The sequence below is a fragment of the Plectropomus leopardus genome, chromosome 17 (genome assembly GCF_026936395.1).
Source record: "Plectropomus leopardus strain MGB_pleo_1.0 chromosome 17, ASM2693639v1, whole genome shotgun sequence".
In the NCBI taxonomy this organism is placed as follows: domain Eukaryota; kingdom Metazoa; phylum Chordata; class Actinopteri; order Perciformes; family Serranidae; genus Plectropomus; species Plectropomus leopardus.
In genome coordinates this window covers 31282329-31424895 of record NC_142192.1, presented here as the reverse complement: position 1 = coordinate 31424895, position 142567 = coordinate 31282329, and the positions used below count along the sequence as shown (strand labels likewise).

General features: G+C 37.4%; 5 protein-coding genes, 1 long non-coding RNA gene, 7 pseudogenes and 1 gene segment (V, D, J or C); 1 reads left to right on the top strand and 13 right to left on the bottom strand.

Moving 5' to 3' along the window:
- Window positions 1–34398: 34398 nt before the first annotated feature.
- LOC121957460 (cell adhesion molecule CEACAM20) lies at window positions 34399–60688 on the bottom strand. Its single transcript, XM_042506035.2, has 10 exons — window positions 60534–60688; window positions 59880–60212; window positions 56637–56800; window positions 55855–55981; window positions 53686–53964; window positions 51010–51288; window positions 50364–50618; window positions 49104–49218; window positions 38448–38487; window positions 34399–36782 (listed from the first exon to the last, which is right to left on the bottom strand). The coding sequence occupies exons 1-9, from the start codon at window positions 60571–60573 to the stop codon at window positions 38469–38471; spliced, it is 1611 nt and encodes a 536-aa protein (XP_042361969.2). The 5' UTR covers window positions 60574–60688; the 3' UTR covers window positions 34399–36782; window positions 38448–38468.
- A 6357-nt stretch (window positions 60689–67045) lies between these two features.
- LOC121957461 (major histocompatibility complex class I-related protein 1-like) lies at window positions 67046–70343 on the bottom strand (annotated as a pseudogene). The gene is made up of 4 exons (XR_015779369.1): window positions 70086–70343; window positions 68763–69038; window positions 67640–67918; window positions 67046–67371 (listed from the first exon to the last, which is right to left on the bottom strand). The product of XR_015779369.1 is annotated as a major histocompatibility complex class I-related protein 1-like (transcript).
- Window positions 70344–70780: 437 nt separating this feature from the next.
- On the bottom strand, window positions 70781–79013 carry LOC121957398 (class I histocompatibility antigen, F10 alpha chain-like). The gene is made up of 7 exons (XM_042505960.2): window positions 78573–79013; window positions 76806–77072; window positions 75528–75806; window positions 74321–74623; window positions 73301–73408; window positions 72989–73006; window positions 70781–72437 (listed from the first exon to the last, which is right to left on the bottom strand). Exons 1-7 carry the CDS (start codon window positions 78616–78618, stop codon window positions 72433–72435), a joined length of 1026 nt encoding a protein of 341 aa, XP_042361894.2. The 5' UTR covers window positions 78619–79013; the 3' UTR covers window positions 70781–72432.
- An 858-nt stretch (window positions 79014–79871) lies between these two features.
- On the bottom strand, window positions 79872–87396 carry LOC121957397 (major histocompatibility complex class I-related protein 1-like). 2 transcript variants are annotated; one of them, XM_088089901.1, is made up of 7 exons: window positions 87162–87396; window positions 85712–85978; window positions 84375–84653; window positions 83005–83307; window positions 82228–82335; window positions 81243–81260; window positions 79872–80708 (listed from the first exon to the last, which is right to left on the bottom strand). In XM_088089901.1, exons 1-7 carry the CDS (start codon window positions 87208–87210, stop codon window positions 80701–80703), a joined length of 1032 nt encoding a protein of 343 aa, XP_087946027.1. In that variant the 5' UTR covers window positions 87211–87396; the 3' UTR covers window positions 79872–80700. The 2 variants fall into 2 exon arrangements, with proteins under 2 accessions (XP_087946027.1, XP_087946028.1); XM_088089902.1 differs by having other exon boundaries at window positions 79872–80705.
- A 474-nt stretch (window positions 87397–87870) lies between these two features.
- LOC121958212 (major histocompatibility complex class I-related protein 1-like) lies at window positions 87871–93818 on the bottom strand. 2 transcript variants are annotated; one of them, XM_088089899.1, is made up of 8 exons: window positions 93624–93818; window positions 92228–92494; window positions 91439–91717; window positions 91052–91354; window positions 89639–89749; window positions 89285–89302; window positions 89057–89112; window positions 87871–88650 (listed from the first exon to the last, which is right to left on the bottom strand). In XM_088089899.1, the coding sequence occupies exons 1-7, from the start codon at window positions 93670–93672 to the stop codon at window positions 89066–89068; spliced, it is 1074 nt and encodes a 357-aa protein (XP_087946025.1). In that variant the 5' UTR covers window positions 93673–93818; the 3' UTR covers window positions 87871–88650; window positions 89057–89065. The 2 variants fall into 2 exon arrangements, with proteins under 2 accessions (XP_087946025.1, XP_087946024.1); XM_088089898.1 differs by having other exon boundaries at window positions 89061–89112; window positions 93624–93816.
- Window positions 93819–95206: 1388 nt separating this feature from the next.
- On the bottom strand, window positions 95207–108193 carry LOC121957486 (uncharacterized; annotated as a pseudogene). Its single transcript, XR_015779373.1, has 14 exons — window positions 107183–108193; window positions 105238–105507; window positions 104521–104799; window positions 103832–104134; window positions 103579–103680; window positions 101289–101311; window positions 100950–100952; window positions 100264–100369; window positions 99497–99766; window positions 99088–99365; window positions 97514–97816; window positions 97118–97219; window positions 96751–96768; window positions 95207–95971 (listed from the first exon to the last, which is right to left on the bottom strand). The product of XR_015779373.1 is annotated as an uncharacterized LOC121957486 (transcript).
- Window positions 108194–108331: 138 nt separating this feature from the next.
- Window positions 108332–115654, bottom strand: LOC121957483 (major histocompatibility complex class I-related gene protein-like). 3 transcript variants are annotated; one of them, XM_042506074.2, is made up of 8 exons: window positions 115405–115653; window positions 112415–112684; window positions 111699–111977; window positions 110524–110826; window positions 110347–110451; window positions 110104–110121; window positions 109549–109603; window positions 108332–109426 (listed from the first exon to the last, which is right to left on the bottom strand). In XM_042506074.2, exons 1-7 carry the CDS (start codon window positions 115451–115453, stop codon window positions 109554–109556), a joined length of 1074 nt encoding a protein of 357 aa, XP_042362008.2. In that variant the 5' UTR covers window positions 115454–115653; the 3' UTR covers window positions 108332–109426; window positions 109549–109553. The 3 variants fall into 3 exon arrangements, with proteins under 3 accessions (XP_042362008.2, XP_042362009.2, XP_087946026.1); XM_042506075.2 differs by having other exon boundaries at window positions 109549–109576; XM_088089900.1 differs by lacking the exons at window positions 108332–109426; window positions 109549–109603; window positions 110104–110121; window positions 110347–110451; window positions 110524–110826 and having other exon boundaries at window positions 111685–111977; window positions 115405–115654.
- Window positions 115655–116583: 929 nt separating this feature from the next.
- Window positions 116584–117942, bottom strand: LOC148186721 (Ig kappa-b4 chain C region pseudogene; annotated as a pseudogene). Its single transcript, XR_015779372.1, has 2 exons — window positions 117903–117942; window positions 116584–117083 (listed from the first exon to the last, which is right to left on the bottom strand). The product of XR_015779372.1 is annotated as an Ig kappa-b4 chain C region pseudogene (transcript).
- A 2282-nt stretch (window positions 117943–120224) lies between these two features.
- LOC148186720 (Ig kappa-b4 chain C region pseudogene) lies at window positions 120225–120649 on the bottom strand (annotated as a pseudogene).
- Window positions 120650–123868: 3219 nt separating this feature from the next.
- LOC148186719 (Ig kappa-b4 chain C region pseudogene) lies at window positions 123869–125328 on the bottom strand (annotated as a pseudogene). The gene is made up of 2 exons (XR_015779370.1): window positions 125197–125328; window positions 123869–124376 (listed from the first exon to the last, which is right to left on the bottom strand). The product of XR_015779370.1 is annotated as an Ig kappa-b4 chain C region pseudogene (transcript).
- A 168-nt stretch (window positions 125329–125496) lies between these two features.
- LOC148186718 (uncharacterized) lies at window positions 125497–126369 on the top strand. Its single transcript, XR_015779374.1, has 2 exons — window positions 125497–125967; window positions 126075–126369. It is a non-coding gene; the product is annotated as an uncharacterized LOC148186718 (long non-coding RNA).
- Window positions 126370–129256: 2887 nt separating this feature from the next.
- Window positions 129257–130728, bottom strand: LOC121939968 (Ig kappa-b4 chain C region pseudogene; annotated as a pseudogene). The gene is made up of 2 exons (XR_015779371.1): window positions 130575–130728; window positions 129257–129755 (listed from the first exon to the last, which is right to left on the bottom strand). The product of XR_015779371.1 is annotated as an Ig kappa-b4 chain C region pseudogene (transcript).
- A 2185-nt stretch (window positions 130729–132913) lies between these two features.
- On the bottom strand, window positions 132914–134563 carry LOC148186717 (Ig kappa-b4 chain C region-like). The segment is given in 3 exon segments: window positions 132914–133421; window positions 134241–134321; window positions 134551–134563. Coding segments are annotated over 3 exon segments (444 nt in total).
- A 2689-nt stretch (window positions 134564–137252) lies between these two features.
- Window positions 137253–138925, bottom strand: LOC121958116 (Ig kappa-b4 chain C region pseudogene; annotated as a pseudogene). Its single transcript, XR_015779548.1, has 3 exons — window positions 138863–138925; window positions 138615–138771; window positions 137253–137782 (listed from the first exon to the last, which is right to left on the bottom strand). The product of XR_015779548.1 is annotated as an Ig kappa-b4 chain C region pseudogene (transcript).
- Between the last annotated feature and the right edge of the window lie 3642 nt (window positions 138926–142567).

The following is a 142567-nucleotide window of genomic DNA, read 5'->3' as shown; positions in this document are numbered from 1 at the left end:
GCTTTAAGCTTTGGCCTTTTTTTCAACACTGTGTACTATGACATGTCTGTACAGGCCATAATATGTCATTTTCAGCAATTTTTGTGGCTTGTAAAAATTTGTCATTTTTTGACATATAGTAATTTTTGGAAATACTCAAATATGACTTTTTTGCACTTTTATTGCCACTTTGTATGCTATAACTCAACTTACTTAATGTTTCATTTTCAGGCATTTTTTGGACATGTAAAATTTTGATGTTTTTAACATACTATACTATGTCTATGTACTATTTAAATTTTGTTACGTTTAGAGAGATCACTTTTTTGACCATTTTTCATTAAAACATGCTGCTGTATGAGTTTTCTAACATTTGGAATGTTACAAAACTCATACAGCAGCATGTTTAGGCAGTTTATAGTACAGTCTGTTGAAAATAACGTCCAAAAAGACAATATTTTGAGCGTTTTGAAACAAAGTAAAATTTCGCCAAAACAAAGCAAGGCTATAGCACAGGGAAAAAAGGTCAAAAAAGTGATCTCTCCAAATCATCACAAAACTCATACAGCAGCATGTTTAGGCAGTTTATAGTACAGTCTGTTGAAAAAAACGTGCAAAATGTCAATATTTTGAGCGTTTTAAGCCAAAGTCCAATTTCGCCAAAAAAAAAGCAAGGCTATAGCACAGGGAAAAACGTCAAAAAAGTGATCTCTCCAAATGTTACAAAACTCATACAGCAGCATGTTTAGGCAGTTTAAAAAACGGTCCAAAAAGTCAATATTTTGAGCGTTTTGAAACAAAGTAAATTTTCGAAAAAAAAAAAAGCAAGGCTATAGCACAGGGAAAAAAGGTCAAAAAAGTGATCTCTCCAAATCATCACAAACTCATACAACAGCATGTTTAGGCAGTTTATAGTACAGTCTGTTGAAAAAAACGTCCAAAATGTCAATATTTTGAGCGTTTTAAGCCAAAGTCCAATTTCGCCAAAAAAAAAGCAAGGCTATAGCACAGGGAAAAACGTCAAAAAAGTGATCTCTCCAAATGTTACAAAACTCATACAACAGCATGTTTAGGCAGTTTATAGTACAGTCTGTTGAAAAAAACGTCCAAAATGTCAATATTTTGAGCGTTTTAAGCCAAAGTAAAATTTCGCCAAAAAAAAGCAAGGCTATAGCACAGGGAAAAATGTCAAAAAAGTGATCTCTCCAAATCATCACAAAACTCATACAGCAGCATGTTTAGGCAGTTTATAGTGTAGCCTGTTGAAAAAAACATCCAAAAAGTCAATATTTTCAGCGTTTTGAAACAAAGTAAATTTTCGCAAAACAAAAAGCAAGGCTATAGCACAGGGAAAAACGTCAAAAAAGTGATCTCTCCAAATGTTACAAAACTCATACAGCAGCATGTTTAGGCAGTTTATAGTGTAGTCAGTTGAAAAAACGGTCCAAAAAGTCAATATTTTGAGCGTTTTGAAACAAAGTAAATTTTCGCCAAAACAAAGCAAGGCTATAGCACAGGGAAAAACGTCAAAAAAGTGATCTCTCCAAATGTTACAAAACTCACACAGCAGCATGTTTAGGCAGTTTATAGTGTAGTCGGTTGAAAAAACAGTCCAAAAAGTCAATATTTTCAGCGTTTTGAAATAAAGTGAAATTTCGCCAAAATGAAGCAAGGCTATAGCACAGGGAAAAACGTCAAAAAAGTGATCTCTCCAAATGTTACAAAACTCATACAGCAGTATGTTTAGGCAGTTTATAGTATAGTCGGTTGAAAAAACGGTCCAAAAAGTCAATATTTTCAGCGTTTTCAAACAAAGTAAAATTTCGCCAAAACAAAGCAAGGCTATAGCACAAGGGAAAACGTCAAAAAAGTGATCTCTCCAAATCATCACAAAACTCATACAGCAGCATGTTTAGGCAGTTTATAGTACAGTGTGTTGAAAAAAAACATCCAAATAGTCAATATTTTGAGTGTTTTAAGCCACAGTCCAATTTCGCCAAAACAAAGCAAGGCTATAGCACAGGGAAAAACGTCAAAAAAGTGATCGCTCCAAATGTTACAAAACTCATACAGCAGCATGTTTAGGCAGTTTATGGTGTAGTCGGTTGAAAAAACCATCCAAAAAGTCAATATTTTGAGCGTTTTGAAACAAATTAAAATTTCGCCGAAACAAAGCAAGGCTATAGCACAGGGAAAAACGTCAAAAAAGTGATCTCTCCAAATCATCACAAAACTCATACAGCAGCATGTTTAGGCAGTTTATAGTATAGTCAGTTGAAAAAACGGTCCAAAAAGTAAATATTTTCAGCGTTTTGAAACAAAGTAAAATTTCGCCAAAACAAAGCAAGGCTATAGCACAGGGAAAAACGTCAAAAAAGTGATCTCTCCAAATCATCACAAAACTCATACAACAGCATGCTTAGGCAGTTTATAGTATAGTCGGTTGAAAAAACGGTCCAAAAAGGCAATATTTTGAGCATTTTGAAACAAAGTAAAATTTCGCCAAAACAAAGCAAGGCTATAGCACAGGGAAAAACGTCAAAAAAGTGATCTCTCCAAATGTTACAAAACTCACACAGCAGCATGTTTAGGCAGTTTATAGAGTAGTCGGTTTAAAAAATAGTCCAAAAAGTAAATATTTTCAGCGTTTTGAAACAAAGTAAAATTTCGCCAAAACAAAGCAAGGCTATAGCACAGGGAAAAACGTCAAAAAAGTGATCTCTTCAAATCATCACAAAACTCATACAGCAGCATGTTTAGGCAGTTTATAGTACAGTCTGTTGAAAAAAACATCCAAATACTCAATATTTTGAGTGTTTTAAGCCACAGTCCAATTTCGCCAAAAAAAAAAGCAAGGCTATAGCACAAGGAAAAACGTCAAAAAAGTGATCTCTCCAAATATTACAAAACTCATACAGCAGCATGTTTAGGCAGTTTATATTGTAGTCGGTTGAAAAAACTATCCAAAAAGTCAACATTTTGAGCGTTTTGAAACAAAGTAAAATTTCGCCGAAACAAAGCAAGGCTATAGCACAGGGAAAAAACGTCAAAAAAGTGATCTCTCCAAATCATCACAAAACTCATACACCAGCATGTTTAGGCAGTTTATAGTACAGTCTGTTGAAAAAACGGTCCAAAAAGTCAATATTTTGAGCGTTTTGAAACAAAGTAAAATTTCGCCAAAAAAAAAGCAAGGCTATAGCACAGGGAAAAAAGGTCAAAAAAGTGATCTCTCCAAATGTTACAAAACTGACACAGCAGGATGTTTAGGCAGTTTATAGTGTAGTCGGTTAAAAAAACGTCCAAAAAGTCAATATTTTGAGCGTTTTAAAACAAAGTAAAATTTCGCCAAGACAAAGCAAGGCTATAGCACAGGGAAAAACGTCAAAAAAGTGATCTCTCCAAATCATCGCAAAACTCATACAACAGCATGTTTAGGCAGTATATAGTGTAAAAAAAACATCCAAAAAGTCAATATTTTGAGCGTTTTGAAACAAAGTAAATTTTCGCGAAAAAAAAGCAAGGCTATAGCACAGGGAAAAAAGGTCAAAAAAGTGATCTCTCCAAATGTTACAAAACTCATACAGCAGCATGTTTAGGCAGTTTATAGTGTAGTCGGTTGAAAAAAACGTCCAAAAAGTCAATATTTTGAGCGTTTTGAAACAAAGTAAAATTTTGCCAAAATGAAGCAAGGCTATAGCACAGGGAAAAAACGTCAAAAAAGTGATCGCTCCAAATGTTACAAAACTCATACAGCAGCATGTTTAGGCAGTTTATAGTACAATCTGTTGAAAAAACGGTCCAAAAAGTCAATATTTTGAGCGTTTTGAAACAAAGTAAATTTTCGCCAAAACAAAGCAAGGCTATAGCACAGGGTAAAACGTCAAAAAACTGATCTCTCCAAATGTTACAAAACTCATACAGCAGTATGTTTAGGCAGTTTATTGTATAGTCAGTTGAAAAAAACATCCAAATAGTCAATATTTTGAGTGTTTTCAAACAAAGTAAAATTTCGCCAAGACAAAGCAAGGCTATAGCACAGGGAAAAACGTCAAAAAAGTGATCTCTCCAAATCATCACAAAACTCATACAACAGCATGTTTAGGCACTTTATAGTACAGTCTGTTGAAAAAAACATCCAAATAGTCAATATTTTCAGTGTTTTAAGCCACAGTCCAATTTCGCCAAAAAACAAAAGCAAGGCTATAGCACAGGGAAAAACGTCAAAAAAGTGATCTCTCCAAATGTTACAAAACTCATACAGCAGCATGTTTAGGCAGTTTATAGTGTAGTCGGTTGAAAAAAACGTCCAAAAAGTCAATATTTTGAGCGATTTTAAACAAAGTAAAATTTCGCCAATAAAAAGCAAGGCTATAGCACAGGGAAAAAACGTCAAAAAAGTGATCTCTCCAAATGTTACAAAACTGACACAGCAGCATGTTTAGGCAGTTTATAGTATAGTCGGTTGAAAAAACGGTCCAAAAAGTCAATATTTTCAGCGTTTTGAAACAAAGTAAAATTTCGCGGAAACAAAGCAAGGCTATAGCACAGGAAAAAGGTCAAAAAGTGATCTCTCCAAATGTTACAAAACTCATACAGCAGCATGTTTAGGCAGTTTATAGTGTAGTCGGTTGAAAAAACGTCCAAAAGTCAATATTTCAGCGTTTTGAAACAAAGTAAAATTTCGCCAAAACAAAGCAAGGCTATAGCACAGGGAAAAAGGTCAAAAAAGTGATCTCTCCAAATGTTACAAAACTCATACAGCAGCATGTTTAGGCAGTTTATAGTGTAGTCGGTTGAAAAAACCATCCAAAAAGTCAATATTTTGAGCGTTTTGAAACAAAGTAAAATTTCGCCGAAACAAAGCAAGGCTATAGCACAGGGAAAAAAGGTCAAAAAAGTGATCTCTCCAAATGTTACAAAACTCATACAGCAGCATGTTTAGGCAGTTTATATTATAGTCGGTTGAAAAGACGGTCCAAAAAGTCAATATTTTCAGCGTTTTGAAACAAAGTAAAATTTCGCCAAAACAAAGCAAGGCTATAGCACAGGGAAAAAAGGTCAAAAAAGTGATCTCTCCAAATGTTACAAAACTCATACAGCAGCATGTTTAGGCAGTTTATAGTGTAGTCTGTTGAAAAAACATCCAAAAAGTCAATATTTTGAGCGTTTTAAAACAAAGTAAAATTTCGCCAAAGAAAAAAGCAAGGCTATAGCACAGGGAAAAACGTCAAAAAAGTGATCTCTCCAAATGTTAGAAAACTCATACAGCAGCATGTTTAGGCAGTTGATAGTATAGTCTGTTGAAAAAACGGTCCAAAAAGTCAATATTTTCAGCGTTTTGAAACAAAGTAAAATTTCGCCAAAACAAAGCAAGGCTATAGCACAGGGAAAAACGTCAAAAAAGTGATCTCTCCAAATCATCACAAAACTCATACAACAGCATGTTTAGGCACTTTATAGTACAGTCTGTTGAAAAAAACGTCCAAAATGTCAATATTTTGAGTGTTTTAAGCCACAGTCCAATTTCGCCAAAAAAAAAAGCAAGGCTATAGCACAGGGAAAAAAGGTCAAAAAGATGATCTCTCCAAATGTTACAAAACTCATACAGCAGCATGTTTAGGCAGTTTATAGTATAGTCGATTGAAAAAACAGTCCAAAAAGTCAATATTTTGAGCGTTTTGAAACAAAGTAAAATTTCGCCGAAACAAAGCAAGGCTATAGCACAGGGAAAAACGTCAAAAAGGTGATCTCTCCAAATGTTACAAAACTCATACAGCAGCATGTTTAGGCAGTTTATAGTATAGTCGGTTGAAAAAACAGTCCAAAAAGTCAATATTTTGAGCGTTTTGAAACAAAGTAAAATTTCGCCAAAAAAAAGCAAGGCTATAGCACAGGGAAAAACGTCAAAAAAGTGATCTCTCCAAATGTTACAAAACTCATACAGCAGCATGTTTATGCAATTTATAGTGTAGTCAGTTGAAAAAAAAACGGTCCCAAACGTCAATATTTTCAGCGTTTTGAAACAAAGTAAATTTCTCCCAAACAAAGCAAGGCTATAGCACAGGGAAAAAATGTCAAAAAAGTGATCTCTCCAAATGTCACAAAACTCATACAGCAGCATGTTTAGGCAGTTTATATTATAGTCGGTTGAAAAGACGGTCCAAAAGTCAATATTTTGAGCGTTTTGAAACAAAGTAAAATTTCGCCAAAACAAAGCAAGGCTATAGCACAGGGAAAAAAGGTCAAAAAGATGATCTCTCCAAATGTTACAAAACTCATACAGCAGCATGTTTAGGCAGTTTATAGTGTAGTCGGTTGAAAAAACCATCCAAAAAGTCAATATTTTGAGCGTTTTGAAACAAAGTAAAATTTCGCCGAAACAAAGCAAGGCTATAGCACAGGGAAAAAAGGTCAAAAAAGTGATCTCTCCAAATGTTACAAAACTGACACAGCAGCATGTTTAGGCAGTTTATAGTATAGTCGGTTGAAAAAACGGTCCAAAAAGTCAATATTTTCAGCGTTTTGAAACAAAGTAAAATTTCGCCAAAACAAAGCAAGGCTATAGCACAGGGAAAAACGTCAAAAAAGTGATCTCTCCAAATGTTACAAAACTCATACAGCAGCATGTTTAGGCAGTTTATAGTGTAGTCGGTTGAAAAAAACGTCCAAAAAGTCAATATTTTGAGCGTTTTAAAACAAAGTAAAATTTCGCCAAAAAAAAAGCAAGGCTATAGCACAGGGAAAAAAGGTCAAAAAAGTGATCTCTCCAAATGTTACAAGACTGACACAGCAGGATGTTTAGGCAGTTTATAGTATAGTCGGTTGAAAAAAACGTCCAAAAAGTCAATGTTTTCAGATTTTTGAAACAAAGTAAAATTTCTCCAAAACAAAGCAAGGCTATAGCACAGGGAAAAACGTCAAAAAAGTGATCTCTCCAAATCATCACAAAACTCATACAACAGCATGTTTAGGCACTTTATAGTACAGTCTGTTGAAAAAAACGTCCAAAATGTCAATATTTTGAGTGTTTTAAGCCACAGTCCAATTTCGCCAAAAAAAAAAGCAAGGCTATAGCACGGGGAAAAACGTCAAAAAAGTGATCTCTCCAAATGTTACAAAATTCATACAGCAGCATGTTTAGGCAGTTTATAGTATAGTCGGTTGATAAAAACATCCAAAAAGTCAATATTTTGAGCGTTTTGAAACAAAGTAAAATTTCGCCGAAACAAAGCAAGGCTATAGCACAGGGAAAAACGTCAAAAAGGTGATCTCTCCAAATGTTACAAAACTCATACAGCAGCATGTTTAGGCAGTTTATAGTGTAGTCGGTTGAAAAAAACGTCCAAAATGTCAATATTTTGAGCGTTTTAAAACAAAGTAAAATTTCGCCAAAAAAAAGCAAGGCTATAGCACAGGGAAAAAAGGTCAAAAAGTTGATCTCTCCAAATGTTACAAAACTCATACAGCAGCATGTTTAGGCAGTTTATAGTGTAGTCGGTTGAAAAAACGGTCCAAAAAGTCAATATTTTCAGCGTTTTCTAAACAAAGTAAAATTTTGACAAAACAAAGCAAGGCTATAGCACAGGGAAAAACGTCAAAAAAGTGATCTCTCCAAATCATCACAAAACTCATACAACAGCATGTTTAGGCACTTTATAGTACAGTCTGTTGAAAAAAACGTCCAAAAAGTCAAAATGTTGAGCGTTTTAAAACAAAGTAAAATTTCGCCAAAAAAAAGCAAGGCTATACCACAGGGAAAAAAGGTCAAAAAAGTGATCTCTCCAAATGTTACAAAACTGACACAGCAGGATGTTTAGGCAGTTTATAGTATAGTCGGTTGAAAAAACGGTCCAAAAAGTCAATATTTTCAGCGTTTTGAAACAAAGTAAAATTTCGCCAAAACAAAGCAAGGCTATAGCACAGGGAAAAACATAAAAAAAAGTGATCTCTCCAAATGTTACAAAACTCATACAGCAGCATGTTTAGGCAGTTTATAGTGTAGTCGGTTGAAAAAAACGTCCAAAAGTCAATATTTTGAGCGTTTTAAAACAAAGTGAAATTTCGCCAAAAAAAAGCATGGCTATAGCACAGGGAAAAAAGGTCAAAAAAGTGATCTCTCCAAATGTTACAAAACTCATACAGCAGCATGCTTAGGCAGTTTATAGTGTAGTCGGTTGAAAAAACCATCCAAAAAGTCAATATTTTGAGCGTTTTGAAACAAAGTAAAATTTTGCCAAAATGAAGCAAGGCTATAGCACAGGGAAAAACATAAAAAAAGTGATCTCTCCAAATGTTACAAAACTCATACAGCAGCATGTTTAGGCAGTTTATAGTGTAGTCGGTTGAAAAAAACGTCCAAAAAGTCAATATTTTGAGCGTTTTAAAACAAAGTAAAATTTCGCCAAAAAAAAGCAAGGCTATAGCACAGGGAAAAAAGGTCAAAAAAGTGATCTCTCCAAATGTTACGAAACTCATACAGCAGCATGTTTAGGCACTTTATAGTACAGTCTGTTGAAAAAAACGTCCAAAATGTCAATATTTTCATCGTTTTAAGCCAAAGTAAAATTTCGCCAAAAAAAAAGCAAGGCTATAGCACAGGGAAAAACGTCAAAAAAGTGATCTCTCCAAATCATCACAAAACTCATACAACAGCATGTTTAGGCACTTTATAGTACAGTCGGTTGAAAAAACAGTCCAAAAAGTCAATATTTTCAGCGTTTTGAAACAAAGTTAAATTTCGCAAAAAAAAAAAAAGCAAGGCTATAGCACAGGGAAAAAAGTTCAAAAAGGTGATCTCTCCAAATGTTACAAAACTCATACAGCAGCAAGTTTAGGCAGTTTATAGTGTAGTCGGTTGAAAAAATCGGTCCAAAAAGTCAATATTTTGAGTGTTTTGAAACAAAGTAAAATTTCACCAAAACAAAGCAAGGCTATAGCACAGGGAAAAACGTCAAAAAAGTGATCTCTCCAAATGTTACAAAACTCATACAGCAGCATGTTTAGGCAGTTTATAGTGTAGTCGGTTGAAAAAAACGTCCAAAAAGTCAATATTTTAAGCATTTTGAAACAAAGTAAAATTTCACCAAAACAAAGCAAGGCTATAGCACAGGGAAAAACGTCAAAAAAGTGATCTCTCCAAATGTTACAAAACTCATACAGCAGCATGTTTAGGCAGTTTATAGTGTAGTCGGTTGAAAAAAACGTCCAAAAAGTCAATATTTTAAGCATTTTGAAACAAAGTAAAATTTCGCCAAAACAAAGCAAGGCTATAGCACAGGGAAAAAAGGTCAAAAAAGTGATCTCTCCAAATGTTACAAAACTCATACAGCAGCATGCTTAGGCAGTTTATAGTGTAGTCGGTTGAAAAAACCATCCAAAAAGTCAATATTTTGAGCGTTTTGAAACAAAGTAAAATTTTGCCAAAATGAAGCAAGGCTATAGCACAGGGAAAAAAGGTCAAAAAAGTGATCTCTCCAAATGTTACGAAACTCATACAGCAGCATGTTTAGGCACTTTATAGTACAGTCTGTTGAAAAAAACGTCCAAAATGTCAATATTTTCAGCGTTTTAAGCCAAAGTAAAATTTCGCCAAAAAAAAAGCAAGGCTATAGCACAGGGAAAAACGTCAAAAAAGTGATCTCTCCAAATGTTACAAAACTCATACAGCAGCATGTTTAGGCAGTTTATAGTATAGTCGGTTGAAAAAACAGTCCAAAAAGTCAATATTTTGAGTGTTTTGAAACAAAGTAAAATTTCGCCAAAACAAAGCAAGGCTATAGCACAGGGAAGAACGTCAAAAAGGTGATCTCTCCAAATGTTACAAAACTCATACAGCAGCATGTTTAGGCAGTTTATAGTGTAGTCGGTTGAAAAAAACGTCCAAAAAGTCAATATTTTAAGCATTTTGAAACAAAGTAAAATTTCACCAAAACAAAGCAAGGCTATAGCACAGGGAAAAACGTCAAAAAAGTGATCTCTCCAAATGTTACAAAACTCATACAGCAGCATGTTTAGGCAGTTTATAGTGTAGTCGGTTGAAAAAAACGTCCAAAAAGTCAATATTTTAAGCATTTTGAAACAAAGTAAAATTTCGCCAAAACAAAGCAAGGCTATAGCACAGGGAAAAAAGGTCAAAAAAGTGATCTCTCCAAATGTTACAAAACTCATACAGCAGCATGCTTAGGCAGTTTATAGTGTAGTCGGTTGAAAAAACCATCCAAAAAGTCAATATTTTGAGCGTTTTGAAACAAAGTAAAATTTTGCCAAAATGAAGCAAGGCTATAGCACAGGGAAAAAAGGTCAAAAAAGTGATCTCTCCAAATGTTACGAAACTCATACAGCAGCATGTTTAGGCACTTTATAGTACAGTCTGTTGAAAAAAACGTCCAAAATGTCAATATTTTCAGCGTTTTGAAACAAAGTAAAATTTCGCCAAAACAAAGCAAGGCTATAGCACAGGGAAAAACGTCAAAAAAGTGATCTCTCCAAATGTTACAAAACTCACACAGCAGCATGTTTAGGCAGTTTATAGTGTAGTCGGTTGAAAAAAACGTCCAAAAAGTCAATATTTTAAGCATTTTGAAACAAAGTAAAATTTCACCAAAACAAAGCAAGGCTATAGCACAGGAAAAACGTCAAAAAGTGATCTCTCCAAATGTTACGAAACTCATACAGCAGCATGTTTAGGCAGTTTATAGTGTAGTCGGTTGAAAAAAACGTCCAAAAAGTCAATATTTTAAGCATTTTGAAACAAAGTAAAATTTCACCAAAACAAAGCAAGGCTATAGCACAGGGAAAAACGTCAAAAAAGTGATCTCTCCAAATGTTACAAAACTCATACAGCAGCATGCTTAGGCAGTTTATAGTGTAGTCGGTTGAAAAAACCATCCAAAAAGTCAATATTTTGAGCGTTTTGAAACAAAGTAAAATTTTGCCAAAATGAAGCAAGGCTATAGCACAGGGAAAAAAGGTCAAAAAAGTGATCTCTCCAAATGTTACAAAACTCATACAGCAGCATGTTTAGGCACTTTATAGTACAGTCTGTTGAAAAAAAACGTCCAAAATGTCAATATTTTCAGCGTTTTAAGCCAAAGTAAAATTTCGCCAAAAAAAAAGCAAGGCTATAGCACAGGGAAAAACGTCAAAAAAGTGATCTCTCCAAATCATCACAAAACTCATACAACAGCATGTTTAGGCACTTTATAGTACAGTCGGTTGAAAAAAACGTCCAAATAGTCAATATTTTGAGTGTTTTAAGCCACAGTCCAATTTCGCCAAAACAAAGCAAGGCTATAGCACAGGGAAAAACGTCAAAAGTGATCTCTCCAAATGTTACAAAACTCACACAGCAGCATGTTTAGGCAGTTTGTAGTATAGTCGGTTGAAAAAACAGTCCAAAAAGTCAATATTTTCAGCGTTTTGAAACAAAGTAAAATTTCGCCAAAAAAAAGCAAGGCAATAGCACAGGAAAAACGTCAAAAGTGATCTCTCCAAATGTTACAAAACTCATACAGCAGCATGTTTAGGCAGTTTATAGTGTAGTCGGTTGAAAAAACGTCCAAAAGTCAATATTTTAAGCATTTTGAAACAAAGTAAAATTTCACCAAAACAAAGCAAGGCTATAGCACAGGGAAAAACGTCAAAAAAGTGATCTCTCCAAATGTTACAAAACTCATACAGCAGCATGTTTAGGCAGTTTATAGTGTAGTCGGTTGAAAAAAACGTCCAAAAAGTCAATATTTTAAGCATTTTGAAACAAAGTAAAATTTCGCCAAAACAAAGCAAGGCTATAGCACAGGGAAAAAAGGTCAAAAAAGTGATCTCTCCAAATGTTACAAAACTCATACAGCAGCATGTTTAGGCAGTTTATAGTGTAGTCGGTTGAAAAACCATCCAAAAAGTCAATATTTTCAGCGTTTTGAAACAAAGTAAAATTTTGCCAAAATGAAGCAAGGCTATAGCACAGGAAAAAAGGTCAAAAAGTGATCTCTCCAAATGTTACAAAACTCATACAGCAGCATGTTTAGGCACTTTATAGTACAGTCTGTTGAAAAAAACGTCCAAAATGTCAAAATTTTCAGCGTTTTAAGCCAAAGTAAAATTTCGCCAAAAAAAAAGCAAGGCTATAGCACAGGGAAAAACGTCAAAAAAGTGATCTCTCCAAATGTTACAAAACTCATACAGCAGCATGTTTAGGCAGTTTATAGTGTAGTCGGTTGAAAAAAACGTCCAAAAAGTCAATATTTTAAGCATTTTGAAACAAAGTAAAATTTCGCCAAAACAAAGCAAGGCTATAGCACAGGGAAAAAAGGTCAAAAAAGTGATCTCTCCAAATGTTACAAAACTCATACAGCAGCATGTTTAGGCAGTTTATAGTGTAGTCGGTTGAAAAAACCATCCAAAAAGTCAATATTTTGAGCGTTTTGAAACAAAGTAAAATTTTGCCAAAATGAAGCAAGGCTATAGCACAGGGAAAAACGTCAAAAAAGTGATCTCTCCAAATGTTACGAAACTCATACAGCAGCATGTTTACGCACTTTAAAGTACAATCTGTTGAAAAAAACGTCCAAAATGTCAATATTTTCAGCGTTTTAAGCCAAAGTAAAATTTCGCCAAAAAAAAAGCAAGGCTATAGCACAGGGAAAAACGTCAAAAAAGTGATCTCTCCAAATCATCACAAAACTCATACAACAGCATGTTTAGGCACTTTATAGTACAGTCGGTTGAAAAAACCGTCCAAATAGTCAATATTTTGAGTGTTTTAAGCCACAGTCCAATTTCGCCAAAACACAAAGCAAGGCTATAGCACAGGGAAAAACGTCAAAAAAGTGATCTCTCCAAATGTTACAAAACTCACACAGCAGCATGTTTAGGCAGTTTGTAGTATAGTCGGTTGAAAAAACAGTCCAAAAAGTCAATATTTTCAGCGTTTTGAAACAAAGTAAAATTTCGCCAAAAAAAAGCAAGGCTATAGCACAGGGAAAAACGTCAAAAAAGTGATCTCTCCAAATGTTACAAAACTCATACAGCAGCATGTTTAGGCAGTTTATAGTGTAGTCGGTTGAAAAAAACGTCCAAAAAGTCAATATTTTAAGCATTTTGAAACAAAGTAAAATTTCGCCAAAACAAAGCAAGGCTATAGCACAGGGAAAAAAGGTCAAAAAAGTGATCTCTCCAAATGTTACAAAACTCATACAGCAGCATGCTTAGGCAGTTTATAGTGTAGTCGGTTGAAAAAACCATCCAAAAAGTCAATATTTTGAGCGTTTTGAAACAAAGTAAAATTTTGCCAAAATGAAGCAAGGCTATAGCACAGGGAAAAAAGGTCAAAAAAGTGATCTCTCCAAATGTTACGAAACTCATACAGCAGCATGTTTAGGCACTTTATAGTACAGTCGGTTGAAAAAACAGTCCAAAAAGTCAATATTTTCAGCGTTTTGAAACAAAGTAAAATTTCGCCAAAACAAAGCAAGGCTATAGCACAGGGAAAAACGTCAAAAAAGTGATCTCTCCAAATGTTACAAAACTCATACAGCAGCATGTTTAGGCAGTTTATAGTGTAGTCGGTTGAAAAAAACGTCCAAAAAGTCAATATTTTAAGCATTTTGAAACAAAGTAAAATTTCACCAAAACAAAGCAAGGCTATAGCACAGGGAAAAACGTCAAAAAAGTGATCTCTCCAAATGTTACAAAACTCATACAGCAGCATGTTTAGGCAGTTTATAGTGTAGTCGGTTGAAAAAAACGTCCAAAAAGTCAATATTTTAAGCATTTTGAAACAAAGTAAAATTTCGCCAAAACAAAGCAAGGCTATAGCACAGGGAAAAAAGGTCAAAAAAGTGATCTCTCCAAATGTTACAAAACTCATACAGCAGCATGCTTAGGCAGTTTATAGTGTAGTCGGTTGAAAAAACCATCCAAAAAGTCAATATTTTGAGCGTTTTGAAACAAAGTAAAATTTTGCCAAAATGAAGCAAGGCTATAGCACAGGGAAAAACATAAAAAAAAGTGATCTCTCCAAATGTTACAAAACTCATACAGCAGCATGTTTAGGCACTTTATAGTACAGTCTGTTGAAAAAAACGTCCAAAATGTCAATATTTTCAGCGTTTTAAGCCAAAGTAAAATTTCGCCAAAACAAAGCAAGGCTATAGCACAGGGAAAAACGTCAAAAAAGTGATCTCTCCAAATGTTACAAAACTCATACAGCAGCATGTTTAGGCAGTTTATAGTGTAGTCGGTTGAAAAAAACGTCCAAAAAGTCAATATTTTAAGCATTTTGAAACAAAGTAAAATTTCGCCAAAACAAAGCAAGGCTATAGCACAGGGAAAAAAGGTCAAAAAAGTGATCTCTCCAAATGTTACAAAACTCATACAGCAGCATGCTTAGGCAGTTTATAGTGTAGTCGGTTGAAAAAACCATCCAAAAAGTCAATATTTTGAGCGTTTTGAAACAAAGTAAAATTTTGCCAAAATGAAGCAAGGCTATAGCACAGGGAAAAAAGGTCAAAAAAGTGATCTCTCCAAATGTTACGAAACTCATACAGCAGCATGTTTAGGCACTTTATAGTACAGTCTGTTGAAAAAAACGTCCAAAATGTCAATATTTTCAGCGTTTTAAGCCAAAGTAAAATTTCGCCAAAAAAAAAGCAAGGCTATAGCACAGGGAAAAACGTCAAAAAAGTGATCTCTCCAAATCATCACAAAACTCATACAACAGCATGTTTAGGCACTTTATAGTACAGTCGGTTGAAAAAACCGTCCAAATAGTCAATATTTTGAGTGTTTTAAGCCACAGTCCAATTTCGCCAAAACACAAAGCAAGGCTATAGCACAGGGAAAAACGTCAAAAAAGTGATCTCTCCAAATGTTACAAAACTCACACAGCAGCATGTTTAGGCAGTTTGTAGTATAGTCGGTTGAAAAACAGTCCAAAAAGTCAATATTTTGAGCGTTTTGAAACAAAGTAAAATTTCGCCAAAACAAAGCAAGGCTATAGCACAGGGAAAAACGTCAAAAAAGTGATCTCTCCAAATGTTACAAAACTCACACAGCAGCATGTTTAGGCAGTTTATAGTGTAGTCGGTTGAAAAAAACCATCCAAAAAGTCAATATTTTAAGCATTTTGAAACAAAGTAAAATTTCGCCAAAACAAAGCAAGGCTATAGCACAGGGAAAAAAGGTCAAAAAAGTGATCTCTCCAAATGTTACAAAACTCATACAGCAGCATGCTTAGGCAGTTTATAGTGTAGTCGGTTGAAAAAACCATCCAAAAAGTCAATATTTTGAGCGTTTTGAAACAAAGTAAAATTTTGCCAAAATGAAGCAAGGCTATAGCACAGGAAAAAGGTCAAAAAGTGATCTCTCCAAATGTTACGAAACTCATACAGCAGCATGTTTACGCACTTTATAGTACAGTCTGTTGAAAAAAACGTCCAAAATGTCAATATTTTCAGCGTTTTGAAACAAAGTAAAATTTCGCCAAAACAAAGCAAGGCTATAGCACAGGAAAAAGCGTCAAAAAGTGATCTCTCCAAATGTTACAAAACTCATACAGCAGCATGTTTAGGCAGTTTATAGTGTAGTCGGTTGAAAAAACCGTCCAAAAAGTCAATATTTTAAGCATTTTGAAACAAAGTAAAATTTCGCCAAAACAAAGCAAGGCTATAGCACAGGGAAAAACGTCAAAAATGTGATCTCTCCAAATGTTACAAAATTCATACAGCAGCATGTTTAGGCAGTTTATAGTGTAGTCGGTTGAAAAAAACGTCCAAAAAGTCAATATTTTAAGCATTTTGAAACAAAGTAAAATTTCGCCAAAACAAAGCAAGGCTATAGCACAGGGAAAAAAGGTCAAAAAAGTGATCTCTCCAAATGTTACAAAACTCATACAGCAGCATGTTTAGGCAGTTTATAGTGTAGTCGGTTGAAAAAACCATCCAAAAAGTCAATATTTTGAGCGTTTTGAAACAAAGTAAAATTTTGCCAAAATGAAGCAAGGCTATAGCACAGGGAAAAAAGGTCAAAAAAGTGATCTCTCCAAATGTTACGAAACTCATACAGCAGCATGTTTAGGCAGTTTATAGTACAGTCTGTTGAAAAAAACGTCCAAAATGTCAATATTTTCAGCGTTTTAAGCCAAAGTAAAATTTCGCCAAAAAAAAGCAAGGCTATAGCACAGGGAAAAAAGGTCAAAAAGTGATCTCTCCAATCGTTACAAAACTCATACAGCAGCATGTTTAGGCAGTTTATAGTGTAGTCGGTTGAAAAAAACGTCCAAAAAGTCAATATTTTAAGCATTTTGAAACAAAGTAAATTTTTGCCAAAACCAAGCAAGGCTATAGCACAGGGAAAAAAGGTCAAAAAGTTGATCTCTCCAAATGTTACAAAACTCATACAACAGCATGTTTAGGCAGTTTATAGTATAGTCGGTTGAAAAAAACGTCCAAAAAGTCAATATTTTGAGCGTTTTGAAACAAAGTAAATTTTTGCCAAAACCAAGCAAGGCTATAGCACAGGGAAAAAAGGTCAAAAAGTTGATCTCTCCAAATGTTACAAAACTCATACAACAGCATGTTTAGGCACTTTATAGTACAGTCGGTTGAAAAAACAGTCCAAAAAGTCAATATTTTCAGCGTTTTGAAACAAAGTAAAATTTCGCCAAAACAAAGCAAGGCTATAGCACAGGGAAAAATGTCAAAAAAGTGATCTCTCCAAATGTTACAAAACTCATACAGCAGCATGTTTAGGCAGTTTATAGTGTAGTCGGTTGAAAAAAACGTCCAAAAAGTCAATATTTTAAGCATTTTGAAACAAAGTAAAATTTCACCAAAACAAAGCAAGGCTATAGCACAGGGAAAAACGTCAAAAAAGTGATCTCTCCAAATGTTACAAAACTCATACAGCAGCATGTTTAGGCAGTTTATAGTGTAGTCGGTTGAAAAAAACGTCCAAAAAGTCAATATTTTAAGCATTTTGAAACAAAGTAAAATTTCGCCAAAACAAAGCAAGGCTATAGCACAGGGAAAAAAGGTCAAAAAAGTGATCTCTCCAAATGTTACAAAACTCATACAGCAGCATGTTTAGGCAGTTTATAGTGTAGTCGGTTGAAAAAACCATCCAAAAAGTCAATATTTTGAGCGTTTTAAAACAAAGTAAAATTTGCCAAAATGAAGCAAGGCTATAGCACAGGGAAAAAGGTCAAAAAGTGATCTCTCCAAATGTTACAAAACTCATACAGCAGCATGTTTAGGCACTTTATAGTACAGTCTGTTGAAAAAAACGTCCAAAATGTCAATATTTTCAGCGTTTTAAGCCAAAGTAAAATTTCGCCAAAAAAAAAGCAAGGCTATAGCACAGGGAAAAACGTCAAAAAAGTGATCTCTCCAAATCATCACAAAACTCATACAACAGCATGTTTAGGCACTTTATAGTACAGTCGGTTGAAAAAACCGTCCAAATAGTCAATATTTTGAGTGTTTTAAGCCACAGTCCAATTTCGCCAAAAAACAAAGCAAGGCTATAGCACAGGGAAAAACGTCAAAAAAGTGATCTCTCCAAATGTTACAAAACTCACACAGCAGCATGTTTAGGCAGTTTGTAGTATAGTCGGTTGAAAAAACAGTCCAAAAAGTCAATATTTTGAGCGTTTTGAAACAAAGTAAAATTTCGCCAAAACAAAGCAAGGCTATAGCACAGGGAAAAACGTCAAAAAAGTGATCTCTCCAAATGTTACAAAACTCATACAGCAGCATGATTAGGCAGTTTATAGTGTAGTCGGTTGAAAAAACGTCCAAAAAGTCAATATTTTAAGCATTTTGAAACAAAGTAAAATTTCACCAAAACAAAGCAAGGCTATAGCACAGGAAAAACGTCAAAAGTGATCTCTCCAAATGTTACAAAACTCATACAGCAGCATGTTTAGGCAGTTTATAGTGTAGTCGGTTGAAAAAAACGTCCAAAAAGTCAATATTTTAAGCATTTTGAAACAAAGTAAAATTTCGCCAAAACAAAGCAAGGCTATAGCACAGGGAAAAAAGGTCAAAAAAGTGATCTCTCCAAATGTTACAAAACTCATACAGCAGCATGCTTAGGCAGTTTATAGTGTAGTCGGTTGAAAAAACCATCCAAAAAGTCAATATTTTGAGCGTTTTGAAACAAAGTAAAATTTTGCCAAAATGAAGCAAGGCTATAGCACAGGGAAAAAAGGTCAAAAAAGTGATCTCTCCAAATGTTACGAAACTCATACAGCAGCATGTTTACGCACTTTATAGTACAGTCTGTTGAAAAAAACGTCCAAAATGTCAATATTTTCAGCGTTTTAAGCCAAAGTAAAATTTCGCCAAAACAAAGCAAGGCTATAGCACAGGGAAAAACGTCAAAGAAGTGATCTCTCCAAATGTTACAAAACTCATACAGCAGCATGTTTAGGCAGTTTATAGTATAGTCGGTTGATAAAAACGTCCAAAAAGTCAATATTTTAAGCATTTTGAAACAAAGTAAAATTTCGCCAAAACAAAGCAAGGCTATAGCACAGGGAAAAAAGGTCAAAAAAGTGATCTCTCCAAATGTTACAAAACTCATACAGCAGCATGCTTAGGCAGTTTATAGTGTAGTCGGTTGAAAAAAACGTCCAAAAGTCAATATTTTGAGCGTTTTAAAACAAAGTGAAATTTCGCCAAAAAAAAGAAAGGCTATAGCACAGGGAAAAAACGTCAAAAAAGTGATCTCTCCAAATGTTACGAAACTCATACAGCAGCATGTTTAGGCACTTTATAGTACAGTCGGTTGAAAAAACAGTCCAAAATGTCAATATTTTCAGCGTTTTAAGCCAAAGTAAAATTTCGCCAAAAAAAAAGCAAGGCTATAGCACAGGGAAAAACGTCAAAAAAGTGATCTCTCCAAATCATCACAAAACTCATACAACAGCATGTTTAGGCACTTTATAGTGTAGTCAGTTGAAAAAACCGTCCAAATAGTCAATATTTTGAGTGTTTTAAGCCACAGTCCAATTTCGCCAAAAAACAAAGCAAGGCTATAGCACAGGGAAAAACGTCAAAAAAGTGATCTCTCCAAATGTTACAAAACTCACACAGCAGCATGTTTAGGCAGTTTGTAGTATAGTCGGTTGAAAAAACAGTCCAAAAAGTCAATATTTTGAGCGTTTTGAAACAAAGTAAAATTTCGCCAAAACAAAGCAAGGCTATAGCACAGGGAAAAAACGTCAAAGAAGTGATCTCTCCAAATGTTACAAAACTCATACAGCAGCATGTTTAGGCAGTTTATAGTATAGTCGGTTGATAAAAACGTCCAAAAAGTCAATATTTTGAGCGTTTTGAAACAAAGTAAAATTTCGCCAAAACAAAGCAAGGCTATAGCACAGGGAAAAAAGGTCAAAAAAGTGATCTCTCCAAATGTTACAAAACTCATACAGCAGCATGCTTAGGCAGTTTATAGTGTAGTCGGTTGAAAAAACCATCCAAAAAGTCAATATTTTGAGCGTTTTGAAACAAAGTAAAATTTTGCCAAAATGAAGCAAGGCTATAGCACAGGGAAAAAAGGTCAAAAAAGTGATCTCTCCAAATGTTACGAAACTCATACAGCAGCATGTTTACGCACTTTATAGTACAGTCTGTTGAAAAAAACGTCCAAAATGTCAATATTTTCAGCGTTTTGAAACAAAGTAAAATTTCGCCAAAACAAAGCAAGGCTATAGCACAGGGAAAAACGTCAAAAAAGTGATCTCTCCAAATGTTACAAAACTCACACAGCAGCATGTTTAGGCAGTTTATAGTGTAGTCGGTTGAAAAAAACGTCCAAAAAGTCAATATTTTAAGCATTTTGAAACAAAGTAAAATTTCACCAAAACAAAGCAAGGCTATAGCACAGGGAAAAACGTCAAAAAGTGATCTCCAAATGTTACAAAACTCATACAGCAGCATGTTTAGGCAGTTTATAGTGTAGTCGGTTGAAAAAAACGTCCAAAAAGTCAATATTTTAAGCATTTTGAAACAAAGTAAAATTTCGCCAAAACAAAGCAAGGCTATAGCACAGGGAAAAAAGGTCAAAAAAGTGATCTCTCCAAATGTTACAAAACTCATACAGCAGCATGCTTAGGCAGTTTATAGTGTAGTCGGTTGAAAAAACCATCCAAAAAGTCAATATTTTGAGCGTTTTGAAACAAAGTAAAATTTTGCCAAAATGAAGCAAGGCTATAGCACAGGGAAAAAAGGTCAAAAAAGTGATCTCTCCAAATGTTACGAAACTCATACAGCAGCATGTTTACGCACTTTATAGTACAGTCTGTTGAAAAAAACGTCCAAAATGTCAATATTTTCAGCGTTTTAAGCCAAAGTAAAATTTCGCCAAAACAAAGCAAGGCTATAGCACAGGGAAAAACGTCAAAAAGTGATCTCTCCAAATGTTACAAAACTCATACAGCAGCATGTTTAGGCAGTTTATAGTGTAGTCGGTTGAAAAAACGTCCAAAAAGTCAATATTTTAAGCATTTTGAAACAAAGTTAAATTTCGCCAAAACAAAGCAAGGCTATAGCACAGGGAAAAAAGGTCAAAAAAGTGATCTCTCCAAATGTTACAAAACTCATACAGCAGCATGCTTAGGCAGTTTATAGTGTAGTCGGTTGAAAAAACCATCCAAAAAGTCAATATTTTCAGCGTTTTGAAACAAAGTAAAATTTTGCCAAAATGAAGCAAGGCTATAGCACAGGGAAAAAACGTCAAAAAAGTGATCTCTCCAAATGTTACGAAACTCATACAGCAGCATGTTTAGGCACTTTATAGTACAGTCTGTTGAAAAAAACGTCCAAAATGTCAATATTTTCAGCGTTTTAAGCCAAAGTAAAATTTCGCCAAAAAAAAAGCAAGGCTATAGCACAGGGAAAAACGTCAAAAAAGTGATCTCTCCAAATCATCACAAAACTCATACAACAGCATGTTTAGGCACTTTATAGTACAGTCGGTTGAAAAAACAGTCCAAAAAGTCAATATTTTGAGCATTTTCAGCCAAAGTACAATTTCGCCACAAAAAAAGCAAGGCTGTAGCACAGGGAAAAATGGTCAAAAAAGTGATCTCTCCAAATGTTACGAAACTGACACAGCAGCATGTTTAGGCACTTTATAGTACAGTCGGTTGAAAAAACAGTCCAAAAAGTCAATATTTTCAGCGTTTTGAAACAAAGTAAAATTTCGCCAAAACAAAGCAAGGCTATAGCACAGGGAAAAACGTCAAAAAAGTGATCTCTCCAAATGTTACAAAACTCATACAGCAGCATGTTTAGGCAGTTTATAGTGTAGTCGGTTGAAAAACGTCCAAAAGTCAATATTTTAAGCATTTTGAAACAAAGTAAAATTTGCCAAAACAAAGCAAGGCTATAGCACAGGGAAAAAAGGTCAAAAAGTGATCTCTCCAAATGTTACAAAACTCATACAGCAGCATGCTTAGGCAGTTTATAGTGTAGTCGGTTGAAAAAACCATCCAAAAAGTCAATATTTTGAGCGTTTTGAAACAAAGTAAAATTTTGCCAAAATGAAGCAAGGCTATAGCACAGGGAAAAAAGGTCAAAAAAGTGATCTCTCCAAATGTTACGAAACTCATACAGCAGCATGTTTAGGCACTTTATAGTACAGTCTGTTGAAAAAAACGTCCAAAATGTCAATATTTTCAGCGTTTTGAAACAAAGTAAAATTTCGCCAAAACAAAGCAAGGCTATAGCACAGGGAAAAACGTCAAAAAAGTGATCTCTCCAAATGTTACAAAACTCATACAGCAGCATGTTTAGGCAGTTTATAGTGTAGTCGGTTGAAAAACGTCCAAAAGTCAATATTTTAAGCATTTTGAAACAAAGTAAAATTTCACCAAAACAAAGCAAGGCTATAGCACAGGAAAAACGTCAAAAAGTGATCTCTCCAAATGTTACAAAACTCATACAGCAGCATGCTTAGGCAGTTTATAGTGTAGTCGGTTGAAAAAAACGTCCAAAAGTCAATATTTTGAGCGTTTTAAAACAAAGTAAAATTTCGCCAAAACAAAGCAAGGCTATAGCACAGGGAAAAAGGTCAAAAAGTGATCTCTCCAAATGTTACAAAACTCATACAGCAGCATGTTTAGGCAGTTTATAGTGTAGTCGGTTGAAAAAACCATCCAAAAGTCAATATTTTGAGCGTTTTGAAACAAAGTAAAATTTGCCAAAATGAAGCAAGGCTATAGCACAGGGAAAAAGGTCAAAAAGTGATCTCTCCAAATGTTACAAAACTCATACAGCAGCATGTTTAGGCACTTTATAGTACAGTCTGTTGAAAAAACGTCCAAAATGTCAATATTTTCAGCGTTTTAAGCCAAAGTAAAATTTCGCCAAAACAAAGCAAGGCTATAGCACAGGAAAAACGTCAAAAAGTGATCTCTCCAAATGTTACAAAACTCATACAGCAGCATGTTTAGGCAGTTTATAGTGTAGTCGGTTGAAAAAAACGTCCAAAAAGTCAATATTTTAAGCATTTTGAAACAAAGTAAAATTTCGCCAAAACAAAGCAAGGCTATAGCACAGGGAAAAAAGGTCAAAAAAGTGATCTCTCCAAATGTTACAAAACTCATACAGCAGCATGTTTAGGCAGTTTATAGTGTAGTCGGTTGAAAAAACCATCCAAAAAGTCAATATTTTGAGCGTTTTGAAACAAAGTAAAATTTTGCCAAAATGAAGCAAGGCTATAGCACAGGGAAAAAAGGTCAAAAAAGTGATCTCTCCAAATGTTACAAAACTCATACAGCAGCATGTTTAGGCACTTTATAGTACAGTCTGTTGAAAAACGTCCAAAAGTCAATATTTTCAGCGTTTTGAAACAAAGTAAAATTTCGCCAAAACAAAGCAAGGCTATAGCACAGGGAAAAACGTCAAAAAAGTGATCTCTCCAAATGTTACAAAACTCACACAGCAGCATGTTTAGGCAGTTTATAGTGTAGTCGGTTGAAAAAAACGTCCAAAAAGTCAATATTTTAAGCATTTTGAAACAAAGTAAAATTTCACCAAAACAAAGCAAGGCTATAGCACAGGAAAAACGTCAACAAAGTGATCTCTCCAAATGTTACAAAACTCATACAGCAGCATGTTTAGGCAGTTTATAGTGTAGTCGGTTGAAAAAAACGTCCAAAAAGTCAATATTTTAAGCATTTTGAAACAAAGTAAAATTTCGCCAAAACAAAGCAAGGCTATAGCACAGGGAAAAACGTCAAAAAAGTGATCTCTCCAAATGTTACAAAACTCATACAGCAGCATGTTTAGGCAGTTTATAGTGTAGTCGGTTGAAAAAACCATCCAAAAAGTCAATATTTTCAGCGTTTTGAAAAAAAGTAAAATTTGCCAAAATGAAGCAAGGCTATAGCACAGGGAAAAAAGGTCAAAAAAGTGATCTCTCCAAATGTTACGAAACTCATACAGCAGCATGTTTAGGCACTTTATAGTACAGTCTGTTGAAAAAAACGTCCAAAATGTCAATATTTTCAGCGTTTTAAGCCAAAGTAAAATTTCGCCAAAAAAAAAGCAAGGCTATAGCACAGGGAAAAACGTCAAAAAAGTGATCTCTCCAAATGTTACAAAATTCATACAGCAGCATGTTTAGGCAGTTTATAGTGTACAGTCGGTTGAAAAACAGTCCAAAAAGTCAATATTTTAAGCATTTTGAAACAAAGTAAAATTTCGCCAAAACAAAGCAAGGCTATAGCACAGGGAAAAAGGTCAAAAAGTGATCTCTCCAAATGTTACAAAACTCATACAGCAGCATGTTTAGGCAGTTTATAGTGTAGTCGGTTGAAAAAACAGTCCAAAAAGTCAATATTTTGAGCGTTTTGAAACAAAGTAAAATTTTCGCCAAAACAAAGCAAGGCTATAGCACAGGAAAAACGTCAAAAAGTGATCTCTCCAAATGTTACAAAACTCATACAGCAGCATGTTTAGGCAGTTTATAGTGTAGTCGGTTGAAAAAACGTCCAAAAAGTCAATATTTTAAGCATTTTGAAACAAAGTAAAATTTCACCAAAACAAAGCAAGGCTATAGCACAGGGAAAAACGTCAAAAAAGTGATCTCTCCAAATGTTACAAAACTCATACAGCAGCATGTTTAGGCAGTTTATAGTGTAGTCGGTTGAAAAAAACGTCCAAAAAGTCAATATTTTAAGCATTTTGAAACAAAGTAAAATTTCGCCAAAACAAAGCAAGGCTATAGCACAGGGAAAAAAGGTCAAAAAAGTGATCTCTCCAAATGTTACAAAACTCATACAGCTGCATGCTTAGGCAGTTTATAGTGTAGTCGGTTGAAAAAACCATCCAAAAAGTCAATATTTTGAGCGTTTTGAAACAAAGTAAAATTTTGCCAAAATGAAGCAAGGCTATAGCACAGGGAAAAAAGGTCAAAAAAGTGATCTCTCCAAATGTTACGAAACTCATACAGCAGCATGTTTACGCACTTTATAGTACAGTCTGTTGAAAAAAACGTCCAAAATGTCAATATTTTCAGCGTTTTAAGCCAAAGTAAAATGTCGCCAAAAAAAGCAAGGCTATAGCACAGGGAAAAACGTCAAAAAAGTGATCTCTCCAAATCATCACAAAACTCATACAACAGCATGTTTAGGCACTTTATAGTACAGTCGGTTGAAAAAACCGTCCAAATAGTCAATATTTTGAGTGTTTTAAGCCACAGTCCAATTTCGCCAAAAAACAAAGCAAGGCTATAGCACAGGGAAAAACGTCAAAAAAGTGATCTCTCCAAATGTTACAAAACTCACACAGCAGCATGTTTAGGCAGTTTGTAGTATAGTCGGTTGAAAAAACAGTCCAAAAAGTCAATATTTTGAGTGTTTTGAAACAAAGTAAAATTTCGCCAAAACAAAGCAAGGCTATAGCACAGGGAAAAACGTCAAAAAAGTGATCTCTCCAAATGTTACAAAACTCATACAGCAGCATGTTTAGGCAGTTTATAGTGTAGTCGGTTGAAAAAAACGTCCAAAAAGTCAATATTTTAAGCATTTTGAAACAAAGTAAAATTTCACCAAAACAAAGCAAGGCTATAGCACAGGGAAAAACGTCAAAAAAGTGATCTCTCCAAATGTTACAAAACTCATACAGCAGCATGTTTAGGCAGTTTATAGTGTAGTCGGTTGAAAAAACGTCCAAAAGTCAATATTTTAAGCATTTTGAAACAAAGTAAAATTTCACCAAAACAAAGCAAGGCTATAGCACAGGGAAAAAGGTCAAAAAGTGATCTCTCCAAATGTTACAAAACTCATACAGCAGCATGCTTAGGCAGTTTATAGTGTAGTCGGTTGAAAAAAACCATCCAAAAAGTCAATATTTTGAGCGTTTTGAAACAAAGTAAAATTTTGCCAAAATGAAGCAAGGCTATAGCACAGGGAAAAAAGGTCAAAAAAGTGATCTCTCCAAATGTTACGAAACTCATACAGCAGCATGTTTACGCACTTTATAGTACAGTCTGTTGAAAAAAACGTCCAAAATGTCAATATTTTCAGCGTTTTAAGCCAAAGTAAAATTTCGCCAAAAAAAAAGCAAGGCTATAGCACAGGGAAAAACGTCAAAAAAGTGATCTCTCCAAATGTTACAAAACTCATACAGCAGCATGTTTAGGCAGTTTATAGTGTAGTCGGTTGAAAAAACCGTCCAAATAGTCAATATTTTGAGTGTTTTAAGCCACAGTCCAATTTCGCCAAAAAACAAAGCAAGGCTATAGCACAGGGAAAAACGTCAAAAAAGTGATCTCTCCAAATGTTACAAAACTCACACAGCAGCATGTTTAGGCAGTTTGTAGTGTAGTCGGTTGAAAAAAACGTCCAAAAAGTCAATATTTTAAGCATTTTGAAACAAAGTAAAATTTCACCAAAACAAAGCAAGGCTATAGCACAGGGAAAAACGTCAAAAAAGTGATCTCTCCAAATGTTACAAAACTCATACAGCAGCATGTTTAGGCAGTTTATAGTGTAGTCGGTTGAAAAAACCATCCAAAAAGTCAATATTTTGAGCGTTTTGAAACAAAGTAAAATTTCACCGAAACAAAGCAAGGCTATAGCACAGGGAAAAAAGGTCAAGAAAGGGATCTCTCCAAATGTTACAAAACTCATACAGCAGCATGTTAAGGCAGTTTATAGTATAGTCGGTTGAAAAAACAGTCCAAAAAGTCAATATTTTCAGCGTTTTGAAACAAAGTAAAATTTCGCCAAAACAAAGCAAGGCTATAGCACAGGGAAAAACGTCAAAAAAGTGATCTCTCCAAATGTTACAAAACTCACACAGCAGCATGTTTAGGCAGTTTATAGTATAGTCGGTTGAAAAAACAGTCCAAAAAGTCAATATTTTGAGCGTTTTGAAACAAAGTAAAATTTCGCCAAAAAAAAAAAAAGCAAGGCTATAGCACAGGGAAAAAAGGTCAAAAAGGTGATCTCTCCAAATGTTACAAAACTCATACAGCAGCATGTTTAGGCAGTTTATAGTGTAGTCGGTTGAAAAAAACGGTCCAAAAAGTCAATATTTTGAGTGTTTTGAAACAAAGTAAATTTTCGCCAAAAAAAAAGCAAGGCTATAGCACAGGGAAAAACGTCAAAAAAACGATCTCTCCAAATGTTACAAAACTCATACAGCAGCATGTTAAGGCAGTTTATAGTATAGTCAGTTGAAAAAACAGTCCAAAAAGTCAATATTTTCAGCGTTTTGAAACAAAGTAAAATTTCGCCAAAACAAAGCAAGGCTATAGCACAGGGAAAAACGTCAAAAAGGTGATCTCTCCAAATCATCACAAAACTCATACAACAGCATGTTTAGGCACTTTATAGTACAGTCTGTTGAAAAAACCGTCCAAAATGTCAATATTTTGAGCGTTTTAAGCCAAAGTAAAATTTCGCCCAAAAAAAGCAAGGCTATAGCACAGGGAAAAACGTCAAAAAAGTGATCTCTCCAAATGTTACGAAACTGACACAGCAGCATGTTTAGGCAGTTTATAGTATAGTCGTTTGAAAAAACGGTCCAAAAAGTAAAATTTTTCAGATTTTTGAAACAAAGTAAAATTTCGCCAAAAGAAAGCAAGGCTATAGCACAGGGAAAAAAGGTCAAAAAAGTGATCTCTCCAAATGTTACAAAACTCATACAGCAGCATGTTTAGGCAGTTTATAGTGTAGTCGGTTGAAAAAACCATCCAAAAAGTCAATATTTTGAGCGTTTTGAAACAAAGTAAAATTTTGCCAAAATGAAGCAAGGCTATAGCACAGGGAAAAAAGGTCAAAAAAGTGATCTCTCCAAATGTTACAAAACTCATACAGCAGCATGTTTAGGCAGTTTATAGTATAGTCGGTTGAAAAAACAGTCCAAAAAGTCAATATTTTCAGCGTTTTGAAACAAAGTAAAATTTCGCCAAAACAAAGCAAGGCTATAGCACAGGGAAAAACGTCAAAAAAGTGATCTCTCCAAATGTTACAAAACTCATACAGCAGCATGTTTAGGCAGTTTATAGTGTAGTCGGTTGAAAAAAACGTCCAAAAAGTCAATATTTTAAGCATTTTGAAACAAAGTAAAATTTCACCAAAACAAAGCAAGGCTATAGCACAGGGAAAAACGTCAAAAAAGTGATCTCTCCAAATGTTACAAAACTCATACAGCAGCATGTTTAGGCAGTTTATAGTGTAGTCGGTTGAAAAAAACGTCCAAAAAGTCAATATTTTAAGCATTTTGAAACAAAGTAAAATTTCGCCAAAAAAAAGCAAGGCTATAGCACAGGGAAAAAGGTCAAAAAAGTGATCTCTCCAAATGTTACAAAACTCACACAGCAGCATGTTTAGGCAGTTTATAGTATAGTCGGTTGAAAAAACCATCCAAAAAGTCAATATTTTGAGCGTTTTGAAACAAAGTTAAATTTCGCCAAAACAAAGCAAGGCTATAGCACAGGGAAAAACGTCAAAGAAGTGATCTCTCCAAATGTTACGAAACTCATACAGCAGCATGTTTAGGCACTTTATAGTACAGTCTGTTGAAAAAAACGTCCAAAATGTCAATATTTTCAGCGTTTTAAGCCAAAGTAAAATTTCGCCAAAAAAAAGCAAGGCTATAGCACAGGGAAAAACGTCAAAAAAGTGATCTCTCCAAATCATCACAAAACTCATACAGCAGCATGTTTAGGCAGTTTATAGTGTAGTCGGTTGAAAAAAACGTCCAAAAAGTCAATATTTTAAGCATTTTGAAACAAAGTAAAATTTCGCCAAAAAAAAGCAAGGCTATAGCACAGGGAAAAAAGGTCAAAAAAGTGATCTCTCCAAATGTTACAAAACTCAGACAGCAGCATGTTTAGGCAGTTTATAGTGTAGTCGGTTGAAAAACTATCCAAAAGTCAATATTTTGAGCGCTTTTGAAACAAAGTAAAATTTCACCAAACAAAGCAAGGCTATAGCACAGGGAAAAAGGTCAAAAAGTGATCTCTCCAAATGTTACAAAACTCATACAGCAGCATGTTTAGGCAGTTTATAGTATAGTCGGTTGAAAAAACAGTCCAAAAGTCAATATTTTCAGCGTTTTGAAACAAAGTAAAATTTTGCCAAAATGAAGCAAGGCTATAGCACAGGGAAAAAACGTCAAAAAAGTGATCTCTCCAAATGTTACGAAACTGACACAGCAGCATGTTTAGGCAGTATATAGTATAGTCGTTTGAAAAAACGGTCCAAAAGTCAATATTTTAAGCATTTTGAAACAAAGTAAAATTTCACCAAAACAAAGCAAGGCTATAGCACAGGGAAAACGTCAAAAAGTGATCTCTCCAAATGTTACAAAACTCATACAGCAGCATGTTTAGGCAGTTTATAGTGTAGTCGGTTGAAAAAAACGTCCAAAAAGTCAATATTTTAAGCATTTTGAAACAAAGTAAAATTTCGCCAAAACAAAGCAAGGCTATAGCACAGGGAAAAAAGGTCAAAAAAGTGATCTCTCCAAATGTTACAAAACTCATACAGCAGCATGCTTAGGCAGTTTATAGTGTAGTCGGTTGAAAAAACCATCCAAAAAGTCAATATTTTGAGCGTTTTGAAACAAAGTAAATTTTTGCCAAAACCAAGCAAGGCTATAGCACAGGGAAAAAAGGTCAAAAAGTTGATCTCTCCAAATGTTACAAAACTCATACAACAGCATGTTTAGGCAGTTTATAGTACAGTCTGTTGAAAAAAACGTCCAAAATGTCAATATTTTCAGCGTTTTAAGCCAAAGTAAAATTTCGCCAAAAAAAAAGCAAGGCTATAGCACAGGGAAAAACGTCAAAAAAGTGATCTCTCCAAATCATCACAAAACTCATACAACAGCATGTTTAGGCAGTTTATAGTGTAGTCAGTTGAAAAAACGGTCCAAAATGTCAATATTTTCAGCGTTTTGAAACAAAGTAAAATTTCGCCAAAACAAAGCAAGGCTATAGCACAGGGAAAAACGTCAAAAAAGTGATCTCTCCAAATGTTACAAAACTCATACAGCAGCATGTTTAGGCAGTTTATAGTGTAGTCGGTTGAAAAAATGGTCTAAAAAGTCAATATTTTGAGCGTTTTGAATCCAAGTAAAATTTCGCCAAAACAAAGCAAGGCTATAGCACAGGGAAAAACATCAAAAAAGTGATCTCTCCAAATCATCACAAAACTCATACAACAGCATGTTTAGGCAGTTTATAGTACAGTTTGTTGAAAAAAACGTCCAAAAAGTCAATATTTTGAGCGTTTTGAAACAAAGTAAAATTTCGCCAAAACAAAGCAAGGCTATAGCACAGGGAAAAACGTCAAAAAAGTGATCTCTCCAAATGTTACAAAACTGACACAGCAGCATGTTTAGGCAGTTTATAGTGTAGTCAGTTGAAAAAAAATGGTCCAAAACGTCAATATTTTCAGCGTTTTGAAACAAAGTAAATTTCTCCCAAACAAAGCAAGGCTATAGCACAGGGAAAAACGTCAAAAAAGTGATCTCTCCAAATCATCACAAAACTCATACAACAGCATGTTTAGGCACTTTATAGTACAGTCTGTTGAAAAAACCGTCCAAAATGTCAATATTTTGAGCGTTTTAAGCCAAAGTAAAATTTCGCCCAAAAAAAAGCAAGGATATAGCACAGGGAAAAACATCAAAAAAATTGTTCTCTCCAAATGTAACAAAACTTATACAGCAGCATGTTTAGGCAGTTTATAGTATAGTCGGTTGAAAAAAAACGTCCAAAAAGTCAATATTTTCAGCGTTTTGAAACAAAGTAAAATTTCGCCAAAACAAAGCAAGGCTATAGCACAGGGAAAAACGTCAAAAAAGTGATCTCTCCAAATGTTACAAAACTCATACAGCAGCATGTTTAGGCAGTTTATAGTGTAGTCGGTTGAAAAAATGGTCTAAAAAGTCAATATTTTGAGCGTTTTGAATCCAAGTAAAATTTCGCCAAAACAAAGCAAGGCTATAGCACAGGGAAAAACATCAAAAAAGTGATCTCTCCAAATCATCACAAAACTCATACAACAGCATGTTTAGGCACTTTATAGTGTAGTCAGTTGAAAAAACGGTCCAAAAAGTCAATATTTTGAGCTTTTATAAACAAAGTACAATTTCGCCACAAAAATAACAAGGCTATAGAACAGGGAAAAAAGTGAGAAGTGATTGTCGAAACATAATATATAATCTCGAAAAATCGATCAAAAATGGCACACATAGTATGGCTAAACATTCTTGTCAAAACGTCATACTTTAGAATGTGGTCCAAAATCGAGTCATAAAGTCATACTAACGCGTACCGTCCAAAATTGGGACAAGTTATACAATACCATTTTGTCCAAAATGACAAAAAATGTCAGAATATTTCATATCAGTTGTCACAGCAAATATATTTTTTCTGTTTTAAGGAAAAATGTTATAGAATTGTTTGTCAAAATTTAAAATTTTTTATTAGTCGTGTAGATTTTCCTTCTTTTAGTCATAACTGTCAACCTGAGGTGTTGCAACACGGAAGCAGAAATATTTTGGTGCTGTTGACTGTTTTATGGATAGGCTACGTTTTCTTTTTAACCCCGCCCACTACCTCTCTGCACAAGTCAGTGTTGATTTAACGAGAGGTTAACACACATTCCTGACTAACTGCTGCAGGCATGTTCAGCCCTGTTAGCTATACCTGAATTAACACACACACACACACACACACAGAAAAAACGTGTGTGTGTGTGTGTGTGCAGGATAGTAGAGAAGGGAGTTTCCTACCACTTTTTGTGGAGATTTTGAACTTAAATGACTTGTTATACAAAGTCAGTCGTGCAGTTTCAACGCCTGCAGACTCTTCCTCTTTTTGACTCGTCAGAGTGCGAGACTTCCATTTAATGAATGCCGTTCTTGTAAAAAAATATCGGCCCTTACAATTTTTCCCCTCTCACAGTTTCTGGTAAAGCCTACCTGAGAAACAGCCTTTATTTAAACTACAGTAGTGTTAAACTATGCACAGCTGTGCTGCCTTCAAATATTAATATGCATTCAGCAAAGTTATTTTTCGCAAAGTGTCCTCTGAAGACCTCATCACAAAAATGCTAAAGGTTAAGAAGACTTAAACGGCAAAAGATGAGATTATTTCTATGGCTATATTGCAGAGATCTTTTGGGAAAACAGGTGCACAATTTGTTTTTAGAGTTCCTGTGAAAGCTAATGCCACACCTCACTGCCTCGGGTGAAAAATGCTATTTTGAGAAGGTTAAATTCACTTTAATGGATGATTAAAATCTAAATATGAAACATACCAGCTACAGTCATAACATTATTGACTTTTCAGAAACTCTGCATGCGTGTGCAGGTGTAGAGAAACCCTTTTGTGTTTTATCCTATTAAATCTGCAGCTCTCGGGCTTTCAGAGAAATGACAGGTGTCAGGAGAACGACGCTGGTAGCAGGTCAAAGGTCATGTTTCAGTGAGACATTTGCGTGTGTGTGTGTGTGCGGTATGTGTTGCCAAAACAAGATAAAAGCCTTCAGAGATGAAAGTAAGTGATGAAAATAACTAAAAAATACGCAACAACATGGTGATAAATAGAGTGAAATGTACACAACAAGTGAATTAGTTTTGGTTAAATCTCAGAAGTTTAATAACGAAGGAGGAAGCTTTAAGTTACAAAACAATAATCTTTTTTCTTTGTGTGCGTGTGTTAATAACCAGTATTTTCTCTCCTGTTTGTGTAAACAGTCGCTGTCTTTGTGTGTGTGTTAGATTGTGTGTATGTGTTGCTCTGCTGTGTGTTTTTAGAAACTACAGAGCTCATTTCCATAGGACACTTCTCCCTCTGAGGTTAACCTCAAACATGCCGCTGACATTTCCCCCTGATCCAGTCACAACAGGCTCAACACTCTCCATCTCTCAGAGTTTGGCGGCCTCTGCTTGGCCCTCTACTGGCACGCCACTCACATTGCAATCAATTTTGGAAATCATTTTTTGGGGAAATACGTAAACAGAGACGGAGACATTTCCTGCTGCATTAATGGAAAAAAAGTAGGTATTTTTCTATGTGAGACTGAAATCATTCCAGTAAGTTTTGTAGTGACAAAATCGAGTATTTTTGGGAAATTTCCTGCGATCTGTAGCTACAAAAGCCAGGATCTTAAATGAGAGGTCATAACATTTTAAGATGTATTTGTGGCGTCAAAAGTGTGTGTTTTTGAACAAGAGGTCGGGACATTTCTCACTACATTTGTGCTAACAAAACTTTGTATTTTTAATGAGTTTGGGATATTTACAGTGTTTGAAGTGAAAAAAAACAAGAATTTTTAACGAGAGTGTGACATTTAAGGCTGCATTTGCATCGACAAAAGTGGGTACTTTTAACAAGAAGTCATGACATTTCAAACCATGTTTAAGGCAAGAAATGTGGATATTTTTTTTAACGAAACTTAGGGACATTTGCAGCCACTTTTGTAGTGTCAAAAATGGGTACTTTTTTTTTCTTTTTACAAAATCTCGATACATTTTCAGCTACATTTCTGCCAACAAATACTGGTCTTTTTAACAAGACTTCTTCATTAGCAGCAAATGCAGCCATTTCTTAATGAGATTTTGAGAAACTGAGTGCCATGTTTGCGTCTACAAAAGCAGCTATTTTTAACAAGAAGTCAAGACATGTTCAGCTGTGTTTATAGCGACAGAAGCGGATATTTTTTAACAAGACAATGACAAAAACGAGAATTTTTAACGAGTGTAACATTTCAGGCTGCACATTTGTATCAAAAAAAATGGGTACTTTTTAACAAGAAGTCATGACATTTCAAACTATGCTTGTGCCAACAAATGTGGGTATTTTTTAAGTTTTTAAACAGCGATGAGGACATTTCCAGCTGTGATGCTGCAAACTTTTGTTAAAACAAACACACTTGTGACTACCAACACAGGTGTTTTTTAAACAAGAGTTCAAATCATTTCCAGCCAAATTTGTATCTACAAAAGCAGGTATTTTTTCACAAAAGTTTGGGACATTTCCAGCAGCATTTTTAGTGACAAATAAGGGATTTTTTTTTAGTACAGAATATTTACAGCTGCTTTTGTAGCAACAAATTGAAGTGCTTGCTGAGCAAGAGCAGTGTGTGGGAACTGTTTTTTATCAATTCTCAAGATTTCTTAATTCGATAAATATTATCTCTTGCTTTCTAGAGGTAATCTATTTTGGATCACAATTACAAAGATATATTTCCGTGACACAGATGGTGTGTGGTGTGTGTGTGTTCTCTGTTTATCTCGAGTAGATCATCCGGAGGTTAACCTGACCCACTGGAAAAGAGCGCACCAACCAGACAGATTAATCTGTGGGTTGTTCTTCTCTGTGAGGTCCAATTAAAGTTTTACCTTGAGAGAATATTTTTATTGAAATAGCCTATTTGAGAGTTAGATTTTAAGTTTACATTAAGGAACACAAAGGAAATATTTAGCAATAGTTAACTTTTTCTGCATTTGTAAACAATATTATCCTAGATTTGGATTGTCTCCTATGTTATTGTTGTGCTTGAGCGTCTGTCAATCAACGTGTCCTTAAAAAGCTGAAACTCAGACTTGTTGAGACGGATGGTTTTAGGACTCACTGTGAGCGTGTGTGTGTGATCTACGGCTGAGAGCTTTTTCCTTTTTTTCCTCAACTGCTCAACTGCCACGCCCTAGTCTCCTTGACTCTGTAGAGAAAACAGACACGCACACACACACACACACACAGGTCTGCATGCTCACAGTTGGCCAACGGTTTCAAAGAAAACACCCGCCTCGCTCTGTGATTGGATGGTTCGAAAATACTCAACAGTCGTGATTGGTTGTGTTGCAGTTTAAGTCATTTTAAATGGAAGCCTCATTTTTTAACAGTAAAACTAAAAAAAAACCCACAACAAACGAGGAAAAATTAGGAAAATATTTCCACAACTTTTATGTTAAACATGAATTTCACCTTGGGGACATTTATTTATCTTTTAAGATTTTTACAGGAATTTCAAAGACGCGAGACAGTTTCTGTAAACATTAACAAAACAACAGAACAAAAACAAAGCTTTTCTCAACAAATTAATCATGATAAGAAATAAAAACCCCACGTATATTTCCAAAAATGTCACAAATCGTTACAGTGTTTCTATCTCTATTATTTACAGTGAGGGCAGTTTCTCTTTGTGTCATTTTTAAACATATAAATGTGGTTTGTTTAGGACAACAAAAAGTATCTACATGTGTTGTTATGAATACATTCTCTCCTGTGTGTTATCCCAAAATAAACACATAAATATGGTGAAATCGACACCTTGTTTTTGACTTTTTAAAATTCAGTTTGAGAGTTTTCGACTGCAGAGTTCAGGGCGAAAGCGCTCAAACCGGAAAAAAACAAAAACAAAAACAAAAAACGATACTAAAAAGCGAATAAGATTTTGGATGTGTGATCTGCAGACGAGCTATGATCTTCAGCTCCAGTTATTAGGTTTTTTTTTCTAAACAAAATAAATACTTATCTCACTGGAGATCAGTGCATGTTGAAGTCTGAGATCACACAAAACCACTGACCACAAAAACACGACAAAAATAATCATCCGCCAGCTCAAAGCGCAGGAGAAATCATCCGAGGTTTGGTGACAAAATACTCAAGAAAGGAAGTTTGATCCGGCAAAAAGCTGAACTTCAGATAACACAAAAAACGGTTTGTTTTCTTTTACATTTTTAGATAAAAGGTGTATTATTAAGCTGCGAAAAACTATAATTTCGATTAGAACAACTTTGATCTAACTGTGGTAAAGACAATTCAGTAGCACCGCCCTAAAGCTCACCAAGCTTTCCCTCCAAAGTATATCGCCGCCTACAAACACCATCCCGCCATTTTTTTCCTCTTTGTTTTCCTTCTTCTGCACCTCTACCACCCTGACTCGTCCCTGCGTGTTCAATCATGTCCACGCGCCTTAAACATTTACCTCCTCCTCTCTCTACTCTGTTTTTTGCACAGAAGATGGCGTACGTTGATTCGAACGAACACTAACGGGGATGCTGAATCATGCAGAGGGGAGGATGGAATCACAGCAAAAGTAATAGCCTGATTAATAGTTTTAATAGATTAATGTTTTTTTAAGCTGAAATTGAAATTTGAAGGTTAAAAAAGTTAATATTTTTCATAGAAACACATGGCATTAACATATTTTTAAGGAAAGTGGCCTCAATAAATGGATCTAAGGTCTTTTTTGTGCTGTTAGTGTTTGCAAGTTGTGAAACACATTTTAAATCTCCTTCAGGAACATCCAGACCTAGTTTTAAAAAATTTAAACGTGTTTAAGTGTATTTTGTTTGGCTGGCAGAGTCTGTAAAAGCAAATATGGGTAACCCTAAAATATAATATAACCAACAGCTACACTGAGCTCTATCTTCTTGGCTCCAGCTGTTGTTTGAACAACAACATTAAAGAAAAAAAATTATAATATATTTTGTATCAACCTCAGTTAAAAAAAAAAAAACTCAGCGGGCAAAATGTTTGCACCAAAGTGGGCTTAACAGGTGTTAGAGAGATTTCTCAGAGTGGTGAGCACCAGAGAAACTGAGGTATTTGGGATCACACCGTGCTTCGGTAACGCTGTCGAGTGCAAAGAAGCATCCAAGCATCTTACTTTGAAATCCTTCGCTGCACTCGAAGCGGCCCCCATCTGCTAAACTCCACCCACCTGGCACAGAGAGTGAGATCAATCAAACCACAAAAAAAAATTCAGATATTATTTGAACCTAAAATCCTAACTGTCTACATGTGTGGCCTCTGTGTGTGTGTGTGTGTGTGTGTGCGTGTGTGTGTTTCCTCCTCAGGTTTCCCGCAGGATAAAGAGTGTCACTCATCAAAACTGTCAGCATCAGTCCAGGAAACGTCTCTGTCACACAGAGGAACTCTGTGTTTTTAGTTTCCTGCAGGAAGCCACGAGTGAGACAAAAGGTGAAGGATGACGCTTGTGAACACCAGGTGGACAAAAGAAGGACAGAAGGAGGACGTGATCCAGTGAAGCTGGACGACGTCGTGAAGGTGAAAAATTTTTTTTTAAAAATTAAAAACTGAGATCAGAACAAAGAGTGAAGAGTCCAGATAATATTCCAATATTCCATCGTTCAGGCCAAATCAAGTTTCCATTGTCCTCAGCCAGAGAGAGAGTGAGAGAGAGAGAGGGATGATGGGAAATCTGGTTTGGCAAGGGCTTCACTGGAAACCAGTTGGATCCAACTGGACGCTCCTCCCCGGCTGCACAGATGGATCTTGGGAAACAAAACAGTCGGATGCTAGAGGGAGAGCGATGAGAGAAGTTAGCAGGGCTTTTGCATTGTATTATTTTATTTTTTTCTGTGTGTGTTTTTTTGTGAGTTTGTGTGTAAAGCACTTTGTAACGTGGATTTATGAAAGTGTGAAAGAAAACTCTATTATTATTAAAATATCAGTTATTTCTCATTATAAATCCCACCTGGTGGTCCTCTTTCTTTTATTTCTATATTTATATCTCTCTGTGAATCTAAATCTGCCACACACACACACACACACACACACACACACACACACACACACACACACACACACACACACACACACACACCCAAACATGACTTTCAGTGTCACATAAACTCCCAACATGCACTTACAGTGAGTCCTACTTGCAAGCTTTTGTTTCTCTGCTCCGCCTGTTTGTTAGACCTGTTTTTGCGTCAGCAGACATAAACCTCATTGGCTCATTAAAAATGTACATTAAATAAAAAACAATGCTCCCGATGAGACTAGAATAATAATTCTTTTTTTATTTGTGGATTTTTCTGATTACCTTTTGCTTTTTAATGTGTTTCGTGAAATAATTTGAACCAGCTGAAAGGTGCTGTGCAGATAAACACACATTGACAGTAACGATCATAATGATTTGAACATTGAAAAGTATTATATTTACATGATTTTAACTTTTTATCTCATTCCTTATTAATGCTGAATGTAAGCTGCTGTGAGGACATCTGACAGAAACTAAGATCTTTACTGACACAATCTGATGAATTTACTGCATGTCTGCATTTACTGCAAACAGTCTTATTTCCTGTTTCTTAACACTTTGAGTGACTAATGTTTCCCGCACTGGGTGGTACTCACACATGATACTCCATTACTTCATTACACTATTTTTATTCTCCTATCAAACTGTATATTCTGTTTAAACATAACTGCTGCCCTGAACTTTCATTCATATGTTTCAAGTCGTCTGCACTTTGCTCCTCTCTTTATTCCTCTTACGTAGCCTTTATACTTTTCTATTTTACCGTATGAATGAAGAGTATATATTGCATATATTTATTTTATTCCATATACTGAGCATCTTAGCCTCAAAACTTTACTTGATGATGAATAAAGTTTGTCTTAAATTAAATGTCTGTGTTGTTTTGTTGTCTGGTTTCTGTATCTGTCCTCGTGTGTCGGGAGATCAAAGAACAACTTGCCAATTTCCCTGCAAACACCTGAAAAGCTGCAGGTAGAAGCTCAAAGCAGCAGTCTGCTGCAGGGCTCAGACAGACGGAGAGACTGTGTGTGTGTGACTCCTCTTTAAATCAACACTCTTATCTCCCTCTTTCACACTCACACACACACACACACACACACACACACACACACACACACCCGCAAGGGTTTGTTTGCTGGACCAAGTGGAGACAGCCTTGGTGGCTACTGTTTCAACACAGTCTGCACACACACACACACTCACACACTCACCCACTCACACACATTTTTTAATATTTTACATATTTAAGACTATTTAAGGACCTGCAGACACCCTGAGATTACACATTTAGTTATATTCATATTCAGCAGCTTGTGTCTGATTATCTGTTTATCTTTGTCACTGATTAATGTCACAGTGGGCCAAAATTATTTTATCTGCTTGTTGTAAAAAGAGTTCAGTTATCAGAGAGACTCACCAGCAGCGTGCAGGAACTTCTTTAGTACGGCGACTCGACCCTGAGAACAAAAACACGACAGAAAACAGGGATTAGAAAAGCGGCAGCGATGACCTCGTTCTGGTGCACATCACACATCTGAGATATCAGCAGAAATACTGTTTCTGGCTCCAGATGGTACGAACACTGAACATAAACAAGATTAAATATAAAGAAATAAGACGAGTTACGTTCAAGCTGAGATAAAGTCAAATCAGCAAATAAAAAATGATGACATGTAGTGTTTTAAAGGATAGATGGATCTATAAATTCTTGGCTCTCGATATAGTTATTACCAAAAACCATCACTGGGTTTGTAATAAAAAAAAAAGCTTAATATCTTTTGTTTTGGGAATTAACTCTCTGTGGTTTGCTGATTCATCTTTCTGACAGCATCTTCATTCCCTTGAAACACTTTCAGGATGATGTAATCTCATCTCCCTCACACCCACACACCCCACACACACACACACACACACACAGCCAGTTGCATAATTAAACCGTACAAAGACTCTTTGAGTCACCACAGTAAAATGCTGGGGATGGTGGATGGTGTGACGCCAGGGCGAGACGCCAGCCAACCTGCAGACCACTGTTCAACACCAACAAATCACAAAACCGGTTATGTTTTTTAAACAAACTTTCTCTGTGTTTTCAGCGGCTTATTAGAGACAAAAAAAAACAAATCCAACTCTCAAAACCATTTTTTTTTACCAAGTATTCAGTGTTTTCACTGCTGGAATCGTGCCCTAAAACCTGGTTGGGTTTTTTTTTTAGCCAAAACAGGATCTTTTCCTAACCATAACCAAGTGTTTTTTGTTCCTAAACCCAACCACACGTTAACCACAGCACTGCTGATAAACAAAGAGATAAGTTTTAACGTGTCCACTATTTAATATTGTACAAATGTAACATATCCGTAGTTGCAGAAAATGTACAATGCCAACATTTATTATATTCTGTAAAGTCATTTCTTAAAGATTAGGGCAACATTTGCTCAGGGTGAAGTTTAGTATGACACTGCTATATTGTTTTTTTTGTCTTTTTTTCTGTGCAGTCTAATCTCAGTCAACTGTACATTCTGACTGATTCAGCCGTTGCAAAATATTTGTCCCGCTCAGCCGTCTTTGCGTTTACTCTTCATGAAACCTTCAGTGAAGCATTGAGCGAGTCAGGCAGCGACTACAAAGCAAACAGTCTTTAAAAATGCCTTTTTGTTGAGTCACTGAATATTATCACAGAAACTCTGATACATTTTTTTGGCTGCTGATAAGAGCAGCAGCAAGACAAGAGGTGAGTGGCTAAATAAGGAAAGTCAAAGGTCAGTGCAGAGAGGTGAGAAAAACAGGCTGAGGAGAGGCCGAAGAGAAGAGCGGATGAGCAGCCTTCGATGAGGACAGAGAAAGTGTCTGCGGCAGAATAAACCTCAAGCCTTCGGCTGTTTATTGACTTTAAAACAATAAAAGAGTTTACTCAGAAGCAGAGAGGAAACATCTTGGAGACAAAGAGGCTGCGTCAGGTTGGCTGGAGCCATGTTTGTTTGTCTGGAGCTGCTGCTACGACTATGTTTAAATGCGCATTTTTTTTATTTATTTATTTTTTTTTGCTTATTCGGACAAAGGCAAGGCTGTTGACATGGCCAATGAAAATCAATATTCAACTAATATTTGTATTTACATGAAGCCGTGCATGCTCCATACCCAAACTGTCACTTTATTTTAATCTTAATGTATTTTATCTTAATTATGTATTGTTTTTTATACTGTATGGTGTTTTCAATTCTTGTACATTTGTATATCTGATTAAGCGTATGCTATTTGTTACTTATTTTCCAAGATTTTAGGCATCTATAGGTTTGCTCGATCAGCATTTTAATGTACTTTTTATATTATATGTTTATTATATCAAAATATAGAAAAGAGGAATGGAGACAGCAAATTATTTTTTCAAAATGTTTAAAAGTAGGTGTGTTCAAATCAGAAATGTTGACTTTTCTTTTGAGCGTGCATTTCCCATCAGCCTTACAAACATGTTGTTTTATGCACAACATATCCATGACAACACACAGAGCAGACTGTAAACAGACAAGCGGCCTCGTGTGAGAAACTGCTGTAAAAACCCCAGCTGAGACACGTGTTCTTATTAAAACCCAAATAATGTTTACATATCCCACTTGTCTTAATTCTTAATTTTTAAATTTGAAAAAAGGCCAATTTCAGATTATCCTAATGGAATATGCTGTTTGCGTGACCTGTACCAATTTCAAATATTGGCATATTCTAAATAATAGTGGAATGTTAGTGCGCATGTAGCCATAGCCAATGTGCAGTGCCCTGCACAAATTTTCACGCCCTATTGTGTTTTTCCCCATTTTGCTGCATTACGATCTCTAAGTTTCTACAGAAAATACTGAAAAAGGAAAAAAATAGAATAATAATTTGAAACCGCAACTTTGCTCTGACATCTCTAAATAAGACCTGGTGCTCCTAATTGCAGCCACCAATTCTAATTGTAGAGCTGCAACAATTAGTCAATTAATACATTATTGAATAGGTAGATAATTGACATTTGGATTTTGGACAAATGAATAAATAAAAATGCAAATTAAAGACGCACTTTGGGGTCTGAGAAACTGTGAATAATTTTTCTTTTTTTTTTCAGACATTTTATTAATGTAATTATTAATTAACTGATTTAAAAAATGACTGGAAAATTAATCAACAAAGAAAATAATTACAATCGCAAACAGACATTTGCATTATATTATTCTTATGTGAACTGATGTAACTTTGGCTAAAGAGCAACATGATGGGTGATTATGGATGATAGTAAAATTCTAACACGTAGCGTAATAGTGCCATAACTAGAGAAAAGGTCATGATAATATTTACATGTCAAAGTGTGCTAACATTCGCCATCACAAGCTGCCGGTCATACCAGACTGCAGCTGCCAAACCACTGAGTGCATTGTGTGTTTTACTGCTTATAAAATCATTTTTACTGTAGCAGGAAAAGTGATTTATTTTGACTGACTATTTTGACTATTTTGACTTCAGATCAACGAAAATATTTACTGTTTGGTGCTTCGAAACATTACAGCACGAAGAAGTGAATATGAGCGACGGATGATTTGAGATGGCAGAGAAAAAGAAGAAACTGCAAACCAAAAGTCGAAATGAAATCAGATAAAGTAAGAGCAGATAAAAGACAAACTGGAGGGCTAAAGAGAGATAAAGAAGAGCTGAGCAGCGTCACAAACGCAAGCTGAAGAAGACGAGTGCAGACATGACAGTGACATTCCTGCCATTCTCTGTAAGTCAGGCCTCGCCCTCGCCAGGGAGAGAGAAAAAGAACGGCTCGTTCTCATACACGACTGAGGGCGAGTGCTTTTTTAAAGGATGATACAGAGGTCAAAGGTGTGATTTATTCAGTCCAAGGAAGTGAATCCCTGCATTTTAAAATGAGCTTTACTCTAAATGTGCTTTTTAGAGTTTAATTTCCTAAGTTTAACTCACTAATAAAACTAAAATATTTTCATTTCTGGATCTAAAATCCATCCAACACATGCTGCAGAGACGGATTCATATGCAGATCTGTGTGCTTGACTGCAGATAAAAGCCTTCTGGTGGCATGTTTGTCATCTGCTGCTGCGTCTCAGGAGCTAATAACGCTGGGTGGGAGGAAAAAAATCCTCAATATCCAACTTGTAATTATGACCGTAGGGGCGTGACGTGAACGGGTTTTCCCAGCTGGCAGCTTGCTACTCTGAACACATTTTAAAATCAAAACGTTTTAATCGTTGTGGATCGCTATAGATCTCCAAAATGAAAACAAAGAAGGATTTATTCTTAATTAGCAACGGGTTCATTTGACTGGTTTTAAAAGATTCAAACGATATGAAAATCCCCACACTGATGGTTACCGACGGCAGCAATACGCATGTATCTCAGCAGCTTATGTTCAGCTGTTCCCTGTAATTATTTCAAAATAAAGCTGCTATCACCAAAGTCAATGTATCACATCACAAAACAACCACAGAATGAATACATCAAGTAAATCACAGGGTGAAGTCAAAGCTGCTTTTATGTCATTTTTTCCTTCCAGATCAAATTCAAAGTTCGGGCTTTATGCAGAAATGTAGACGCTCTGGGTAATGTGAGGCCAGGAGGAGACGCAACCGGAGTGTCTGTTGGAGCTGCAGACTGATTCCCCTCCAGCTACAAACACGCAAATATCCCAAACGGATATACTAGTGAAGCATTAAGTCTGATGGGTCACGAGGTTGACTGGTTTCTCTGCTGGCATTAAAGGGGATTTATTATGCTTTTCCTTATTTTCTGTCATATAGAATATCACACTGTCAAATTTTCATATCAAACTTGACCAAAGTCCCAACTAATAAGGTGACTGTATGTAAAAGTAATCCCTGTCAGCAAAGACCTCGGGCTTCAGACCGTTCTGAATAATCTGTTTCAAATGTTTTTTTTTCTACTTTGAGACGAGCTGACATCATCTCATGACGGATTCCTTTATATGGTCATCGGCTCCAGGCACGCTACTGCAAATGTTACATTAATGCTGCCTTCACGTGCTCCTCGGAAATATCATATTTACCGTTTTTAGGAGCTATGAGCACATGAACGGCCCTCTAAAGCCATAATTACAAGTGGGAAATTGGAAAATTTCGATGACGACGTTTCAGGACAGCAGAAATGCCGAAGAGCATGGAAACTGTGTCGGTAAAAATTAGATATTTTCTTATCTTGTTTGTAGTAGCTATCGTTTATTTTCAAAGCAACACTGATTGTGACAGTGTTACCAGTGGAAATAGCATGTTTTATCTCCATATGCCAAATACGATAAAATAAATAAAATAGTATAACGGCATCAGGTGGATAACAGCAAAAATTACAAATTTCAAGGCAAAAGCCCAGAATGACACCAAGATACAACACAAGTCATGTTTTTATGCTTTGATGGCTGTGGGATCAAAAATTGCAGTTTGAATGAGATTCAATGGAGCATTTTCAGCACTTATGAAACAGTGTGGTTTCAACTGTGTATTTTAGACTTATTTTAGGAGCTGAGCGGGAAACTCCAAGATTAAGCAAAAATGCACATCTTGCTAAAATTTCTGAACACAGCCAAGAATAAAAAGCCAATAATGAACTAAACAGTCCCTAAGCAACAGCCAAACAGAAATATATAAATTAAAAAAAAACAAAAAACAGCCTTGGCTAAAAAAAATAAATAAATAAATAAAATAAGGGGAAAAAGATGAATCTCTTACTATGCATATTCCCTTTTCCCTAATGGGAAAATGAAGAAAAAAATTGTCACTACAGGGCATCCAAAAATGTTAATCGAAATCAAGATCAAGTTCACTACAATGTTATTGAAAAGGAGGCTGCTACACACACTTCCTGTCACCCAAACACACACATCCACCTGCCGCTGAGGAGGAGGCGGAGCCCACCTGCCTGTGACTGACAACAAAGAGTGAAGGAATGCAGTCCGACTGTGTTTTAAAATACCGAAACTCACACAGGCAGACTTAATCCTGGGTGACAAGGCCATGTTCAATGAGAGGGGGCGGTGTGTGTGGATGTTAAGCAATTTAACCTAATTTGGGAGGAGAACTACGGACATTAAAATGCTAATGCAGATTAATCCCTAAATTCATGCAAACTCATCAGCCTTTGTAAATCAAACTGACGGGGCTGCTCGTAAAGCTTCCTCCCACATTTCACTGTAAATACAAGTGAGCCTGTGTGTTTATAGCGGTCCTGTCTGTTTACTGATTTTATCAGTTAAATCCTCTCCTGTCGCGAGTTGCACAAGGTTTTCTCGGACATGGATCGGCATGTTCGGGGCAGGATGTTTCAGTGTGTCGTAAAAAGAGGAGACTTTGTCTGCACCTGCAGCCGTATCTGCTAATTCCTTTTCTTTTTCCTTTAAAAATACGGGCTCCTGTTAATCAGAAAATGAGATCTTTATTCCTCTGTCCCTCTCCCATGCCTCCATACAACAGGTGTGTGTTATTGCATCCTGAGGAAAACCGGTTTTCGTTTTAAACCTTGAGGACAGAAACACTGTTGTGTAGTGAGGTCATTTTTTCTGTACAAGCTGTATTTTTGAATGAAACCCTGTTGCTGGAAGCCAGCACTTTGGTTAGATTTTGCATATAAAAGGAGAAGCATGTTTGCAGATTTAAAGGGAAAAGTTTTTATTTCATAACCAGGACTATATTTTCCAATGTTAACCCCTGAAAGCTGAGCAAACTGGCTTGATTTTTTTTTTTGAAAACAGGGGAAGAGGGCTATGAGAAACAAAAGAAAAACTGACCAACAAATTAGCAAGAAACTGACTCCCAAATTTGCAAAAAAAATTAGGAAGAAAATTACAAAAAAGTACAAGAAAATTATCTGAAAAAAAGTTTTTTTTTAAAAAAGGAAACAACATGAAAATAGTGCCAAAATTATAACAATTATGTTACATCATTTTAAATATGTTTTTTTAAAAAAAATAATTTTACAATTTCTTACAGTTTGTGGAACATTTCTACATTTCCTACTAAGTTGCTTATTGCCTTTTTTTAAACAAATCAAACCAATTTACTCAGGGTTTAAAGGTTTAAATACTTATGAAAGGCGTCTGAAAGCAGCACAAAAATGTGTTGTTGTTGATTGTCTTTAGTCATTTTTTGTTTAGTTGCGAGTTTCCTTTCTTTCGTGTGTTTGAAAGAAATCAAGCCAATTTGCTCAGGTTTCACGGTTAACAACTGTAATTCTGCACTGCCACTGCAGGTCACACAACAGGTTCTCCACACTCATATCTGTCCTCTGAAGTCATCCTGTTTACCTCTGCTGTCAACACTCCTGGTGGCTCTTCTTTATGTCTCTCTGCCGTCCGGACGTCTGACAGACTGTGTGTGTTTAACACCTTAATGTCTGGAGACAGCTGAAGCTTATGTTTAAAGTCATGCCCTTCATGTCTTTCCATATCTTTGACCCACTTCTTTGATTTTGTCTCTCTTATTCCTCCACTTTCAGCTGCACAAAAAAAGCTCAGATGTGTTACTGTGAGACCCTGAAAAAAACATCTAAACAAAGCGACCTGCTATGTTAAGGTGGACTCACAGCTGTCAGGGAAAACCAAAGCAAAACCATGTTCCTCTCAGCAGTCAAGCCGCTACAAACATGAAATCCCAAACCATCGCCTGAAGTTGCCAAAGACGGAGTCACCTAGACCTCCCCCAACACCAACATGGAGGCCCACCGCAGAACAAAAGCTTCCGTCATCAATGTTGACGCCTGCTAACAGCGACCATGACGGCGATGAAGATACAATGACAGAGGGATAGATGAGACGATTATCCAGAGACTCCAGGGTCCCAAGAGGTGACCTACAGCCGTGCACCCCCTCTACCTGACACCCGATGACCTCTGTGGTATCATGTGACCATCGGATCTCGCTTGACTGACAGCAGAGTTTGTAAAAGAGGAAGCTGGCCGGGGGGAGGGGCGAGTAAAGAGAAGCGAAACCGCAGACAAACAGCATTTTCTCTGCTTTAATAAACAGTCCTACGCTGGTCTTCAAAGACCTGCAGGCTGAGAAAAATATCTCCTGGCCAAATGTTAGCGGGTGTTTGCTGTTTTTTGCTGTTTTTTTGTCCAGTGGGAAAGGTGCATTTGATATGCTCTGAATGTCACAAACAGGCGCCCTTGAACTAGTTTGCCAAGTGTTTGAAATGTATGAACTAAAAGCAAAGTGAAATAAAGAAGTGAGAGTACTAAGACAGAAATTGCAGAGCACAAGTTCCAAACAGAAAGAAGAGGAAGAAGATGTTGATGGGGAGGGAAGAGATCTTTCGATTTAAATTTTCACAGGCTCAAGTCGACAAACTGAACAACAGTTTTTGTGTTAAGGCTGGAAACTCTTGGTTTCAAATTTTCAGGGGTTTTTTGGCATGTCGGAGGCCGCATCGTTCATTGACTCATCTGTTTGTTCTTTGTTTCAGGACGGCAGCCTCCTACCTGAACCACATTGTGTTGAAATCTGACAGGATGTGGTGCAGGATTGCATCATTTCCACTGTTTGGGAAGAAGGAACCACTCAGGTGTAAAAAGATATGATCTGCTGCGGCCCGTCGTCACGCTCTGTTGCCTCATGTGGCTTCAATGGCCGCGTTAGGTCTTTTGGCGCAAATTCAAGTTGAGTCTAATGCTTTCACGAGCATCATTTTTACACACCTGAAGGCTGATTTGGCTAATTTGTTAACTTTTCGAGGCCTGGAAAAATGATTGTGACATTCCATGACTTTTCCAGGTTTTTCACTACTGAGGGAAACATGCACAGGGAGAGTAACTGATATACAAATGATGATGAAGTATTCCTTTAAGACTGCAGTACAGTAAAATGACACTAAATTCTACTGAACTGTTGAAACAAGTTGATTTCTGTTGGAAATAAGTTATTTTCTCACCATCCTGGCCTATTTTTTCACTGGTTACGTTTTTTTAAGGAAAAAAACCTTCAGAAAAAAAAAGTCAGACGACTTGACAGACATTTGCTGGAAGCATTTCCCATGAACTACTTTTGAGGAATTTGGTTTGCCGCCGGGACAAATAGCTCATGCTTCCCCTGTCCTTGTTAATTTGACTTTGAATGATGTATGTTTTTGACAGCACAAACGTGAAGTTACTACTAAAAGTCCAAACCCACTTTTAGAAAGAGGTTTGCAAAAGCACCCCAGCTGCTGTTGACATTTCCCTGAAGCGTTGTTTTCAGTGCTGGATGCACCGTAGATACGAGAACTGGATTCTGTTTCGTTTTCAACGCAACAAAAAGCATTTCTGAAAAACATGTTGTGAATTACAGCACTTATGTGACAGTTGCTGTTTGGGATGAAGGGCGTAGCAGCCCTGCAGAGTGTGTGCATGTATTTGCATGCATGTGTGTGTATTCTGACATGTTGCAAGACGCCAAGGTGTGAGAGGAATGAAGAGAATTTCCTAGAAGGTCATGAAGTGGCTGACATGAATACATGCAGATACACAAAAAAGCCGACAGATATGCTATATACATACACACACACACACACACACACACACACACACACACATCTGTTCTGTACTGATAGACATTTTAACACTGAGGCATGAAATCTTGGAGTAAACCGCAGCATAGAAACTACTAAAAAAGCTTTTTCTACAAGGAAATGCATAAAAATTTGCATTTTTCAGTGACAAAAGGTATGACAGATATGAGCAAACTCATGACCAAAAATATGCGGACACTCTTGGGTGTATTTTGCAAGTTTAGGCTCTTAGTTCTTACTGCTATTTTAGACAGTGCTGTTGTTGTATCCACAGTTTGTGTTTATCTCTTTCCTGTTTCAACATGACAAATCCAGCTCCATAAAGACCCTTTATCTTTTTGGTGTGGAGGAAACTGACTGATATGCACAGAGCTCAACTCTGACTCTCAAGACTTTAGGATAAGCTGGAACCCCAACTGGAAGTCAGACCTGATCACCAAACATAAGTGACCAAAATTTGGTGGCAAGCCTTCCCCAGAAGAGTGGATGCTATTTTCAGCTCAGTCACCAGTAAAAAACATCTGCATTGTACATTTCCAAAAACCACAAATACTTTGCATTTGTACACTTCATATGTATCATATCAACATTTCAAAATTGACAGTGCATGAGCTGACTTTGTCATCGGGCGGTGGAAGGGATGGTGGATGGCGTGGCACCAAGATGAGACGCCTGCCAAGCTGCAGACCAACAAACAATTAAACTGGTTGTTTTTTTGGCGACACTTCAGAGATTCCACCAACGTTTCTGGCACCAGAGCTGGGAGTTTTTCACCAACATTGCAGCATTTTCCAGCAGCTTTTCTGCTATCAGCTAGGTTATTTAGGCCAAAACACTGTCTTTTCCTGACCATAACCAAGTGTTTCTGGTGCCTAAACTTACCAACAAGTTCACCTCAGCAACGCTGAGAAACATTAAGATGAAATTTATCTGCTACAAAATAACGTACCAATGTAACGCATTTGTAGTTTGCTGAAATGTTAAATGCAAACATTTTTCCTGGCACTTTGCCTGCAGTCACAGCAGCACATTAATTCCCCTGGTTTGGTGAAATAATGCATAAATCTGGAATGAAACTACCTCAGAGACAAAAAAAGTCTATCAGTGTTTTCCGATCTTAAACTTTTACAAAAAAAAAAATAGAAAAAGAAAGCACAACTTCAGTGGCTTGTATTAGATTTCTTGGTAAATGAAAACCAAAATATACAAATACCTGTAAACTTTCTGAGATATTACTTAAGAGTCTAGGATGTGTAAAGGCCACACGATGCTCAAAACAAGCTTCTGATACTTTTTTTGCAACGTGAGAACCAGGGACCATCTTATCTAGCAACTTTCAAAACTGACACTCTGTTACTCATTCTCATATCGCCAACATCAAACAAATGTCTTCAACCTACATCCCCAGTCAGGACGTTCACTGCACACCACAACGAAACCAAACCGCTCATGGTCATCGCGTTCTGCGATCTCTTGAATCATGCGCATGTCGCCCAGCCACAGCTCCAGATCAAGACTTTACAAAGTAGAGTACTTACGGTACTTTCTGTCTGCAGTACATGATTAAGGCGATGGCGGCACCAAGAGCGACTAGGATGGCGATGACGATTCCAGCGATGGCTCCGTCTGAGAGACCATCCAACTCTCCTTCCTCTATAAAAACAAAAAAAAAAGCATTACAGTCTCCTCTGCTGAGAGGGAACGCTCTGATGTAAATTAACAATCATGATCTATCTGGGAAAATCCTTTGTAGATGAACAAAAACTGCAGTTATTGTTGAAATATTCCACATTTATATTTTGTGCAAACTGCTGCCATGTTTGAAGGCAACTTCATGTCTCAAAACAGAAACCACAGAACAAAGATATGACTCAATCTGATTGTGGGTGACAGCTTGGTGAGTAACGTCTGTGGAAATGATCAACATATGCTGTTTTCAAATACACCCACATCACATAGCACGATATATGCATCATTTTAACGAGTCAGCGGCAATAAAGAGCTGCGTTCCAACAATAAGTGGTAATAACGACAGCTAGTGCGGTGGCTGCAATAGAAATAAACCTGCAACTCTGTCTTAATCTGAACATCCATCGGCAGGCATCTTGGATTGTTATCAAGAGAGAAGTCACAGAAAATCACTCGATGGAAACACAGTCATCTCACAATGGTGTTGTATCGGTAATTCAAAAATATCGCTCTAGTTTTGCGGAAATCTGTAAATAAGCTCTGGTTCTTAAGCTCAAACATAATGTTTAAACACATGACATCTGTCTGTCACATCAGATTAACAGAGTCTAGGAGCAGAATACTTTGTTTCATGAAAGAAGCTCAAATTGTAATTGGTTTTCTTTCCCTGTGAATAACAAAAAAAAAGAAAATTGCTGTTTAATTTTGTGGGTTGATTAAAAAAAATATACACAGATCTACAAACTTTTCCACTATTTTCTCAGCTGGGTGCACCACCACATGATTTGGTCGCACTCCTTTTTTATTATTATTATTTAAACCGATACCTGACACCCAAATTTTTGATTGGCTTTATCCATATTAGGTGATATGGATCAGGGATAGCCAAACCCAAATCAATACCGCATCAGGAAACTGTGAAAAAAATTAATATTTCAAATTTGGATCAAGGCTTATGTCTGCTTGTGTTTGGTGCTTTTTACGATGCATGTAAGACTCTATATTAAGAACATGATTTCAGTTCCCAGAGGCTCTAAAAAAATAACAAAAAGATATGCAGCTGATACAGATCACACTAAGTTTATTCCTTTAAAAAACAAAGAGCTTACCTTTGACGGACAGGGTGTGGGTGTGCATGATGGTTTTGCCAGTGACGGGGTTGTGCGCCTCGCACGTGTACGTTCCGCTGTTTTTGTAACGAGCCATCTCGATCTTATACTGGGCCGCTTTGACGGGCATCACTGTGCCGTTAAACTTCCAGGTGAAGTTGGCGGGAGGCATGGAGGCAGCAGTGCAGATGAACTCCGCGTTGTCATTCATCTCTACAGCCTCTGGACCGGTTACCTTCACTGACTCTGGACCGTCTGAGGGTCACACGGAAAGACAGGAGGGTTTATTACCTGCGTGCACCTGTCCCTTTCACCTCAGCATGTTGGCAGCAACCCAAAAGACTTCATTTGTATTTATATTATATAATATTTGATAAAAAAAAAAGCATCTTGCATCCTGCATGTCAGAGTAAATTATTTGTCTGTTCTCTAATCATTTTTATTATATATAAACTTGTTGCTGTTGTTTGAATTTAAAGGTATTTTTATGGACTTGTGAATAAGTTCTGGTTGTAAAAGTCCTATAAAAACGAAATCACTGCCAGGACAAACAAATACATGCTCATAAACGTCTCACAATGTCAAACCATAAACCCTGCAGTGTCACCTCCACATCTTCAAGTCTCTTAGCAAAACAAACACTCACAGTTGACCACCATCTTGTAGGTGCTTTTTTCCGTGCTGATGGGGTTGGTGAGCTGGCACATGTACTGTCCGTTGTCCTCTTTCTGCAGCGGGTTGATCATCATGGAGCTCATGTCGGAGGAGAAGACCAGGCGGCCGCCGGCAGACAGAGGTTTGCCGTCTTTCGACCATGTGGTGGACTTCACGGTGCCGGCCGTCTCCTGGCAGCTGAGGTTAGCTGTGCTGTTGCCGGCGATGAGGGTAGCAGTCGGACCAGTGATTTTAATACCTGAGATGGCCTCTGTGAATACAAATGAAGAGAAATTTGATTTGTATTTTCAGTTTTTTTTTCTTATATCATCCATTAATACTTTTATTTTGATACTATTCAATCCATCATTGAGGTCATTCCTTATTTGATGAGCTTTAATTTCATAAATTTACTTTCAAAAGTTGGAAAAATGGTGATCCAAATTGTATTCTTGGTGGAAAAGAAAACTTGAATGAAACAGGGCTCGGTTTATATGAGTGAAAGAAAAAAGTGTTTAAGTTGAAAATCAGCTTTAACCCTTTGAAACCTGGACCTATAACATTTTTCTTGAGCTGCGCTCAGATGCTTTCACAAGTATTCAAACCTTTGAAAACTGGTTTGCTTTCTTTTGAAAACTGGAGAAAAAAGGTTGAAAATGAGCAACTTGGCAAGAACTGTTCTGCAAATTGCAAGAAATAAGTAGATTTAAAAGGATATTTTTTTTTTAAAAAAAGCGAGGAAAAAATATATCTATAATTATCATAATTATATATTTAAAATTATTTTACTGAATGTATCTATTTGTTGTGTCTGTTTTTGCCCTTTCTATTTGGTAATTTTCTTGTATTTCTTACTTTTTTTGGCTAATTTTTGGGTCACTTTATTTTATGTATTTGCTTATTGCCCTTTTCCAGTATATTTTTTTTAAATCAGGCAAATTTGCTCAGGTTTCAAAGGGTTAAATGCATACTCCAGATAAAAAAAAAATCCCTACTTTAGTCCTAAGTAATCAGAGGAGCGCCAAAAACACTGGATCCTACATTTCCCATCATGCAGCTGGATTGTGTCTATGGTCAGATACTTCCTGCCTGGTAAACACTTATGCCCTTCAAACTCCACACCTCCAAATTGTAACACCGGCTGTTGGCTATAAACTTGAATCCTCTAATCCCAAAATGACACTGATGACACAATTATGACATCATCAGCAAGGCAACTCGGTGCGTGGTAACTCTAGCTTGTCAACGGCATTATTGTTGCACTTGACACCGACACAGGAACCAGTTACAGTTTAAATCTGAACAAGTGCTAAAGCTTAGCTTTCAGTTTCTTCAAGTTTAGTCCAGTTTTGTTCTCTGCGTACAAAAAAATCCTTCACACTAAATAATATCTATCTAGAGTTGTCCTCTCTGCCACCTGAAGGACCAAATCAAGCTTCTGACACATTACAAGCTTATTCATGGGGCTGTGTCTACCATCTGAGACGGTAAAGTTGGTAATCTCATACTTTAAACTTCATTCTGTTTCAATCTGCACAACGCCAAGAGTCACCAAAATACAACGTTTATGTAATTTCCTTTTTCATGCAACCCCCCCCTCCTCGTCCTCTCTGTTATCATCCAGACAGAAAACACAGATAGTCTTCAGGGCAAAATGTAAAAGCATCCTCCAACCCAGCAAGTTTCTCTCACACACACACACACACACACACACACACACACACACACACACACACACACACACACACACACACACACACACACACACACACACACACAGAACTTCCAACATCCTCCAAGAACAAGAAGAGAAAGATTCCTTGGTAGTAATTACAGACAGCACAGTTCATGTAGAGCCTTTCGCAGCCCTCTCTGTGTGTTTCAACATTTCGACACCTCACAGGTAAAAACTGTGGCGTATCTGCGGTGGGTTTCTACAGCCTGTGTGTGCTCGATGTGTCACAAGCAGCTAGTATGACTTGTGTGTGTAACAGTCTCATGCCTCGGGGGTATGTCACGGAGAGAAGAAAAGGTTTCAGTCTGCTTTTTGTCTGCTGATGGAGTTCAAGTGACCTTTTGCCTTGTTTTGAGCCGTGAAATATACTGAGCTTTAGAAATGTAATCTCCCATAAAATATTAATTTCCCATTTTTGTGTCACAATAATTTTCACCATAAAATATATTTCATTTTTCAGGCCAATTAGCAAATCTCCTCAAAACCACAGTTATTGCTGTTTAAGGACAGTTCCAATTAGTGCTGTCAAACTGTTAATGTCTTTAAGCCTAAGTTATAATAACTGTGTTATATAATTTAAAATATGTAATTATGATGATAATCTATAGTTTTTCCTTTTTTTATTGGATTTAAATGACGTGACTTGACCCACAGGACAGTATCGATTGGTTCAAACCTAATTGATTTTCAGGTTTTGAAAAAAAGCAGAAAGGGCTCCTCAATAGAGCCAGGTTTCGATCCCTATCCCTAACTGCTAGCCTGACTAAAAACCAGAACTTTGACCCAATCACAGGATTAAAATATTACCTCATTCAGCAACTCTATGTCAGCAAAGGAGAATAAAAATAAAAACAGCATTAAAAGTAGCTGAACGGCTGCAAGGAAACAACCACTCCATGTGTTTTCCTCAGAAAGTGGAGTCAGATTACTCACCCATCACGGAGAAGGAAACAGCAGGAGAGGACACCACACGCTGGGTTTTGGCATTTGTGGCGCTGCATTTGTATGCTTCCGCCTTTTTCCCTAATCCATGTTTTTCGATCACTTCCAGCGTCAGAACAGGACCCGACATCTCCAACTTCTGCCCGTCGTGGTACCAGGCGAAACTGGCAGGCGGGTTGGAGCGGGCTGTACACGTCAGGCTGAAGTTGGATTTGGCTCTGAGGACAGCGGGAGGATTCAGAGGAGAGATGGTGACTTCATCTGGTCCGTCTGTGGAGCAACAACACAGGTAGAGGGGATAAGTTGAGCTTAAATGGAAGAAAAGCCCTTTTTACATAAAGATCACGCTATAGGGCGGCAACAGAGTCCCTTTTTAGGAGTCCCCTTTGCATTTTTACACAGAATGAACCAACGGCTGCATCATGCCGCTCCTGTGTGTGATTTTAGACAGCATGTTGGCATTGTGGAAGCAGAGGAGGCATTATGTTAAACACAACCTAATTTCCCAGTTTGCAGACATTTAGTGCTGCTGTTCTTCTTCATTGAGTTAACCGCTAACTATTGCTAGGTGCTCTTCAGATCTCACACGGTGGGTTGCACAGATCGGCTCAAAAGCGAGGAAACTCTGTCCCTCTGAAGGCCATAAAATATTAATTTACACGTTTGATCTTTGTTAAAGCTTCAACAGAAGCAAAATGCTGAAAAAATACATTTTTCTTGTGGCTTCACACACATCTTCATGTTGCAGCCGTGCACTGTGCTCAAATATAAATTCTCTTTTCACTAACGTAAACATAAAGTCAGACCAGATGATACCCCCTGAGCTGAGGCGGAAAGCTTCTGATTAATTAATAACAGGGTTAACCAGCGGTCGGTGTGGTTTCACCGCCTTTCAGGTTAGTCATGGGGAAGGAGTGGAAGTGCAGGCCGCTGTGTACACAGTGTGGTTTTAGGACAGGCTGAGGCGGAGCGCCCTGCAAACACACACCGCAATCTAAACTGCAGGACTCACATGGCTACAAGACGCCTCATTACCCGTTCATACCAGAGTGTTTTAGGAATCTGAGCGGGTTTCAAGTCTGAACACTGATAGATCCAGAAATGCTCTCAAAGGTCGGGCATCATTGTGATCCAGAGTAAGAAAACCAGTAAAACTCTCTTTGACAAATGATCTGCTGTGGTGAAGGAGTGACAGTGACTCATGTGTGACCTTCTTTCTTGTCCAACAGGTGTGGAGCTCACTAAGCGTTTCAAACAATGCAAGAGTTAGAGTAAATACATGCCAGGGGAAACTGTCTAACTGCTGTGAGGGTGGATTCATTAAATAAACGGTCTCAATTAGAGCTAGACCGATAAATGGCAAGGACGATATATCTGCCAATAATAGCTTTCTGCAGATATTTCTATATGGACTGTACATTGTACAAATGTCAGCCAATAACAAAGGAAATTTCAGTTGAGAAACGCCACAATAAGTTTGTGTTCATTTAGAAACAGTGACGACGTTAAAGGTCTGTGTCTACCTAGTGTTTCTCTTTAGCAGAGAAACGGTGGCAGGACACTGCAGTGCGCATCATCCCAGCGCTTCATGAAGAGCTGCTGAGGAAAAAAAGAAAACATGCAGAGGTCCGTCTGCGCTGCATACATGGAGCCGAAAAAACACCTCAATTTAGAGAGGGGACACAGACCTATAAAAAAGGCCCCCCCACCCAACTCCTACTGCAACACTTGCGAAAGTCAGGGAAAAGGCTTGAACTGGCCATAGAAAGAGCTGCTTCAAGTACTTATCGAGGCCCAGAAAGCACTGGAAGTATGGCCTATATATGAATAGAAATATTGTTATGGTTTTATCTTGTGTGTCTGATTTTATTTTTTATATATCTTCTCTTCTTTTCTGTTTTTTGCTTTGGACCCTGTATGAGTCTAAAACAAAGTTTGAAGCTGTAAAAAAATACCTTTGACTGATATATTATTATCAGTTTTTTTTTTACTTTCATCGATATCAATATAAGACAACAAATCTACTGTAAAGGCTTCAAATCTTATCACACATCAATTTCACAAAAATCAATTTTTTTTAAAAAAATGCTAAAAGAAAAAAAGGAGGAGGGAGGAGTTACCAGGCAGACAGCAATACAGCAATGTAGGTGCAGCACTTACAGTAGACCGTGACGTTGTAGGGGGCGCTCCTCTCCGTCTCCAGGCTGTTGGCAGCTGTGCAGATGATGGGAGCATCCAGGTCTTTCCTGAGAACGTCTTTGATGGTCAGGGTACTGGACAGTTCATCCTGTGATTCAATCCAAAGTAGAAAGTACATCAGTTATACATCAATTAAAGGCAGGAATTTAAAAATAAGTAAAAAGTACTTTAAAGAAACTAATTAGCTTTAAAAAAAACAGTATTGCCAATATAAAAAAAATGTGGTTTAAACCAGTGCATACATGTATCACATGCTCCTTCATAAACTCAACTTAATAAATTATTAATAATTACCACTAGACGGCAATACCTGTGACCAATCACACCTAAAGCACTTTTTGCACTTACTAAGGGTTTTTTTCCTTAAGTCTAAATTCTTGCTTGTGTTGTATGTCGCTTTGAATAAAAGCGTCTGCTAAATGAAATTGTAGAATTGTAAATTGTAGAATTGTAGAATAATAAATTGAGTAGGGAAATCTGTGGATGAATGTCAGAGGTATAGGATGAATAAATTAATGAATGTATGAATAAAAATCTGCATTATCAATCAGAAAATTTGTTCTTGACTAAATTTCGATGCATATAGTTAAAGTAAAACATCAACCAAGAAATAACAGATGAATGAATGAACTACACCTGAATTACCAAAGACAACATGTGATTAATTCCTCCGGGCTGACACTCGAATTTAGAGCAAACAACATTTAAAAAAACAAAACATTTAAAAATATGTGTAAACTGACGTCTTTCACTGTGAAATGGTTGCCGTCAGCCTTGATGGGTGTGGTGCCCTTCAGCCAGGTGAACTTGAGGAAGGAGCCTTTGGCGGAGCAGGTCAGAACCACGGTGCTGTTAAACTCGATCGCATCGGGCATGTTGGACGTGATGGCCACATCCGACACCGGCACTGCAGGGAGACACGGGGAGGTTGTTTTTGATGGGGAACAGATGAATGAATTGCTGGCTGAATAGAGCTGAATGAGGGAGAAAAAATTGCACCATATCCCGATTGTATCCTCGCTGCAAGAACTTTATACTTAAAAGCTACAGTTAATAAAAATTTAAAAAACAACTTTTTGTCATTTGCTGAAACTGTGACTACATCCACACAGCTGTACACGAGAATTAAGGAGAAAAAAAAGAGCAATGTTATTGTAAATGTCGTTTTAAAACCATTTTATGCCACTGATATAATGAGAATTTAGCATAATAATGCGAGAACATCTTTTCAAACAGAATGTTTGATTCTCAACAATATTCAATGCTAGAATTGAAATGTGAAAATATTTATATATATATCCTTAAGAAATAAAAAAAAATCAACCACACTCCACCAAAATAAATAAAATAGACCCTCGGGCTCCATTAACAGAAACTGCACTTAAATGAATATTAAGGATTTTGCACAGGGTTAGTTGTTTTGCTCAATAGTTGTTTTTTTGTATTGCCACAAATAAGCAGTTAACAGGAGCACGATCAAACGTGGGGGTGGAGAATTTAATAACCTGCTCGCCCGAGGTCGGTTTCTCTACACACTATCGTAATTGTGCCCTGGAATCAACATTTGAATGGAGTGAATTGAGATGGCAGAGAAATCGCAGCGACTAAACCTGCTGGACTCGTTCTCAATGATCCTGGAGCTCCGCTTCGAAATGTACAGGCTGTTTATTGATGATTAGGCAACAGTAGGTGTGTGGGAACAATGTGAGGGAGTGGCAACCAGTTCTGACAGCGGGGCAACAGACGAGACATCCACAAGGTCATGCACTGACTTCATAGAATAGTTACTCTGGAGATGATGCTTTATCAGATGTATTTTATTAACTGTTTGTAAACCAACATTGAGGATCGACTCAATTTTGAGGCAAAGGGAAGAGACTAAAGAGACAAACATAGAAACACTGCAGGTTTCATTTGTCAACTGTGCAGTTTCGCTGTGTGGAAATGAGGAAAATGTATGAATGGGTGTCAAAAGCATGCATGCTCAACTGCTACCCATCCTTTGACAAATAAAGATTCAAAGTGACATCTTATAGTTGACGCAAGCCCGAGTGAAGACGTTTATATTGCCAAAGTTGACTGTGGCACCAAGTCAGCTGAATGACCTATTTACTGTACACACACCTAAGTAAAGCTGCAATTATTAGCTGATTAATCAATAAGTCGTCAATAAGTTTTTGTAACTGATCAACCCTTCAAAACTTGTATCAACGTCAGTTTTCTTGTGCTGCATTCCAGCGCCTTCATAAGCTAGAAACTTGAGAAACCTGGTCTGATTTCTTTCAAAACACAGGGAAAAAGGCAATGACAAACTTGGCAGGTAATGTCCAACAAACTGCATGACATTTGTAAAAGGTGACAAGAAAATTGCCTAATATTTTGTTTTAAAAATAGCTGAGGATTATTTGGAAGTAACCCCCCCAAAAAAGGGAGAAATGTACAGAAAACATTTTATTTCTAATTAAATGTATTAATATAATTGGGTTTTTTTTATTATGTTGTGAATTATGAAAAAAATAAAATAAAATACATGAAATAATGCAGCATTTTTAAGGCAATTTTCTTGATTTTTTTAAACTATTTTTTCCCCAGGTAACTTTTTGTGACTTTTAAATTTTATTTTGCAATTTTATGGGTCACGTCTCGTGTTTTTGAAAGAAACCAAACCACTTTGCTGGGGTTTCAAAGGGTCAGTTGTTTCATTCAGTTTCAAAGAACAAACACACTTGCCGATTTCTAGCTTTCCAAATGTGAGGATTTGATGCATTTTTTTGTAATTGTGTCAGTAAACTGAATATCTTCGACAAAAAAGACATTTGAATATTTAGGCTATCAATTAAATTGCACAAAAAAATTACGAAATATACAAAAAAGGGGGATTGTGGTAGTTGCAGCCCTTTTATATTGTTATAGGTTTACTGTTATTTAGGTCAGTCATGCTGTAAGTATTTGTGTATTTGTGGATTCACTTCATATTTTGCATGTGTGTCTTTCAGCACTTTACTACAGTATTAAGGCTTTAAAATACTCCTGCACCAGCATGAAGCAGTAAGATCACAGCTTTGAACAGAGCAAAAAACACCCCTAACTGTAACTGCAACGCAAACAAACACACAGGCCCTCCTCCAGTAAAGCGCATTACTAGCAGCCACACCCTTAATAGCACAGTGCAAGATGGTGCTGATTTTGTCTGTTGAATCTGGCTATGAAGACGCAACTTCTCCAACAGGAAAAAGTTATTCATTAAACTGCAGGACTTTCTCACTTAAAGCACTCATAGACTTGTCTATGGAGGCACTGTGATTTTACAAGAACATCCAAGTGGTATTATCAGGCACCAAATGAGGCAACATCAATGTCATGACGGAAAAAAAACTCGAGAAATGCTTATACTGCATTAACAAATGGGGAAAGGGGTATCTGTTCTCCTCCACCGAGGAAAATAGTCCCCAAACGGTTGCTTAACCGTGTGGCTGCTAAGCGACGGACAAACTGCCCACTTAAGATTTCCTGGTAGCGCAGGGATACCTGCACCCTGTTGCTCTACACCAGCAACAGGTGTGTCTTGCGCCTTGGAGCGGCACCAGAGTGCATAAGAAAGTGTAGCGTTTTTACGTTCGTGTGTTTATGGGAGATATTAAAAATCCAAAAACATAAATTGAAACACTTTATCTGAATAAATAAGAGCCGCTCATCAATTCGGCATACTTAAAAATAGTTTGCAGAAATACAAAGCCAGCTAAAAAACGGTAATGATGTTATAAAACACCTGCCGATCGAACACTTCGAAAACATTGTAATTTTAAGGGTTTTTTTCAAAATATGTTCTGAAAAAATATATAATAAGAAGTATTTTCTGAATCGTTACGAGGAACCGTTCAATTCGGCATAGACGTGGTACTTTTTTGGGCGGGGGGGTCCCAAAGTCTCGTACTAAATAACACAGGGGGCGTACAGGTAGCTGGCATCACAGGTATCCTACTCACCTAGAACTCGGAGCTCAGTCTCCCCGGTTTTCGTGGGGCTGCCGGCTATTACGATGCTGATGGTGTACTCCCCACTGTCCTCCACTTTCAGGGGTCCCAGCGTCAAGTAGCCATTGGTCTCGTTCATCGATGCTCTTCCGGTGTATTGTTCGCTCACTGTCACCCCTGCCCCTTTCGCAGCAGTGACAACATTACCCGACTCTGTCCCGTCGTTGAAATTCCAGATGATAACGGTGTAATCTGGTTTGTCAACCAGAGTCTTTAAAGTCACACTTTTCCCCAAAATTGCGTCCACTGGACCCGGCGGCAGGACGTCTTCCCCTGCACAGCATCCTGCGGGACAGAAATATGAAGGATAAGTGCGCGTAAAGGAGGGGGAACGGTCAGTAAACTTAAGGCGAAATATAAGTAGCCGTGGTGATACTGTAGGGAAAAAAACAGGAGATATCCCACAATTCCCTTTTTTTATTTACAGAAAAGTTTGTCTTTGCTCTGCTGACTCCCAGAAAATTAATAGGCTATAGGTAACACTCAGGGAACCACAATTTTACGCAACAAGTAGCCTACATACATGTTTAAAATGGCATATAAAACATTAATCTTAGCTCCATCTGCAGTTTAGTCACACTCTGAGAATATTTACTGAATTCTTACCGATAAAACTGAGCAGAAACAGAAGCGTCTTAAGATCCATCCCGGATTGTTCAAGTCTTTCCAGCAGAGACAGAGACGAAAATGCGGCAGTACCTGCTGCTTTTTAGCGGGACACACCCAGGCAAGGTGAACACACACACACACACACACACACACACACTCCTCCTATCTAGCTAAGACACACACGCACACATACGTCACTGGCTTAATGGTGTGTTCTAGAGTTTGTTTATGGCTGAATGTTCAATTAGATGTAGCATAAAGTGATTTCATCAATTACCGCTAATTTAGACTCATATTTTTGTTTGTTTGTTTTTTTTCAGCAAGAGCGTTTGTCCCGCATATGTGTTCAATGACAGTCAGAAATTTAAAAATCAAACCATATAGATATTATTATTATTATTATTATTATTAGTATTATTATATTACAGTTTCTGGCTATCATAAATGGTGTAATTTTGGTCCATTATGAAACCATTTAAAAACCAACAATATTCTAGTTTTACTTTTTCAGCCTTTTTATGACATTATTGATTACACAATCGTGGTTTAGTTAACACATACATTATATTTAAAGGATTTTTTTGTAATGTTTGTGTCTGTTATTAAGTCATGCGTTTTGGTGATTTTCTGACATAAACTGATTAAATGACAAAAATCTGCGGAAAAATTGTTAGAGTTTAATCTTCCACTTTCTGCACGCAGTTCAGTGCGGCGCTGCTGCCACATGGTGGACATTTGGGGACGAGATCAAAGTTCTTTTGAGTTGTTAAATTGAAGTATTTGCACAATCTTAACCACAGTGCCACTGCTTCTGAAACTGAGCAGCTGAAACGTTTTCCTTCTGAACTGAACTTTAAAGTTTAGTGTAAAACCTAAAAGTTGTGCTTTTTTTTACAGGGTTCACTCACATTTTTATGGACACAATTTCAAACTTTTCTATGCGTTTTTATGGACCCCAAATACTTTTTTTATTCCTGCTGTTTTTTTTTAAATATATGAGATTCAAACTCTGTTAAAAATACTTTCAACATCCGACATTATGTGTTCAATGATCGTCCGAAATTTGAAAATCCAACAATGACTTTGATTTTTACAGTTTCAAAGTTGCCTTGAAATATTTAAGAAAAGTTTTCTATAAAACTTCCGTTCCAATAAAAGCGCCTTTACATATTTAAGGAAAATGTCGCCCAAACGTTTAACATTGTCTATGACTCGCCAAAAAAGTTATTAAAAAAAGAAATCATTCCTCCCAAACCCGTTTTTCTAAAGAGGAATGACGCCTTCCAAATTCGTTTTCTTAAAATAAATACATAAGTTGTCATCAAAAATCAACAAAAAACACAGTTTTTAAAAAGAAAAATCCTTTAAAAATCGTTTAAAGTAAACATACCTTCCAAACGCTTTTTCTTTTAAAAAATTGTTTTTTAATACAACGTGTCTTCCAAATACATTAACATTACATTCACATAATTTATTACACACTTTTTTACACGATTTTCCCAAAACTCTACGTGTTTTACCAGTTCCATGCGATGAGGAAATCCACGGCTTTTCCAGGTTTTCCATGACCGTGGGAACCCTGCTTTTCCCACAGACAGAGCAGCTGTAGGGTTTCTCCTCTGTGTGGATCCCAGTGTTCCCAGTGTTCCCAGTGTCGGTGTCTCCAGTCCCTCCTCGGACTCTGCTATCGTTATTTTAAACATCCCAAAAATCTCTTCAGCAGCCGCAGTTAATCGCCGGTTGAAAAAAACTCCCAGCATGTGAAGTTTAGACATTTTTAAAGCAAATTTTCCCGCAAACACACTCCGTTAAACAGGGTTTGCTCGCGCGGACGTGTTGCTGGGTAACGGCGGCGTCCGTCTACTTCCTGCTAGCAAGCTAACTTCATTAGCTTCGTATGTCGGCAGCTGCGACGATTTCAACCAAAAGAAACCAGCGGAGTCCATTCAGACAGATTTTTTTCTGAACACTTTGGGTCCAACAAAAATACAGTTTCGCCTCCGGTATCGAGTATTTACTCCGACTAGCGCCGTGTGCACGCTACGCTAACTTAGTTTAGCATTCGCAGCTAACAAAAACGAGTCCCGGAACTTTGCACAAAGTCAACTTTAAAAACTTCGACCGCGCACACCGGCTCCGGTGGTCCTCTCCGGTGGTGTCTGATGAACTACGCGATGAAAAAACGCAGGACCGCCGGTGAAAAACGGTTAACAACAAGGAGCCGGGAACAAACTTTTTGAATCAGACTGCGCGCTGCTCACGTTTGAAAATGTAAACAGAGCTGCTTCCGGTTCCGCTTTTTCAAAATAAAAGCGCCCAAGATACATGGCAGATTAGTATTCTTTTTAAAGGTAGTTTAAATTTAATTAAATTAATTGTCCTTAAATTTATAAATAAATTTGATGAAATTCCATCCGGTTGCTTCTGATGGAATTACACAAATCCTGCTGTACTTTTTTTTTTTTTTTGAATTTGCATTGGAATCTTGTGTCCCGTCGGCTCTGAACAAGGTCCCCCTATCTAGTGCAATAGCTTGATTGGGGATGTTAGGGGCTTTGCTGCCAGATGTGCCTTGAGCTTATTATTATAGCTTTTTATTATAATATCTGAATCAAACGATTATAATGATGGATAACGGACTTCAACAACTTCACGAGCCACAAACCATGGAAATGAGCCATGTGCAACACTTTGGTAAAAAAAAAAAAAAAATTCATATTTTTTTTCTGTCACAAAATAAATACATAAAGTAAACATAATTTGAATATATCTAATTTGGTGTATCTTAAAACAGCACTGTTACATGATAGTAAGAAATGGAAAAAAAGGGGGTCATGTTAAAATCTTAATACAATTATACACAATACTGCATGGAAAATATTCAGGATAATTAAAGTTCTCTTGGTTAATGTGCAGAGATAAAAGAGACAAGTATGATGACAATATTCTAAAAATCTAAATACACAGTACCAAACACTGTCATGGTGGGATTCCATAATGGTAAAATGTTTCAAGACAACATTTCGATTTTAGCAATTTGTAGTTAATGAATTTCCTAATAAAGAACATTAAACAAATAAAAATGAAACTTTCCTCATTAATTATTGTGAATCCAATTCTTTTTCAACATTTTGAATTGACAGAAAAATAAATTCTCAGACCATTTTTGTGTAGAGAGAGTTAATGAGGCTGAAAAATGTGAGGGCAATATAAACAGTGCTACTGGTTTCATTTAGGGTCCTGGCTCTTTTTTAAAGCACTGCAACATTTTTTGCTTGATAGGCAACTTAATGAATGACGTTGCCCACTTGTCCAATCACCGTCACTGTCTTCTCTCATTAAATATGCCTACAAACAAACAGTAAACTCTACGATGGAGGATTAGGGCCACGTTAAAGGAAAAAAAAGTCAGATTTTGCGAATAAAGTCATAACATTATGAGAAAACAGTCATAATTTACAAGAATTAAGTTGTCGTTTTGCAAGAAAAAAGTCGTTTTTTATATAAGAATAAACTTGTAATATTACTTGAATAAAGTCGGAATTTTACAAGAAACAGTTGTAATTTTACGAGAAAAAAGGCATAATTTAATATTTTTTTGAGAATTAAGTCAGATTTTTTTTACAAAAAAGGGGATATCATATTACGGAAATTAACATTTTGCCAGAAAACTATAAAACCGGCAAGAGCACAAGTTAACAGGTTACCCGTTGACTGCGTGGTGCAGCACGACTCCAGAGAAGGTGGTTTCAGAGAAGGCTGCCTGTGCTCTCGCCTGTTTTATAGTGTGTTGGCAATATATTTATTCCCACAATATAAAATCCGATTTCCAGTAAAAACATGACGTCATTCTCATTAAATTATGACTTTTTTTCTCTGAAATACACAGTTGTTTTTCTCGTCAAATTACAAGTTTATTCTCATAATGTTACAAGTTTATTCCCATAAACTTTGTTCTCATAAAACTACGACACTATTCTTGTAAAATTACAACTTTTTTCTCATGTTACTACTTTATTCTCAAAGTCCCCTTTTTTTTCTCAATGTGGCCCTAAGACTGGGTTGTAAAACACAATGTTGCATCAGTGTAAAACTGCTGAATAAATAAATAATGATCAATAAATAAAATAAAGCTTCATACATTTCACAAAATTTGAAATCCAAATTGTAAACACGCAATTTGAAATAAAACTTACATTTAAATATCAAGCACATAACATAGAATTAACTACTACTTCATTTGTATGTGAGAAAGCCATTTTTCAGTCTATTTAAGTTCTGTAAAACTATGTAATATAAATGTAATGATAAATATCAAAGTGCTTGACTTTACTTTGGTCAGTCAGGTCTCTGGATTCAGTCTCTCGCAGAGTTCGAGGATGTTATCAGGAGCTATAAAGTCAGAAACAGACTGTTAGTGGAAAATTATCTAAGTCTACTCATCTTGCACTCAACTTTTTAAAAAGCAATTGAGGAAAAATTCATAATTATGGTTATTAAGTTTGTAACACTTTAAAATTCTTTTTAAATAATGTGGAAATATTTGTTGTACCAATTTAACTTTAACTAGTAATTAACTTAAGTGTTGTGTTGTGTTATGTGTGTTCATAAATATGGTAATTAAATTCTTAATTATCATATGAATTTATTATATTTATGTTTTAAGTTAATTACTTATAAAATAAAGTTGTTACAACATTTTCGTGACACAATTTCAGAGGGAGTTTAAAGTGTTAACTGACGCAAATGGAATAAAGTTAAGTTTTACTTACGAGATGGAGGACGTTTGACTGAAATCAGAAAAGAGACAAATTATTTCAGTTACATTTGAAAATGGCAGAATATCTTTTGTCACCTTTTCCTCACTGAATCGAATTTCCTTCTTCTAATCACTCAAACTAAATAAAATAAAATAAATCTTCTTTCTTTTTTATCTCTTCTCCCATATTATCATAATATACAGGGTTCCCACACACTTTCATAGACAGAATTTCAATGCTTTCCCATGACTTTCCAAGGACCCATAATTTTTATTTCTTGCAGTAGTTGCCCGTGATTAAAAAAAACATATTAGTTTAGTGACAGACTGTATTGTGATATTATTTCAGCTAGCTTGCATAATTAAAAAATGGAGACAGAACATGAGGAAAAAATGAGTAAACATACGTGATGGTAAACAAAACATCACACACGGACAAATATGAGAGCAACGTTAAAAGATTACCTAAACAATTCCATTACACACAACAAAATTCCATGACTTTTCCAAAACGTTCAAAAATTTTTACTAATCCCGTGACTTTTCCAAGCTGGAAACGTGATTGAGAAATTCCATGACTTATCCAGGTTTTCCAGGACCATGGGAACCCTGGCTGTAGTCACAGTTATCACGACTTACAAGATCTGAGGCTCAGAGCTTGATGTTGGTTGCCTAAAATTATTGGTGTAGGGCAGGGATTTTAGGGCATTTCTAGGATTTTAAGACATTTCTAGGATTTAAGAACGTTTTTATAATTTTAGGATGTTTCTCGGATTTTAGGATGTTTCAAGGGGTTTTGGGATGTGTCTAGGATTTCAGGTCATCCCTAGAATTTAAGGACATCTTGGACTTCAAAATGTTTTGAATGTTTTGAATTGGGATGTTTCTAAGATTTTATTACATTTCTCAGATTTTAAAAAGTTTCCAGGATTTTAGGACATTTTTAGGATTTTGGGATGTCTCTTGGTTTTAAGGATGTTTCTATGATTTTATGACATTTCTTAGATTTCAGGATGTTTCGAGAATTTTAGGACATGTCGTTGATTTTAAGATGTTTCTGGTATATTAGGTGATTTCTAGGACTTTAGGATGTTTCTAGGATTTAAGGACTCATCTAGAATCTTAGGACATTTGTAGGATTTCGTGACTTTTCTAGAAATTGAAGACATTTCTAGGATTTTGGAACATTAGCTTAGCTAGGACCTCTGTCGGGGTGCAGACGATCCTTCACTGGCACTTTTTTGAAGAAAAACCTGATGCTGTTTTATGCACTCTGGCACTTAGGTATACTAAAAGTACAAAAACAATTCCTTGTGTGAATCAGTTTATTTTTATAGTGAATTAGAAAATGGTTGGGGGGCCAGATATGGCCCACAGGTTGTAAGATGAGTATTGCTGGTGTAGGGAATTGATGGTAGTTTCATTTTTTGCAACCATAAAAGCTTCAACTCAAAGACTAAACTAAAGAGCTGAAAAGGCCAGTTAAGCAAATAATCTTTCCATCTTTCTCTCTCACCTGTCTTCCTCTTAGAAATGATGACTCCAGTGGCAGCGAAGAAGACGAGAGCAAGAACAACCCCTGCAGCAATGATGGGGACGGCCATGTTACCGGCCTTCTCTGTAAAATCCAAAAACCTGAATTAACATCTTTCAGTTTTATGCATCCGCTTACTAGTCAATGCAGTTTACGTCCACGCTTCCTCCTGTGCGGTCATCCGGTTCTTAAAGAACTATAAACAGAAGGTCTCGTTCAGCACACTAAATCTGTCTTACCCCAGTTAGTCCTGATCGCTGCTTTGTCCAGTTTGGTGATGATGTCGTCCTTCACACCAGAGAGATGAAACACACACTCGTACCTGCTCCAGTCTTCAGGTGCGACTGATGAAACGTTCAGGTCGACGCTCATCTGGAAGGTTCCATCGTGGTTGGGGAGGATCTCTCCGAGGTCCACGTCCTCGTGAATCTCCTCTCCGTCTTTCCTCCAGAACATCATGGCGCTGTTGGGGTAGAAACCTGTAGCGTGGCAGCTGACTGGAGAGGACGGAGACTTCTGGAGGAGAGACACTGAGGGACGCTCTGCAGAGACAGAAAGAGACATGCATTTGACAAAAATACTGAATTCCCTGAAAAAAATGTCTCTCTTGATGGTGTTCCTCTGACGATGAGGCCTCTAAAACCAGTGCACTCTAAAACATTTACCATACAGCATGGAGAGCTACCAAAAAGCGAATGAAAATCCCAAAATCCAAAAATCAGTCAGCTTCTGTTTTTGTAAAATCTTTCCATTCTTTATTGAGTACATATTTACTCCACCATGAATCTACATGAGGTCACGCGATCGTACCTGTTCTCAGCAGAAAGCTCCTCCCATAGTTCAGGTGCTTCCTCAGCCATTCGGGACAAAGCTGGGTGAGGTAATTCTTCCAGAGCTAGTTTCTGGCTCTCTGTCTGTCCCAGAAGTGTTTGGTGATGACAGCTTGCGATTTGGAAGCGACCCACGACTCTGTGTTTAAGTCGAACGCCAGGAAGTCCGCTCCATCATAACCGTACTGCTGATATCCGTGAACCTTTTGGGTCTCATCATCCCACTCGCAACCGTGCATCTTCTGAAGAATCTGGACACCTGAGAGACAGAGAGAGAGACGGAGACATCAGTAAACCAGAGTGAAACATACAGCTGCTCTGTAACTTTCAGAGTAGACAGTAAATGCTCCTCTGTCAGCTGTAAAACGGCTGTGATCATCAAGTTCCTGCAGTCGAGTTATGATGGACGAACTCCCTGCAGGCAGTTCAGCAGAGTTATTTTCCATCTTATCGACAGGAAATAACCTGTTTATGCTCTTTGCTGATTGTTATGGGATGGACAAAAACACTATTGGTGTAGTAAAGCAGCATTCAGTATTGGCGGGCCTGCAGGTTAGGATGGTTAGGAGGGCATGTTTTAATTTTCCTTTTTATTCTTTTAAAATTTATAGAATTAGATCATTTTGTAGTGGTTTTATTAATTTTTAATGTTTTTTTTCTTTATATTTTTGGGCAATTTTTTTTTCTTTCAGACTTTTTGGTGATTTTTTTCCTTTAAAGTGTATGGTTATTTAAAAAAGAAAATGCTTACTAAACCTGAGGGCGCGCCAAAGTAAAATAGCCAAAATGACACCATTTATCCTGTTTAGAAACTGTCAAATTTTCAAATTTCCGCCAGTCTTTAAACACAGGAACAGGAAAAAATATGTTTTTGGGGAGAGCCAAAAAAAATTAAATTAAGTGTGTTTTCGTAAACTCGACATGGCTGCGAGTTATTCTTATCTAATCTTGTGGAAATAAACTTGTTTATGATCTTTGGTGGTTATTTTGGGATTGACAGAAACACCGTATCAGTGTAGTAAAGCAGCATCCAGTACTCTCAGTCTCAGTAATGTTTCTGTTGAGTCTGCGTATTCAGAATTTAAAAAAAAACAGTTACATACTTCCGGTTTGGTTCAAGCGCTGCTTCAAAATGAGAAATTCATCTTTGAAGACTTGTTGGTACGCCGTACACTCCTGTTTGTACAACGTCCAGTACTGAGGATCCTCTTCTCTTAATTTGTCCATCCAGGCCTGTTTGGGTATCGCCGTCTTTATTCTGCTGTCACAGTAACCCGCCTGAACGTCATCAATCAGCATCACAGCCATGACATCCGGGAAGTTGTGGGACTCTGGGACTCCAGAGGACGCGATGAAGAAAACCTTCATGGAGTGTTTCACTGGAAGACAAACAGACATTCAAGTTTTTTCATCTGCATGTTCTCATGTAGGGAGAAGTTGGGAAATTTAATGTTAAATTACATAGAAAGCCATGTGAAACTGAATTCCACATTTAACCCTTTGAAACCTGGATCTTCAGTTTTCTTGTACACCTTTCACAAGCATTTAAGCCTCTGAAACTTGAGCTCGTTGGTTTGATTTTTTTCAAAAATAACGGGGAAAAGGTCATCAGTAATTAGGTTAAAAAAAGTCCCTCAAAATACAAGAAAATTGTAAGTGTTGCAGAGAAGAATGTATAAAAATTTTAATAATAATAATGCTTTGTTTTTATTTTTATTTTTTTTTTTAAGTTTATGCTATTTGTTTGGTAATTTTTCATAACCTTTTTTTCTAATTTCCTGCTCATTTTAGGGTAATTTAGGGTAAGTTTGCTTCGTTTTTATAAACTGCTTTTTCCCCCCTTTTTTCCTTATTTTTACCTGTTGTTTTCTATATGTTCGATTTGTCAATTTACAATCATTATTATGAGAAATTATCAGTTTGTTGAGTAGGAGCATTTAGATTAAGTTCTACAAGTGTGAGTCAAAAAATAAAAAAATAGTAAAGTCCTGTTCTTATTGGTAGGCTTTTCGTTTCCTGTAAATTGAGCACGTTTCTAATAACTCTATTAAAAGTAAACAAGCACAGGACACATCTCGGTGTGAAATGCCTGATATAATCAGTGCGGCCAAATATAGACAGTTTTATCATGTCGGAAGTGAAACTAAACTTCATCTGTGCCTGCAGGATAGTTTTTATTACTCCTGGGATGGCGAAGGCATGACCCGCCTTACTGTACTCCTGATTGGCTAACCCTATTTACCTTAAACCTAACCAATCACAATCCTCATACCCGAAACTAAACAATCTGACACGAATAGCAGCCAATCAGAGGGAGAGAGAAGGCGGGACTTTCCTTCGCCATCCTAGAGGAGGAAAAATTAGCGGTCCTGAAGCAACGGAGGAGAAAAATACAGAAACTAGAGAAACGAGAGATGTGATCTCACCTGAGGATGAAACGTGACAGAAGAGGAGCAGCAATAGGAGCCGTTTCATCTTGTTTTCATAAGGACATGAGGGTAAATCACCGAGCTGCGCCACATGTCCTCCTCTGAGCGTGCAGCTCTTTCCTCGCGCACTGCGAGGGGCGTGTCTCTGCTGCGGCTCTCCAAGGGACTGTTCGACATTTATTGATGCGGGGAGGGGGGGTGAAACTCCCGTATCATTTAAAGAAGCAAAACCAGCCAGCATTGCAAATATTTTCTTTGGAATTATTATTATTATATTAAAAAACTCTCCCCATTAAAACTTTTTTTCTGCTTCTGATTGTTGTCAAACATGTGAACTCAAATACCATCTAAAAACACAAAACCCAACAAAAACAAAACATTTTTATATTGACAAATCACATTTAAATTTGATTTAAAATGTGTCTTCTGAATGATCTAATTGAGAAAACCCATGGCACCAATATACATAAATTACATAATACATAAATTCTAAAATTACCAATCATTTATATATAGCTGTGTGTTGGTTACAGTCACCACTGCTATAATGTGTGTGAAGCCAGAAATCCAGACATGTATCATTTAAAGTAGGGATGCCCGAAAATACTGGCACGTCATCAGGATCAGACGATACTGGTCAGCCCAAATGCTGATTCCCACCATTATCAAACACAAACACACACACACGCGCATATATATATATATTTATTTTGTTTGTACTTCTTGGTCATCGAGCCTCTGCTCATACATTTACAACTGAAATATTTTCTTTAAATATTTCCGATTTATTTACTCTGTAAGCTGATAACACATGAACAACAAACCTTAACAGATTTTAAAAATAAATTTAAAAAAAAAATGACTACAGACTCAAAAATTAACAAATAAAAAAACGTTTCCAAAGTTTTCCTTCCAACTTTCATCAACCAAGGTAATAGCGACTACCACTGATAAAAACGCTGCTGGTGAAAGTGGCTAAGCAGGCTTACTTACGTAACTGTGACTCTATAAAAATCTATAAAGACTCTTGCTGACTCTGATGTTTTAATGATGAGAAGACTGGAAACTGGAATAACTAAAGCAAAATTAAATAAGAACACAATATTAACATGGCGTAACGTGGTGTAACGTGTAACATTTTTTGTTTAACAGTAACCAAAAAAAAGTCAAACCAGATTCACCATCTTTGTCTTTGTACCGCCAAGTGAAAGTAACCGAAAGCACGTGAGCTGCCTAACCAACTAATAAACAACAGACGCTTCATACTCATTCTGGCTCCTACGTAGACATTAACAGGAGTGATAAAAACAGTACACGTCAGTACACAGTACACTTCAGTACACTTCAGTTCAGAGCCGATTCTAAAGAAACAGGTAACATGAACAATAGCAACAAAAAAGTAAACAGCAGCTAAAAAGGAAATGTAAAGTTAGCTTATACGTTTAAATATATTTAAATCCACAAGATGTGGATTATATTGTCCAAGCAGGTCAGTAGTCAGGTTTCAGATTTGTGCAAAACTTGAGCGATACTTTTAATGTCGATAAAACACAATCGTGAGATTACTGCGTTGCCACTGCGTGACGTTAATGCGACTTCCTCTTTCGCAAAAAACATTCTGGCGATGGATGTTCATAACATTAGCAGGTTTATTTCTATTGCAGCCACCGCACTAGACCTCATTATTTCCCAATTAAAGGCCACGTAGGCGTGTTATGTGAGCGATCATAAAAAGGCGAGCCCCTCATATGTGGGAGTGACCACGTATGGTACGTACGGTATTTTTGAATAGCCTGAAATACCATCTCATGCATAAAAACATTTCTTTGTGATATATTTGAGTTTTTACGAAATTGACGTGTTTCCATCAGGCGTATTTTATATTTGCAAATTCAATTTGCGCAATTTGAGCGCTAATGGAAACCCGCTGAGTGATATATGTGTGTGTGTGTGTGTGTGTGTGTGTGTGTGTGTGTGTGTGTGTATATGTATATGTGACGCAATGGAGCGACAGGAGTGTACAGCTGGTGTTTAAGGTCTTCATTATTTTTTTTCAAGAGTGGACACGTCTTATGATGTGACAACTAAAGTGCTTGACTTCTTAGTGATTAACACCGACAACAGATGATTTCTTAGTGTCTAATAATATGAACCAAATAAGGCCCAGACTAATAAGTGTGACAAAAAAAACGTCTGCAGAAACAGCTGGACAGCAGCATCACTTCTCTCCAGATGTTGTTGCTCCTGAAGGATTTTCCTCCTCAGTGACGCCTCTGTCGGCTCTGACTGTCACTTCAATAAACTTTATTGGTGCGTCAACGGAAACACACCTGACGACTTCGATTTATCCTGTTGGGGGAAAATTAATAAAATACAAGAACATACATAAATATACACAGTTTTGATGCCACAGATTAATATGTGGACAGGTGGACTGACTTATTGGAGTTCATACTGGACATTATTAACCATTATTATTTTACATATCCCATTTAATTATTATATCCACATTACTGATGACTATTTATCAAAAATCTCGGTGTAAATATTTTGTGAAGGCATCAATCGTCAACTATACAATATTGTCGCAATATTTAGGTATTTAGTAAAAATACTTTTACATATGATTTTCTCCATATCTGCCGGCCTGAGCGGAATATAACTAATTACTTAAACTCAAGTACTGTAGATGTGATTAAGAGTTATTTAACATGCACGTTGTACTTCATGACAATTATTTGACAGCTAAAGGAACCTTTCAGATCAGATTAAGAGTTTACATTGAACATATGACAAGTGTTTGAGGATGTCAGCATGTCAACTATTTCATAAAAAGCAGAGATTCAGTCTAGTGCTTTCACTAAAGTATTTTGAAAATATATAAATAAAGGGAAACTTACTATTTGCAGGTCTGAATCCTGAAAGACAGAAATGAAAATTGGTAAATGTGAAGACAAATCCAGAATTTATTAAATATTATATTACTAATATTACAATTTTGCATTTTTTGCATAAATTTCACAGATTTTTTCTTTAAATAGAAAGTGGGAGAGCATGCTCTTAAACCATAGATGAAGCTTCTTTTAGTGGTAAAGTTACTGAGCCAGTTCGCACTTTTTTTAATCCTTTCAGACTACATACAATGCTTTTTTAATCACTGAATTAAACCTGCATTTTATATCAAACAGTGGAGAAAAAATGGCTTCTCTCACCTTGATTGTTCCTTCTCCAGATGAAGAATCCAGCGATGCCGAGCGTCAGCAGCAGCAGCCCGACAACGACTCCAACAACAGCAACGGCAGGAAACTCTGAGGGAGAAACTGGAGCCACAGCAGAACATTAACACTTTGAAACATATCCACCAAAAGGACTGTGCTACTTTTGCAGCCCCTAAACCCGTGCAAATTAGAGAAAAAGACAGCGTGCAATCCACCAAGCATGCGCAAACATGCAAACTGAGCCTGTAGCACGAGCATGAAGGTATTCTCAGAAAAACTGCCCCCTTCCTATGCAAACAAACCTTATGGTAATCACCATCAAATGCACAAGTGATGCTTTTTCAATGCCATTGACACCCGTGTATTAAATAGGCCAATTTCTCTCTCTTCAAGGCTCATGAGCTTTAAATGATATTGAACTGATATTGAGTGAAATGGGTGAAATCTACCATCAAAAGGGGGGAACTGAGTGGGCTGTGAGTTTAAACTGAATTTTGAAATGAAACAGTTCTGATGGAGCTCAGGATTCATCCTTTAAGGCTGCCTTATTACACACAATTTTACTGTATAAACCTGGAATCTGTGTGTAACAGCCAGCCTGTGGATGTGAAGCAGGTTACAGAACATTATGTTCAAGAATAAAAAAGAAACGCATGTTTGGGAATAAATGCTTCATCTGATGGAGAGAAGGTACTGTGTTTTCTCTAACTGGAAAATTAGGCCAGTTATAGCCAGACGATAGCCACCAAAGCTGTTACTTACAAAAATGACAAAAATAAGATAAAGGAGAGGATACAAAGTTGTATATATCAATCATTCTGCTTGCCCAAAGTGAGGATTGAAAACTAAAAATCAGAGTCAAGAGTTAACTGACCCAGGTCCAACTTCAGTGGACAAACAAAACAAAACAAAAAATAAATAAATACAATAAAATGAAATAAAATCAAACTATATTAAATTAAGCAAAAATAACCTTTTTATTACAACTTCCATCACATCTGATCTCAGTCTTACCCCAGTTAGTCCTGATCGCTGCTTTGTCCAGTTTGGTGATGATGTCGTCCTTCACACCAGAGAGATGAAACACACAGTCGTACCTGCTCCAGGCTTCAGGTGCGACTGATGAAACGTTCAGGTCGACGCTCATCTGGAAGGATCCATCGTGGTTGGGGCGGATCTCTCCGACATCCACGTCCTCGTGAATCTCCTCTCCGTCTTTCCTCCAGAACATCATGGCTCTGTCGGGGTAGAAACCTGTAGCGTGGCAGCTGACTGCAGAGGACGGAGACTTCTGGAGGAGAGACACTGAGGGGAGGTCTGAAGAGAGAGAGAGAGAGAAATAAAATTACATCAACTTTTGGACTTACAACAATATATTATTATTAACAATAATAATAATAATAATAACTTGGCCACGGGTCTGGATAGGATGAAGTTTTGGTCCAGATCCGGACCGCGGTCCGCCTGTTGGTACATGTGATGAATCAGTGGTATGGACGCTATGAATACACACCTCCGTGCGTATTGGTCACGTGCAATGACAGGTGTTTTGTTGGAAAGCCTCGCAGGAGCCAGACAGCTTGTAAAGCTGCTCCAGCCGGAGTGGACTGTTGGACATTTTAGCGTGCTGGAGTGGGCTATCACACGTTCCCGCTGGAGCGGGCTGTCTGAAATGTCCACACGCTGGAGCGGGCTGTTGCACATTTCCGTGCTAGAGCAGGCTGTTGGCCATGTCGCGCACTGGAGCGGGCTGTCTGACATTTCTGCGCTGCAGCAGGTTGTCGCACATGTCCGCGCACTGAAGCAGGTTGTTGGACATGTCCGCGCACTGGAGCATGTTGGAGCGGACACGTCCGTGCGCTATGGGATGGTAATGATTGCTCCAGTCAAACCCTCAGATGTTATGTGGGAAACCAAGTTATGACTGTTGGCCGATTAAAAACTTTTTGATTACAAAAGGAACAGAAATATAAATAAATAGCCTTTTTCTCCTTTGGCAAGTGACCATGGTATAAGCAGGATAATTCCTGTTGAGGTGTCCATAATAAGTAAATAATGACCTCAGCAGAGTCCAACATGCACGTCTCCAAATTTGCCGTTAATCCCTGATAATGGACACCCTCTCAGGCATTATCCCCTCGATAACTGCACAGTAGAAATTTAAAATAATTGTGTACATTGTGATTCCATCATGGATCTACATGAGGTCACGTGATCGTACCTGTTCTCAGCAGAAAGCTCTTCCCATAGTTCAGGTGCTTCCTCAGCCAGTCAGGAAAAGTCTGGGTGAAGAAGTCTTTCCAAAACTTATTTTTATCTCTTTGCCTGTCCCAGAAATGTTTGGTGATGACAGCTTGTGGTTTTGAAGCGATCCACGTGTCTGTATTAGAGTCAAACGTTAGAAAGTCATCTCCATTGTAACCGTACTGCTGATATCCGTGAACCTCTCCAGTCTCATCATCCCAATCACAACCGTGCATCTTCTGAAGAATGTGGACACCTGAGAGAGACAGAGCGAGAGACGGAGACTTCAGCAAAGCGTGAGATCACAGTCATTTCTTCCCAGCTGATATCACATCTTTACACAGTGATCCACAGACACCAAAACGACCTCCTGCTGTTATTGGCTGAATGAATGCCACTTAATCATCATCTGAACGGTGTGAACGTCTCAGAGAGTCAGATGCTGTTTCTCAGAGTCAAGGATGCTGCTTTGGTAGTTTGGTATTTTATATATATTTTAAATAAGAAAGTCACATTCAAGGCACCCCCCTCCTCTGATAAAGAAAGTACAGTCCCACAACGGCAGCACAGAAGCTAAGCGATGTCTTGCTGGGGACGGGGCCGCAGCAAAACACATTTTCGCCACCTTAAAACATCAAAATCAGTTTAAGTGTCCACGTTATTTGAATATTCCCTCCTCTTTATGTTACACAGCAGCTGATGGAGGCAGTGGAAAACCAGCAACTCTGCCATTTAAAAGCTTCAAATCAATGTTTTTATTATTTTATTTTATTTATCTTTTTTTATTCATTTATTTTACTTTGCTGTTTTACAGCAAGGTAAAGTGGTGAAACATATTCTAAATGTAGAATAGGCTATACTTAAAGTACTGATTTTTTTTAAGGTGGCTTAAAACTAATCAATGAGGGCAGAGTTTTCTCAGCGCCGTTTGATTATCTGTACGTGACGCGCCAGTTTTCTACCCCAAAGTTACTATAAATAAAGAGCTTTTATTTTGATTCAGTCTATATCAGAGACTGTATAATAATATACATTTACTGCAACTAGATGAAAGGGGGCATGTCTCCACCTGCAGTGGGTTAGTGGACGGACTTCCTAAATGGATTGTCCCCCAGTGCTTGTATACTGGGACAAAGACAGCAGTCCAATTAAACGGCCTAATTGAGCTAAAACTGAAGCTTGACTAAACAGTGCATGTCAACACACCGAGTAATGTGTATGTGTGACTCTGTACTCAGGACGATTATTTACGTACCTCCAGTTTTGTTTAAGCGCTTCTTCAACAGGTTAAATTCTTCTTTAAAGGCTTGCTGGTACATGGTACACGACTCTGTGTACGACCTCCAGTACTGCGGATCCCCGTCTATCAGTTTTTCCATCCAGGCCTGTGTGGGTATTGCTGTCTTGAGTTTGCTGTCACAGTAACCGGTCTGAACATCATTCACCAGCGCAACGGCCACAACCTCTGGGAGGTTTCGGACCCCTGAGGATGCCGTGAAGTAAGACCTCAAGGAGTGTTTCACTGAGGGACAAACAGATTTTCAGGTCTTAGATGTGCATTTTTTCTGACATCATTCTGTTGGTTAACTACGACAGAGTTTTAGGGTCATATTAAGGATTTTTTTTTGAAAGAGTTTGAGAATTTAGTCATATTATTATGAGAAAAACATAATAATATTACGAGAATAAAGTTGTAGTTTTATGAGAATTAAGGTGTAATATTACGAGAATCAAGTCATAATTTTACAAGAATAAAATTGTAATTTTATGGGAAAGGGGATAATATATTACGGAAATAAACATATTGCCAGCAAACTATAACGGGAGAGCACAGAGTTTATTTCCATAATATAATATCCCCTTTCTCATAAAAACATGACTTTATTCCTGTAAAATTATTACTTCTTTCCTAATAAAATTTACAATGTTTTTTCCTTGTAAAGTTTCAACTTTCCACTTTCCCACTCATTCTTATGATTTTATGACTTTATTCATGTAATAGTATGACTTTATGCTTGTAATATCACAACATTTTTCTTATATTTTAGGACTTTATTCTTGAAATTCAAATTCAAATTCAAAATTTGACTTTTTCCCCCTTAACATGTCCCTGTTCTTCCGTCGTAGATAACTGGTTGCTCCTTTAGTGCAGAATTTGATCTGTAAATAAAAAGGGTATACCAAAGCCCTATTCCTAGTAGTCTATGTATTTCCTTGGTATTTGTGTCTTAAGCAACAACCATTAAATGGCCTGTTGCCAGTGTCTATAAAGAAAGGACTTATGGGTCACACCCCATTATGGTATTCCTGAAATGTAATCTCACCTGAACACTTACAGCACTTACATTCTCACTTGCAACAAGATCTGTTTACTAAATTGCTTATGACTCACATGAAATACCCATTTAAAGTTGCTTTATGTAGTTTTACATCAATCAAGCATCCTACGCGTGTTTATTTTAATGATCACTGATAATATTAATTAATTAAAAAGTGAAAGTGTCAGCGTGGGAGCAACTTTTGCTTAGTAAAACCTCAGGGAGCTATTTTTATTTATTCATTTTTTAAATTAAATTTTCACTTGACTAAAAAACAAAGTTGCAGAGAACTTGCTATATAATTATGCTATGCTACATAAATGATAAAACATGTTCTAAAAGCATTTAAACAAAGCCTTATGTTAGAGTTTGTTACATTCAAAATTCTAAATATTGACAAAATTATTTTTTATTTTTATTGCAAACGCACATCGGTTCCAAACATCAGTTATCGGTCTCATTAACTAATAGTAATTCGTATGGGGTATCGGCCCTGAAAAACCAATAACGGTGACATAGTCACCTATATATTTATTTATTTATTCACGTATTTATTTATTTGTATCTTTCTATTTAAAGAGTTTTTTCTGCCTCTGGTGTTTCCACGCTTATGGTTGCGTTTCCTAGCTCCACTTTGTGCTTCGGTCTTTTTGTATGAATAGTGCGAAACAAATAAAATGTGAGAGATTAAAATGCCTTCTTACCTGCAGATGACACGTGACAGAAGAGCAGCAAAAGCAATAAACTCATCTTTTTTGAAAAAGTAAACAGAGCTGGAGCTCAAAGCAGAGTCGGCTGATTTAAACTTTCTCTTCAGTCCAAAACTGTTTCCTGGTTTAAAGGAGATTTGAATGTTTCACCTGGAGCAGGGCGCGTGCTCCAGCCCGTTTTCATCCTAAACTGAAGAGAAATTCCTGTTTACAGGTGATCAGACACGCGACTGTCACCCGTAACTCACTTCAGCAGGTATCAGCGGTGAACTCTGTGCGCTTTAAAGGATGACCATCATCAAACAGACGACGACCGTGCGATTATACACATAAATCAGCCTGAAATATTTTTTGACAGCGTCTTAAATTTAGGAAATGCCTTTACGACCAACGCCTGCCAACCAACCAACAGAAACGCAGCATGAAATGACGCACTGATCAGCGCGACACTGCTAAACGCTAACAGATGCTAACAAATACTTTGAGCTCTCGTATCAAAAGTTGGCCTCTTTTTCCCCAAAACACAACCGCGCCCGCATTCCCCTCCTCCTGCTCTTCTCCTGACTTTTTCCCGACACAGATAAATCCCGTTACAGCGACGGCTCGATGTTTGTTAACATTTTTCTCCCAAAACTACAGCGGAGTAAATGGAAGACGCACGCTGATGACGTCGAACCTGTGCGTAATTAAAAAAGTTAACCTGTTACATATATACGCAATATATTTTGCAAGTCAGTTAGTTTGAGAGAGCTTTTTTTCTTTTTAAACTTGATTTGCAAGAAAGCAAATGTAATAGAAAACAGTACCAAATACAAGAGTATTTTTACATTCTGTTGTTGCTATTTTATTACATTATATTTTATTCTTAGGTTTATCTATCTATCTATCTATCTATCTATCTATCTATCTATCTATCTATATAAACCTAAGTAAAATAGCAACAACAGAATGTAAAAATACCTGGTCTAAGTCCAGGATTTAAGACACTGCTTAAGTAAAAGTGCAAAAGTATTGGTGGCAAAATGTATCTAAAGTATCAAAAGTCACATTATTCAGAATGCAGATCTATTTTTGATATTTACATTTATCTCTTTTTGTAGTTGGTCGAGCTGGAGCTAATTTTAACTATTGTATATAGTGATAAACACTTAAACGTGATATTTTTTAAGATAAAATGATTTGTATGACAAAAACTTGCAGCTGATCTCATCCTTTAACACTTTTCTGTAAAACCACAGTAAAATAATGATGAAATGAAATGATGCAAAATAGTACCTCAAAACTGAAAGTGAATGCAGATTACAAAAATAGATTTATTCTTTTTTTTTACATTACATTTTTAAGTTACCCAGCATAATTTGTATGATTTTACCAACTGATCAAGACAAAACTGTCATTCATTTAAAATCTCTCCTACTCTAAAAAATATTTTGTTTGTCCTTCTCTGTCATGTAGCTTCTGCTCATGAAATCACAACTTAATATTTTCTTGTTAAGTGGCTGATGACACATTACCTTAACAGACAAAAAAGTACTTTGTACTCAACATTAAACAAATAAAAATCATTTGATAGGTTTGATGCAAACTCGACTACATACACACACACACACACACACACACACACACACACACACACACACACTACCAATTTAAGGTGCAGTATTTCAGAAAAGAACAGATTCTAACAAACAGTGAACATGAACAATAGCAAAAAAATTAACGGCAGCTATGAAAGGGATATAAAGATATTATGTATGTGCAATACAGAATTAAAAAAAAAAAAAAAAAGCAGGGAAGATGCCCGGCGGTTTTATATTGCACAAGCAGGTCAGTGATTTATCTTGGGGCTGAGCCAATTCATGATTTACATATGAGCACTAAAAATTAGTATTTTATTTCATGACACAATGTTACGCGTTTCTTCATTAGTGTATTGTTACTTGACAACCTAAGATCACCTATTGATCACCCCCAAAGACAGTCGACTGCCCACTACCGAATCATATAAAGAGGCAAAAGAATAATTAGTGCTCCAGAAAAAGTCTGCAGAAACAGCTGGACAGCAGCATCACTTCTTCTTCTTCTTTGGTGAGTGAATAAAAACACACTTAACAAGTTTGTCTTATCCTGCTGGGAAAAAAAAGACTACAATTACCAGCAGCACAAAAGATCTACACACTTTTAAGATTTGTGTCACCAATGACGACCAAATTCTAATCATTTCATCCTTGGGTCCAAGTGGGCATTTTTCGTCATTAAACATTATTATTTGTCTTAAGCCACATTATAATATTTGATTATTTATCAAAAATTGCATTGTGTTAATATTTTGCGAAAGCACCAAAAGTCAACTCTACTTTATGCAAAAATATTGATATCCAGGCATTTGGTTAAAATATTTTTATATTTGATTTTTTCCATATCTGCCAGCTGTAGTGCAATGTAACTAATTACTTAAGCGTGTGTTGTAATTCATTACAATTATTTGACAGCTAAAGGTACTTTTCAGATTAAGAGTTTACATTTAACATATGACAAGTGTTTGAGGCCCAAAGATGTCAGAATATCAATTATTTCATAAAAAGCAAAGACTCAGTGTAGGATAGATAGATAGATAGATAGATAGATAGATAGATAGATAGATATAAATAAAAGAAAACTTACTGTTTGCAGGTCTGAATCCTGAAAAACACACAAGAGAATTATTAAATGTGATTACAAATCAAGAATTTACTAAATACTATAATACAAATATTATTATTTTGTACATTTTGCATAAATATTATATGAATAAATTTCACAGATTCTTGCTTTATAACATATATCAGCATCACCTAGTTCACGCAACTTTTTAAAAGTTTTTATCCTTATATATATATATATATATATATATATATATACATCCTTTATTCCAGACTCAGGTTCCTTATAGAAAAGACAGAACATCACATACAAGTAAAATCATGTCATAAAAATAGTTAAATCAATATGGTGGCGTGTTGTGTTATTCCTTATGTCAGATAGAGCTGCTATTATTTCATTCTCAGTGCCATTAAGCCAGCAGATACATTTATACATGAGATTCCTTAAAACAGTTTAGAGGGTATAAACTCCTGCAGACACAAACATTTCACTGGCACTACACCGCCTCGGTCTCTGGTGTAATATTCTCATGGAGTTATTATAATCCACCTGCAATCTCTGTAAAGTTGTCTTTTTGTACTTAGACCACAGGTGGGCAGTATAAAGTGGTGCACAGAACGCTGTGAACAAAGATATCTTCACCTCATTTGAACACGTAACAAATTACCGCGAGAGAAGGTTTTGCCTGAGCGTACATCGTCCGGCAATGCCTCTGAAAATCATCATCATCTGTCATTTCTGCTGTTCTGAAATGTCCAAGATATTTCACCCTATTACATACATCAAGATTGTTATCAGACAGTTTAAAGACAGGGACAAGCTGTTGGAGGCCAGTGCCACATGGACTAAGGACCACAGGCTCATCTGCATACAATACACACACACACACACACACACACACACACACACACACACACACGCATATGTACTGTATATTGCTTTCTTTAATCTTTGAGTTAAACCTGCATGTTAAATGAAACAGTGGAGTAAAAATGGCTTCTCTCACCATGATTGTTCCTTCTCCAGATTAAGAGTCCAGCGATGCCAAGCGTCAGCAGCACCGATCCTACAACGACGATGACTTCAAAGCCAGCAGGAAACTCTGAGGGAGCAACTGGAACCCCAAACAGAACATTCACACTTTGTCTCTAACACTGGACGGAGATTGCTGTATTTAATTCACGATTACTTTGATATGTATGTTATCCTAACTGATAGAATTAAAATATAAGTATAAAAATTAGTCCAATATATGTAACACGTCACCCTTTCTGCTGAGATTGACAAACTCATCATGTTTGGAAATAAATGCATGTTTGGAAATAGGGCTGTCCCCTAAAAGTGACAGGCTCCAATCATCAGTCAGAGGCCTTAAGTCATGTGATATTGCTTCAAGTCAAGCAGCTGTTTTTTTTTCCGTGCAGTGTACTTCTGGGGACGTTTTGGTCCCCAGATTTTGCTGCGGAGTGAGTGCTCTCGATTGTCACGCTCCTCTTTGCAGTTGCGGACATGCAGACAGCAGCATGGAGGAAAAGAGAGACACCATATGGTGAAGAAGTGGTCAATTTCCAGCTCACACCAAGTTCATATGATACAGTCTCCGGCTTTTGTATTGAGTGAGATTCGTTCTGACTTTAAAGCTTTCTATAGAAAACAGAGCGAATATTCATATTGAACTGCCAAATTTTAATTCCGAGTCAGGTACAGCTCTATGTGGAAATAAATACTTCATCTAATGGAGATAATTATATATATTTTCCACCACCTCTCATTGCAGTCTTACCCCAGTTAGTCCTGATCGCTGCTTTGTCCAGTTTGGTGACGATGTCCTCCTCCAAACCAGAGAGATGAAACACACAGTCGTACCTGCTCCAGTCTTCAGGTGCGACTGATGAAAGGTACAGGTCAACACTCATCTGAAAAGATCCATTGTGGTTGGGGAGGATCTCTCCGACATCCACGTCCTCGTGAATCTCCTCTCCGTCTTTCCTCCAGAACATCATGGCTCTGTCGGGGAAGAAACCTGTAGCGTGGCAGCTGACTGGAGAGGACGGAGACTTCTGGAGGAGAGACACTGAGGGATGCTCTAGAAAGAGAGGGAGAAAAAAAATCAAAAATTACCTTTAAAGACAATTTTGGAAGTGAATAATCTGCAAAATCTACAGACCTACTTCATCAACCTGAACTTGCCTAAAAGTGTAGGACCTCACAACTGTCCAACAAAAACTATTTTTAATGGGATACGCAAACCACTGAAACCCTGCACACCCATGTGTTCATCCTTGAAACCACACAAATTCTTATAAAAAAAAAAGCCTGGGGGGCTTTTTTCATCTACTTTGTCAAAAGTAGATGAAAATGGCCTGAAAATTAGGAAAAAAAATTAAGCTACTAATTTCCTCAAACTTTTTGAACATTTCTTATCAAGTTGCTCATTGCTTTTTTTTGCATGTTTTTTAAAGACACCGCATCAATCTGCTCGGGTTCAGAGGTTTAAATATTTGTGAAATGCGCCTGAAAGCAGCACAAGAAAAGTGATGCTGCTCCAGGTAGGGCTGGGCAACATAGATTTAAAATAATATCACTATATATTTAGGCTATATTTCAATACGCAATATATACCTTGATAGTTTGAAGTTGAAAGTAGCTACTGCCATAAAGTAAAGTTACATAAACTGCTGTTATAATAAAACTTTACTTTACTTTATTTACTAAAATACTGTTATAATGTAAAATAAAATATAAAGTTAAATAAAGTCCTGCCATAGTAAAGTTAAATACATTACTGTTCTAGTACAGTTAAACAAAGTACTGTTATAGTGAGGATAAATAAAAGTAGGCTATTGTTATAATTTACTAAAATAAGCAGTACCCACAGTGCTTTTATTTTGAAGGAAAAATAGGCTGATATGGGGCCGGGAGTGTCGATGTTTTTGGGTTGTAGAAGAGCTAGGGAAAAATGAACCGCTGAAGCGAATTTCATGCTACAATAACAATGAGACAATTTGTACTCAAGTCTTTTTTATAAATCACACGTGGAACAAGCTCTTACTTTTACAAAGCTCTATTAAAAAATAAAAATTAAAAATTAAAAACTGGTGGAAAGAGACATTTTTGTGTCCTTTGAAATGACATCAGGCCGTGTGATTTTACCTGTTCTTTGCAAAGAGCTCTTTCCGATGTCCACATACTCCTTAAGGCTCGCAACGCACTCGTGGCTGAGGGCGTATTTCCAAAATGTATTGCCGTATTTGTCTCTGTCCCACTCGTGTTTGGTGATAACAGCCTGCTGTCTCGGAGTGATCCATGTCTCTGTCCTCAGGTCAAATGATATGATGTCCTCTCCATCATAACCATAATGAAGGTTACCATTGACCTCATCTGTCTCGTCATCCCATTGACAACCATTCATCCTCTGGAAAATGTGAACAGCTGGCAGAGAGGGAGATAATGCAAAAACAAACCCCAAAAACCGGGTTAGTCTACATCAGAGCATGGACATCGATCATTAGTTGGTATCACATCTGACCCTTTACAGAGAACCAACATACCCACTCTTTATCAAATTAAAAGCCCTTTAACTGAAAAAATCTGTTTGATGTCAAACAGTTCAAATCATGCGCAGAGCAAAAAATCATCTATTACCTAAAAATATCCAAAATTTGTTTTAAATGAAATTAAGTTTACATGATTTGAGAGGTCTTTGTATATTCAAGAAACTACGATGGAGGATTAGGGCCACGTTAAAGAAAAAAAAGTGAGATTTCGAGAATAAAGTCATACTTTTAGGAGAATAAAGTTGTGATTTCTAGAATAAAGTCAATATTACAAAGAGAGTCATCATATTAGATGAATGAAGTCTTAGTTTTAAGAGAAAAAAGTCAGAATTTTATGAGAATAAACTGATAGGCTATTTTGAGAATGAAGTTGGAATTTTACGAGAATAAAGTGGTATTTTTATGCAAAATGGATATGATATTATGGAAATCAACATATTCCAAACAAATTCAAACAGGTAAAAGCACAGGTCAGAAGGTTACCTGTTGACAGTGGCTGCCAAGGTGCTCTTGCCTGTTTTATAGTTTGCTGGTAATGTGTAGATTTTTTTTAATTTAATATGCCCTCTCTTGTGAAAAAAAAAAAACAGCAACAACAAAAAACACTTTATTCTAATAACATTCCAACGTTTTTCCTCATAAAACTACGACTTTAGCTATTCTGATAATATCCTGACTTTTTTCTCATAATATTACGACTTAATTCTAAAAGTTAAAATAATAGTAACTATTATTATTAATAATAATAATGATAATACATTTTATTTATCAGCGCCTTTCAGAAAACTCTAAAACAATAAGAATAAGAATTATTTTTTAAAAAAGCAGGAAATAAGTAAAACAAAGCAGTAAAAAAAAAGTCTACAACAATGGTCACACAGCATAGATAAATCTAAAAATGAAAAACATTTCATCAGAAAAAAGTGAACATACCTCCGCTTTGGTTAAAGCGCTGCATCAGACTCTCCAAGGTGGCTTTGAAGGAGTGCCGATTACGCAAACAGTTGGCGGCATACCACGCCAAATGCTGAGGATTCTTTTTCATGAATTTATCCGTCCACTCAGTTTTGGCCAGCGGCAGTTGTCCGTTGCTGTCACAGTAACCGATCTGAACGTCATTGACCAGAGCAACAGCCACAAACTCTGGGATGCCTCTGATTCCATAAGAGGAAGTGAGCATGAACTCCAGGGTGTGTTTCACTATAAAATTAAAAAAAGAAGTGTGTTAGACTGTTTGGTTTTCTCCTCTTTTTGTTCTTTTAGCTCATAACATCTGTCTCTTCAGCTGCTGCATGTTCCCCTTCCTTTTCTATTTATCAGTTGAGTATTACTGATAGCCTTTATTAGCTTGTTTAGTTGCAATTTTTTGTCGATGGTTGAGCTGAGCTGAAAAATTATTTGTATGGAAAGAAAAAAAGCTGTAGCTGACCTTATCTTAAAACACTGTGTGTCCCTAATCTACATTTTACATATTAATTTCTATTATCATAGTTTTTATTTTCTATAGTTTTCAGATGTAATGAATATAAATAAGATGCAGATGTAATGAATATAAATAAGATGTAAAATATAATGTAAAAATCATAGAAAATATGACATGGCAGCCTTACAAGTCTATTTGTCAAATAATAAAGAGTATTCTGTACATATCCAATAAAGTAAACTTTATGCAAAAACCCTTTGAAACCTGAAATGACCCCAAAATGAACATATAAATCATAAAAGGTTACAAGGAAATTACCTTAAAAAATAGCATTTTCAAGGGGAGAAATGAACTAGGGAATTAAATCTTTCCATAATCGCTTTCTGTAAAAAAAAAAAAAATTGATTGTACACTAAAGATTATAAATTCATATTTTCCCCTAGTTTTTAAAAAACCTAATAATTCTATTTCCACTTTCTCATCTTTTTACAGATTTCACAGATTCTTGCATTTTGCAGGACATTTCTTGTCAAATTGCTGATTGCCTTTTTCCTTTCATCTTTTTGAAAGAAATTAAATCAATTTGCTTACATTTCGGAAGTTTGAATGTTTGTGAAATGCGTCTGAATGCGGCACAAAAAACCCATCGATCCGGGTTTCAAAGGGTTAAGTGAAACAGTTATGAATCTGGGACGAAGTGCGCACATAATCAACACTGTATTTTAGTCACCTAACAAATGATATCTACAAAATCCAAGCTTGGCCATTGGACAATGTATTTTTAATGACGTGTAATCGAGAAAGTGACCGCAACTTATCAACTAATCTACAGTGAGCTGTTTACTTTTAACCCCCTCCGCACGTCACTCACCGCTTTTGTGTTTGCTGGAAATCAGCTTCAGTTTTTTTAAAGAAAAAAAAAAAAAAAATTTAAAAATCGATCGAATTAAGCGATCTTACCTGAAAATGCAAAGTGGCACAAGAGAAACAACAGCAACAAGGTCTTCATGTTTGGGTCAAAAGTCGCGTTTCGTCCGCACAGTTTCTAACTTCGCCACCTGCGTTAAGCGCAGTCAGCTGAGTTTTCATGCCTTATCATGTTCAAGTTGTGGTTCACCTTCAGCTCCTTCCTTCACTTTGGCTAAATCCCAAATCTCTAAAAACCGCACCCACGTCCCCCGCACTTGCACTTTCCTCGGTCCCTCCCTCCCGATCACATGCAGAGACGCGCGGAAGTCGTGCAAAGATTGAGAAAATAAAATGTGCTTTTGGAGAAATGTGACCTCGTTTTATCTGAAGCATCAGGGGACGATCACAGCTGGATCAGCTGTCAGTCCCCTCTCGTGTATAAAGTTAGATAAATGATCTTTACATACAGTCTATGATTCGCGCTCTGATAATGTCGATAATAAATGCATATTGATTTGTGCAACAATACAAACCTGCACATGAATCAGAGCAGGTTGTCTGTATTTACGGTCTCCTACTAAGAAGGCTGGGGAGTCGCTGACAGACTGTGTTTATATCATTTAATTAATGACTTGTACCAGCATTTACTTATATTTTGCTCATAAATCCATTAATTAATAACCAGTGGTGGACAGTAACGAAGTACATTTACTTAAAAACAGTTTTTGAGTATCTGATATCCCAAAAGTCCCAGTGGAAATATGTGTACTCAGAGGCTTTTATTCAGTAAAAGTAGCAATAACAGAGTGTAGAAATACAAGTTAAAGTCAACATTTAATACTAAAACGTGCTTACAGTATAAAAAATAAAGGTAAGTAGTATGCAGGTCATTTTATGATGTTTATTTTTATAATTTTATTATTGATGCATTAACATTTTTTGTTGTAGTCAGTCAAGCTGGAGACAATTTTAACTCCCAAATACTGAGCATTTTCATCTTTGATATTACATAAAGAAAATGTTTTTTTCAGATTTCAATTTATCTTAAAACATTTCATCTGTAAAGTGAAAATGAAATACCTGTTACATGTTTTAAAATAAGGAAAATAAAATATTTCCAATGAAATATGCAGCAAAAGAAAGAAGTAACATGTAAAATGGAAATGTTAAACCAAATCACAAATACATAAAAATTGAACTTATGTGCAGTATTTGAGTAAATGTACTTTTACATTTTATACATCACATTTTTAATTACCAACTGCACAGTTCATTAACTCTGTGAGTGAAAGACACAACACGATTATTTAGATATTTCTGAATTTTGAATTCTTCAAAATAAGAGTCTTCTACTGATCGATCAAGACTGTCAGAGCAGCTTAAAAGAGAAAATAAAAAAACATTTTGATTTAAAAAAAACAAAAATCCAGGAAATGTAAGAGGCCCAGCAGCTCTGTTATGCTCTGAAAAGAAGTGCTAACAGTTTCGGTGCCGCAGTAACTTCACTGAGGTCTTCTGATATCTAATCTTCACAGGGAGCCTGTTAAATTTATACAGACAAAAATAAATATAAGGATTTGGTATTTGAGATATAATTAATGCTCTTTGTTAAGGCAATTTATCTGTTGCTCAGTTGTACATAGCAGCGGCCAACTGATTATTGGCTTGGCAAATAATTGAGGTCGATATTTGGCATTTTGTCGATTATCTCTATCAGCCTTTTATTTTAACAATCGAGAGTGTCTCGAGATCACGACTTATTTTTAAAAGTGCTATATAAATATTATTATTATTAGCAGTGATATTAATAATAATAATAATAATAATTATTATTATTCTTATTATTATTATTATTATTATTATTATTATAACAATAATATCATTATGATTGCTATTATTATTATATTTTTTATTACATGCTCAGCATAATTAAAACAATGACTTACTCACTGTGATCAGTTAGGAGCTGAAGTGTTGTCCGACAGCTCTGACAATTCTGAAGCTAGAAGCAGAAAATTAAGTCAAACTTAATTTGAAATGATCAGCAATAATATGAGAGACAAGACTTGACATGAATGATTGATTACTATTGTTGACAAGATAATTATAGATGACATGTTGATTTCTTCATAATAAAAAGAGTACATTTTTATTTTGCGTAAGGGAAAACTTACTCTTTGCAGGTCTGAATCCTAAAACACAGATGAGAGATCACAGTATAAAATGTAAAGAAAACAGAGATTTTTATTAAAGAAAACACTTTCGCATATGCTGAATAATTCCTCCACAAATTCACATATTTCTGCTTTGTAAGTTAATAATAATATTTGTAATATTAAGTTATAAGATCAGCTCTTACACAGTATATCTAGTACATCTGTACCGGCACAGTACATTTACTGAGCATCAGCCAGCTCAGACTTTTTCTCACTTTTATCCTTTCAGATAAAATATGTTTTCTGACATATTATCATTGAGTTAAACCTACATGTTAAATTCAGCAGTGAAGTAAAAATGGCCTCGCTCACCGTTATTGTTCCGTATTTTCCAGATGAAGAGTCCGGCGATGAAGAGTGTCAGCAGCAGCAGCAGTCCTACAGTAACTCCAGTAACAGCAGCAGGAAACTGTGAGGGAGAAACTGGAACCCAAACCAAACATTCACATTTTGTCTCCACGACTTGTTACACCGTAACAAACTACTGTAAAAACACAGCCGAATTCTATCAGTAAAGTTCAATTTTTTGACAAAACAGTCAAATAGTCAGTGCGTTTACATGATGTTAGAAAAAGTCGAATTGTTGTGTAAATAAAACTGGATTAATCAAATTTCAGATGATGCAACATGAAGTCACGCTTTTCTGACATGTAAACACCTCAGTGGGACTTTAACTGGACTCGGTGACCTGCATGTGCTCCTAGTCGCTGTGCAAGCCTCCCTCAGTGTTTACGGATTGGGACTGTTTGTTATTTATAAGGGGGAAGGGGTGCTGCAAAACGGGTCAGACATTTTTAAAAAACATGATCACTGAAGAGGGACTTTTTAAATTTAAGCTTAAAAACTTAAAAAGGTACTTTTTTTAATTAATTCAATGAGTAAATAATATTAATAAAAATATTTTAAAAGCTTGATTTTAAAAAGCGCATCCTGTGCTCAGAGTGACAAAAGTGTGTGTAATATTAAAGCGGGCCCTAAGGGTTAATGAAAGTAACTTTGCCAACATAAATCAAAGACTAGAATAAGGTTGTCTTGGCAAAAATAAATCTCATCTTACGTTAGTGTCATTTCATATCCTGCTGTCGCTTAAGTTTAGTTATCATATGTTTAGTTTGGCATTTATGTGATTTTTTCTTATTTATTTAGTTATTGACTGTTTATTTACATATTTTAGTCTGTTTTATTAGATGCTATATTATTTTATTATTTTTAACATTTTATATATTATTTGTTAGGTTATACTTTTATTTCTATTTATTTATTTTACATTTGATCAACTATTAAGAGTATTTTTAAAAATGTATTATTAATTTATTTTACCTGTGGTTAACATTATATTCATTTTTCGTGTTTGTGCGTGTGGAGGGGGTTGGGGACTTTGGTTTTAGTGTATGAAGCACTTTGTGTTACAGTGTTGATTGTATGAACAGTGCTATATATAAAATCTGATTGATTGATTGATAAGACGTATTTCATTCTTGGCTCATATAATGTCGCTCGTATTTAACCTCCCCCCTCTTTCATGTGGCTTTAGTGGCTGGATAGAAAAGCCCAGAGTTGACTGAGCTGGTCGATAACCAGCTTTGTACCGATCATCCAGGCGCCTAATGTTACGGTAAATTAAGCAGGATAACTTAAAGATACTGAGTATTTTCAGGTGGCTTTGTGATCTAGCTCTAGAAAAACAAAACAAACAAAAACATTTTTTTTAACCTCCAGTCTTACCACAGTTAGTCCTGATCGCTGCTTTGTCCAGTTTGGTCATGATGTCCTCCTCCAAACCAGAGAGATGAAACACACACTCGTACCTGCTCCAGTCTTCAGGTGCGACTGACGAAACATCCAGATCAACGCTCATCTGGAAGGATCCATCGTGGTTGGGGAGGATCTCTCCGAGGTCCACGTCCTCGTGAATCTCCTCTCCGTCTTTCCTCCAGAACATCATGGCTCTGTCGGGGTAGAAACCTGTAGCGTGGCAGCTGACTGGAGAGGACGGAGACTTCTGGAGGAGAGACACTGAGGGGAGGTCTGCAGAGAGACAGAGAGAGAGAATGAAAAAAAGAAAAAGTAGGTGGTGCGTCTCCTTTAGTGCACCAGATTTAGTGATTTTACCTGTTCTCAGCAGAGAGCTTTTCCCATAGTCGACATACATCTTCAGCCACTCGGGGCAAATCTGAGTGAGATAAATCTCATTGTAATTTGTTCTGGAGTTATCAGCATCCCATGTCTGTTTGGTGACGACAAACTGTTGTTTCGTAGTGATCCATGCCAATATCTTCAGGCTGAACGACAGGAAGTCCTCTCCATCGTAACCGTAGTTCATGAAACCATTAACCTCTCCGGTCTCATCGTCCCACTCACAGCCACTCATCCTCTGGAAAATGTGGGCACCTGGGAGACAGAGACACAAATGGAGACTCTGTTACAAATTATGGACAGCAGGACTGTGATCCTAAAAATGCTCTGCTGTGGTCTTGTGATGTGCTCATGACTCCAGAGCAGATTCAAAAGCTTTTTTCTTTATATTATTGATGCACCGATCAGCCAGAACATTAAAACCACTCACATCGTCTAAATAATGGAAATTAAAACATGTATTTAACAGAAAAAGTGAGTAATCGTGAGGACCTTTTAGGGCTGGGCGTTATGGAAAACAGTCCTATCACGATAACAAAGACAATACCAATGTTAAATAAATGTTCATTTAAGCTGAGCAATCTGCTATCATTATTCAACGGTTATATTTTATCAGATGCAAAAACAAAAATATATCAGCATTATCACTGAACACAAGTGTGTGTATGTGTTGGAGTGTGTGCATGTCGCAAATGCAGACTATGTTTGCATCTTCACAACAAACGAAAAAAATAACATTTTTGCAGAAAAAATTGAACATAATACCTCCAGTCTGGTTTAAGCGCTGCATCACCGTGTCCATAGTGTCTCTGAAGGTGTGCTGGTTCCCCAAACAGCTGCCAACGTACCACTCAAAGTGCTTAGGTTTCTCTTCGAAAATTCTTGACAACCAGTCTGTTTTGGCCTCTGGGGTCGGTCTGTTACTGTCGCAGTAACCCATGGGAACTTCATCAACCATCGCCACACCGAAAAACTCCGGGATGCCTCTGAGTCCGTAAGTAGATGTGAGCACATACTTCAGGGAGTGTTTCACTGTGGGAACCGAACATTTTTGAGTTAGGGTCTTTGTTGGTACACTCCATTACGTCCCTTAGCTCTAACATTATATATATATATATATTCACCAGTGTGTTCTCCATGTGTTATTGCTGTATATATATATATATATATATATATATATATATATATATAGTATATAAAATTGTTAAACCGTTAAGTTTGGATCCTTGTTTGGTACTATTTTGCACTTTGTTTGTTTATTTATACAGCACCTTGTTTGTTTTTGTTAAATTATTTTTTACTGTTTAATTATATTGTTCTTTGCTGCTTATCCTGCACACACCTGACTGCTGTAACAATGCACGTTTACCCTCTGTTGGACTAATAAAGGATTATCTTATATCATTTTATCTGGCATGTGTCTGTGTGTTTATTTTCTGTGACATCATTTTGAATAAATAATGATAATGATTAGAGATATTATTATTTTCTGGTCATTTTCCTGTTACCTTTTACTAATTTCGTGCAATTTGTGAGACATTTCTTGCCAAGCTGGTAGCTGACTTTGTTTTGTCCCTGTGTGTTTTAAATGAATCGAACCAATTTTCCCAGTTTTAAATGGTTAATAAGCAATAAGCTTGTGAGAGACGTCTGGATGCAGCTCGACAAAGCTGATCCAGGTTTTAAAGGGTTAAAATATGAAAACTGAATCTGGTTTTCAGGCTTTATGGAGTGAAACGAAAAATATCTTTTAAAAAAATGAATAAAAAAGTCAGAGATCATTGTGCATAGTAGCCCTACAAGGGTTTTTATTTGGCAAATTACATATGTAAATACTTTAATTTTGAATACAGAAAACTTTCTGCACCCCAACTCCTCGCGGGTAGCTTTACTGCGCGCGCGCGCGCGCTCATGTGTGCATACAAAGTTAAAGAAAACGACAATAAACTCAAATTGCACTGCATATTTAGTTATCCAACAAATAATAAAACCCAAACTTCACCACTGGCCAATGACGTTTCAGTGACACCGAGTCAATGTTAGTGACTGTGACATAAAATAATCTAACATGAGTCATGTTTTGGTTTAGGTTTTAGCGCTTCCGCCCTGCATGAACCTGCCAGTCAGAATTTAAACGAGAGATTTAAAGATGCGGTTTTACCTGGAAATGCAAGGTGGGATAAAAGAGACAACAGCATCAAAGTCTTCATGTTCCGCTCAGAAGTACCTTTCCCTCACCTGACAGCCAGTCGGGTCAGGTAAGTGGTCTTACTTCCTGTCTAAATGTTGATTACTTCTGTCTGGTTAACCCCTCCCTTCCCTCAGCGGAAGCTGCGTTCACAGTCTGTTGTGTTGCATCCACGTTGCTCTCACTTTTTTTTTTGTTTGTTAAGGGGGTATTTTTTCGCTTCCCTCCTTTGATCTTTTATTTTTTTCCAGATTTTTTATTTAGATTCGGTTCTTTTTTGGGGATTTTTTTTTTTTTTTAAGATTTTTAAAGATAATTTTTGGGGGCATTTTTTCATTTGTTTTTTAGATTATTTTTGGGCAATGTTTTTAATTTCCCTCACATGATTTGACTTTTTTTTTTAAGATTATTTTTGGACCTTGCAGATCTTCCTTTCTTCAATACATTTTTCTGGATTTTTTTTCTTGCTTGTTTGGATAGCATCTAATAATCTCCCCACAGATAATTTTCAAGTCATTTTAATGTCAGCTTTTTTTGTTTGTTTGTTTGTTTGTTTATTTTTTCAAAATGTACCTTGCCAAGTAGCTTGTTTCCTTTTTTCCCCCATGTTTTCAAAAGACATCAAAACAATCCTCTCAGGCTCCAGAGGTTTCGAAGCGTGTGAAAGGCGTCTGAACGCTGCACAACGAAACTGATGTCGACTCAGGTTTTAAAGCGTGAAAGCATGTTGCATGTCTTGGAAAAACTGTGAACAATGTTTTCAGACTTTGTTTTGAGATCTTTGTTTTCCGACTTGTTGTACTGGAACAAGATCAACTCAGGTGTAACATCATTCCCAGCTGTGACCTCTGACCTCTGATGTCCAAGGTAAATATATAATGCAGTATCTCTCTCTCTGATGACCCAACTCTTCCCGCCAAGCTCCTGGAGGGAGAGGCTTGCTAATCTGATTCAATGGTCGAAGGTAAATTTGAACAAGATGAGATTTGGCATCAAACTCCGAAAATGTCGTTAAAAAATAACACTAAAAAGCAGCAAAATATAAGAAAATGTAGCAAGATACACGTTCTAAAACAGAATATAGAGACAAAAGCCAGCTGAAGTGAACACATTTAGCTCAAAACAGATCCAGTAAACAGGAACTTGATATCTGATATCCCAGAAGTCCCAGTGGAAAAATGCTTCTGTGCAGCTTTTTTGTTTTCTGTCTTTGGTCTCTGGTAGCTGCTGCTGTAATCGCTCTCCTCCAAATATCTGCTGAAACATCCGGACAGCAGCACCAGTAACGCCTCCGTCACTTCCAATCGTGTTTCTCTGCTTCAGCTGACGACCTGCAACATGTATGTTTCTGACAGCTCCCATGACTTAACATGTCAGTATAAAGTAAAACAAGTTTTTTTTAATGCACATTTATGATGCAAAATAGAATTCAAAATTTGAGCCACAGTAACAGTATTTTATGTTCAAGCGTAAAACTGTTCAAGAGTTTCCATTTAAACACCTGATAATGGCTGTGCAAGAACAAAATTATAAATAATGCAAAAGTCCCAAATGAGTTGTTTCTAATAAACAGGGTTTTATTTTGTTAGTTTTTCTATAATTGGTTACATTTTTTATTCCATATCAAACTACAAACTTAATTAGGCCTTTAAAAAAACAAATTTCAACCTTCAACCATTTTTTGCCCACTTTTGTGTTGGAATCACTTGTTTTGTTTTTGTACATGGATCGGTGTATTTTGCTCTTGTAACCACTAGATGGCGTCAAAGGTGTCCATGAGGGAGGGCAACAGATCTGGGTTAACCCTTTGAAACCTGAGAAAATTGGCCTGATTTCCTTCAAATATGGCGTGAGGAAAATAATAAATGAAAGAAGACATAATCCCAAAATTAGCACATAACTAGTAAAGAGTTACATGAAAATTACCTGAAAAATATAATTCTTTTGTAACATAATATTAAACATTTTTTACTTTGATAACTATACATATACTTTTTGTTTATACTCTTCTTGTTTTTTTGCTTTGTTTTGAATCTACACTGAAAACTTCTTTTCTCACTCATCTTGTCACTACATGCATGAAGTAATCAGAGCTCAAAGGGAACATCAGTCCAGTCTGATGAAACATAATCCTGATGAAGCAGACAAGCAGAGTTTGTAAATTGCAAACTTCTAATATGAAGGCGTGTAAGCTTATGATTTCAGGTGCTGTTTGATGCTTTGCTGTTCCATTTTGGAAGCGATCCACTGCGTGCAGAACGTGTCTTTGCATCAGGTCTTTGAATTGAGTTTCTGAGAGAGCTCAGACATGTTATCAGGAGCTGTAAGAAAAAAAACACAGTTGTTCCACTTATCCTTCACTGAAGTGTCGTCAACAGCAGATATTACCTGCTGCAGAGGCTGATTGTTCAGAATGAAGGATGATCTGGTTGCCAGAAAACCATGTTAGTATTGTACGTTACTGCAAACCGCAGACACGTTACATCTGTAAGTTTCACACATTTCATGGAGCTCAGGTGACATGAGCTGAGCACGACGCTTTTTTTTCCAAACATTTCTAAATATTTGCATTTGTTAACATCTGGACCTTGCAACATGCTTGTTGTTGCCCAAACTTTACCATCCGCTTTTGTTGCCTAAACCTAACCATGTGTTTTTGTTGACATCCTGATGTTTGTAGGGCATCCCTGAACGTCAACAGCAGACACAGGAGGATACCTGGCGCGTAATATGAAAACGTTAAAGTCCAACAACAAATTGGCGATATGTAACTCGGGATGAGAACGTGTTGGGATGATGGAGGGCGTGACTCCAGGGACATTTCCAGCCATATTTAGTGACCTAACAGGAAATTTTAAGCCAAAAAATGATCTTTTCATAACCCTGGATTTTGTGCCTCATTCTAACCATCCATGAACTACAACGCTGTAACAACATGAAATTAAAAAATGAAACGCTAAGTTTCAACATATGCACTATATATGAAACGTACAAATGTCCCATATTTGTGATGTTCAGAAATGTACAATGCTGACATTTATTCTGGCGACTGGGTTGATGTCAGACAGATTAAAAAAGATTAAAAACAAATTATACTCACGACATGGCGGGCATTCAGCTGAAGAGAAGAAGAGATGAGAAAGAAATTTTAATTCTCAGAGTCGTAAATTGAAAAGAATTTAACTATTCTAGAAATTCTAGATCTACTAGAATTTAATTTACTCATTTTCCTACTCAATTGAATTTTTTTTTTTTTACCCTTCTTTACCTATCAAATTATTCATCATCATGCTGCAGTCTTTCTGTTGGTTGCCTCATTATAGTAACTGAGGTTTATTTCACCTCTTTAACTTAAAGTAAAAAAAACCCTAAGCACTCCAAATATTAAAAATAATATTTTTAAGTCTGGTCTCTTTGTTAGGTGAAAATCTATTGTTTTTTTTTATTTTTCCATGTATCTCTCTTACCCGTCTTCTTTTTATAAACAGTGACTCCAGTGACGACCATGAGGACAACAGCAAGAACAGACACCGCAGCAGTGATGGCAGTGTTTCTGTCAGAGGACTTCTCTATTTTACAAAGAACAACAATATGCATAAAATGCATTAAAGATGAGCTTTTTTCGTTTTTAATAAAATGAATAAATGAATTCACAAACTGCAAAGGGAGGATCCCCAACAAAAGTACAGGCTACACACTGAAAGTTATCATATCGTAGAAACACCCCTGAAACATCGAAAGGATCAAGACAAGCAGTTACTTTTTCTTATAAACTGATAAATGATTAATGTGTGTTTATTAACTGACCCCTGATCCCCTAAAAGCATCTGTCTCACACACGTCACTTCTGATCTCAGTCTTACCCCAGTTGGTCCTGATCGCTGCTTTGTCCAGTTTGGTGACGATGTCCTCCTCCAAACCAGAGAGATGAAACACACAGTCGTACCTCCTCCAGTCTTCAGGTGCGACTGACGAAACATCCAGATCAACGCTCATCTGGAAGGATCCATCGTGGTTGAGGAGGATCTCTCCGAGGTCCACGTCCTCGTGAATCTCCTCTCAGTCTTTCCTCCAGAACATGACGGCTCTCTCGGGGTAGAAACCTGTAGCGTGGCAGCTGACTGGAGAGGACGGAGACTTCTGGAGGAGAGACACTGAGGGACGCTCTGCAGAGAGAGATAAAGTGAAGACGTTGGAGGGAAAGGAAGCGAGAAAGAGAAAGAGAAAGAGGATCCAGAAAGATGAGAAACAGCAAACATAAAAGGAAAGACATTGGGGGAAAAGAAATAGAAAAAAAATGAAACTGGTAGAATTCAGGACAAAAAATGATCAACTGATTCTGTTACAGATCCCAGAATCAGAACCACAATGAATCAGAACAATGAAGAAAATACATAAACTGCACCCAGAAGAAGAAGCAGTGAAGACACAGAGTGCTCATTTTGTCATCAGATTGCATCTATTCAAAATTCTTAACAAAATGTTCAATAAATCACATTTTCCTGAGTGTAAGTCTCTTTTTCAGTCCATATTTTAACTGCACAAAACAGTCCAAAAAATCCAACTGTTCCACCACATCACACATTTATTGTGTACTCACTGTGTTCTACTTCAAGAAACATCCTAATACTCATTATTACCCTCGTATCAGTGAATCGATAATAATAAAGTGCAAATAACATAAATACTCCACTGTGTTGAACATATGCAGCATCTGATCTGCAATTATTCTGGAGTTACACACTTTGCAAAAACATCACTCAGAAGAAAATAAAACATTTTTAATGTAAGACTCATTAGGCCATAACTTAACTTCACATATACTGTACCTTTAAAATGTATGCATCACAATATATTAACACTTACAACATAGCTCTTTATCTATAAACTGTTTTGTACCATAAGGGAATTATTTATATACCATTTCCTTTAAAAAATCATCTACTGCATGTCAGAGCCAAACTGAAACAATATACAGTATATAAAATAATTAAACCAAAATCGAGTCACTTGCCCGCACGACCATGCAGGTAACAGACATCCATTGGGAAGGTAAAATATTCTAAATATAGCTTAGGCTACACTTAAACTGATATTGTTATTATTATTTTTTAGGTGTTTTAAAGCTGATTAACAAAGGCAGAGTTTGCTCAGTGTCGTTTGATTATATGTACATGATGCAGTAGTTTTCTGTACCCAGAGTTATTGTTATTGATTCTGATTGGGTCTTTATCATAGACTGTATAAATAATGTAGGTTTATAGCAACTTTCTCCACCTGCTGTGGAGGAGTCAGACATACAGTACTTCTGTCAATAAATGGATTCTCCTACACTGCTTGTATAGTATACAGTCTCAGCTTTGGTGGAAATCTACTCTGAGCAGGCAGTTGGACCACTGTTGTGTCTATAAAACTGCATCAGGTCATTTGATCTTACCCGTCCTGAGCAGAGAGCTCTTTCCATAGGCCAAAAACTTCTCTATCCAATCAGGGCAAATCTTAGAGATGTCATTCTTATAGTGTTGTAATCTGGCTTTGTCAGCATCCCATCTCAGTTTGGTCACGACTGCCTGTGGTTTCGGAGCAATCCATGTCCACGTCTTCGATCCAATGCTATGAAGTCTTCTCCATTGTAACCAAACTGCATAAAACCATTAACTTCTCCAGTCTCATCGTCCCACTCACAGCCCCTCATCCTCTGTAAAATGTGGACACCTGAGAGACAGAAACAGAGACTTAATAAACGACGATGGAGAGGAAATGGAAAAGTGAAATCAAATAGCAACAAATCAGGATGCTGATGAAGATTTTAGTGGTGAAATGTGAAATATACATTAATACTGTACCTCCAGATTGGTTAAAGCGCTGCTTTAAAGTAGATAGTGTGGCTCTGAAGAAGTGTGGCTGAACCGCAGTACACTCCTCAACGTACCGCTCCATCTGCTCAGGAAAGTATTCTAATAATGTTTTAATCCAGCCCAGTTTGGGATTTACTGTCACCTTTTTAGTGTCACAGGAACCCAACAGAAGTCCGTCAAACATTGCAGCACCCATAAACTCTGGGATGTTTGGGACTCCCATAGATGCAGTTACAATATACTCAAGCGAGTGTCTCACTGCAAGAAAGACAAGGTTAATACATTCATTTTACACATTACTTACAAACACATCATCATCATCATCATCATGAGTACGGTGACCAAAAAAAAAGTTAAACTAAACTACAAGGGCCGTATTCTCAAAAATCACAAGAGCACCTAATTTGAAAAAACAAAACAAAACAAAACGAGCATGGAGTCCTAGCCTCGGAGAGATTTCGGAAAAAACTCAGAGTTGAAGGGACAGAAACTTTAACCTTAGCGAGGTGAGGTTGACCCTGTTGCCCCAGCTGCTATGATACTTCATTTTATAATACATCATAGGAACTGTAACTGTACGTGGTAATTCCTCAATTGTGACTGAAAGAGTTAATTTGTAGAAAATGTCACAACTCTCAGACTTTTCTTAGACAGTCGTCACAGGAGCAGCTCTCTGTACCGGGAAGCTTTGTGACACGATCTCAGGTGTGTCACAGCGCTGAGTGACAAGTGAAGCATTTACAAAGTGATCTTACCTGGAGATGAAACGTGACAGAAGAAAAGCAACATAAGTATCTTTTTCATCTTGTTTTGATAAAAACGTGTGAGTAAAGGTCCAAATTGGCTCAGCTCTTTGGTTTTCTGTGCAGCGCTTTTTCCTCGCGGAGACTGGTGGGCGTGGCTCTGAGTTGACGAAGTAGAAGTCGGTTCAAGATTCACGGCAACGACTGCAGCTATATTATCCACAGATGAGCAATTTGATTCACAGCCAGCGGTAATAAATAGACATCAAACGAAACAAATAAACACAATAATAAATACCAAATGCAAATTACAATTATAGTGCCATTTACAAGGCTGATAGCAGGAATAAACAACTCTAATCTTCCACTTGGTTTCTTTTATTTGTGTGTTTAGTTTAATTTTGTTTATACATGTGCGAAATAAAGATTCATTCATTCATTCATTGTTGTTATTTCCCACTTCGCTGAGCTGTAGTTTGAGTTAAATACAATCATGCCACAGCTTTATTAAAAACAAACAAGGCACATATTTTTCATAGCATCTTAAAGCTTCTAAAACAAGTCTGCTGGAGCTCCAAAAATCACCCAGCGTGGCCACTTTTAGCTCGGGTCGCTCAGATTATCTGCAGTGGCTGACTCAGCTGATAGGCAACTCCATGTGAATGCCATGGCCCGCTCAGTAATCCAACAACCATCACTGTCTCTCATTTAACATTCCTAGAAACTTAGTCAGGAGAGTTCAGGTAACCCTTTGAAACATGCATCAACATCACTTTTCTTTTGCTGCCTTCAGACACCTTTCACATGCATCCAAACCTTTGAACTTTGAGCAAATTGGTTTAAATTCTTTTGAAAACATGCAAAAAAGGACAATGAGCAACTTGCCTACAAATTTTTCTCAAATTGCAAACAACACCTCAATTTAGAAAATTATTTTTTTATGTAGCGAAAAATGTCAAGAAAAAAATATTTATAATTATATTAATAATATCCTATCAATATTAACATATTTAAAATTCTTATTACTTTTAAAGCACATTTTCAGGTATTGGCCTTGGTTCTTTTGTGTGTGCTTTTAGTTTACTTCCCTTTTTTTTCTTTTTTTTGGTACTTTTTAATTTCTTACAAATTATGGTGTCATTTCTTTACAAATTGCTCATCTCCTTGTTTTTAATTGCCATGTTTTTAAAAGTTACAATTAGGTGTTTTTGGGTGATGTTCCTTTATATCAAACCTGAGCAAATTTGATTTCTTTTAAAAGCATGAGAAGACAATGAGCAAAATAAAAACAAAACAAAATAAAAAAAATTAGAAGAGCAAAAACAAGAAAATGACTATACCAAAGGATGAAAAATATGTCTACTTTTGTTTATATAACATAATTTAAAAATATAAGTAGAATTATTATCAATAAAGTTTTCTGGACATTTTTCCTATTTTTATTAATTTAATTTCCCTGCAACCTTTAACTAACTAACGCAGAAAATAAAAGCTTATCCAAGTTTCAATGGGTTAATGCAGCATGATGATAGAGAGAGAAATAGATTACCATGATGACTTGACGAGAATATGAAGTGATCCAGATTTATTCGTCTGTTAACGCTGTGCTGTGCTTCTGATTATAATAAGAACCATATATCCACACCTATGCTCAAAATGACTTTCCCCCTCCACCATTAACTTTAAATGCCTGATTCATATCACCTGTGGCCAATGCTACCTCATAGACTATACATACACTACCATACAGTGGTCACCATTGTGCTTGGACAAGGGTGGATGGCAGGAGACAACCTTCAGTTAGCAGCTTCAGCCCAGTATTAAATGGATAGTTCACCAAAAAATGAAAATTCAGTCATTATCTACTCATCCTCATGCTGATTGAAAGCCTTATAAGGTTTATAGTCCACAAAACACTGCCTGAATTTCACGGGGAAAATGTGTTGTACTCATCTACCAAACAACTGAAGCCAATGGTGACGAGGATTTAAAAAACAACACATAATAAGATCACAAAATGTCTCCGTACTGCTCTTCCGAAGAAATCGAAGTGTCCTGAAGCCCCAACATGCCAAGTTGTTTTGACAAATGTCACTGGTGCAATGTTTTCAGTCTTATTGTGGCTTGAACTAGTAGTGTGGGAACTGTGTTCACATATGCATGCTCATATACAGGTTTTCATTTTGTTTTGTTTTTTTTCATTGTTTTTTCCTTACAGACACTTTTCTTGGTTGAAGCATCCAGGAAATGTACACACTCAAACCCCCATTTTAACACCGCTTTTGAAAGGTGGTTGTTTAACAGAGAAAACACTGAGAATGTACTTTTACATCAGACAAAGGGTGGCTCTCGCTAGGAGCTACAGGCCACAACAAAGCTGAAAACATGGCACCAGAGATGTTTTTCAAAACAACTTGGCATGTCGGGGCTTCAGGACACTTGGGTTACTTTGGACCAGCAATATGGAGACAATTTGTCATTTTATCTTTTTTCAACGTTTGAATCCTGGTCACAATTTGCTTCAATTGTTTAGGAGCAATACCTCTACCTTGTGAAACTCCAGCAGTTTTTTGTGGAGTACAAAACTTCACCCAACTTTCCATAAGCTTGAGGTTGAGTAGAGTGACTGAATCTTCATTTTGATTTTCCCTTTAAATAATGTTGTGATCTTTCATCATGTGCTACAGGTAGTGGCAGAATCATAAATCTATTGAGCCCTCTGTCATTCACTAACCATGACCTAACGCATCTTTAAGAAGTTCCTCTGCAAAATCCCAATGCAACATGTGTATTTGTTCTGAGTCAATCAGGTGTCTGGATTCAGTTTCTCACAGACTTCATTGCTGTTGTGAGGAGCTGTAAGGTCAGAAACAAAGTGTTAGTGTAAAATTGCCCAAGTCCACTCCTCCTGCACTGTACTTTTCTAAACAGTAAATAAAGGACACCATTTTATAATAGTTCATCTGCTCAATAATTTAAAAACCTCTTTTAATGAATGGTACAAAAATGTGTCAGATCAGTTGAAAACGTTAAAAGTAAGTTTTACTTATGAGATGGAGGAATTTGGGCTGAAATCAGAAAGAGACACATATTTTTCAGTTACTGTTGTAAATGGGAGAAAATCTTTATCTACTTTTCCTTACAATTTTCTCACAGGCTCTGAGCCTTAACGCGTTTACTGGTGGGTGCTTTAAATTTTGGGTGCAGGAAACTAAAGATTGTTTGAATTCAATTCAAATGCACCCAGGAAAAAAAAGCATCAACTCAACACTAAAACAAAGTAGTAAAGTCAGTTCAGCAGATGATTGTTCCACTTGTGTCTCTCACCTTTCTTTCTCTTGTAAAGGATGAATCCAGTGGTAGTGATGAACACAAGAGCAAGAGCAACCATGGCAGCATACAGGTAGATGTTCATGTTAGCGGGTTTCTCTGTTGAAAAAAACAAACAAGAATTACTGCCTTGCAGTTGTAAGCCTCTGCGAAAAAGGTGACTTACCAGCTTAATTGGTGACAAAAGGTAAAATATCCAACAAACTACAGACATGCAGATACATTCAGCACCCTCTGATCTCAGTCTTACCCCAGTTAGTCCTGATTGCTGCTTTGTCCAGTTTGGTGATGATGTCGTCCTTCACACCAGAGAGATGAAACACACACTCGTACCTGCTCCAGTCTTCAGGTGTGACTGATGAAAGGTCCAGATCAGCGCTCATCTGGAAGGATCCATCGTGGTTGGGGAGGATCTCTCCGAGGTCCACGTCCTCATGAATCTCTTCTCCATCTTTCCTCCAGAACATGACGGCTCTGTTGGGGTAGAAACCTGTCGCGTGGCAGCTGATTGGAGAGGACGGAGACCTCTGGAGGAGAGACACTGAGGGGAGGTCTGGAAAAAAAGGAGGGTAGGGAAAGGGTTATTGCTGCATGAAGACTGAAAACCTCTGGGAAACCAAATAACAGATAACTTTCTTAATATGTTATTTGCAGTCTTACATGCAGAATAAAAAGCAGGTTAGGTATCTGATGATACTGATTTAACAAGCCAAATTGAAATCCCTGAACGCTCCTTTCAATAGGTTGCATTCAGAAACACTCACTCTGAGCACACTGGTACAAACTGCACAGCAGTTAACATAATTTAACGAAGCAGCAAACAGTCTAAAAGAAAGAAGTGTCACATTGGCTGGAGTAATAATACAATGGAAACTAAGTCTGAGCAGGCTGCTCGAACATTGTTGTGTCCTTGAGACTACATCAGGCATGTGATCCTACCTGTTCTCAGCAGAGAGCTCTTGCCAAAGGCCAAATACATCTTCAGGTACTCTGGAAAAATCTGAGTGATGTAATGCGTATTGTGTTTTATTCTAGCTTCCTCAGCGTCCCATCTCAGTTTGGTGATGACAGCCTGTTGTTTCGGGGTGATCCATGTCAAAGTCTTCATGTCCAAAGATATGAAGTCTTCTCCATCATAACCATACTGCAGAAAACCATTAACCTCCCCAGTCTCATCATCCCACTCACAGCCAATTGTTCTCTGTAAAATGCTGATACCTGCGAGACAGAAACAGAGAATAACATTAACAGTTATGATCTGGATAAGGCTGGTCTCTCGTGGAACCCCTCCCTGAGGCTCTTTTTACAAACCAATAAAGAAAACTTAATAATATCCCATTGATTTTCTATGTACTGCTTTCATCTATAGCGTTCTCATTTATTTCTGTATTTACCAAGTCTTGAAGAGCCAGGAGGAGTATCTCCTCTCTGAAATTGCATCCCCTGCTTCTCAGGGGATGCATAAAAGTAATCAATTAAGTTTCATTTTCAATAACGATAACAGCACTAACAACTGACATGAAAATCTATATAGGTACATACAGGTTTGTTTGTATAGTATACAGGATTTACCCCAGTATAGAGTAGTAGACTTTTACCAGAATGCAGAAGATTTCAGCAGTAAAATGTGAAATATAACATAAATGAATAATGTACCTTCGCTTTGGTTGAAGCGTTGTTTGAAATGATCAAGCCTGGATTTGAAAAAGCTCGGCTGATGATCGAAACACTCTTGATTGTACCACTGCAACTGCTGAGGATTATTTTTCAGCAGTTGTCTCATCCAGTTCTGCTTTAGTTGTAGTTTCATGGTTTTGGTGTCACAGGAGCCTATCATCATTTCATCAACAAATGCAACACCCATAACTTTGGGGAAGTTTGGGACTCCAGAGGATCCAGCTACGAAAAACTTCAGGGAGTGTTTCACTGCAAGACAAACAAGGTTCATACAGTCAGTATAAATATTAACATGTATTTATTATCACACTCAGCTGGCAGTAGTGGACAAAGTACACAACTCAAAGTCAAAGTACAGATACTCCTGGTAGGTTACTACACCAGTAAAAGTGAAAGTTGCAGTCAATCTATCACTTGAGTTTAAGTACTGAAGTATTTGCTTTAAAAATACTTAAGTAATCAAAAAGCTTAGAATGGAGGCAAACCTGCAATATGAGAAATCATCAGCACTACAGCATCAGACTCAAGTGATGTAAGTAACGTGAGGACTGCAGGGACTGGGAGGCTACTAATTTTAAGTTACATAAACTACTGGTAAAATAAAGGTGAACAAAATACTGTCATGTTTAAAAAAGTATAACGTTAAAAAGTACTGTTATAGTAACATTAAATAAAATATTGCTGTAAAAAAATAAATCAAAGCGAAACCCATGGTGCTTTTTTTTTGAAGGACCCAGCACATCTTGGGTCGGAAGTGTTGATGTTTTTTGCCATACTTGCATTATTATCTGCACAATAATACACCACGCAGCCTCTGTGTGAAAGAATGTGCTTAGTGCTGCTTAGTGATGATCCACAGCAGTTCACCCAAACCACCTCAGGTGAACTTAAAATACCAGGTAAAGTTCAGGTGGACAGGTCATAGCAGCAGAAATAAGATGATACTTTAGACATAATCACATAAAAGATAAGTGAGTAGCTACTTGCCCTCTCCTATATATGTACTTAAAAAAAAACAACAACAGAAAATTAGTATTACATTGTGATTTTTACTGGAAATTACATCAAACATAGCCAACAGGTGTGTTACTACCAGAAGCTCCAAGCAGTGTGTCAGGCTGAATAGTGTGTCCTTTTAAAAAAATAATTAAAAAAAAATTCCAGATGACCTTTGTTTTACTAAATTTCTCTGTCCACACAAAAACACAGAAAACATCCCCAAACGCTCAACATATTTATATTATATATTTTTGAGTTAAAAAATGACTATATATTGCAAAATCAAGCTTTAAAGAAAAACATTAATATTTTTTTTTTTTACTTTCAGTCCTAATAATAAATATCAAGTATTAACTAATTTCCAGAAATTAAACCTTTTAAATGCCAGGTTTTTGTCATTATACCACTGTGTTTTTAGATAAACAAAACAAACAAACAAAAACCCCACAAAAAAATGAATTATTTTCAATATACTACATGCAAAGTAGTTTTTTTTATCACAGTGTGGGACATGTCAATAATTAGCAGCAACACTGATTTCTATAAATTATTATTTGTTATTTATTTATTTGTTATAAGCCAAATATGTTTTTTTACAAAAGACACAAAACAAAAGGGAAGAGTAAATCATGCCTAGCTACAAGTTTACAGATGGACAAAAGCCAAAAAATGGTGCCTAACATTTCACCAGAATGCGGGAAATTGTGTGCTCGAGAAATCCTCAGACTCCCGACTTATGTATTCCCCTCGGCTCTCACATAAGATACACACATTATCACACTCATCGTCAATATTTTGTTTTTACTATCATTAATTTTGGTGGATGAAGCTGAAGTGAAAGTGAAACTACATGACCGGGGTGTCCTGGAGCTACGCAGGAATTAAATACATAGAACAGCGTGAACAGTCATATCAGTGATCTTACCTGAAGATGAGACCTGACAGAAGAGAAGCAACAGAAGTAGCTGTTCCATCGTGTTTTAACTAAAATAATAATAGCAATAACAAAAGAGTCGGTACAGGACGGCTGCTCACCCTGTTGTTGACTTTGTTGTGTGGAGGGAGGCGTGTCTGTCTCTGCTCTGACTCACCTAGGGACTGAACGAAATTTATGGCTGCGGGGATGAGGTGGATTTTATCTATCTAACCATTTATCGATCTATAACCTCTGCAGAACTGAGATCAACAAACCTGTTATCATAACAGTGGATCCAAGACCTAATTACAAAGAAAGTCTAAATAGGAAGTGCAAAGTGAGAAGTGACTTGCCACGAAACTAAAATACAAAAGTACAAATCTGAATAAAAATCCTCATAATTGGACCGTATGAGGATCACAGCAAGAAATATTGACCATCCTCACAATGTTTTTTTCTCTGAATAAGCAAGGCAGAATAAATACTTTTATATATGTGCTTGCCCATACTACATTACCATAACATATGAATTAATAAATCATAGAGTAATATATATAGATTAGTAGATTTTTTTACATTAAAAGTCATTTTATTTTAAAGTTTTTTTCAGTTAGGCTGATCATCTGTGATTACAAGAACTTAACATTGTAAATGTGTCCAAGCACATTATTAGCAACAAGAATCAAGTGAAGATGACGGTGGTGGATGGTGGTTTTGAGGCTTGAAGACTGCATAAGCAGTCTTTTTAAGGTAAAGGATTGAGTTACTGTTTTAAACCAGATATCCATCCAATCTAAAACATAGATCATGAGTCATCACCTATGTTCATCCTTATTTGATATATATATATATATATGCTAATCATCACCAAAGACAACAAATCACATGACTGATTGACATAAATTTGATATCTGAAGACCCAAGAAGTCCCACAGTAACAACTGTTCTTTTCTCTTTCTTGTTTTATGTCTTTGGACTCTGCTAGCTTATGTATACTCTTCTAATCTTTACTGAATAGCTGTAATGAGAAACTTGCTTTTGTATTATATACAGTATGTTTGGTCCAAACATACAGTATATGTTTGTAAATTTTTCAGCCAGTATTGTGATAAAATCTTGGTTCCGGTTATTTCCTATAACCACACGGGATTACTTGACTGAGAATTGTAATATATCCTTTATTTAACCAGGTATTCTTTGAGATTTAAAATCTATTTTCTAAGGTGGCATGTCCAAGAGTGCAGCTTAAAACAAGGTTACGACAATAAATACAGACACACAAATACAACTATCAAACAATATAAAGAGGGGGCACAACCCTCCGTTAAAATGCAAAACAGAACAATCAAATACATAAAAATGTGCAAATGTCGATTTCAGCTGACCAGGAGTGCTATTTTCTCAATCTTTTAAAAGTGACATAGTGATCAGCTCAGACATTTTCAGGTCTTTCCGTAAGTTATTCAAAGTATAGAGGAGGCGGCAAATTTAAGAGCTTTTTTTTTGCCAAGTTTTGTGCGTACCTCGAGGATCGAACATAAAGAGAATACTGTGAGAGCGCAGTCCATACTGATTCTGGTTTTGACACATATGTGAACACAAATAAGAGAGAACCAGCCCAAATATATTAATATATAGAGTAATATATATCATTATTATTCATTATGCCAATATATAAATATTAGCTGCTTGTAAACAGTTTTTCTTTTTTACACTCTAAGAATTCACAATTTACCAAATAATATATCAGAATGTTCATCCGGTTTTCAGTCCATAGTTGTCAAATATCAACACTTTTGCTGTGCTTTTGGCGTAAGACTTCCACGCCAAACCTTTTGTGTCCGCACGGCTGGACAGAACCAGACGCGCGGCATCAGCTGACAACACAGCCAGACTGAACCTGTCATGTCCGCATGATATGGCAGCGAACGGCGTCGAGTTGAAACACTGCCAGTAACAATGTAAGGAGCCTGAAGTGCAGAAGCGGCAGTGGATGGATCCAACAAACCCGGGATTTCGATCACTTCTGGTCTGAATGTGACGTTTTTTTCTACACCTTATGATGATGAGCGTCTTTTGCATAAACCTAATCTAACTCTGCAGCAGACTGTGCATTTGTTGACATCCCCCGCATCGGTACCGTCTACTTTTGTTGGCTAAACATAACCAAGTGCAGTGTAATCCCACCATGCACTTGTGTTGACATCACGGTAGTGACATCCTGCAACATCAACAGCAGACGCAGAACGATACCTAGAGCGCAATATGTAGACAAGACGGAAAGTGTTGGTCAGTACATGACAGCTAGCTCCAGGAGGAGCGACAGAGGGACTGTGCACTGTCTGCACAGTGTCGTGACATGATGAAGTACTCACTGTGATCAGTTCAGAGCTGCGTCTATGACTGAAGAGGGTGGAAGAGGTGGAAGATCTAAAGCCATACAAAAAAAGAGGCAGCAGTTGAATTTATCCACCTCGCAAGCTTATGGGATTTTAATCTCTCTTTGCTATTTGAGATTAGTTGGATGTGCTAAGTATGAAAATTGAAAATTGAAAGTTGATTTTTTTTGTGCAAACACAAAATTACAAACAATGCCGCATTTGCATGATTATTATTTTTTGATTCAATAAAAAATGAGCAAGGAAAAAGTCCTACTGTCCTTTAATGAGTACTTTCTAATAGATAGGGGTCTTAGCTTGTTACTGTTGCTAAAACTGGTCAGATTTGTATGACACTACAGCATAAATAAACAGCTAATCAGGTTTTGTATCTTGTATCTTATGTTGGTTTTACATTGTATTGTGGTCTTGCAACCACTAGATGGAGTTTAAAGTGAATGAGGTGGAGACATTGGAGATGTCTTAAACTAATAATTGTGATTATTTCCATAAAGGGAGAAGGACAGACAGATAATCTGACACAATACTTACAGTTTGCTCTTCTGAATCCTGAAATACAGATGAATACAGAAGTAGTTAAAAATTTAAGATCAACTAAGAATAAAAAAACAACATTCATTTCATTGATTTCTGCTGTTATTTTAAAAGGTACAAAAGTAGCTCTCAGTACAGAAGCTAAATTTTCCGGTGCTGTATTTTTCCGTTCAGCCATTTACAGTGAAACAGTGGAGTTAAAATTGATTTGTTATTAGTGAAAAGATGCTTTCTCCTTGCCTTTATTATTGTTCCTTCTCCAGATGAAGAGTCCAGTGATGCAGACTGTCAGCAGCAGCAGTCCAACAACGACTCCGACAACAGCGGGAAACTCTGAGGGAGAAACTGGAACCACAACAGAACATTCACCTTTATTTGTCTCGATCACTGGATGGACCTGATGGTGCAGTCACTTACCCCAGTTAGTCCTGATCGCTGCTTTGTCCAGTTTGGTGATGATGTCGTCCTTCACACCAGAGAGATGAAACACACACTCGTACCTGCTCCAGTCTTCAGGTGTGACTGATGAAACGTTCAGGTCGACGCTCATCTGGAAGGATCCATCGTGGTTGGGGAGGATCTCTCCGAGGTCCACGTCCTCATGAATCTCCTCTCCGTCTTTCCTCCAGAACATCACGGCTCTGTCGGGGTAGAAACCTGTAGCGTGGCAGCTGACTGGAGAGGACGGAGACTTCTGGAGGAGAGACACTGAGGGACGCTCTGCAGAGAGAGAGAGAGAAATAAAATCAAAACTTACCTTCACAGGAAATTACAATTGTGAAGTGAATAATCTGAGGACAAAATCTACAGACCTACTTACACCAACCTGAAAATATTTAAATCCATAACTGAACCAATTTCACTATGATAATGAAGTTTAAGGCCTCCTGACAATAAGTACCCTGCACGCTGAAATGTGTACATGGATGACGTCGACAGAATAACCAAAAACAATGAATGCCAATCTTAATTGCAACAATTCCAACTTTTAATTAGGATCCAAAAGAATCATTCAATCATGTTTAACCCTATGAGGCCAGCTTTTTATTTTTTTAAGAAGGTGGCGCTCAGAGGTTCGTCCCCTAAGCAAAAGGTTGGTGGTTTAATGTCATGTCAAAGTATGCTTGGGCACGATACTGGATCCCAAATTGCTCCTGATGGCCGTTCTGTTGGTGTGTAAATGTGTATGAATGGTTAAAAACTGAGTAGCAAGTGGCACCTTGTACAGTAGCCTCGGCCACCAGTGTGTGAATGGGTGTGTAAATGTGACCCGTAGTGTGAAAGCGCTTTGAGCGGTCGAACGACTAGAAAAGTGCTATACAAGTGCAGGTCCATTTACCGTTTAATATCTATGCAGACTTCAGTGTCGGAGCTTGCTAATGTTAGCCCGCAAAGCACATGTAGCTGCCCGGTTATGAAGCAGTGATCTTTGACGACTTGTTGATAGATTTATAGGGTGAAACTTCAACTGTGAACACATCGCAAGCGTCTATCAACTTTATTATCATAGAGGCATTAGACTGTTTGCAGTGATAATGCGATGGAAGTTCGGTCTGAGCAGGCTGCATAGATGTATGATCATGTGATCTTACCTGTTCTCAGCAGAGAGCTCTTTCCTACAGCCAAATACATCTTCAGCCATTCAGGTATCATCTGATTGAGGTTATGGTCATTGTATGTCATTCTAGCTTCATCAGCATCCCATTTCAGTTTGGTACTGACAGCCCATGGTTTCGGAGCGATCCACATCCATGTCTTCAGGTCCAATGCTAGAAAGTCTTCTCCATTGTAGCCGAACTGATTAAAACCAGTCGTCTCTCCAGTCTCATCGTCCCACTCGCAGCCAAAATACTGCTGTAAAATATGGACATCTGAGAGACAGAGACTGTAATGAATAATGATGTACAGAAGATATCTCAAGATCATCTTAAAAATTAAAAGTGATGCACAGCTGTTCTCCAAGGTTTGTGGTGTGCTCGTGATCAAGAGCAAAAAATGAGTGCAGTTTTTCTTAATATGAGTGAGATAAACATTTCTATGTTTAAACATCACAGTGGTGGCTATTCTGTGAAGTCATGGATGACTGCTGATGGCAGGCAGTGTGTTCTTGTGCTCTGTGCACATCGAGCGGTTTTATACACTGACACCTGTTTGACACCTGATGCAGTCCTAGCTCTAAATACCTGGCAGATGTGCACATATGAATGCATGTACATGTTCATAATAAACACAATTTCTGTTATCCAAACAATATATGCATTAGGTTTTAGGAATAAGATATAAAATGCAACATATGAAAATACTGTACCTTCAGTTTGGTTGTAGCGCTGGCTGAAATTGTCAATCGTAGCTTTGAAGAAGTGCGGCTGAACCTCAAGACACTCATGAGTGTACCGCTCGAAGTGCTGCGGGTAGTTTTCGTTAATCTTTTTTCCCCAGTCCTGTTTTGGCTCTACCATGTTTATGTTGCTGTCGCAGTAAGCCACCAGAACGTCATCGACCAATATAGCACCCAAAAGCTCTGGGAAGTTTGGGACTCCAGAAGATGCAGTTAAGAAATACCTCAGGGAGTGTTTCACTGCAAAATAAGCAATGGTTATAAAATCATTATAAAATGTACACACATGATCATCCAAACACTCATCATTAATATGATGTATTCAGTAAGACCCTGCTAAACATAGAGTATTATCAAGCTGAAGTAGGGCTGTGCGATAAATCGAGTTTATCACTTAATTTGTAGTTTAGGTTAATTTTAAAAAATGAAAACCTGCATTTTCTCTTTATCTTCCTCCGCCGATCCCTTTGGATTTTTGTACTTCATAGTATGGCAAGTAATAGGTTTGTCCGAGCCTATTCAGTCCTGTGCAGAGCTGATCACCGGCGATCGACGAGCAATGCATGCTGGTTAGCTCGACTCGCTCTGACGTCATGCAAAAGCGGACGGTGATAATCTCGCAACATCGAAGATTTTAGAGCTCTCAGCTGATCGAACAGCTGATTGGTTCAGATGTCAATTCATCAACATGATGTTTCATATAAACATTTTTTTTTGATTGCTGCTGAATTTCAGAGATTTGGAGCTTATTTGTCCTATTTGAAAGTTTTTTTTGTCAGCAGAATTTATGTTGTGGCTGACAGTGAGTTTTTGCTGTCAGAGAGACTAAATACATCCATCATGAACAGAGTCTACTGTAAATGAACACTGGACTGTTTTTATTATTTTAGGGACTATTAAACAGCACAAAGACGTGTGGTCAGGAGCCTGAGTGGGATGTGAGGATTCTTAAGATAATTAAAATAACGTGTAGAAATGTGAAGCTGACTGACTGATCTGCACTGAAAGCTGTTGGGATGTTATACATTTATTGATGCAGTTTGAGGGTGACAGGTGTGCTCAGATGATTTATATCCAGGAACAAACTGATATGATGCTGATTTACATTTGAATGTATGTGAAATGAAAGTTTCTTCAGTCAGATCACTGTACTTCAACACTGGTGTTCGGCAAGCAAACTGCAGATGAACGTGGCCAAAACAAAAGAACTTACAATACAAACAAAACCAAATGGGCCTCTATGATCAGCCTGTAGAAAAAGTAGAACATTTTAAGCACAATTATTGATCAGACCCTGACTCTTAACAATAATACAGAGAGCATCTTTAAGAAAGCAAATCAGCATCTGTTTTGGTGTCAGCCAACACACACTTGAAAAGACATTCAGAGGCCTGGTTGAAAGCATTTTGTCATTCAGCACGGGACGGGAACCTGAGTGCAAAGAGCAAAACGAAGCTCTCTAAGATCGTCAGCATTTCAGGGACGATGATTGGCAAATCAGACACAACTCTGCGATATATATTTGACAGTGTTTGTACGCAGGAAGGCCAAACACATACTTGCAGACGCCTCACATCCATTACACTCAGAATTTGAACTGCTCCTGTCTTGCCGATTGATTAAGGGTCCCGAAAACCAGTCGTAGCATTTATAGGAAGTCTTTTATTCCATATGCCATTCAGGCGATGGACATAGGATCATTGTATTAAGGGAACTAATATTTTGTAATATAATAATATTTTACTATCTATTTATATTTATATCAATTATTGCTCTGACTGTCTGCACTATTGTCTCTTGTATATTGTACATTTGTGTTTCATATTTTGAATGTTGCATTGTTTTGTATGTATCTTAGAGCAAAGCCGAAGACAAATTTCCACTGAGGCGGACAATAAACTCTCTCTAAAGTCTAAACAGAAATCAAAAATCGCCTGTATAATAATTTACAAGCTTACAGTGTCATCAATGCAATAACTGGTATAGGGATGTGATAAAATAATGAACAGGAATCAGATCTAACAGGATGTGGGTGCGTCTGTGACTTCCTGTGCAGACTGAAGGCTGCTGAGGAAAAAAGTCAGAAATCTGTCCGACTTGATGGCAGCTTTTTGTCACCGCCTGCTGCTGCGGCTGCCTGCTCTCGTGCGCTGTAGCTTTTAGGTCAACAAATTATGAAAACACCACTTTCACTGTCAATGTCAGCGACAACCACGAGCTGCACGCGGAAAACAGTCGGCGAGCCGCTTCTTTAGATGCAGCAGCTGGCAGCCGCCTGACCAGCGCTGCTCACATGTGCAGTCAGGACCGGCTCTTACCACCGATATAGGTGGTCGCCTAAGGCGCCATCTGCTGGAGGGACGCCGCCACGCCGCCAGTCCCCCTTGGCCTCGAGGGAAAATAATAATAAAATAATAATTTTCTATGCCCACTGGCACCCTCACTTAGTGTTTTCTGTCTATATATATATATATATATATATATATTAACATTACAAATAAATAAACAGTGACATGTTCCTAAATTATGTGTGAGCACGTGATGTGTCGTTATTGGGTGCGGAGGTGCGGGTTAGGGTTAGGGCACCTAGGGCACCAAATTGGGTAGAGCCGGCCCTGCGTGCAGTGTGTGTGTGTGTGTGTGTGTGTGTGTGTCCTGCGACGTGCTGTTGTTGGTGTTGTTGCATGTTTTCCGGTAATTACTTCAGGTTTCGGATTAGCCAGCGTGGCTTTGCGGTACAGATTGCATCGCCACCCTGATGCTTTGGTTTGCGCTTTTCATCGCTTGACAGCCTGCGTTTGCATGTCGGCATGGACGGGGATTTTTTTGTAACCGGAGGAGGAGAATGCATTTCTAAAAATAACCGAGGGCCTAAAAGTGAAACTAAACGACAGGCGCGTCCAGGAGCTACGCAGGAGCAAAATGCAGAGCCAAGTTAAACATTTAAAATGTGATCTTACCCGGAGATGAAACGTGACAGAAGAGAAGCAACAAAATAAAGCATCTCATCTTGTTTTCATTCGCCTCAATTCGCGTCCCTCCTGCCGCACTCGTCGCTTGCAGCTATCCACCCACAATCCTCTCTTGATGCTTTCATTTGCTGCAGGAGATTGATGGTTTAGAGGGCTCTGCTTTCATCGCTTTAACCTGGGAAGAGAAATCCTCCATGATTACGCCGTCAGTCTCAAGCGACGTCAGTGACACATGACTGCTGCATAGCTCAGACGGACTCAAGTTCTACAGATTTTTATTTTTATTGATAATAATGTTATTTAACAGCTTAGGTAAACGGATCAGTAGCACATATAAATGAAATACAGCACAAATCAATCAAAAGAAATACATGTGACACATAATGACCAACACATATAAAATATACAAACTATAGTGTACAAATGAGTTCAATCAGTAACAAGGACTTTGCACAGATATTTTGAGGGGCTGTTGCTCTGATTTGCAACATTTGAGCAACAACTGTACCTGAATGAACCTGAATGGTGTAAGCTATTTTAAAATTGTAAGATTAAGTGAGATACTCACAATAGCTATTTTTAAAATATATGTTCATGACATCCTATGTTATGTAATGTTTCTGCTTTGCCGTCCTTATTGTTTTTTTATTTGTGTCTATGATAAAACAAGACAAAATATAAAGTAACATAAGGAAATGTACAGCTGTGATGAACTGAGGGCTTGTAGAAGAAACCCACCAGAGACTTCATTTGACATCAAACACAAATCACTGACAATGTAGGAAATACATGAGGGACCAGAACTGAACCTTGTGGAAGACCTCACCCTATGTTGCTTAAAACCTATTTAATTATATGTTTGTTTCTACAATGTCAAAAGCTTTTCAAAGATCAGGATACACTTGAATGTGATTTTTTGTCTAAAGGTGTCACTAATCTGTTCGCTAACTGGACCAAAGCTAGAATATTTTTAAAATACATGTCAACTGTTTTTTCGTTATCACTTTTTCTTTGTCTTTGGGGGACTTTTACGTGTAATTGACTAAATATTATGTTAGTTGCATGTTAGTTTAGTTTGCTAATATTTATGTGCAATGTTTCCATATAATATATTGTAAAGCTCAGCGTGTACAAGAAATGATAAAGTGAAAATAACCTCATGGAAACTTCTGGTTTGATGAAATCTTTACTTTTTTTTAATATCTTGAAACCATCAACATTTACTCAAGCATTCAAGAGAAAAAGAGAGAAAGAGAGTGAGAGAGAGAGTTGCAGACTCAGAGCAGTAGCAGATTAAAACCAGCAGCAGAGTCAAAGTGAGTCAGGTCAGGACTGGGAACACTGGTCTCTCCTCAGTGTCTGAGAGAGTGGAGTCTGGGAGCCCTGGGTGGCCTCACAGGTCACAGAGCCCACCTTCCTCCACTGGTCTGCAGAGAGCCTCAGGGTGCTGCTCCAGCTGTAGCGGCCGTCCTTCTCCAGCACCCCGGGGCTCCTGCTCTCCTCCCAGCTGCTGCTGCTGCTGCTGCTGCTGCTGCTGCCGTCCACCTTCCAGGACAGACTCCAGTCTGAGGGGAAGCCCTTGTTGGCCAGACACATGAGCGTGGCCTTCCCCTGCTCCAGCTCCTCACTGGAGGGGGGCAGCACCGTCAGGGAGGGACGGACGTCACCTAGGAGACAGCAATCAGCTTAGTGGACAGGGACCACACGGCTGTCAATCGACCAGCAGACACTTGGACACATTTACTGTGTGAGAGTTGATTTAGTCCTTTAAGGAGTTTCTGTCAGATGGTTTTTCTGCTCCAGCAGTCACTCACTCACACATTGTTTCACTTCCCTTTAAGAAGCCTCTCATGCAAACCAGCACAGAGAGAATCATCATACAGAGCCACCCGAAATATATCAAACTACTCTGGAAATATCACAATTTGGCCACATTTGAAAACTTTTTCATCAAAATCATCCAAAACTTTAACTATACATTACTTTAAAGTATGAAAGAAAAAGCTATGAACTCAAGACAATCAAATATTTCTCACATGGATTTCAGTCATTATTTAACAAATTTTTAAAATAATTTAGAAAAGGATATATATGATGCAAAACAAAAAATTTAAAAAATCCAAAATTTTAAAGGCAGATCTTTTTCTTAACTGTGTTCAATTTTACTAGAAGAAGACACATATTGATTCATCATAACAACCTTTATCACTGTGGTGAAATATTAAAAACCGACATTAGCATTAATATTTTTTAAGTAGAATTCAAGTCTGAAGTTATTTAAACTCCAATAAAACAAACAATAAAACGACAAATAAAGTCACGTTTTGTTGAGCTGCTGAGTTGTTCTCCATGATAACGGAGGCAAAAAAAAACATGAATATTAAAATTTTAATTAAATAAAACATTCAACAAAAGAATGTAGGATATTACTTTACAGCATTGCTTTTAGTATTCATGCAGAAACTTTTCAGAGAAATGAGACTTACTTCCAACATCCAGTCTGGTTCCTCCACCAAAAGTCAACCACAGTGATACAAAGTCATTGAGCCGCCGTACAAAAACCTCTGACTGCAGAGAGACACGGCTCTCTGACTTTGACACAAACAAACTCACCAAATTTGCCTCTGAATGTATTTTTCAGTTTCTACCTTTTAATTTTTAATTCAATGATTTTCTAGCAACTAACTTTAAGTAAACAGAAGACATCAGATTTTATTTGGGTTGACTTGAGTTACTTTATTGTTCATCTCAGTGGAAATTTTGTCTTTGGCTTCTCCCAAAGTGCAGCAAAGGTACATCCAACGCACATAACACAGAAATAAAAACACAAAGAATATAAAGAATGCAATAAACAGTGGTGAAAATGGGCAGGTCGCATCAAATAAGTTTTTATCAAAAATACAAGACAGCAAATCCTATAAAACAAATAATTTAAAAAAAAGTTCCCTGATGTGGTCGTTCTGTGTTCAACGTGTGTACGACAAAGGGACCCTAAATCAAACAGTTCGGCCAAAAGTTGTAAAGATGCGAACATTTTATGAAACTAGTATTGATTTTTTCTAATCTACACTCTGATAAATTGATTGATCCATTGATGAACAGCATCATCAGAGTAATCCAAGTCCCTGTTGGAGTCAGTCAGAGCATTTCCATACAGAGCCACTTTGCATCAGCAGCTCCATGCTCCAGTGCTCTGGGAGAGTTTATAGTCCTGAGAGTTGGACACTGGAGGACTGTCAGCCGTCCTTCATGACAACAGAAGACACAGAAATGGTCCTCATCAAAAACATGACTTTGACCTGCGTCCTCATCTGGACTCTCCTCTGCTGCTGCTTCACAGGTAAAGTCCAGAGAATCAAACTCCTCTCCTCTATGAACATCCGTCCCTCTGAAATGAAGCCGACAAAACCATGACGCTGCTTTATGTTTCTGTCTCTGTGTCCTCAGAGTCCAGAGGTCAGGTCACAGTGACTCAGCGTGGAGCAGTGAGATCTGCTGTTGGAGGCTCCGTCTCCATCACATGTAGGATCAGTCAGCAGGCTGGCTGCTCACCTCCATGTTTAAACTGGTACCAACAGAGAGACGGAGGAACTCCTAAACTGCTCATTTACTGGACTAGCAGTCGAGCATCAGGGATCCCAGATCGTTTTTCAGGCAGAGGATCAAACTTAGACTTCACTCTGACCATCAGTGGAGTTCAGACTGAAGATGCAGCAGTTTATTACTGTCAGAGTTTTCACAGCATCAACAGTCAGTATGTGTTCACACAGTGAAAAAGCGTCGTACAAAAACCTCCCTCAGTCAGACTGAACAGAAACTGAAGTGACAGCTGCAGCTGGAAGCTACTGCAGAGACTGATACACTTCACTGAGGACACACACACACACACACACACACTGTGCACACAAACATCCTAAATAAATGGGCTGAAAATGGAGTCCATATCACAGCACACTGTCAGGAAATACAGTTCATACATGAGAAAGTTATAATGGTAGTTATGTTAAAACAGCTTTTTAAACAACATATTTAAATTCTGATTAAACTACGTTTATTGTCAATTAGTCAAAAACATAAACATAAACATCTTACTTATTTCCATACTCTTTAAAAAATGATCCAAATCTTATTTAAAATTCATCTGATATCCATCGACCACACAATTAAGTTATCAAAAACCTAAAATAACAGTGTTTTTTTTTATTTTTTATTTTTAATTAGCTTATGTTTATCAGAAAACACACAAATTGTGTTTAATTTTGAGATCACACTAATATTAAAACATTTTATGGTACAATATGCTGATGATATCCTGCTTTATAATTGAAATAAAACATGTTCTTCACAGACTTTAGCGTTAACTCAGATTAATTAAACTTCCTGGACACTTCTGAAATCATTTTATTATGAGCATTTCTACTGATTTCACACTTCATTTAGCAGATACACATAGTACAACTGATTTTCTCTTGAAATATTGTCACAATTTGTTTTGTGACAGAAAAACAATGTAGCAAGTGTTATGACACTTTCTGAAGTCACAAAATCTTGAAGAAAATCTGAATTTTTTGATGTTATTTCTGTCATGTCTGGGTCACATTAACCTTACACTGACAATTAAATGATTCGTTTACCTGTAGTTTTCAAAATCAGGAAAATTAAAGATGACATTTTACTTGTTCTTTCTTTGTTAAGAAATTACCAAGAAATGTCAAACTCTTAAACACAGCTGAGTTCAGTCTTTCTGGATTGAATTGAACTATTGAGACAGTAACGTGTGTTTGACAATAACACGTGACAAAAACAGATTTCATGAAAAGGTCTTTATTGTGTTGAAGTAAGAAAAGTTATAACAAGCAATAAAACTTTATCAGTGAAACATGTAATGAGAGAGTGAGTGAGAAAAGAAAGAGATAAATGGAGCAGTAGCAGATTAAAACCAGCAGCAGAGTCAAAGTGAGTCAGGTCAGGACTGGGAACACTGGTCTCTCCTCAGTGTCTGAGAGAGTGGAGTCTGGGAGCCCTGGGTGGCCTCACAGGTCACAGAGCCCACCTTCCTCCACTGGTCTGCAGAGAGCCTCAGGGTGCTGCTCCAGCTGTAGCGGCCGTCCTTCTCCAGCACCCCGGGGCTCCTGCTCTCCTCCCAGCTGCTGCTGCTGCTGCTGCTGCTGCTGCCGTCCACCTTCCAGGACAGACTCCAGTCTGAGGGGAAGCCCTTGTTGGCCAGACACATGAGCGTGGCCTTCCCCTGCTCCAGCTCCTCACTGGAGGGGGGCAGCACCGTCAGGGAGGGACGGACGTCACCTAGGAGACAGCAATCAGCTTAGAGGACAGGGACCACACGGCTGTCAATCGACCAGCAGACACTTGGACACATTTACTGTGTGAGAGCTGATTTAGTCCTTTAAGGAGTTTCTGTCAGATGGTTTTTCTGCTCCAGCAGTCACTCACTCACACAATGTTTCACTTCCCTTTAAGAAGCCTCTCATGCAAACCAGCACAGAGAGAATCATCATACAGAGCCACCCGAAATATATCAAACTACTCTGGAAATATCACAATTTGGCCACATTTGAAAACTTTTTCATCAAAATCATCCAAAACTTTAACTATACATCACTTTAAAGTATGAAATAAAAAGCTATGAACTCAAGACAATCAAGTGTTTCTCACATGGATTTCAGTCATTATTTAACAAACTTTTAAAATAATTTAGAAAAGGATATATATGATGCAATACAAAAAATAACAAAAAAATCCTAATGCAAATTTTTTCTTTACTGTGTTCAATTTTACTAGAAGAAGAAACATTTTGATTCATCATAACAACCTTTATCACTGTGGTGAAATAAAAAACCAACATTAGCATTAATATTTTTTAAGCAGAATTCAAGTCTGAAGTTATTTAAACTCCAATAAAACAAACAATAAAATGACAAATAAAGTCACGTTTTGTTGAGCTGCTGAGTTGTTCTCCATGATAACGGAGCCAAAAAAAAAAAAAGAATATTAAAATTTTAATTAAATAAAACATTCAACAAAAACCAGAATGTAGGATATTACTTTACAGCGCTGCTTTTAGTATTCATGCAGAAACTTTTCAGAGAAATAAGACTTACTTCCAACATCCAGTCTGGTTCCTCCACCGAACGTGTACCACAGTGATACAAAGTCATTGAGCCGCCGTACAAAAACCTCTGACTGCAGAGAGACACGGCTCTCTGACTTTGACACAAACAAACTCACCAAATTTGCCTCTGAATGTATTTCTCAGTTTCTACCTTTTAATTTTTAATTCAATGATTTTCTAGCAACTAACTTTAAGTAAACAGAAGACATCAGATTTTATTTGGTTTGACTTGAGTTACTTTATTGTTCATCTCAGTGGAAATTTTGTGTTTGGCTTCTCCCAAATTACAGCAAAGGTACATCCAACGCACATAACAGAGCACAGAAATAAAAACACAAAGAATATAAAGAATGTAATAAACAGTGGTGAAAATGGGCAGGTCGCATCAAATAAGTTTTTATCAAAAATACAAGACAGCAAATCCTATAAAACACATAATTTAAAAAAGTGTTCCCTGATGTGGTCGTTCTGTGTTCAACATGTGTACGACAAAGAGACCCTAAATCAAACAGTTCGGCCAAAAGTTGTAAAGATGCGAACATTTTATGAAACAAGTATTGATTTTTTCTAATCTACACTCTGATAAATTGATTGATCCATTGATAAACAGCATCATCAGAGTAATCCAAGTCCCTGTTGGAGTCAGTCAGAGCATTTCCATACAGAGCCACTTTGCATCAGCAGCTCCATGCTCCAGTGCTCTGGGAGAGTTTATAGTCCTGAGAGTTGGACACTGGAGGACTGTCAGCCGTCCTTCATGACAACAGGAGACACAGAAATGGTCCTCATCAAAAACATGACTTTGACCTGCGTCCTCATCTGGACTCTCCTCTGCTGCTGCTTCACAGGTAAAGTCCAGAGAATCAAACTCCTCTCCTCTATGAACATCCGTCCCTCTGAAATGAAGCCGACAAAACCATGACGCTGCTTTATGTTTCTGTCTCTGTGTCCTCAGAGTCCAGAGGTCAGGTCACAGTGACTCAGTCTGGAGCAGTGAGATCTGCTGTTGGAGGCTCCGTCTCCATCACATGTAGGATCAGTCAGCAGACTGGCTGCTCACCTCCATGTTTAGCCTGGTACCAACAGAGAGACGGAGAAACTCCTAAACTGCTCATTTACTGGACTAGCAGTCGAGCATCAGGGATCCCAGATCGTTTTTCAGGCAGTGGATCAAACTTAGACTTCACTCTGACCATCAGTGGAGTTCAGACTGAAGATGCAGCAGTTTATTACTGTCAGAGTTATCACAGCATCAACAGTCAAGCTGTGTTCACACAGTGAAAAAGCGTCGTACAAAAACCTCCCTCAGTCAGACTGAACAGAAACTGAAGTGACAGCTGCAGCTGGAAGCTACTGCAGAGACTGATACACTTCACTGAGGACACACACACACACACACACACACACACACACACACACTGTGCACACAAACATCCTAAATAAATGGGCTGAAAATGGAGTCCATATCACAGCACACTGTCAGGAAATACAGTTCATACATGAGAAAGTTATAATGGTAGTTATGTTAAAACAGCGTTTTAAACAACATATTTAAATTCTGATTAAACTACGTTTATTGTCAATTAGTCAAAAACATAAACATAAACATCTTACTTATTTCCATACTCTTTAAAAAATAATCCAAATGTTATTTAAAATTCATCTGATATCCATCGACCACACAATTAAGTTATCAAAAACCTAAAAACACAGTGTTTTTTTTTTTTTTAATTAGCTTATGTTTATCAGAAAACACACAAATTGTGTTTAATTTTGAGATCACACTAATGTTAAAACATTTTTATGGTACAATATGCTGATGATATCCTGCTTTATAATTGAAATAAAACATGTTCTTCACAGACTTTAGCGTTAACTCAGATTAATTAAACTTCCTGGACACTTCTGAAATCATTTTATTATGAGCATTTCTACTGATTTCACACTTCATTTAGCAGATACACATAGTACAACTGATTTTCTCTTGAAATATTGTCACAATTTGTTTTGTGACAGAAAAACAATGTAGCAAGTGTTATGACACTTTCTGAAGTCACAAAATCTTGAAGAAAATCTGAATTTTTTGATGTTATTTCTGTCATGTCTGGGTCACATTAACCTTACACTGACAATTAAATGATTCGTTTACCTGTAGTTTTCAAAATCAGGAAAATTAAAGATGACATTTACTTGTTCTTTCTTTGTTAAGAAATTACCAAGAAATGTCAAACTCTTAAACACAGCTGAGTTCAGTCTTTCTAGATTGAATTGAACTATTGAGACAGTAACGTGTGTTTGACAATAACACGTGACAAAAACAGATTTCATGAAAAGGTCTTTATTGTGTTGAAGTAAGAAAAGTTATAACAAGCAATAAAACTTTATCAGTGAAACATGTAATGAGAGAGTGAGTGAGAAAAGAAAGAGATAAATGGAGCAGTAGCAGATTAAAACCAGCAGCAGAGTCAAAGTGAGTCAGGTCAGGACTGGGAACACTGGTCTCTCCTCAGTGTCTGAGAGAGTGGAGTCTGGGAGCCCTGGGTGGCCTCACAGGTCACAGAGCCCACCTTCCTCCACTGGTCTGCAGAGAGCCTCAGGGTGCTGCTCCAGCTGTAGCGGCCGTCCTTCTCCAGCACCCCGGGGCTCCTGCTCTCCTCCCAGCTGCTGCTGCTGCTGCTGCTGCTGCTGCTGCTGCTGCTGCCGTCCACCTTCCAGGACAGACTCCAGTCTGAGGGGAAGCCCTTGTTGGCCAGACACATGAGCGTGGCCTTCCCCTGCTCCAGCTCCTCACTGGAGGGGGGCAGCACCGTCAGGGAGGGACGGACGTCACCTAGGAGACAGCAATCAGCTTAGAGGACAGGGACCACACGGCTGTCAATCGACCAGCAGACACTTGGACACATTTACTGTGTGAGAGTTGATTTAGTCCTTTAAGGAGTTTCTGTCAGATGGTTTTTCTGCTCCAGCAGTCACTCACTCACACAATGTTTCACTTCCCTTTAAGAAGCCTCTCATGCAAACCAGCACAGAGAGAATCATCATACAGAGCCACCCGAAATATATCAAACTTCTCTGGAAATATCACAATTTGGCCACATTTGAAAACTTTTTCATCAAAATCATCCAAAACTTTAACTATACATCACTTTAAAGTATGAAATAAAAAGCTATGAACTCAAGACAATCAAGTGTTTCTCACATGGATTTCAGTCATTATTTAACAAACTTTTAAAATAATTTAGAAAAGGATATATATGATGCAATACAAAAAATAACAAAAAAAATCCTAATGCAAATCTTTGCTCTACTGTGTTCAATTTTACTAGAAGAAGACACATTTTGATTCATCATAACAACCTTTATCACTGTGGTGAAATATTAAAAACCGACATTAGCATTAATATTTTTTAAGCAGAATTCAAGTCTGAAGTTATTTAAACTCCAATAAAACAAACAATAAAACGACAAATAAAGTCACGTTTTGTGAGCTGCTGAGTTGTTCTCCATGATAACGGAGCCAAAAAAAAAAAACCATGAATATTAAAATTTTAATTAAATAAAACATTCAACAAAAAACAGAATTTAGGATATTACTTTACAGCACTGCTTTTAGTATTCATGCAGAAACTTTTCAGAGAAATGAGACTTACTTCCAACATCCAGTCTGGTTCCTCCACCGAACGTGTACCACAGTGATACAAAGTCATTGAGCCGCCGTACAAAAACCTCTGACTGCAGAGAGACACGGCTCTCTGACTTTGACACAAACAAACTCACCAAATTTGTCTCTGAATGTATTTCTCAGTTTCTACCTTTTAATTTTTAATTCAATGATTTTCTAGCAACTAACTTTAAGTAAACAGAAGACATCAGATTTTATTTGGTTTGACTTGAGTTACTTTATTGTTCATCTCAGTGGAAATTTTTTTCTTTGGCTTCTCCAAAAGTGCAGCAAAGGTACATCCAACGCACATAACACAGCACAGAAATAAAAACACAAAGAATATAAAGAATGCAATAAACAGTGGTGAAAATGGGCAGGTCGCATCAAATAAGTTTTTATCAAAAATATAAGACAGCAAATCCTATAAAACACATAATTTAAAAAAGTGTTCCCTGATGTGGTCGTTCTGTGTTCAACGTGTGTACACTCTGATAAATTGATTGATCCATTGATAAACAGCATCATCAGAGTAATCCAAGTCCCTGTTGGAGTCAGTCAGAGCATTTCCATACAGAGCCACTTTGCATCAGCAGCTCCATGCTCCAGTGCTCTGGGAGAGTTTATAGTCCTGAGAGTTGGACACTGGAGGACTGTCAGCCGTCCTTCATGACAACAGAAGACACAGAAATGGTCCTCATCAAAAACATGACTTTGACCTGCGTCCTCATCTGGACTCTCCTCTGCTGCTGCTTCACAGGTAAAGTCCAGAGAATCAAACTCCTCTCCTCTATGAACATCCGTCCCTCTGAAATGAAGCCGACAAAACCATGACGCTGCTTTATGTTTCTGTCTCTGTGTCCTCAGAGTCCAGAGGTCAGGTCACAGTGACTCAGCCTGGAGCAGTGAGATCTGCTGTTGGAGGCTCCGTCTCCATCTCATGTAGGATCAGTCAGCAGACTGGCTGCTCAACTCCATGTTTAAACTGGTACCAACAGAGAGACGGAGAAACTCCTAAACTGCTCATTAAATATGTTAGCAGTCGAGCATCAGGGATTTCAGATCGTTTTTCAGGCAGTGGATCAAACTTAGACTTCACTCTGACCATCAGTGGAGTTCAGACTGAAGATGCAGCAGTTTATTACTGTCAGAGTGGACATTATATCAACAGTCAAGTTGTGTTCACACAGTGAAAAAGCGTCGTACAAAAAACCTCCCTCAGTCAGACTGAACAGAAACTGAAGTGACAGCTGCAGCTGGAAGCTACTGCAGAGACTGATACACTTCACTGAGGACACACACACACACACACACACACACACACACACACACACACACAGATCATCTTCAACCTTCAGTTAATTTACACCAGCAAAAAAAACCCAAACAAAAAAAAAATCCTTCTTTGCTGATAACATCTTATTCATCATTACAAAATCCTCATTCCTTCTTTCAGTGATCAATCAGATCAGAAGATGATGCAGATTGTTTGGCATCTCTAAATCACAATTTAAATGTGCATCAAATTTTCTGTTTGGAATCGGCACTCCACTAAACTCAGATAAAATAGCAAAAACAAAACATTTCCCCGATATAAAATAAAAACAAGGCAATTTAAAAATTTTGAACCATCTTGCCTCAACTTTTTATTGACAAATATCTTCAAAATTCTCCATAAATTTTCTAAAATAAACATCTTATTTATTAAAACATGTCATGTGACTCTCAGTATGACTCTGTTAGTGATGTATTATTGAGCATTTAATTTGAAAAATACATATTTATTCATATATCTTCAGCGGATTTGAGGCCTTTGACATTATTTTTAAATTTTTGTGGTCAAATCTTTTGTGAAACAGAACAAAGACAAAAACCTCAGCTTGTCTAATTTCACAGCTCAGAAACGAGGCAGGTAGACTGAACAAAAGTCTTACATATTTAAAAGACACCTGGATACAGACAATTCCACGGAGACAGAAAACAGTAGAGTTTAGTTGAGCTGACTTGAGTAACTTTATTGTTCGTGTCAGTGGAAATTTGTCTTTGGCTTCTTCCAAAGTACAACAGTGGGACATTCAATGCACCCAACACAGCACACATTCAAAACATACAGAATATAAAAAATACAATATATAGTGGTGAAAATGGGCAGAGAGCAACAAATAAGTTTTTATAGATAATACAAGACAGCATACATATATATATATTGGCCCAGAGACCCTAAATCAAACATTTGAATCAAAAGTTGTAAAGCAGATACAATTTTATAAATTTAATATGTTTTTTTTTTTTTTTCAGATGAATTGCACTCAGATAAATCATTCAATCGATGAACAGCATCATCAGAGTAATCCAAGTCCCTGTTGGAGTCAGTCAGAGCATTTCCATACAGAGCCACTTTGCATCAGCAGCTCCATGCTCCAGTGCTCTGGGAGAGTTTATAGTCCTGAGAGTTGGACACTGGAGGACTGTCAGCCGTCCTTCATGACAACAGAAGACACAGAAATGGTCCTCATCAAAAACATGACTTTGACCTGCGTCCTCATCTGGACTCTCCTCTGCTGCTGCTTCACAGGTAAAGTCCAGAGAATCAAACTCCTCTCCTCTATGAACATCCGTCCCTCTGAAATGAAGCCGACAAAACCATGACGCTGCTTTATGTTTCTGTCTCTGTGTCCTCAGAGTCCAGAGGTCAGGTCACAGTGACTCAGCGTGGAGCAGTGAGATCTGCTGTTGGAGGCTCCGTCCCCATCACATGTAGGATCAGTCAGCAGCCTAGCTGCTCACCTCCATGTTTAGCCTGGTACCAACAGAGAGACGGAGAAGCTCCTAAACTGCTCATTTACCAGACTAGCAGTCGAGTATCAGGGATCCCAGATCGTTTTTCAGGCAGTGGATCAAACTTAGACTTCACTCTGACCATCAGTGGAGTTCAGACTGAAGATGCAGCAGTTTATTACTGTCAGAGTTATCACTATATCAACAGTCAAGCTGTGTTCACACAGTGAAAAAGCGTCGTACAAAAACCTCCCTCAGTCAGACTGAACAGAAACTGAAGTGACAGCTGCAGCTGGAAGCTACTGCAGAGACTGATACACTTCACTGAGGACACACACACACACACACACACACACACACACTGTGCACACAAACATCCTAAATAAATGGGCTGAAAATGGAGTCCATATCACAGCACACTGTCAGGAAATACAGTTCATACATGAGAAAGTTATAATGGTAGTTATGTTGAAACAGCGTTTTAAACAACATATTTAAATTCTGATTAAACTACGTTTATTGTCAATTAGTCAAAAACATAAACATAAACATCTTACTTATTTCCATACTCTTTAAAAAATAATCCAAATGTTATGTAAAATTCATCTGATATCCATCGACCACACAATTAAGTTATCAAAAACCTAAAATAACAGTGTTTTTTTAAAAAAATTTTTTAAATTAGCTTATGTTTATCAGAAAACACACAAATTGTGTTTAATTTTGAGATCACACTAATATTAAAACATTTTATGGTACAATATGCTGATGATATCCTGCTTTATAATTGAAATAAAACATGTTCTTCACAGACTTTAGCGTTAACTCAGATTAATTAAACTTCCTGGACACTTCTGAAAACATTTTATTATGAGCATTTCTACTGATTTCACACTTCATTTAGCAGATACACATAGTACAACTGATTTTCTCTTGAAATATTGTCACAATTTGTTTTGTGACAGAAAAACAATGTAGCAAGTGTTATGACACTTTCTGAAGTCACAAAATCTTGAAGAAAATCTGAATTTTCTGTTTTTATTTCTGTCATGTCTGGGTCACATTAACCTTACACTGACAATTAAATGATTCGTTTACCTGTAGTTTTCAAAATCAGGAAAATTAAAGATGACATTTACTTGTTCTTTCTTTGTTAAGAAATTACCAAGAAATGTCAAACTCTTAAACACAGCTGAGTTCAGTCTTTCTAGATTGAATTGAACTATTGAGACAGTAACGCGTGTTTGACAATAACACGTGACAAAAACAGATTTCATGAAAAGGTCTTTATTGTGTTGAAGTAAGAAAAGTTATAACAAGCAATAAAACTTTATCAGTGAAACATGTAATGAGAGAGTGAGTGAGAAAAGAAAGAGATAAATGGAGCAGTAGCAGATTAAAACCAGCAGCAGAGTCAAAGTGAGTCAGGTCAGGACTGGGAACACTGGTCTCTCCTCAGTGTCTGAGAGAGTGGAGTCTGGGAGCCCTGGGTGGCCTCACAGGTCACAGAGCCCACCTTCCTCCACTGGTCTGCAGAGAGCCTCAGGGTGCTGCTCCAGCTGTAGCGGCCGTCCTTCTCCAGCACCCCGGGGCTCCTGCTCTCCTCCCAGCTGCTGCTGCTGCTGCTGCTGCTGCTGCTGCCGTCCACCTTCCAGGACAGACTCCAGTCTGAGGGGAAGCCCTTGTTGGCCAGACACATGAGCGTGGCCTTCCCCTGCTCCAGCTCCTCACTGGAGGGGGGCAGCACCGTCAGGGAGGGACGGACGTCACCTAGGAGACAGCAATCAGCTTAGAGGACAGGGACCACACGGCTGTCAATCGACCAGCAGACACTTGGACACATTTACTGTGTGAGAGCTGATTTAGTCCTTTAAGGAGTTTCTGTCAGATGGTTTTTCTGCTCCAGCAGTCACTCACTCACACAATGTTTCACTTCCCTTTAAGAAGCCTCTCATGCAAACCAGCACAGAGAGAATCATCATACAGAGCCACCCGAAATATATCAAACTTCTCTGGAAATATCACAATTTGGCCACATTTGAAAACTTTTTCATCAAAATCATCCAAAACTTTAACTATACATCACTTTAAAGTATGAAAGAAAAAGCTATGAACTCAAGACAATCAAGTGTTTCTCACATGGATTTCAGTCATTATTTAACAAATTTTTAAAATAATTTAGAAGAGGATATATATGATGCAAAACAAAAAATTTAAAAAATCCAAAATTTTAAAGGCAGATCTTTTTCTTAACTGTGTTCAATTTTACTAGAAGAGGACACATATTGATTCATCATAACAACCTTTATCACTGTGGTGAAATATTAAAAACCGACATTAGCATTAATATTTTTTAAGCAGAATTCAAGTCTGAAGTTATTTAAACTCCAATAAAACAAACAATAAAATGACAAATAAAGTCACGTTTTGTTGAGCTGCTGAGTTGTTCTCCATGATAACGGAGCCAAAAAAAAACATGAATATTAAAATTTTAATTAAATAAAACATTCAACAAAAGAATTTAGGATATTACTTTTCAGCATTGCTTTTAGTATTCATGCAGAAACTTTTCAGAGAAATGAGACTTACTTCCAACATCCAGTCTGGTTCCTCCACCAAAAGTCCACCACAGTGATACAAAGTCATTGAGCCGCCGTACAAAAACCTCTGACTGCAGAGAGACACGGCTCTCTGACTTTGACACAAACAAACTCACCAAATTTGTCTCTGAATGTATTTCTCAGTTTCTACCTTTTAATTTTTAATTCAATGATTTTCTAGCAACTAACTTTAAGTAAACAGAAGACATCAGATTTTATTTGGTTTGACTTGAGTTACTTTATTGTTCGTCTCAGTGGAAATTTTGTGTTTGGCTTCTCCCAAAGTACAGCAAAGGTACATCCAACGCACATAACACAGCACAGAAATAAAAACACAAAGAATATAAAGAATGTAATAAACAGTGGTGAAAATGGGCAGGTCGCATCAAATAAGTTTTTATCAAAAATATAAGACAGCAAATCCTATAAAACAAATAATTTTAAAAAAGTGTTCCCTGATGTGGTCGTTCTGTGTTCAACGTGTGTACGACAAAGGGACCCTAAATCAAACAGTTTGGCCAAAAGTTGTAAAGATGCGAACATTTTATGAAACTAGTATTGATTTTTTCTAATCTACACTCTGATAAATTGATTGATCCATTGATAAACAGCATCATCAGAGTAATCCAAGTCCCTGTTGGAGTCAGTCAGAGCATTTCCATACAGAGCCACTTTGCATCAGCAGCTCCATGCTCCAGTGCTCTGGGAGAGTTTATAGTCCTGAGAGTTGGACACTGGAGGACTGTCAGCCGTCCTTCATGACAACAGAAGACACAGAAATGGTCCTCATCAAAAACATGACTTTGACCTGCGTCCTCATCTGGACTCTCCTCTGCTGCTGCTTCACAGGTAAAGTCCAGAGAATCAAACTCCTCTCCTCTATGAACATCCGTCCCTCTGAAATGAAGCCGACAAAACCATGACGCTGCTTTATGTTTCTGTCTCTGTGTCCTCAGAGTCCAGAGGTCAGGTCACAGTGACTCAGCGTGGAGCAGTGAGATCTGCTGTTGGAGGCTCCGTCCCCATCACATGTAGGATCAGTCAGCAGGCCAGTGCTTGCTCACCTCCATGTTTACACTGGTACCAACAGAGAGACGGAGAAACTCCTAAACTGCTCATTTACCGGACTAGCAGTCGAGCATCAGGGATCCCAGATCGTTTTTCAGGCAGTGGATCAAACTTAGACTTCACTCTGACCATCAGTGGAGTTCAGACTGAAGATGCAGCAGTTTATTACTGTCAGAGTCTTCACAGCATCAACAGTCAGAGAGTGTTCACACAGTGAAAAAGCGTCGTACAAAAACCTCCCTCAGTCAGACTGAACAGAAACTGAAGTGACAGCTGCAGCTGGAAGCTACTGCAGAGACTGATACACTTCACTGAGGACACACACACACACACACACACACACACACACTGTGCACACAAACATCCTAAATAAATGGGCTGAAAATGGAGTCCATATCACAGCACACTGTCAGGAAATACAGTTCATACATGAGAAAGTTATAATGGTAGTTATGTTGAAACAGCGTTTTAAACAACATATTTAAATTCTGATTAAACTACGTTTATTGTCAATTAGTCAAAAACATAAACATAAACATCTTACTTATTTCCATACTCTTTAAAAAATGATCCAAATCTTATTTAAAATTCATCTGATATCCATCGACCACACAATTAAGTTATCAAAAACCTAAAATAACAGTGTTTTTTTTAATTTTTTTTTTTTAATTAGCTTATGTTTATCAGAAAACACACAAATTGTGTTTAATTTTGAGATCACACTAATATTAAAACATTTTATGGTACAATATGCTGATGATATCCTGCTTTATAATTGAAATAAAACATGTTCTTCACAGACTTTAGCGTTAACTCAGATTAATTAAACTTCCTGGACACTTCTGAAATCATTTTATTATGAGCATTTCTACTGATTTCACACTTCATTTAGCAGATACACATAGTACAACTGATTTTCTCTTGAAATATTGTCACAATTTGTTTTGTGACAGAAAAACAATGTAGCAAGTGTTATGACACTTTCTGAAGTCACAAAATCTTGAAGAAAATGTGAATTTTTTTTATGTTATTTCTGTCATGTCTGGGTCACATTAACCTTACACTGACAATTAAATGATTCGTTTACCTGTAGTTTTCAAAATCAGGAAAATTAAAGATGACATTTACTTGTTCTTTCTTTGTTAAGAAATTACCAAGAAATGTCAAACTCTTAAACACAGCTGAGTTCAGTCTTTCTGGATTGAATTGAACTATTGAGACAGTAACGCGTGTTTGACAATAACACGTGACAAAAACAGATTTCATGAAAAGGTCTTTATTGTGTTGAAGTAAGAAAAGTTATAACAAGCAATAAAACTTTATCAGTGAAACATGTAATGAGAGAGTGAGTGAGAAAAGAAAGAGATAAATGGAGCAGTAGCAGATTAAAACCAGCAGCAGAGTCAAAGTGAGTCAGGTCAGGACTGGGAACACTGGTCTCTCCTCAGTGTCTGAGAGAGTGGAGTCTGGGAGCCCTGGGTGGCCTCACAGGTCACAGAGCCCACCTTCCTCCACTGGTCTGCAGAGAGCCTCAGGGTGCTGCTCCAGCTGTAGCGGCCGTCCTTCTCCAGCACCCCGGGGCTCCTGCTCTCCTCCCAGCTGCTGCTGCTGCTGCTGCTGCTGCTGCTGCTGCTGCTGCCGTCCACCTTCCAGGACAGACTCCAGTCTGAGGGGAAGCCCTTGTTGGCCAGACACATGAGCGTGGCCTTCCCCTGCTCCAGCTCCTCACTGGAGGGGGGCAGCACCGTCAGGGAGGGACGGACGTCACCTAGGAGACAGCAATCAGCTTAGAGGACAGGGACCACACGGCTGTCAGTCAACCAGCAGACACTTGGACACATTTACTGTGTGAGAGCTGATTTAGTCCTTTAAGGAGTTTCTGTCAGATGGTTTTTCTGCTCCAGCAGTCACTCACTCACACAATGTTTCACTTCCCTTTAAGAAGCCTCTCATGCAAACCAGCACAGAGAGAATCATCATACAGAGCCACCCGAAATATATCAAACTTCTCTGGAAATATCACAATTTGGCCACATTTGAAAACTTTTTCATCAAAATCATCCAAAACTTTAACTATACATCACTTTAAAGTATGAAATAAAAAGCTATGAACTCAAGACAATCAAGTGTTTCTCACATGGATTTCAGTCATTATTTAACAAACTTTTAAAATAATTTAGAAAAGGATATATATGATGCAATACAAAAAATAACAAAAAAAATCCTAATGCAAATCTTTGCTCTACTGTGTTCAATTTTACTAGAAGAAGACACATTTTGATTCATCATAACAACCTTTATCACTGTGGTGAAATATTAAAAACCGACATTAGCATTAATATTTTTTAAGCAGAATTCAAGTCTGAAGTTATTTAAACTCCAATAAAACAAACAATAAAACGACAAATAAAGTCACGTTTTGTTGAGCTGCTGAGTTGTTCTCCATGATAACGGAGCCAAAAAAAAAAACATGAATATTAAGATTTTAATTGAATAAAACATTCAACAAAAACCAGAATTTAGGATATTACTTTACAGCACTGCTTTTAGTATTCATGCAGAAACTTTTCAGAGAAATGAGACTTACTTCCAACATCCAGTCTGGTTCCTCCACCAAAAGTCCACCACAGTGATACAAAGTCATTGAGCCGCCGTACAAAACCTCTGACTGCAGAGAGACACGGCTCTCTGACTTTGACACAAACAAACTCACCAAATTTGTCTCTGAATGTATTTCTCAGTTTCTACCTTTTAATTTTTAATTCAATGATTTTCTAGCAACTAACTTTAAGTAAGCAGAAGACATCAGATTTTATTTGGGTTGACTTGAGTTACTTTATTGTTCATCTCAGTGGAAATTTTTTTCTTTGGCTTCTCCAAAAGTGCAGCAAAGGTACATCCAACGCACATAACACAGCACAGAAATAAAAACACAAAGAATATAAAGAATGTAATAAACAGTGGTGAAAATGGGCAGATCGCATCAAATAAGTTTTTATCAAAAATATAAGACAGCAAATCCTATAAAACAAATAATTTAAAAAAAAGTTCCCTGATGCGGTCGTTCTGTGTTCAACGTGTGTACGACAAAGGGACCCTAAATCAAACAGTTCGGCCAAAAGTTGTAAAGATGCGAACATTTTATGAAACTAGTATTGATTTTTTCTAATCTACACTCTGATAAATTGATTGATCCATTGATAAACAGCATCATCAGAGTAATCCAAGTCCCTGTTGGGTCAGTCAGAGCATTTCCATACAGAGCCACTTTGCATCAGCAGCTCCATGCTCCAGTGCTCTGGGAGAGTTTATAGTCCTGAGAGTTGGACACTGGAGGACTGTCAGCCGTCCTTCATGACAACAGAAGACACAGAAATGGTCCTCATCAAAAACATGACTTTGACCTGCGTCCTCATCTGGACTCTCCTCTGCTGCTGCTTCACAGGTAAAGTCCAGAGAATCAAACTCCTCTCCTCTATGAACATCCGTCCCTCTGAAATGAAGCCGACAAAACCATGACGCTGCTTTATGTTTCTGTCTCTGTGTCCTCAGAGTCCAGAGGTCAGGTCACACTGACTCAGTCTGGAGCAGTGAGATCTGCTGTTGGAGGCTCCGTCCCCATCACATGTAGGATCAGTCAGCAGGCTGGCTGCTCACCTCCATGTTTACACTGGTACCAACAGAGAGACGGAGAAGCTCCTAAACTGCTCATTTACCAGACTAGCAGTCGAGCATCAGGGATCCCAGATCGTTTTTCAGGCAGTGGATCAAACTTAGACTTCACTCTGACCATCAGTGGAGTTCAGACTGAAGATGCAGCAGTTTATTACTGTCAGAGTTTTCACTATATCAACAGTCAGTATGTGTTCACACAGTGAAAAAGCGTCGTACAAAAACCTCCCTCAGTCAGACTGAACAGAAACTGAAGTGACAGCTGCAGCTGGAAGCTACTGCAGAGACTGATACACTTCACTGAGGACACACACACACACACACACACACACACACAATGTCATCACGTATAATAAACATTATACCATTGTTGCTTTGAGTTCAATGTACATTTTTTAAAACAAGTTAAGAGAGAAAATGTATGAAAACCAAATATCTTTCTTCCTTACAACTTCTTACCATCCATTCATAAGCTGGGAGGGTTCGTGACAAAAGGCTTGATCACAGCCTATGTATGAGACTGTATGGGGATATTGGGTGGCAGCAATCACTTCAGAGTGTCGGTCAGGACACTTGTTAATGTGCAGGTAAGTGCAGAAGGAAAACAGAGTCCAGGAATAAAGTTTCAGCTCTTTATGAAATCCGTGCGCATGTGTGTGGTTACTGAAATATAAACACAACAATACAGGCTGATTAGAAAATAAATCACCAATTAAACATAAAAATATACTGAGCTGGGATGTGTATCTCTAACAAGATAACAACGGAAATTACAGCTTCAAATGAGTTATAAACTCAAAGTCAGGATTGAACAATTAACACAGAATGATCACTTAGATATGCAACATAAGCAGAAGAGATGGTGTCACTGATCATAGCATGCAGTATGCATTGTATAAACAACAGGGACTAGCAAACAGCAAATACACCTCTCAGGCTATTGCTAGTTAGCAGCTAACTCCATATCCAACTCCACTCATTAGCAGCTAACTGTTCATATTACCAAATCAGATGACAAACTATTGCTAAGTCATCAATTGACTCAAAGATAAACAGAATTAACAGTGTACCACATGTACAACATGTCAAACAACATAACTCACGGCTCTATGGACGCACACACTGCAGGGAATGTTCAGCCGACGTCTGCTCTGAGCCGATCAACACGTCTGTGGTGCGTTTAAGGACCTGTAGACGGTCGGAATTTTCAAATGCGGCGTAAGCTTTAATACAGCCTATGACCTCTGCTTCATCCTGGATCACAGCTAATTTACTGTAAGTTTATTTATTGACAAGAAAATATGATGAAACAGAAAAGCATCAGAAACATCCATGATCAAAAATTGCATAAAATAACCTTAAACTTCCCTAAATTGTCAGAAAATATGAGCTGAATAATGTCAACTTATGTTGTCATGCATTGACAATGCATCAAACCTTCTAACAGACAGCAAGAGACAGGGACTGTGCTATCATCTTTTTCATATTTAGTCTTTTGGTAAGAAGCACTGTCTCATTTCAATACTATTTGGTGGAAAAAATCAAATAAGATTCATTTCATATCCCTTTTTGCAGATGATATCCTGCTTTATATTTCTGAGCCCAAAAAACTTTGTCAATATTTTGACTTTTGAATTAAGTCTTCAGGATGATTTGCATGCACAGGTTAACAATGCATGAACATTTCTTGAAGGGCAGACATTAGTAATAAAAGAGAGATTTGTGGTTTCGCAATAAAATGGTCTTACCATGTGTTCCGTTACCAAAGGTAAGTAATTTAGCTATTACCATAAAGACAAAAGAGAATATCCACACAATTAAAAAGAAATCTGAAAAAAAAAACTGGACTTGTTATTCTTGTGAATTTTGTGCATTAATTTCACTAAAGCTATAACTGCATATGTCAAAAAAGAAGCCAAAAGACATATCACCTTTATAATACACATGTTAAATCTTTATTGCGGTTAAATGTTTAAATCATCAACACAAGCAAGAACATGTTAATGTTGGAAAACTTATGAGAGAAAGACAGAACCAGAGAGAGTGAGAGACAGTATTGCAGAATGAGAAAAGTAGCAGATTAAAACCAGCAGCAGAGTCAAAGTGAGTCAGGTCAGGACTGGGAACACTGGTCTCTCCTCAGTGTCTGAGAGAGTGGAGTCTGGGAGCCCTGGGTGGCCTCACAGGTCACAGAGCCCACCTTCCTCCACTGGTCTGCAGAGAGCCTCAGGGTGCTGCTCCAGCTGTAGCGGCCGTCCTTCTCCAGCACCCCGGGGCTCCTGCTCTCCTCCCAGCTGCTGCTGCTGCTGCTGCTGCTGCTGTTGCTGCCGTCCACCTTCCAGGACAGACTCCAGTCTGAGGGGAAGCCCTTGTTGGCCAGACACATGAGCGTGGCCTTCCCCTGCTCCAGCTCCTCACTGGAGGGGGGCAGCACCGTCAGGGAGGGACGGACGTCACCTAGGAGACAGCAATCAGCTTAGTGGACAGGGACCACACGGCTGTCAGTCGACCAGCAGACACTTGGACACATTTACTGTGTGAGAGCTGATTTAGTCCTTTAAGGAGTTTCTGTCAGATGGTTTTTCTGCTCCAGCAGTCACTCACTCACACAATGTTTCACTTCCCTTTAAGAAGCCTCTCATGCAAACCAGCACAGAGAGAATCATCATACAGAGCCACCCGAAATATATCAAACTACTCTGGAAATATCACAATTGTTAAAAATTTGAAAACTTTTTCATCAAAATCATCCAAAACTTTAACGATACATTACTTTAAAGTATGAAATAAAAAGCTATGAACTCAAGACAATCAAATGTTTCTCACATGGATTTCAGTCATTATTTAACAAACTTTTAAAATAATTTTAAAAAGAATAAACAACACTATACGATGCAAGACAAAAAAATTTAAAAAATCAAAATTTTAAAGGCAGATCTTTTTCTTTACTGTGTTCAATTTTACTAGAAGAAAACACATTTTGATTCATCATAACAACCTTTATCACTGTGGTGAAATATTAAAAAACAACATTAGCATTAATATTTTCTAAGCAGAATTCAAGTCTGAAGTCGTTTAAACTCCAATAAAACAAACAATAAAACGACAAATAAAGTCATGTTTTGTTGAGCTGCTGAGTTGTTCTCCATGATAACGGAGGCAAAAAAAAAACATGAATATTAAATTTTTAATTAAATAAAACATATAACAAAAAACAGAATTTAGGATATTACTTTACAGCACTGCTTTTAGTATTCATGCAGAAACTTTTCAGAGAAATGAGACTTACTTCCAACATCCAGTCTGGTTCCTCCACCAAAAGTCCACCACAGTGATACAAAGTCATTGAGCCGCCGTACAAAAACCTCTGACTGCAGAGAGACACGGCTCTCTGACTTTGACACAAACAGCTCACCAAATTTGCCTCTGAATGTATTTTTCAGTTTCTACTTTTAAATTTTCAATTAAATTATTTTCTAGCAACTAAGTTTAAGTAAACAGAAGACATCAGATTTTATTTGGGTTGACTTGAGTTACTTTATTGTTCGTCTCAGTGGAAATTTTGTCTTTGGCTTCTCCCAAAGTACAGCAAAGGTACATCCAACGCACATAACACAGCACAGAAATAAAAACACAAAGAATTAACAGTGGTGAAAATAGACAGATGACAACAAACAAGTTTTTATCAACAATACAAGACAGCAAATCCTGTTTAAAAAAAAGTGTTCCCTGATGTACTCGTCCTGTGTTCAGTGTGTACGGCAAAGGGAATAAATGACCTGTATGTTCCTGTTAGCCCTTGTGACCCTAAATCAAACATTTGAATCAAAAGTTGAGACGATGACAGCATTTTATGGAACTAGTATTAGTACTAGTACTAAATTGATTGATCCATTGATGAACAGCCTCATCAGAGTAATCCAAGTCCCTGTTGGGTCAGTCAGAGCATTTCCATAGAGAGCCACTTTGCATCAGCAGCTCCATGCTCCAGTGCTCTGGGAGAGTTTATAGTCCTGAGAGTTGGACACTGGAGGACTGTCAGCCGTCCTTCATGACAACAGAAGACACAGAAATGGTCCTCATCAAAAACATGACTTTGACCTGCGTCCTCATCTGGACTCTCCTCTGCTGCTGCTTCACAGGTAAAGTCCAGAGAATCAAACTCCTCTCCTCTATGAACATCCGTCCCTCTGAAATGAAGCCGACAAAACCATGACGCTGCTTTATGTTTCTGTCTCTGTGTCCTCAGAGTCCAGAGGTCAGGTCACACTGACTCAGTCTGGAGCAGTGAGATCTGCTGTTGGAGGCTCCGTCTCCATCACATGTAAGACCAGTCAGACGGTTTATTGCTCAACCCCATGTTTTTACTGGTACCAACAGAGAGACGGAGAAATTCCTACACTGCTCATTTACTCCACTAGCTATCGACCTTCAGGGATTCCAGATCGTTTTACAGGCAGCGGGTCACATCCTGACTTCACTCTGACCATCAGTGGAGCTCAGACTGAAGATTCAGCAGTTTATTACTGTCAGGGCTTTTATGTCATCAACAGTCAGTTTGTGTTCACACAGTGAAAAAGCGTCGTACAAAAACCTCCCTCAGTCAGACTGAACAGAAACTGAAGTGACAGCTGCAGCTGGAAGCTACTGCAGAGACTGATACACTTCGCTGAGGACACACACACACACACACACACACACACACACACAGATCATCTTCAACCTAGGTTAATTTACACCAGCAAAAAAACAAACAAACAAACAAACAAAAAATATCCTTGTATGCTGATAACATCTTATTCCACATTACAAAATTGTCATTCCTTCTTTCAGTGATCAATCAGATCAGAGGATAATGCAGAGTGTTCGGCATCTCTAAATCACAATTTAAATGTACATCATTTTTTCTGTGTGGAATTGGCACTCCACTAAACTCATATAAAATAGTTTAAAACAAGTATTTCTCCTACATTAACAAAAAAGTCACATTCACTCATCCTGTCTTTCCTGAAATTAACTTCTTCTTATTATCCCATGGAGTGTCACTCTCATTGTGGCTCCGTTAATCATATATTATTTAGGATTAAGGATATTTAGGCCTTTGACATTTTTTGTAAAATCAAAACAACTAAAAACTGTGGCATTTCACAGTTCAAAAAAGGAGGACCAATGCAGAAAACCTAGCTGGCAGGTAGACAGAACAAAAAGCAGTTTTTTTGTGTAAAATGGCAGCCAATTAAAATGGAGGGAATGGGCTAAACCAAAAAACAAGAACAGGGGAAAAGAAAAAAAAACAGGATGATGTTACGAACATGAGAAACAAGAGAGAGCGGCACTGAGAGCAGATGATCTGACACTGAAACAGGGAAAAAACACACAGACTGAATACACAGAGGGAGGAGGGTGTTAATGACCATCACCATCTGCTGCAGGCCACATTTTTAAACAACTGACAGTCATAGAAAATTTTGGGTTTTATTTTGTACTGGCGCACCTGCAGCTGAAGTTCATACCAGGCTTTGTTTGATCATTTCAGAGGTGTTTTTCCTGCTTGATTTTGTAGATTTGCAAAGTTGTCGATTTGGTTATTTTTCCTTGATATTTGTGCCTGTACCATAAGTTAGCAGACCATGTATTTAAATGGTTTCTTTTTTGGACTACTTTAATTAACATTCTCTCATCCTAAGTCATCAGATATTGCAGCTTTGTCGGTAGACTTCTGCTTCTAAATACTAAATTCTAGGTATCCTTATGCGTCTACTATTTATGCTCTGGAACACTGCTATTGTGATATCAACAAATGCACATGGTGTGATCGTGCAGCATGTGGTTATGTTTGGACAACAAAAGCACCAACGCTGGGACGTCAATAAACGCACATGCTGGCACGGGAAGGAGGCACATGGTGTCAAAAAAAAAGAAAACACATTGTTGTTGGATTCATCTACTACCTCTTCCACCTGCCCTATACATACTTATCAGAAGTGTTTCAGCTTTTCGCTGCTCTGCCGCAATTCATGCGCCCACGACAGGTTACATCCGGCAAAAATGTCATGTGAAGCCACCCATAAATGTGATGGGTGGCCGTGGCAGTAACTGATGAACTGAGGCTTGATTCCATTTTGCAACTTGGATGAAAGCATCCACTCAAAGACTGACATCAAAGTACTGGAAAAGTCAATTGAGCGGATAATCTTTCCATTTGTTGCTCTCACCTTTCTTCCTTTTGTAAATGCCGAACCCTGTAGCACCGACGATGAGGACAATAAGAACAACCACTGCAGCAGTGACAAAATGCAGAGCCGAGAAAATGAAGTAAAGATTGGAAAATGTGACCTTTCCTGAAGATGAAATGTGAAAGAGAAGTAATTTTTTCATCTTATTTTGATGAAGACATAAGGGGCCGAGCTGCTTAAGCTTTTTGGTCTTTGTGTTTTTCCCTCCTGTTGGAAGAGGGGAGTGTCTCTCTTCTGAAGACAGATGGATGAATGATACAAAAGTTGTGGAACTTGTTTTACTACCATGAAGATCACGGTTTCAGTACACTGTGTCAGATCTGGTATCGAAAAAGAAACAACATCCAGAGCTTCAAATGTCACTGTTGAACAATGTTTCATCCAGTTTGACAGTGTAATAGTATAAGTCCTTTACTAAAGGCAAGAACGCATGCATGCAGCACAGCGATAGTTTGCAAGACACCAATAATGTTTGAAAATTATCTTTATAACATAACATATCTTTATACATAACAATGGATCATGTAGGTCTGGATCATTAGTATGTTTGTAAATTTCCTCTTGTACAGTAAGAAAGCTGCACAGACAAATGTGATATAGCAGTCACTCATTTTAAACACAAACAAAAGCTTTCTGTTTTTTCAGTCTCCATCAGTCTCACAGCTTTCCTTGTAAAAAAAACAAAAAACAAAAACTTGCTTGAGCCTCTCCCTTTTTAGCTTTACATTTGACTTCCTCATGGACTGACAGGAAACACTTCATACCAGTTTATCAAGAAATAAACATCTAAGTGAAGTCGTGTTAATTTCCTGCTGGAATTTCATCTACACATTTCTAAGTAATGATGCATTTTCAACACTGTGTGTATTACTACAAACTTCAACTGTCTTGGCCATACATCACATAGAAAGTACATTCGTCATTACCAGAACAAAATTTGGGCACCTGTTTCTCTGAACACAGAGGAATTACAGGTCCAGAATTGAATGTTGTTGTTGCCCTCTAG

Bases quoted from the DNA above. Each gene is read 5' to 3' on its own strand.
- LOC121957460 (XM_042506035.2), bottom strand. From the start codon at position 60,573: ATGGATCTTAAGACGCTTCTGTTTCTGCTCAGTTTTATCG. The intron at 53,965-55,854 runs GTAAGTGCTGCA...GTTGCTCCACAG, and splicing joins CTACAACGTCACGGTCTACT to ACGGACCAGATGAAGTCACC. The intron at 51,289-53,685 runs GTGAGTAATCTG...TTGTATTCACAG, and splicing joins TGTTTCCTTCTCCGTGATGG to AGGCCATCTCAGGTATTAAA.
- LOC121957398 (XM_042505960.2), bottom strand. From the start codon at position 78,618: ATGAGTTTATTGCTTTTGCTGCTCTTCTGTCACGTGTCATCTGCAG. The intron at 74,624-75,527 runs GTACGATCACGT...CTCTCTCTTCAG, and splicing joins GAGCTTTCTGCTGAGAACAG to ACCTCCCCTCAGTGTCTCTC. The intron at 73,409-74,320 runs GTAAGACTGAGA...CTGTGGCTCCAG, and splicing joins AGCGATCAGGACTAACTGGG to TTTCTCCCTCAGAGTTTCCT.
- LOC121957397 (XM_088089901.1), bottom strand. From the start codon at position 87,210: ATGAAGACCTTGTTGCTGTTGTTTCTCTTGTGCCACTTTGCATTTTCA. The intron at 85,979-87,161 runs GTAAGATCGCTT...TTAATTTTATAG, and splicing joins GTGCCACTTTGCATTTTCAG to TGAAACACACCCTGGAGTTC. The intron at 84,654-85,711 runs GTATGTTCACTT...CCTCTCTGCCAG, and splicing joins GCGCTTTAACCAAAGCGGAG to CTGTTCACATTTTCCAGAGG.
- LOC121958212 (XM_088089899.1), bottom strand. From the start codon at position 93,672: ATGAAGACTTTGATGCTGTTGTCTCTTTTATCCCACCTTGCATTTCCA. The intron at 91,355-91,438 runs GTAAAATCACTA...GTCTCTCTGCAG, and splicing joins AAGCTCTCTGCTGAGAACAG to ACCTCCCCTCAGTGTCTCTC. The intron at 89,750-91,051 runs GTAAGACTGGAG...TTTGGGTTCCAG, and splicing joins AGCGATCAGGACTAACTGTG to TTTCTCCCTCACAGTTTCCT.
- LOC121957483 (XM_042506074.2), bottom strand. From the start codon at position 115,453: ATGAGATGCTTTATTTTGTTGCTTCTCTTCTGTCACGTTTCATCTCCG. The intron at 112,685-115,404 runs GTAAGATCACAT...CTTATTTTGCAG, and splicing joins CTGTCACGTTTCATCTCCGG to TGAAACACTCCCTGAGGTAT. The intron at 110,827-111,698 runs GTAAGATCACAT...CTCTCTCTGCAG, and splicing joins GAGCTCTCTGCTGAGAACAG to AGCGTCCCTCAGTGTCTCTC.